The 144,179-nt window shown below is 45.9% G+C and overlaps 2 protein-coding genes across 26 annotated transcripts; both read right to left on the reverse strand.

Annotated features, from left to right (window-relative positions):
* Positions 1-4,589: 4,589 nt before the first annotated feature.
* Positions 4,590-57,690, reverse strand: LOC103637041 (chromatin modification-related protein EAF1 B). Of its 25 annotated transcripts, none has more exons than XR_002264699.3 (23): positions 57,136-57,690; positions 56,643-56,908; positions 56,471-56,568; positions 54,996-56,397; positions 54,731-54,850; positions 46,029-46,283; positions 45,590-45,769; positions 45,350-45,433; positions 44,441-44,590; positions 24,381-24,441; positions 23,736-24,295; positions 23,586-23,651; positions 23,434-23,488; positions 23,129-23,298; positions 17,521-17,556; positions 17,363-17,443; positions 15,260-15,397; positions 14,899-15,015; positions 8,561-8,661; positions 8,238-8,399; positions 7,756-8,155; positions 5,767-7,098; positions 4,590-4,962 (listed from the first exon to the last, which is right to left on the reverse strand). XR_002264699.3 is itself a non-coding variant. In XM_035961725.1 (22 exons), exons 2-22 carry the CDS (start codon positions 56,808-56,810, stop codon positions 5,953-5,955), a joined length of 5,544 nt encoding a protein of 1,847 aa, XP_035817618.1. In that variant the 5' UTR covers positions 56,811-56,908; positions 57,136-57,690; the 3' UTR covers positions 4,626-5,952. The 25 variants fall into 25 exon arrangements, 10 of the variants coding, with proteins under 10 accessions (XP_035817618.1, XP_020399005.1, XP_035817617.1 ...); XR_002264698.3 differs by having other exon boundaries at positions 23,736-24,304; XR_004851981.1 differs by lacking the exon at positions 44,441-44,590 and having other exon boundaries at positions 23,586-23,645; positions 57,136-57,226; positions 57,366-57,638.
* Positions 57,691-113,018: 55,328 nt separating this feature from the next.
* On the reverse strand, positions 113,019-114,528 carry LOC103635430 (uncharacterized). The gene is made up of 4 exons (XM_020542614.3): positions 114,218-114,528; positions 114,041-114,119; positions 113,290-113,879; positions 113,019-113,202 (listed from the first exon to the last, which is right to left on the reverse strand). Exons 1-3 carry the CDS (start codon positions 114,257-114,259, stop codon positions 113,509-113,511), a joined length of 492 nt encoding a protein of 163 aa, XP_020398203.1. The 5' UTR covers positions 114,260-114,528; the 3' UTR covers positions 113,019-113,202; positions 113,290-113,508.
* Between the last annotated feature and the right edge of the window lie 29,651 nt (positions 114,529-144,179).

The raw sequence follows: 144,179 nt of genomic DNA on the forward strand, positions 1-144,179 counted from the left end.
TTCTTAGATCACTCATTTTTCTTAATCCTACTCAAGTTCAATTAATTCGTGGTGATCCTAGATATAAACTAATGTCTCCCGAGGAAGTGATAGGAAAGTTTGTGATCTTTGAGTTGATGATCAAAGGCTCCAAACAAATCATCGAGCGAGGAGCCACCTCCACACCCGAGGTGCAACCCGTCGCATTCAAAGCGACGAAGGAGAAGAAAGAAGAGTCTACATCAAGTAGGCTCCCCATCGACACCTCCAAGCTCGACAATGAGGAGATGGCTTTAATCATCAAAAGCTTTCGCCAAATCCTGAAGCAAAGGAAGGGGAGAGATTACAAGCCCTGTTCCAAGAAGGTTTGCTACAAGTGTGGTAAGCCCGGTTATTTCATTGCTAAATGTCCATTATCAAGTGATAGTGACAGGGGTGACGACAATAAGAGAAGAAGGAAGGAGAAGAAGAAGTATTACAAGAAAAAGGGTGGCGATGCCTATGTTTGTCGGGAGTGGGACTCCGATGAGAGCTCCACCGACGAGGACACCGCAAACATCACGGTCAACAAGGGTCTCCTCTTCCCCAACATCGGCCACAAGTGCCTCATGGCAAGGGACGGCAAAAAGAAGGTAAAATCTAGAGCCTCCACTAAATATGCAACATCTAGTAATGAGGATAACTCTAGCGATGATGAGGATAACTTGCTTGCCCTTTTTGCCAACCTAAACATGCAACAAAAAGAAAAATTAAATGAATTGATAGGAGCTATTCATGAGAAGGATGAACTCTTGGATACCCAAGAGGACTTCCTTATTAAGGAAAATAAGAAGCATGTTAAGGTTAAAAATGTGTATGCTCAGGAAGTTGAAAAATGTGAAAAATTAACTAGTGAGCTTAGCATTTGTCATGACACTATTTTCAACCTTAGAAATGAGAATGCTAAATTAATTGATAAGGTAGAGAAATTAAATGATTGTGATGATTCTCTTGTCAAACTTAAAGATGATAATGCTAGTTTGATTGCTAAAATTGACATGTCGAATGTATCACTTTCTAGCCTTAAGACTGAGAATGATAAATTAGTTGCTAAGGCTAAGAATTTAAATGTTTGAAATGTTTCTATTACCAATCTTAGAAATGAAAATGTCATGTTACATGCTAAGATTGATGAATTAAATGCATGCAAACCCTCTACATCTAGCGTTGATCATGTTACTATTTGTACTAGATGTAGAGACATTAATGTTGATGTTATCAATGATCACCTAGCCTTAATTAAACAACAAAATGATCACATAGCTCAACTTAGTGCTAAAATTAATGAGCATGATTTTGAAATTAAAATTTTAAATTTGCTAAAAGCATGCTCTATAGTGGGAGACGCCCTGGCATTAAGGATGTCATTGGCTTCCAACAGGGAGACAATGTCAAGCTTAATGCCTCTAAGAAATTGTCTAACTTTGTTAAGGGCAAAGCTCCCATGGCTCAGGCTAACGAGGGTTACATTTTATATCCTGCTGGTTATATCGAGCACAAAATTAGGAGAATTCACTCTATGAAGTCTCACTCTGGCTCTCATCATGCTTTTATGTATAAGAGTGAGGCATCTAGTTTTAGGCAATCCACTCATGTTAAATTGACTAAAAAGAAATCTCCTATTGCATCAAATGAACCTAATGTTTCATTTAAAACTTTTGATGCTTCATATGTGCTTACTAATAAATCAGAAAAAGTAGTTGCCAAATATATTGGGGGAAAACACAAGGGGTCAAAGACTTGTGTTTGGTTACCCAAGGTGCTTGTTTCTAATGTCAAAGGACTCAAGACCGTTTGGGTACCTAAGAACAAGGCCTAAACTTGTTTTGTAGGTTTATGCATCCGGGGGCTCAAGTTGGATCATCGATAGCGGGTGCACAAACCACATGATAGGGGAGAAAAGGATGTTCTCCTCCTATGAGAAAAACGATGATCCCCAAAGAGCTATCACATTCGGGGATGGAAATCAAGGTTTGGTCAAATGACTTGGTAAAATTGCTATATCACCTGACCATTTTATTTCCAATGTTTTTCTTGTAAATTCTTTAGACTATTAACTTGCTTTCAGTTTCTCAATTATGCAAAATGTGCTACAATTGTTTTTTTACGGATATAGGTGTTACTGTCTTTAGAAGAAGTGATGATTCATTAGCCTTTAAGGGAGTATTAGAGGGTCAGCTATACTCAGTTGATTTTAATAGAGCTGAACTCGATACTTGCTTAATTGCTAAGACTAACATGGGTTGGCTCTGCCATCGCCGACTAGCCCACGTTGGGATGAAGAATCTTCATAAGCTTCTAAAGGGAGAGCACATTTTGGAACTAACAAATGTTCATTTTGATAAAGACAATATTTGTAGCGCATGTCAAGCAGAGAAGCAAGTTGGTATTCATCATTCACACAAGAACATCAAGACGACTGACAGGTCACTTGAGCTACTCCACATGGACCTATTCGGCCCGATAGCTTACATAAGCATCAGCGGGAGTAAGTACTGTCTAGTTATTGTGGATGATTATTCTCGCTTCACTTGGGTGTCCTTTTTGCAGGATAAATCTCAAACTCAAGAGACCTTAAAGGGATTCTTGAGACGGGCTCAAAATGAGTTCAGCTTGAGGATCAAAATGATTAGAAGCGACAACGAGACGGAGTTTAAGAACTCACAAATTGAAGGCTTTCTTTAGGACGAGGGCATCAAGCATGAGTTCTCTTCTCCCTACACGCCACAACAAAATGGTGTAGTGGAGAGGAAGAATAGAACTTTACATGACATGCGAGGACCATGCTTGATGAGTACAAGACTTCAGACCGATTTTGGGCGGAAGCAATCAACACCGCTTGCTACGCCATCAACCGTCTCTACCTTCACCGAATCCTCAAGAAGACATCGTATGAACTCCTAACCGGTAAAAAGTCCAATGTTTCATATTTTAAAGTCTTTGGTAGCAAATGCTTTATTCTTGTTAAAAGAGGTAGAAAATCAAAATTTGCTTCTAAGGCTGTAGAAGGCTTTTTACTTGGTTATGATTCAAACACAAGGACATATAGCGTCTTTAACAAGTCCACTGGACTAGTTAAAGTTTCTTGTGACATTGTGTTTGATGAGACTAGCGGCTCTCAAGTAGAGCAAGTTAATCTTGATGAGCTAGATGATGAAGAGGCTCCATGTGTCGCGCTAAGGAACATGTCCATTGGGGATGTGCGTCCTAAGGAATCCGAAGAGCCTCCACATGCACAAGATCAACCATCATCTTCAAATCAAGCATCTCTACCAACCCGAGATGAGGATCAAGCTCAAGAGGATGAAAATGAAGATCAAGAAGATGGGCCACCTCAAGAGGAGGACAACGATCAAGGGGGAGATGCCAATGATCAAGACAAGAAAGATGATGAGGGTCCAAGACCGCCACACCCAAGAGTCCACCAAGCAATACAACGAGATCACCCCGTGAACTCCATCCTAGGCGATATTCATAAGGGGGTAACCACTCAATCTCGTGATGCTCATTTTTGTGAACATTACTCTTTTGTGTCTTCTATTGAGCCATACAGGGTGAAAGACGCATTAAGGGATTCGGATTGGGTGTTGGCGATGCAAGAGGAGCTCAACAACTTCACGAGGAATGAGGTATGACATTTAGTTCCACGTTCTAACCAAAATGTTGTAGGAACCAAGTGGGTCTTCCGCAACAAACAGGATGAGCATAGTGTGGTAACAAGGAACAAAGCCCGACTTGTGGCCAAGGGTTATTCACAAGTCGAAGGTTTGGATTTCGGTGAAACCTATGCACCCGTAGCTAGGCTTCAGTCAATTCGTATATTACTTGCCTATGCTACTTACCATGGCTTCAAGTTTTATCAAATGGATGTGAAGAGTGCCTTTCTCAACGGACCAATCAAGGAGGAGGTTTATGTTGAGCAACCTCTCGGCTTTGAAGATAGTGAGTACCCTAACCATGTCTATAAACTCTCTAAGTCGTTTTATGGGCTCAAGCAAGCCCTAAGAGCATGGTATGAATGCCTAAGGGCCCGTTTGTTTCGTTGGAATTGAATTCCATTTTAATAATTATAATTTAGATAAAACTAATTAAGTTTATATATTTATATATGTAATATATTTGAATATTATCCTAAATCATATGAAAGAGATAGTTATATACTATATTTATGTTATATCGAAGTAAGTAGAAAAGTGTGCTATAAGTTGTGCATCGGAAAAATAGTATATAAATCTATAGAATCAATTTCCATCTCTCACCCCATGAATTTGAGATAGGCTAATATGATAACTTTGGAAAGTGGTGGAATGTCACATTCTAAAAAAATAGCCTATTCCATTAGTAAGATTCCAATTCCTCAAAATGAAAGGAAACAAACGGGACCTAAGAGATTTTCTTATCGCTAATGGCTTTTAAAGTCGAAAAAACCGATCCTACACTCTTTACTAAAACAATTGGAAATAATTTGTTTGTATGCCGAATTTATGTTTATGATATCATATTTAGGTATACTAACAAATCTACATGTGAAGAGTTTAGTATGATTATGAGTCAAAAATTCGAGATGTCTATGATAGAGGAGTTGAAGTATTTCTTAGGATTTCAAGTAAAGCAACTTCAAAAGGGCACTTTCATCAGTCAAACGAAATACATTCAAGACATACTCATCAAGTTTGGGATGAAGGATGTCAAGCCGATCAAGACACTCATGGAAACTAATGTGCATCTCGACCTCGATACGGGAGGTAAATCCATAGATCAAACGGGTAAATCAGGCTAATCTAGGGCCCCAATGAAACAAAGGACCCTAAAAAATATGGCTTCGCCTGGCCTGGTCTCATGGGCCATCCTGGTCCATGCATCCATGCAGCCATACAGTCCCTCATCCGACTCTGGCTCTTAATGAACTTTGTCAAACTGTCACTTGAATAAGAAAAACGAATCCTGCAAGGAAAAGAAAAAATGACTCCTGCAATTAACACGGAGCAGGAACCATCAAGAGGAGCCGGAGCCATTAAAATGTTGCTTTTCCTAACTACTCAAACTTAACACAAATTATTACAAAACTACAATTAGTGCCTTTTCTTGCTAAAACATTTTATTAAAAACTCCGAAGATGCTACTCTACATGAAGAACCGAGTCAAATAAACTAGCAAACGTGCTGGAGCATTGCATGACACCCAATACATTTTGGAACCTTAACTCAATATATCATGGCCGGCTGCATAATTACATTTTAAACGTATGCAACCAAAATCACTTATTTTGCATCTACTCATACGATATACATCTCGAACATACAATCAACCAAACAGAATCTCAAATAAAGTCAACACAAACGGTAGCTCAGAACTACATGATGCAGGTAACCAAACGGATAGATAGAGTACCAATTCATTCATGGGCGGGAGTTGTTTTAACTTGTACAAACACATATACTATGATCTACGAGGATACAAAAGGAACATATCAGGTGTGCAGAGACCACCTCTTGGACTCGCGTAAGAGATGGCAGCGTGCTCGTCCCACGCAGAAGCGACAGACACAAGTGCAGTGCCCGCTAAAGAAGTGGAAGCAGTGTTTCTACATTCTACTAGACTGCAACCTATCCCCACTTCAGGTAAGATTAAACACGAACAATTAAATTACCTAATCTAGCTCACATTAAAACCTGAAATAATGCAAATCACGTACCTGCACAGTAACTTTACAATGGAAAGAAAGCTCGCTATCTCAAACCTACAAACCTGAAATAATTAATGATCAGCCAGGCCCAGAATTTGAAGGAGCATATGCACTGCCTTGAACAACCGGTTGTCTCTGCTGATGCTGAGACTGCAATTGCTCTCTGCCATGTTGGTTCCACTGGTCACCAACACCATGAGCCTGTATAGGGAAGCCACCTGAAAACTTGCCTTTGTAGCATGTCTTGGCTACCCAAAAGAAGTATCTTTAGGAGACCTAAGCAGGTTAGACGGCGAGGTAACTGAAGTCTGATTGAGCGATGGCTCACGCTTCTGCTGGTTTACAGATGACAGTACAGGGCTACACGAATCTGCACTCTGTGGCATGGATGTTGGAACCATCTGATTGTGACGGACCTGACCGACGTGCAAGTCTGTCCTACAGTCAGAGTTCATTTGGCGGTTCTGTTGCACCACTGCTCTCCCATTGTTGTTCTGTGGCGGATTGACCTGCCGCTGCTGCAGCTGAGTGGTCAATGTCGATTTAGAACCATGTGGAGGTTGTTGCAAAGCTAACATGGCCTGACTCAAAGAACCACCCTTTTTTAAACCTTGGTTACCAATGTCTGCCACCTTCGTTGGTGACTGAGGCAACGAAGTGACTAGCCTAGGTTGAGGCATTGACGGTACTGGTGTTGTATTGGCAGGGAAATGTCCTTGGCCATGTTGCACCAGTTTTTCAGACACATGGTTTTTTGATGGAGTAGAAGCAGCATTGGTTGGTGTGCAGTCAATTGGAGGAGTCTGGGCCATCATGTTTCCTCGTCCTAAACTCTTCATAAGCTTAGCTTGTTGACTGCCACGGTTCCTTTGTGGCTCATTTTGTCTAGACTGCTGTTGTTCCTGTTGTTTCTTCTGCTTCTGTTGTGTAAAAGTGGCAGGTTGGTTGGGAGATGAAGAGCTATCCGGCAGATTTTGTGCCGCTTGCTGTCGCTGATGCTGTGATTTTGAACAAGGGGCTGAATTGGCAGATGAGGTTTGGCCCTGCTGCAATGTTTGAGTATTACTCTGCACATTGGGTACTGCACTTGCTCCAGAAAGATCACTATGCTGTTGAGGTGCCATATGCTGTTGCATTTGTCTTTCTTTAGCCAAGTGCACAGCATATGCCTGCTGTTGTGAGCTTGAACTAGTTCCCTGGATCTGAGAATGGTGTGGATTCCCAAACATGTGTAACGATTGTGACATCTGATGTGGCCGTTGGGGTTGCTGAACAGGTGGACTCGAGAAAGATGAATTCATGCTGCTAAACTGGATAGTGGCTTGGCCGCTTCCCTGTGAAACCGGCATGTCAAACTCCGACATCTGCCTATGCTCTTCCATACCCTGACCAGGCTACAAGAAAATTTACTATCAGCAATGACACCAAATTTTCGTTAAAAACACACCTCTATAAGCGTAGTTATTAAACGCTTGATGCAAGTGTTGAACCACCATTGAATTCAACTTGTACAACAGACAAGTAATCCCTCCCTAGCTATGATGGCATTACAGAGTACGTGAATATTTTTTTCAAATTTCAGCAGGTAATACAAGCAAGAGTATACAGAACACCAATCAAATGAAACAGACAATAAACATCTGAAACAGAAATTAAACAGCAATTCTATAACAAAAGAAAGGCAGTAAATTGCAAGTGATTTTAGATTTTCTAGATTCATAGATTATGCGACATAGCTAAATATACACTATCTACATAGTTGGAACAGAGGAGTAGCGTGTAAACCACTTTTGAATCAGCGATGGATACTTTTTATCTTGGCAAAAAAAAAATCCTCGAAAATACTAGAAAGGTCTAAGCACCTTTTTTGGTTTACATAAGTACAGTTAGTTGACTTTGTGCAGTAATAAATAGCAAGACGCGTTCAAGTTGAGCATAAAACAGCAAGGTGTGGCAGAGATGGTGGAGAGAGTGGTTAGAAGTATCACCATTCAGCAGTTTCATGCATTTCAGGCAATTTATAAGCATATGAAATGTAAATAGCAACTCACACGAAATGTTTGCATAGGATCATGTGGCCTCAAGATTGAATTGCCAGGACCAGATATGGCTCCAGGATGGACATTTACTGTGTTGAGCACACCTTGCCCACTGTTGGGAAACAGATTTCCAGATGGAACAGCATTTAACATTACTGGTGAACTAATCCTTGGAAAGCCTGGCTTGGCACCAGGCATACCTCGATTTAGTCCTGCCACTGTTCCCATAGCAGGGGCAGATGGCATCATGAGGGCACCTGGACCACAATCAACCCCGGAAGGAGTAGTTCCAGGAGCAGAAACTCCAGGTTCATGAAGATTTCTGTCATTGACCATCTGATTATACTGAATCTTTGGTTGCTCATCACCCTGTAAAGAGATAGGTCTGGGAACACCATATTTCTGAGCATCCCTATACCAGAAATGGCATGGAGAACAACATTACGAACTCTATAACATAGTCCATTTAACACATCTAGGTATTGATCATTTACCTAGGACTACTCAATGTTGAAGGGAACGGTGAATTGTTGCCCAAAACCATAGCAGGAGACCCTGGTAACCTGGAATTCAGATTTGAAGGAGTAGAAGGACCAACAGAACCCTGATGGTTCGGCAGTGTTATCTCGTTTGTTACATCACAGAGATCAAGGGGCCTGTTTAAGTTTAGACAAAATATAAAGACGGCATTTAGATGTTGGTTAATGGGTCTGGAGTTGTAAAAGAAACTACATATATAGCACACAATGGTGACATATTTCAGATATGTCCACAAAAATGAAATTCAAAGCAGTAGTTCAAGTTGGCAATTACGTACGTCAAAGTGCACCCAGAAATGTTGTTCGGACATGCTTGTGAAAGTGTGATAACATGGGAACTATGTGGCTGCATGATTGGCTTGAGCTCCTGGCGATTACCCTTCATGATAAAAGGCATAACCATAAGATATAGTAGAATGCAGTTAAAATTATTAGCAGCGAGATGTAAAAAATACAGTATCAGAAAAAGAGGAAGACTGAAGCTGTGACTGAAGTTCTCTCCCATATTGCCTATCCAGACTTCCTTGAAATTTGCATTTAATTTTCTTGTGCCCCAAGTGGGCACATGTAAAACTGTGTTTGATCGCTACAGCAAGCAGAAATCCCTATTGATTCTATGTAACTAGTTGCAGTTCTTTATTACTAGAGGCTAAAGCTAGTAGTTTTATGGAAGAGTCTTCTGAAGTTTTTTTTTCTCGAACGCGCAGGACAGCTGCACATCTTTCATATAATAGAGAAGAGAAATAGGGTCTAACAAACCAAATACACCAAGCCCGCTATTAAGCCCTTTCTTTCTATCCTTCGGTACTTGATTATAGGCTTTCCTCCACCACTCCGCAAAGGGGAGAACATCAACAGGAGCACAATGACCTAGTCCCAGTGATAGTTCCTTGTTACAATGTCACAAAAGTTTTAACTTTGTGAAATTAACCGTGTGTTAAGAACTCCCATACTGAAACACCAAGTTACATCGACATGCATAGCTTCTATAATAAGTACTCAATTTCACCCCCAAAAATCCTAAACTTTTGCGAGTGAACTATAATTGTTAGACTGTTTATTACTCTGCTCTTGTGTGTGTATAATGGGCCTACAGCCCAGCCCATGTATAGTCCTATCAGGGTTAGAGGAGACCCTATATATATTGTACACAGATTATCAACAAGGAATACTCCATTTTCCCTTCTATTAGAAGGCATCAGACTAGTTTTCCTAGGCAGCCACCATGGTTGGCGCCCCTAGTGCGTGCACCCCTGTCGCCGGCGGCCTGCTCCCTGGCCCACTACCTAGCTGTGCCCCGCCCCACCCCTTTCTATGGCGCAGGCGCGCCCGCCCCTGTCCCCAGCCTGACGGCCTCGGCTCTGCTCCCTTGGCCGTGCCCAGCCTCGCCGCCTATAGGTGTACATTCGGGCCAGCCCACCCGACCCGACCCAAGCCTTTTTGTGTCTATAAACGGGCCTTTTCGTGTTTGCATAAACAGGTCGGGCTCATGCCCACCCATGGGCCGGGACCTCGGTCCAAGCACGGCCCGATGCATTGGGCCAGCCCGAAATTATTTCGTGATGTGTCGTGCTTGGGCCGTGCTTTTTTCCCGTGCTTCGTGAACCCATCAGGCCCGGCCCAAATGTACACTTCTACCACCGCCTTCTCGTCGCTGGCGCGCCCGCCCCCATCCCTTTCACTGGCAGGCTCGATGCCACCCCATGGCCGACGGGCTAGCTCTGGCCTATGCGCCTGCGCTAGCCCCCCTAGCTGATGCGCCCACTCCTACGCCCCTGGCTGGCGGGCTCGACCTTGCACCGACCCCTACCACCATGGCCAAGACAAGCACACTCCCCTCTAGTCGGGCCTTCGGCTCCCGCCTGTCCCTGTTCCCCTGGCCGACATGCGAGCTACTACGCCCGCCCCAGCCCCCTTTACTGGCGCGCCTGCACTCGCCGTCCCTGCTCTGCTCCCTCTAGCCGACGTCCTAGATCCCGCCGTGCTCCCTCCACTCGTTCCATGGTCACCCCTGCTACGGCCACCCCCATGTCGTTGTCTTTGCCTCTCTGGTCCCTCCGTTGTCGTTGTCGTCACCCATTCCACCCTGGCTATTGCACTCGTTGCTGCTAAGTCCATGATCGCTGCGACGTGGGTTGGGAGTGTGCATCAATTCACATCTAGGAGCAGGAGCGAGCTACCGTCGACGCCCTCGCTCGTCATCTTGCAAAGGTTGAGCGCCACCTGGGTGATCCTGCCATCATTGACTTGGCTCTAGAGTACCAGCTGGTCACCCCTACCACTCCCTCGTCAGCGTATGAGGCTACCATTGTCATCAACCTTCACGCTCAAGCGACTGGTGTCCAAAACATCTGGTCCTTGGTTCCCGTCGTCCTCGACCCGACTTCCTCCTACGCCCGCTGGCGTGACCTCGTTCACCTCACGCTGCACTCTCAACGATCATGTCCTCACCGCCATGGCATCCCTTGCTTACTTGTCTTGATGTCGGATGGCCAATGTGCTTCTCTCTTGAATCCTCGATACGATCGTGTGGGGCACGACTCGCCATATCTAGGTTGCCATCAAGAGGCACTCGGGAATCACGAGGGTCATGCTCTCCACCTCGACGTTGTCTTCCATACCTTTGTCCATTGTGATCTCTCTATCACTAAGTATTGTCGTAAGATGAAGGGTATGGTCGACTCCGGCCATGACATCGGCAAGCGCACCTTCGATCGTATGCTCATCCTCAACTGTCTTTGGGGCCTCAACGAGCGCTGCGACCACCTCTGAACCTAGATCATTTGCTCGGTCCCCTTCTCCTTCCATCGGGTCCACAACGATCTTATACTTGAGATCGCCAAGGGAGTACTCCTGCGCCTGTCCTCTATAGCTTCGCCTCTAGAGGGCAGCCCTCTCGCATGACTTCCACTGCCCTTGCCCTCCCAGCGTCCAGCACTATGGCCTCCTACTCCATCTATGGGGGTGGGAGGTGCTCCTTCTGGTGGAGGGGGTTCCAATGGTGGTGGTCACCACCAGTCATGCTAGTGATGGCGGTGGCAAGGGGGACGCTCCCTAGCGCTCTTCCTAAAACCCGTGGATCGGCCGCATCTCTATGTGGTCTGGTCCGATTGCGAGTGGACCTCTGCGGGCACTGAACAGCCCCTAGTCGGCTCACCTGATGATGCCTGGACTAGGTACCCCCTCGCCCACACCCCTCATCGTCCCCTTAACCACTGCTCCTACACCTGCCACCCCACTCGGTCCCGCCTGACCCTATGATCTGGTGAGTGGGAGCAACAATCCCTTGCTAAATTATTTAGCATGATGACTCTGACTCCATCCATTGTCACTGACTAGGTGGCTGACTTCGGCTTCCGCCTGCCACACCACTCTAAATGTTGGCATAGTCTCTTTGTTCTACCCACCTCTCCCATGTCACCCTTCTTCTAACGCTGTCGGCAACAGGACTATTCTCCTAGACACCTCTGTAGGTGATTCGGTTCTCCCCGGGCCTTTTCATCTCCGCAATGTTCTTGTGCCCCCCAACACGACTAATAACTCTTGCTCCATTAAGTTTGATTCTTTTGGCTTGTCCGTGAAAGATCTTACCATCTAGCGCCTCCTCGCCTGTACACCATGCAGCTGCATGCACCCACTCAACCACCTCTTGCTTCCGCTACATCAGTACATCACCACCCTCACCTTCACTGTCGCAACCACATGCCTGACTGCTTCCACTACATCTAGCATTTGGCATCGGCGTCTTGGTCACCCTAGTCCTGATGTTTTGTCCAAGTTGTGTAGTACTTCGGTCATCTCTTAACTAGGGGCACATCTAAGCATCTATACCACGCCTGTCAGCTAGGTTTGTATGTTCGACTTCCCATCTCTAGCTTCTCTTCTCAGGTTGTGCATATTTTTTATCTCATACACTATGATTTGTGGCCATCCCATGGTATCAGTGTCTCTGGTTATAAGTATTATCTTGTGGTTCTTGATGATTACTCTCATTATTCATGGACTTTTCCCTTGCGTTTGAAATCTGACACGTTTCCAACTTTGCACTTCTTCGCTTGGGTTTCCACACGCTTGGGTCACACTATCAAGGTTGTCCAGTGTGACAATGATCAAGGTTGGTGGTCCGCTCCTCGCTACACCGACCCTGTACAAGTCTATCGGCGACGCACACGGGAGGGTACCCCACCCTACTCCCGAACTAAGCTGATGGTGTACCACCCCCTCATCTCCATCGCCACACCCATCACGTGCACCCCATGGTGACACGTTGGGCCGCTGGGGTTCTTCGCCCTGTCGATCGCCCCGTCCTCTCTGTCGTCCTCTTCGACTATCTCACCCATGTCGTCTTTCGTTCATCGTGCCCTCGTTGATCCTCATTATCGTCGTGTTATGGAGGAAGAGTATGAGACACTACTTACCAACCACACCAGGGACTTGGTGCCACATCCTCCTGGCAGCATGTGGTGACTGGCAAGTGGGTCTGGATGCATAAGCGGAAAGCCAATGGTTCTCTGAATCCGTAAAAGGCTCGCTAAATTCTCTAGGGATTCACTCAGCGCCCTAGGATTGACTGTGATGAGACTTTCATCCTAGTGGTGAAGCCTGCTACCGTCCGTGTTGTTCTCACGCTGGCTCTCTCATCTTGGCCAGTCCATCAGCTGGACATCAAGAACGTGTTCCTCCATGGTACTTGCCGAGACAGTATATTGCAGCCAACCTGTTGGGTTTATTGACCCTACTCATCCTGATATGGTCTACAAGCTCAACATGTCTCTTTATGGTTTGAAGCGAGCCCCTAGAGCGTGGTACAACAGGTTTGCCAATTATCTAATCTCGCTGGGATTTGCTAAAGTCAAGTCTGACACCTCTATATTCATCTGTCGGCGCGGCAGTGACACTGTGTACCTCCTGTACGTTGATGACATTATGCTCACTGCCTCCTTCGACCTCCTTCATCAGATTATCAGGGCTCTTCAACATGAGTTTGCGATGAAGGATCTAGATCCTCTTCGTCATTTTTAGATATTGTTGTTCAGCCACGCCTGGATGGCTTGTTTCTTCAACACCGTCAGTACACCTTGGATATCTTGGAGCAAGCTAGCATGCTAGACTGCAAGCCCTATGCGACTCCAATGGGCACGCATGCCAAGGTCTCCAGCGATGGGCCTCCACTAAGTGAGCCCACTGCCTACTGGAGCCTTGACGGTGCTCTTTAGTACCTCACCTTCACCCGCCCCGACATTGTGTATGCGGGTCAGTAGGTTTGACTGTCAAGAGGATACCCCGGTATCTTCGGGATACTGTCGACTACAAGCTTCTTCTTTGGCGCTCCTCCACACACGAGCAGTGTGATATCCTGGCCCCGGTGGATGGGATATCCTGGCCCAAGGCTTAATAGAATTAATAGAGTACTCATATCAACAAGATGCATCTTCTTTTTCGGAAGCCTAACTCGAAAGAACCTCCAAGTTAAACGTGCTTGGCTTGGAGCAATTTGAGATGGGTGACAGACCGGGAAGTTTTCTCGGGTGCGCACAAAAGGCTCGTGTTGGTCTGTGGGGACAATATATGATCCTAGAGAGCTGCCAGGAGTAAGTACCGTCGGTCCAGGGATTGGACGGGGTGTTACAAGCTGGTTGTCTACACTGACGCTGACTAGGCCAGGTGCCCGGACACCAGTCAGTCCACATCACGCTATGTGGTGTTCCTAGGGGGCAACCATGTCTCCTGGTCCTCCAAACGACATCTTGTAGTCTCTCGCTCCATTGCTTCATGCATGGCGAAGGCGAGCTTCTCCAGGAACTCCATAGCCCTCCTCACCAGGAGCACGCTTGTCTACTGCTATAACATCAGCGACATCCATCTCTCCGTCAACTCTTTCCAACACCAACGCATGAAGCATGTCGAGATCGATGTGATATCCTGGCCCCTAGGATGGAAATATCCTGACCAAGGCTTAATAGAATTAATAGAGTAACCATACCAACAAGGTGCATCTTCTTTTTCAGAAGCCTATCTCGAAAGAACCTCCAAGTTAAGCGTGCTTGACTTGGAGCAATTTAGGATGGGTGACCGACCGGGAAGTTTTCTCAGGTGCGCAAGAGTGAGGACAAAGTGCGCACAAAAGACTCGTGTTGGTCTGTGGGAACAATATATGATCCTAGTGAGCTACCAGGAGTAAGTACCGCCGGTCCAGGGATTGGACGGGGTGTTACAATCGATCTTCACTTCGACCGTGAGTGTGTTGTTGTCGGTGACGTTCGTGTCCGACAAATCCCGATGACCTTGTAATTTGCTAAAATCTTCACCAAGGGCCTTCTGTACTTGGTGTTCTTGGAGTTTCGATCAAGTATCAACATCTGTCGTTGCTAGAGTATCGATTACAGAGGGTGTTAGACTACTTATTACTCTGCTCTTGTGTGTGTATAATGGGCCTACAACCCAACCCATGTATAGGCCTATTAGGGTTAGGGGAGACCTTATATATATTGTACACAGATTATCATTAAGGAATATTCCATTTTCCCTTCTCTTACAATAATAAAAACAAATGTGCAGCGCAATTTACCAATCCGCCATCAAAAACATATTTAGAAAGATAAGAGAAAATAATAACCTGTCTACGTCTGGCATGCACTTGTTGCATGAGTAGTATAATTTTTTCAAAATGTGCCTTGAGATTCTCTTCGTCAAATGGTCCTTGAAGTCGCTCAAATAATTGCCTTGCGCTACCCTGATGAACATACAAATACCCACGTTAAGAATGTTAAGAGACTCAAGAGTATGTACTCTGTAATGCGCACCTCCAAATAAATCTCAGACATTATAATGGTGTTGATAAAAGCAGACTCAATTTTAAGAAAAGCATGGCAGGAGCTAAAAATCAAAGGTTCAATGTTATATCTGTTTGAGTTGCATCCCACATACATGGCAGGCAGTAAAGAGTACCCACAAAACAAGATGGCGGAAGAACATGCCTTTGGAATGCCCGGCAATGTATTATGGTAATGCTGAGATGAACCAGAGTCTTCTGCACTGTCAGCACCATCACCAGAGCTTCTATCCAAAAGAACCTTGTGGCGCTCCTTGCACTCTTTAGGCTGCCTATGTACACACTGCAGATAGAGAAAAAATACAAAAAAGCCCAAGATTCAATTTGGTGAATAAAACAAATGGTGATCAAATTATTATGACAAAAAATAATGCTACAAAAACATTAGAGAATATACGGATAAAAGTAGCAACTAACCTACTGCAAACAAGGCAGACACATAAGCACATAATGGAAACAAACATACTAAGTGTAAGAATGTGAAGACTAGTTGTATTGCATAGAAGATGGATACAAATATATAGACACAGAACCCTAACCCTAATGGGTCGGAAGCCCAATAGTGGTGCCAGCCCAACTACACATACATGGACAATAAAGACACACACTATAACATACCCCGCAGTCGCAACGGGAGCACCACAAACGATGAGATTGGAACAGAAGCCAAAGGTAGGAGCTGACGGGTTGAAATCCCCCCGCAGTCGCGACGTCGTGAGGGTGTGAGTGTTACGGCTGGAGTAGAGACCGGTGTGCACTCCATGTAGATGATAGCTCCTGGATGCCAAGGTAGCCAAAGTCGAGGTGGCCGTGGTCAGGAGACACGCAGCAGTGGCCTCGTTCTTCGAAGGGTCGACGTTCGAGCGTCAACTATCGGCGGAGAGACATAACAAAAGAAGAGCAGCAACATCGTGGACCTTCTTGCTTCTCTTCCAGTCGTCGGGGAGCCCCGCTAGGGAGGCCGGCGATATCGTGCGTCTGCGACGGTCAGGGTGGTCGCGCCCGCGGCACAGTAGAAGGGGTAACGGCGGATCCGACCGGGAAGGCCACGGCAGCAACAAATCCAACCATGAAAACAGCAATCCACCCAAAGCGATGGATCCGACCGGGAAAGCCGCGACAGCGACGGATACAGTTGTGGCGGCGGCGAAGAAGGGGTGGGCGACAGGTCGGATCCAGCCGGGCAGGGGCCTGTGCCAGGCTTGGCAAGGGGTTTGACGCCGATGGGAGAAGGTTGAAGGGGGAGGCTGCAGTAGGCCCGGCGACGGCAGCGCCACGGAGAGGAAGGGAGCGGCCTGCTGACCGGTTGGCGGCGGTGGATCAGGCGGCTAGCAGCGCAAGGAGGCGCGGCGGCGGTGGAGCAGGCGGCCGGAGAGGCTGGCCGCACAAGAGAGGGGGGTTGTGCCGACGAAGGGGAGAAGGGTCGCGGCGCCACCGATGGCAGGCACACGAGCATGGGGGGGCCACCCTAGGGAGCGGCGCTGTCACGAGCCTAGTGGCCGCGAGCGGGTCGATGGTCGAAGGGAGAGCCGGTGGCCCAGAGGAGCTCCAGATGGACTCGCCGGCGGGCGCACCGACTTGCGCGCGTAGATCCAGGCGACACACAGGGCGGAGCTCCGGCGGTGTGTGCTAGGCGACAGCGGCGTAGATCCGCGACCGGATGGCAGTGGCGGCGTGGATCCGGGCGCCAACAGCGGGGAGCGCGGCCAGGGGTGGTGGCGTGACCTAGCAGGGGAGGGGCGCGCCAGGAGCAGCGGTGCGCCATGGACGCTCGGAGGGGGGCAGGGGCGGCCGCGCGCGTGTGCTAGCAGCGAGGATGTAGGCCGCCGGAGAGGAGGGGGTGGGAGGTCCCGACGGTTGGGATGGTTGCTGCACCCAAGACGGAAGGACGAGCCTCCCGGGGACGACGGTGCACGAGCAGCTGGAGGTAGGAGAACAAGGGTGGTGAATGCTAGCTTGGAGAAGAGGAAAACCTAGCTGATACCATGAATGTGAAGACTTGTATTGCATAGAGGATGGATACAAGACACAGAACCCTGACCCTAATGGGTCGGCAGCCCAATAGTGGTGTCAGCCAAACTACACATACATGGATAATAGGAACACACACACACACACTAAGTGCTACACAACCAGAAAACATGTTGAACGTAGGTATTGTAAGTAAAAAAAGCGAGCACACTGCATGTTTAGTGACATGACAAAGCATGTTACATAGAAAAAAGGCCTGATTATCACAGTAAAATACCTTGAACTGCACGATGTTGTTGATTGCGTCACTAACTAGTTCCCAGTTTTGACCCATATCATGGACAAGGACAACAAGTGCCTGAAATATTCAAGATATTTAGCTATCACCACAAATCATACTCAAAAATAAATATATAACTTCAAACCCAAAAGAACCTGATCCTCGAAGTTTGACCATCCACCAGAAGTCATCTGCAAAGCACAAAACAGTTTCATAGCAAATTATGGGAAAGATTACCTTCTTGTGAGAAAAAATTATCGGAAAGAAGATTCTACTTGTGAAGCATGTGGTGCCCAAACAATATGATGCTTGAATGTACACAATACAAGTGAAACCTTAACAGAAACAATTCTAATGATTCTGATGCAATAATCCAACCATGCGCCCACAATAAAAAAAACAAATTAAGGGCTAGTTTGGGAACTTCATTTTCCCAAGGGAAAATGAACTAATTTCCCTTGGGAAAATGGAAATCCCTTAGAAAAATGGGGTTCCCAAACTAGTCCTAAAAGGGAGAAAAAGAAGAGTTAAAGGAATGCCACACATTCATCTACCAACACTTCGACTGATTAGACTACACTATGAAATGTGTTGAGTAACATCTATCTGGTGATCCCCATTATCTAAACCCTAAACCATAAACCATAGAAAACAAAATTCTCACTTTAGACCACAGAAGATGGGTTAGGAACTGCTTGCAATAATTCAACCAATAAGAAACCATAAAAGGTAAGACGAGGCAGCGACAAAAAATTTTGACCACATTGTCTTTCTTATCCTTAGTCTATCAACAACTTTTGTCAGCAATCCATTTCTATTTTTCCTAGTTTCCCCATTATGCAACTAACTGCATGAGCCTGACTAGACCAGTCAAGGACACACATTGACAAAAGTAGCTTACTGCTCTACTAGTAGTAGAACCACAGAACCTAGCAAATGGACTATATAATTTGTACCATTACCGGTGTGTTTGGTTTGGCTTTTGGCGTTTGCCCCCTAAAAACCAAAAGCCAGACCAAAGGGCTGGATCCAAAAAGCAACTTTTTCTAAAAGTCGACTTTCTCGCGGTGCAAAACTGAAAGCACCTGTGGACCTGATTTTAGCGGATTTTGGATGAAACTATGAAAATATATATATGGAAGAACTTTTAGCGACTTTTAGTGATTTCCACCAAACGGGTTTTTGCTTTTTAACAGTGGCTCCCAAAGCCTGCCTCACCCCAGCTTTGCCCTGGGCCCTAGAGACGATGCTTCCAGCGCCAGTCTCGCCCCATTGTCAATTTGGGCCCCTGAAGACGATGATGCCTGGGTCTGTCTCGCCCCACCCTCAAGCTGGGTCGCATAAGATCGTGCCTTCTGTGCATGTCTCGCCCCAGCCTCAAGTTGGGTCGCTGGAGATGACCCCGGCTGCTATCTCCCCCCCTTGAAGATACTGGGCCGCCTGAGATGGCTATGCCTGAGCCTGTCTCGCCTCAGTATCTGCCTGGGTCGCTTGAGACGGCTGAAACCTTACAGATAGAGCCAACTAAATCTCTGAAGGTCTATTACCGCAGAGGGTCAAGAGCGAATCAATCTCAAGACAGTCATCAAGTTGGAACAGGAAGAGATTTGCTTGTGATAGAAAATGGGCATGAACCTGATCCAGGACCTGACGCCTTGACAACCATGGGTGCTCCGTCTGAGACAAGAAAGGATGAGTTCCTCAACAAAATCTGTAGAAGACCTGATGTTTTTCTGTTGATACCAAACCGAAACAGTAAGAAAGCAGTTCTCCCTCTCCAACATCATATGCTGCTGCGCCAAGACGGAGCCGACACGTCGCTGGAGCAAGGGTTGAATTCAGCATGCAAGATTGGGGTGGCAGGGCCACCAAAAAGGCCATGAGGGCCCTGCAGATCATCACTGAAGATGAAGGCATCAGTCAGGAAGCCCTGATGACTTATGCAGAGCTTTTCAAGCACCCACTTTCTCAGAAGCAGGAAGAGGCCTTGTCAACCCTTTTCGGGTGGTCCACGCCACCAGTTGTGCTTGTTTAAGCCTATGTTCCTCCCCCCTTTCTTGGTGGTAGTGTTTTGTAGACTGTTATCCATGAATCCAAACAAAATTTTATTCTAGAATGTGAGAGGCCTGAACTCCTCTGTAAGGCAAGACTCGGTTAAAGAGCTAGTGGACTCTTCTCAGGTGGATGCTGTTTGTGTCCAGGAAACTAAAATGCAGAGCATTTCAACAAGATCTATCATCTCCATGCTAGGAGCTGAGTTCTTTGACTATGTTTATCTGCCATCAATTGGTGCAAGTGGTGGCATCTTGATCACTTGGAAACGACATATAGGTCATACAGGGCAGCAAAGAGTTGATAATCACAGTGTTTCAGTTCAATTGGGCGGGGAACAAGGGTAGGCTTGGTGGACCAAACTTGAAGGGTTTCAGGAGGCAGTCCATTCAGCCTGGGTCTCAGTTGATGCTGTCGGATGCCCTTTCCAGACTCTCGAGAAGCTAAGAGTGACAGCTAGAAGATTGCAAGGTTGGAGTGACAAGCAGATTGGGCATGTAAGATTGCAGCTAGCCTTGGCAAAGGATTCGCTGCATAGGCTGGAGGTGGCACATGACGAAAGACCCCTCAACCCAGCTGAGATCTGGTTTAAAAACCGGCTCAAAAAACAATCATTGTTGTTGTCCTCTTTTAAACGAACCATGGCAAGATTAAGGATCTCATGGCTCAAAGAGGGGGATGCAAATACAAGGTTCTTCCATATTGAAAAAGAATTTTGAAAGCCATGTTGGTTGATGGAGATCGTATCCTAACCAACCATATTGAAAAAGCGGCAGCAATGGATCAGTTTTATACAAACCTCATTGGACAATGTGGAAACAGGGAAGGACAATCGACCTGGAAGCCCTTGGCCTACCTAGACACAATCTGGCTGATCTGGACTCCCCTTTTTCAGAACAAGAGGTTTTGGAAACCATTAGAGGCTTGCCTTCGGATAAGGCCCCAGGACTGGATGGATTCACAGGGCGTTTCTATAAAGATTGCTGGGATACTATTAAACAGAAGTTATGGCTGCTGTTAGGGCTGTTTGGAGCAGGAATTTCAACAACTTCAGCAAGCTCAACACGGCCTTTATTACCATGATACCGAAAAAAGATGGGGCAGAACAGGTCAAAGACTTTAGGCCTATTAGTCTTGTGCACAGTTTTGCAAAACTGATCACTAAGATGCTTGCTAACCGGCTAACCAAAAGGCTAAATGAGTTGGTTTCTCCGATTCAAAGCGCATTTATAAAGGGGAGGTTCATCCAAGGTAATTTCATGTTAGTACAACTAACTGCAAGGCTGTTACACGAACAAAAATTGTCCCGCCTGCTCCTCAAACTTGATATCACTAAGGCTTTTAACTCAGTTTCCTAGCCCTTCCTAATTGAAGTCATGCAACAGATGGTTTTGGTCATATCTGGAGGGATATTGTTTGTGGGTTATTGGCTTCCTCCACTACACAAGTGTTGCTCAATGATTCCCCGGGGGAACATATAGCCCATAGGAGAGGGCTTAGACAGGGAGACCCTCTTTCCCCCATGCTATTAATCCTTGTTATGGATGTTCTTGGCCTACTATTCTCTAAAGCGGAGGAAGCAGGTTTGCTACAACAGTTATCTAGAAGAATGAAGCTCCATCAGATTTCTATTTATGCAGACGATGTGACTGTGTTTTTACATCCTACTGCTGAAGAAACTTCTATTACTATAGGCATCCTGCAACTTTTTGGAGATTCTTCTGGCCTCGTAAATAATGCACAGAAATCAAATGTCTATCCTATCCAATGCCCGAGGAGACTTTGCTGGAAGTCCAGAGCTTGCTGCCTTGTGAGATGGCAACCTTCCCCTGCAGGTATTTGGGGCTCCCTCTATCCTTACATAAGCTTTCTAGGCAGCAGTTCCAGCCCTTTGTAGAAAGAATTGCAGATCAACTCCCCATCTGGAAAGCTGACTTGATGACCAGAGCAGGAAGGAGAATTCAGGTGCAACATGTTCTCACAGGCATGATGATTTATTTAGCGATGGCAATTGACATTCCCCAATGGGCCTTAGATGCCATTGATAAGATATGGTTTTCTTTGGAGAGGTAGAAAGGAAGCAAGGGGAGGACATTGTTTGGTGGCCTGGGGAAAAGTGTGTCGACCCCTTCAACTGGGAGGCTTGGAAATCTCTAGTCTCCCAGAGCTTTGTTGGGCTCTCCGCATGAGATGGTTGTGGCTACAGAAAACAGATTCGGGGCGGCCTTGAGCAGGCCTTCCCATACAGGTACCAAACAAAGCTAGAGCTTTTTTCTCTATGGCCCTGATTTCTGAGGTGGGGGATGGATCAAACACGTTCTGGGATGATAGATGGCTGCATGGCACTAGAATCTCTGACATTGCCCCCAGCCTGTACAACTCAATTCCAAGAAGAATTGCTAAGAGAAGGACGGTGAAAGAAGCACTTTTAAACAGGAGATGGATTTCAGACATTAAGGGGGCTCTTACAGTAAGAGTCTTGGTCGAATATCTAAAGCTTTGGGAATCCCTCTCAGAGATTGAGTTACAGCCCAACATACAGGATAGACATGTTTTCAGCCTTGCTCGAGATGGCAAATACACAGCAAAAGCAACATATAAAGGTCTGTTCTTAGGATCTGCTACCTTTGATCACTACAAAAGAATCTAGAGATCTTGGGCCCCCTCAAAGTGCCTTTTTTCATGTGGCTGTGGCACACAACAAATGTTGGACTGCTGATCGTTTGGCCAAAAGGGGACTGAATCACCCTCACAGGTGTCCTCTTTGTGACCAAGAGGATGAAACCCTGAACCACTTCCTTATTTCCTGCATTTTCACAAGAATTTTCTGGTATATGCTCTTAAGGAAATTTGGTTTACACGCACTGGCTCCGCAGCCTGGCCTCACATCCTTCTTGGAGTGGTGGAAGAGGGCTGCAGGGAATGGTCAAGAAAGGGCTGGATTCTCTCATCATTTTGGGAGCCTCACAGGACACCTCTTTGTGACCAAGAGGATGAAACCCTGAACCACTTCCTTATTTCCTGCGTTTTCACAAGAATTTTCTGGTATATGCTCTTAAGGAAATTTGGTTTACACGCACTGGCTCCGCAGCCTGGCCTCACATCCTTCTTGGAGTGGTGGAAGAGGGCTGCAGAGACAGTGCAGGGAATGGTCAAGAAAGGGCTGGATTCTCTCATCATTTTGGGAGCCTGGAAGATTTGGAACCTCCGCAATAGATTTGGAACCTTTCTCAAATCCTGAAGCAGACTGATGATGAGAGAAGCCTATGGGAACTTGCAGGAGCCAAGGGTCTCTCCTATTTGGCTGCTCCCTTGCCGGTCGCCTGAAGACCCTTCCTCATGGATTTGTTTCTTTATGCTTGTTTTTGGCCTCCGTAAGGAGCGTTTTTTTCTATTTGTAATCCGGTCTTCTACAGACCTTTTTTCCTCTTCTTAATATAATTTAAGGCGCAGTTCCCCTGCGCTTTCGAGAAAAAAAAACAGCTCATAGTTCACAGCAACTTTTTTTACAGCTCAGAGCCAGAGCAACTTTTTTCGCAGCCACAGCCCCAACCAAACAGACCCTACATTTGCACATAGGGATCAAATAAATCGAAAACACAATGGACAAAAGGGTTCAACCCAGTATGCGTGTTATCTGAAATGGTTACAAACTACAAAGGTAATGACCAACAAAGAGAGAAGCTTATGACTCCTAAGGGATGATAATACCTTTAGTGCTTTGCATTTTCTCCCACGATCCCTATTAGCAATGATCTTTATAAATCTAGCAGGATGTGCCATGTTGCTCATCTGTGATGCAACAGAAGTTTCTTGTGAAATATCTATCCCTTGCTTCCCCATTTTAAGCTTCTTAGAAGCATGTTGACCACCATATGCAACTATGGAATAAATCAAAACACAATGGTCAGAGCCATTTGTCATCTCCCAAATATATCAAGAGCATGTAGATGTAGCTAATCCATGTATGGCATAGGTGATGTGTGCGCTGTATATAAAAATGAGGATGAAACTACCTTTGTTTCCATTTGAACCATATTGGTGCACATCTGTTCTCTTCTTGAGATATTCCTTGTGAACAGAAATATTGAAAAAAAGTTAGGGCTAACAACCAGTATGTCAGCATTAATATCAACAGACAAAGAGAAAGGTGGTAGGTAGGTTGAACCTGCTCATATTTATTAACCAAGTCAACTTGCATTTGCTTTCTTGGATCATAAATATGGCCCTGAAACTTTAGGAGAATAAATTTGCCTCAAGGAAACATTAAAAATACCAGCAGTAACAAAGGAGCGCCAATGAAGCTTGAGAAATGAACCTTTGCAGAAGTTGGCACATACAAATTGGCTGCATTTTGAGCAATTTTGTATCCTGAGTTCTTCAGTTTTTTCTTGTTGTTGACTTTAGTGCACATTTCACCAGCATCATAAGGCAGTTGTCTATCAGAATCAACTGTAGATTCAAAATCCATGTTCCTCCACGGCAAAGACTCACTATGCAATGAACTTTGATCATCTTGGTAGGAGTTTGTGTTGCCACTTGAGAAATCTTGGGGCGGTACACTAGCACCAGCATGAAACGGGCTTACAACTTGTTGCCTTGCAGCTGTGCGTGTGCGCTTTGGAGGAATTGCAAGGAAAGAAGTAGGTCTTTTGCCATTTGATAACAATGGTTGGTTCCTTGACTTGCTTTCCATGCATGGTTGATAAGGCACATAGGTACCAATTTCATATGGCCTAGCAAGGCTAATCCTTTGTGGCATTACATGTTTCTTCTTGTGAACCATATTCGATATGGAACCACCAACATATGCTTTAGGAGAAAGAAAAGTACATGTCTCGCCTTCATCCTCCTCGTATGCATTCTCCTGGGGCAAATCTGAACAAACTGTGTAGAAGTTAGAACAGATATGAATGAAGTGCATAACAATGTATAACATATTTAAAGTACTGATACGTTTTACCTGCAACAGAATCACACGCAGATGCCTCATAGTCATCGTTGAGCTCAGCATTGCCATCTTCCTGAAATTAGTAACTAGTGAATATGTTTCACAAAAGAAACGCTAAACAGTGAGTATGGATACAAAAAGTAAAATAGTGCTCCAGTGCTGTGGAAGGTGCTAACTACTACTCCGTCCAAATATGATCAGCGCATTTGTTTGAGTGACCAAGATCAAGAAGGGAAAAAACATAGGTCAAGTGGAGTCAGAGCGGTTGCTTTAAGGGACCAGTTCTTCTCTCTTCAATATAAAGATATGTGGCTCTCCTGTATGTCTGAGAGAGAGAAAAAAGGAGGTGAGACCTCTCTTTGATTTTATCTTAAGGTAGGGGCCCACTAAACCCTGGAAAGCAGGCAGGAAGCTTCCCAAACTCGCTTCTTTTGGTGACTGCAGACTTATCTGCACCGTTACAGACCAAGGAGATGGGCACACGACCCATGCAGCACCAGGTTCGAACCTGGGCAGGGACGCCGAGCACCACACCTGGGCACCCTATCAGTGTCTGCGGCCAAGGAGAAGTAAAACTCCCACAGGGATCCATTTATTTCACATCGATTTAGCCAATATTTTGTTGCATGCGCGCAGATTGAACGTGTTGTACAAAGGAGAAGGGCAGAAGCTGATTAGCCTCACATTAACCCCGAATGCAAGACAAAGGGGTGCTAGTGTCGTAACCTAGAAAAGGAAGCATGGGCGACAGCAACAAACCATTATACATAGTTCATTTTTGGAATCTATTTTTTTTTGTAACACTCACATCAAAACTAGATTTTTTTTTCTTGAACGCGCAGGAGAGCTGTGCATCATTAAAATAAGAAGAGAAAAAAGTCCAAAGTGGACCAAAGTATAATGCCCAAAAGGCAGAACAACAGACCCACTAACCCCCTTCTCCTGCGCATGAATTACAGCAGGAAAAAAAAGAAACGGCAAGCAGCAAAAGTGCCAGCAGGCCCCACACACGCACCTGCACTACTCACCCAGAGGCTCCCTGGACCTAATAAGTGCAACACCTAGGCCTAAGCTCTCAAGATGCTTGGCACCAGCTTGACCCCAACATACTAACTCATCCAAGAAAACTCTTTGAAATCCGCTTATGGAAGGGTTGTCACCATGAAATACAACCTTATTTAGATGAAGCCATAAGTACCAAGCACCCATGATGATGACACTGTTAGTGCCTCTTCTTTTAGTTTTGTGCACTTGCTTACACACCTTCCTCCACCACTCAGCAAAAGATCTCATTAATAGCAGGAGAAAGATTAACAAGCCCCATCGGCGATAGAATGCAATGCCAAAACTGTCTAGCAAAAATGCAAGTGTACAGGAGATGTTGGATATTTTCCGGCTCCTGGTCACATAAAGGACAGACCTCTGGGTGATCCAACCCTCTCTTCTGTAGTCTATCAGTTGTCCAACATCTATTCCTTATTGCCAGCCATAGAAAAAAAATACATGTGGGTGGAGCCCAAGACTTCCATAACCTATTCCATGATTCAAAGTTAACTGAACCCATGAACAAAGCCTTATAGCAAGACTTAGAATAGAACTGCCCAGAGGAAGTATGGATCCACACATGTCTATCAGCCTCTTGTGTAAGTACCACTCCTATAGCGTCCCATAAATGCAGGTACTGCTGCAACCCAACCAAAGAAAAAGGGGTCTCGATGTCACTGACCCACTGTCAGTTTTCAAGAGCCTGGGCCACCGTTCTAGAGGAAACAGCCCTCTTCCCAACACTAGCAGCTACAGCAGGGGCAAAGTCTTTGATACAAGCCCCATCCAACCATCTATCTGTCCAAAGTAAGGTATTAGACCCATTTCCAATCAGGGTAATTACTGAAGAAGCAAAGAACTTCCTGACATGCTGCTGAATAGGGAATTTAAGCCCATACCAAGGTCTATTTGGATCTGTTTTTTCCAACCACAACCATTTAGCTTGCAGTGCCCAGCTTTGGAAATACAAGTTAGAAATCCCAAGTCCACCAAGATTTAATGGTCTTGTAATTATATCCCAAGAGACAATACAACTTCCTCCATTTACCTCATTTCTTCCTTTCCAAATAAATCATCTTCGAATCTTTTTTTTTTTCGAACACGCAGGAGAGCTGCGTATCATTGTATTAAGAAGAAGGGTCTAAAAATTAGACCAATTACAAACACAACAGAAAAAGAAATATAAAGAAAAAGAAAAAGAAAAAGGAGAAGAAAGAAAGCAAACTAGACCAACCTACCCCCACAATCTAAACTTAACCAACCAACACCCTTCCCTAGTGAGGTTAACTACTGAACTCACTCCTAGATCCCTACATGACACCTGGAATGGGAGCTGTAATAAGGGCAAGATGTTTGGCCCCCGCAAAATTCCAAATAATAATTTCTTCTTCAGCTCTTCTGATAGCACCCTCCATGCTAGGTGTAGCTCTATCAAAAACACATCCATTTCTGTGGTTCCAGAGAGTCCAAAGCCCAAGGGTAATCAAAGAATTGAATCCCTTTTTAGCAATCCCCTGTAACTGCTCACTGCTTCTGCTCCACCACTCCATCATTTTAGTTTCTCCCATCACAGGAGTAAAGGCAGATAAGTTGACCTGTCCCAGCAGCTGAAACCAAAAACTCCTAGCAAAAACACACCCCACCAAAATGTGATCTATGGTTTCTTGCTCTTGGTCACACAGGACACATTTGTCAGGATGGCTAAGACCTCTCTTCTGCAAACGATCTGCTGTCCAGCACCTTCCAAGATCAGCAAGCCATAAAAAGAATTTACACTTGGGAGGGGACCAGGTTTTCCAAATTAGTTCCCAATACTTAGCCATGGTCGACCCGATGAAGAGGCCATTGTAAGCTGCTTTCGCTGAATAAATTCCATCATTAGCGAACCTGAAAATATGTTTGTCCTCCCTGTCTGAATGAAGCTGGACACTTTGAAGTTCATCCCAGAGATCTAGGAGATCGGCAAAGACACCTACTGTCAAGGCCCCTTTAATATCAGTTAGCCATCTCCTGTCTGTCAAGGCCTCAAGCACAGTTCTGCTGTTCCTAATTCTCTTTGGTACCGCTGCAAGCAGTCGAGGAGCAATATCTTCAATATTCTTTCCGTGGACCCAACGATCCAGCCAAAATAAGGTTGAGGACCCATTTCCAATTTCAGTGAGCAGGGCGGTGCAAAAAAAGGCCTTTATTTTGTTGGATATCTGCATGGGCAATGAGGACCAAGGCTTATCCGGATCCGTTTTGCGCAGCCACAACCATCTCATTCTTAAGGCCCATCCTAGTTCTTTAAGACTAGAAATCCCAAGTCCACCAATTTCAAGAGGTCTACAAACTCTTCCCCAAGCCACTAAACAATGTCCTCCTCTGACCTCTTTCCTCCCACGCCAGAGAAATCCTTTTCTGATCTTGTCGATAGCTTTGAGCGAGCCTGTGGGAATGTCAACTGCCATGACTAGATATATAAGCATGCCAGTCATCACGTACTGAACCTGCACTCTTCTACCTGCCCGTGTCATGAGGTCCGCTTTCCACCCAGAAAGTTGATCAGCCACTTTGTCAATAATGGGCTGCAGCTGATTATTGGACAGCTTTTTTAAGGACAAAGGTAGACCAAGATATTTGCATGGGAAAGACGAAAGTTCACAAGGAAGCCAATCATTGAGGATGTCCAGCTCATCCTGCCCACAACGGATTGGATACACACTGCTTTTCTGAATATTAGTTTTTAATCCTGAAGCTTCTCCAAACAAATTCAGAATACCTAGGACAGTATGAATTTCACTCTCCCTTGGGTGGAAAAAAAGAACCGCGTCATCAGCATATAGCGAAATTCTGTGGTGCAGTGGTTTGGAAGAGAGAGGCTCAAGCTGCCCCTCCTCATCAGCTTTGGCCACAATGCAACCAAGGATGTCCATCACTAAAATAAAAAGCATAGGGGAGAGGGGATCCCCTTGCCGCAGCCCTCTCTTGTGGGGGATGGTGTTCCCCGGAACTCCATTGAGTAAAACCTGTGTGGAGGAAGTTGCTAAAAGGCCACTTAAGATATCCCTCCAAATCTGCCCGAAACCCAATCTCTGAAGTACTTCAAGCAAAAAAGGCCAAGAAACAGAATCGAAGGCTTTAGTGATGTCAAGCTTCAAAAGAACCCTCGGTTGGCCTTGCTGGTGAAGCAATCTGGCAGTCTGCTGAACCAGCATGAAGTTGTCTTGGATGAAACGGCCCTTGATGAAGGCGCTCTGCCTAAGAGAAACAAGATCATGCAGTCGTTGGGACAATCTGTTGGCCATCAACTTGGTGACAAGTTTAGCAATGCTGTGTACCAGACTGATAGGTCGAAAGTCTTTTACTTCCTCAGCCCCCTCCTTCTTAGGGATAAGAGTAACAAATGCAGTGTTAAGTCTTCCAAACTGCTGGAATTTTCTGCACCAAATTGCAGCAATAACAGCCATCACATCCGTCTTGATAATTGGCCAACAAACTTTATAAAATCTGCCTGTGTAACCATCAGGCCCCGGAGCCTTATCAGAAGGTAGTTGCATTATGGATTCCAGAACCTCATTTTCATCAATCTGCGCATCTAAATCAGTCAGGTCATGAGAAGGTAGACCCAGGTAATCCAAATCAACAGTCAAGGATCTGTCCGCCTTGCAGCCCAAAAGTTTGAAATAAAACTCATCTACTGCTCTAGCCTTCTCGCCGTGATCAGTGAAAGTGTTCACCCCTGACACAATCTTGGCAACAAAGTTCTTCCTTTGCCTGTGCCTAGCATGCATATGGAAAAGCTTAGAGTTGGCATCGCCCTCCTTTATCCAACTGATTCTGGACCGTAGGCGGGCAATAGTGCGTTTGAGGGAGGCAAGGGCTAAGGAGTGTTTTTTAAGCCCTCTCAAGAGCCAAACCTCCAAAGGAGACAGGAGCCGAGAGTCTTGGGCAATCTCCAGCTGATGAAGAATTTCTCTAGCAAGTGCCAACTGGGAGGACACATGGCCTACCTTCTTAGCACTCCATCTCTGCAGAGCCTTGGCAGTTGATTTCAATTTCAGTTCGAATGTCAGGAAAGGGCAACTTCTTTCATTAACCGAATTCCAGGCTTCCAGAACTACCTCTTGGAACCCTTCCAATTTTGGCCAAAAGGATTCGAAATGAAATCGACGCTTGCCAGAACACATACTGTTAAGTCCAAGAATCAGTGGGCAATGATCTGAGTCCTCTGAAGCAGCACTTTGAAGGAGATGGTTAGGGAACAACGCTTCCCAATCAGTAGTGCAGAGAACTCTATCCAGTCGGACCAGTGTTGGTGAAGATTGATGATTGGACCAGGTATATTTGCGACCAATTAGGGGAGTATCAATCAGACCAACATCATTGATAAATTTTCTGAAGCGACCCATCATAGATCTATTAATATTATCATTATTCTTGTCTTCAACCTTGTAGATGAGATTAAAGTCTCCCACTATTACCCAAGGCTCAGAGCAGATGCTTCTGAAATGCCTTAACTCTTGAAGGAAAAGGATCTTTTCAGAATTACTTTGAGGTCCATAGACACAAGTCAGCCACCAAGACTGCCCATTATTTCTCTGGAATTGCAAGGAGATACTATAAGAATCCACTCTGTTCAGCCCTGTCACCTTTATATGCTTTTTCCAGGAAATCAGAATTCCCCCCCTAGCACCCTCGGACGGCAGCATTACATACTGATCAAAATCTGTTCCCAAAATAGCCAGCACCTTTCCTCTGTTAATTTCCTGCATTTTTGTTTCCTGAAGACAGATAACGTCTGCGCCACAAGCATCAATGCAAGTTCTAACAGAACATTGCCTAGATGTAGAATTGAGACCCCTTACATTCCAGCTCAAGATTTTTTTTGGATCCATTACAAACCTCTTACATCAGCGACCTCTACAGGACAACTCAACAGGCACTAATGCCAACACTAATGCTGCCCACCTTGAGATCATCTGGTACCACCCATCCAAAAAAGGACGCCAGCGCTTCAATATGTGAAATAGGAAGTTCAGTGGAGAATACTTTCAGATAGTCTTCTTTGGCTTGCTGGGTGACTGCCCCAGGATCCCCAATTACTTTCAAGGCCTGCATAACTTTCTTTGTGGTTCTTGAGGATAAATCCATGTTGTCAAATTCAACTCCCACGCCAGCAATTCGACGGCTGCGGCGTGGGATAATTTCTGCAACTTGGGCATTTTTAGACGTCATAAAAGGGGGATCTTCTGGTGTTGCAAGGAGGCCTGAAATCTTTTTGGAGAGCTTGCTAAGGAATTGTTTGTTCTTGAGCTGCGTACTGCCTGTTTGGGTCTCTTGCGAAGTTGACTGACTACCATCAGTAGTAACAGCTAGGCTGACCTCTCGCACCGTGGACACTGTATTTTCATCAGTATCAATCCTCAGTACAGAAGCGATTGGCCCACTCCCTTCTTCATTCATATTTCCAGACTTGTCCCTACTGTTGAACCTTTTTCGTGAGTATACCATCAGCTTTTTGGATGATTGAAGGCCCCTAATATGTAGCATCCCTGGCTGTTCAATGCCAGTAGTGCAGTGAATGGATTGGTGTAGCAAATTCCCGGTTGAGGACTTCCTTCCGCTGTCCGCAGCCACATGATCGCCCAGAGTCAAGGTCGTCCTCTCAGTCTCAGAAATGTACATTTGATGGGTGAGGTCCGTCGTAGCCCAATCCACCGGTTCAGCCACAAGATCATCCTGGCGTGCTTCACCCGTAAATCCCAAAGGCCCAGTAGCTTGGGGCGAATCAGTCCGGTCCCCCTCCAGCGGCCCAGCAGCAAAATGGTACTGGGGCGAGGCTGACCTCAACTGATTCAGCGACCCAACAGCTAGTGGCACCTTGGTTCTTTCTTCATCATTAAAGGAGGCAGCTCGGACCCCAAGGTCGCGTGCCTCATTAGCCAACTGTCTACACTGCTTCCATGAAGGGGAAGGCGACTCCTGGGATCTCTCCACCGATATGAAGGAGCCGGCCCGAGCATCGAGCTGCGCGTTATTTAATTGGGCAACGCAAGCATCAATGGACGGCTGGCCGCATATCCGCCTGGAAGGACCCAAGGCGCCACATATCTGCCTGGAAGGACCCGAGGCGCCACAGACCAGCTGCATTCCCATCTCATCTCCCCAGGTCGGGCAATCTTCAAGGGGCCGCATTGAATGTTGTGCATTAAGTCCCGAAGAGGCGCCTAAGCCCATCCTTTCAGCTTCCTCAACCGAACACAGTGCCCTACTCCTTCCAGACACAAACTGGGCGCCTATCCGAAGGTGAACAGATTCCCTAGGTGGCTGAGGTGGAAGGCGGCGCTGCTGGGAGTCAGCTGGATCACTGTCATTTCCTTCATCAAACTGACCATCGTCAGAGGAAGGGGATAGAGTTTCAGTGCTATTGGTCATCTGAAAGGGCACCGATGACACTGTCATGGAAATGTTGTATGTCAAACATCGTTTCTTCTGCTCATCACTGCCCGGCTCGACGATATGAAGTTCCATTTCTGAATGCAGATATTTTGGGTCAAAACACCAGGCGCGTAGCAGAAATGCTGTTCCTGAATCCCTTAACAATTCCAAAACCCAGCACGAATCCTGTAGTAACATTTTTGCCGTGGAGATATCCCAAGCATGAGCTGGAATTCCTCGAATCTCAATATCAACCAGTGCCGCCATAGACGTCGTCGAGGCATGAGAGAATCTTGTCCATCTTTTAAAATTGAGAGAAAATCCAGGGCCTCTGAAAGGTCGTCCTTCGTTAAGAATTTGGGTCGCTGTGTGTTCATCAGGCAGGAATAGTAGGAAATCTTCCGGCGTGGCCTGCTGGATAGACATATCATCAGGGTTGATGCTGAAACTTCGCGCCAATTCCTCAATCACCTCATCCCCGCGAACCATCGGCCTGGTGCCAACCACCGAAACAAACAAGGCTCTCCGAAGAGCAGCTTCCTTTCTTGCCAAATCAGTGGAAAACTCCAATACGCAGGAAGGTTTCCGCGGCAAGGCGCTCTGGACAGCAACAGGGGGATTGGGATGCGGCTGACTTGGGCCCGACTGCAGTCCCGAGCTGCCTTTCCCGCGTTTAGAACGTCTTCTCTTCTTCTTCATACGTCCAACAGGCAGAAGCATGCCACCCTGTGCTTCTTTTTCCACTAATGGGGAGTTCACTGGAGGGGAAAGCCTTCGCCAGACTGGGGCCTTGCGCTGAATGACTGGACGATCCATCACCGTTGGGCCAGAATTGTCCACTCCAGACAAACGCAGCCACACCGGAGTACGATTTCCACCAGAGCCCAGCCGCTGCCACACTGTCTTTCGCCCAGCTTCCGGCAAGGGGCACCTTGCCGCTTGATGGCCAAACTTGAAGCAGCGATAGCACCTCGTAGGACGTCGGCAGGAAGCTACCAGGTGGGAGGTAGAAAGGCACTTGTAGCACTTCCCTCGGAGATCCACTATGGATCCTCGACGAGGAAGGTGGCGCCTCCTATGCTCAACCACCTGCCAGCCATCCTCCTTTCGACGTCGACTTTCAGCAGAAGACCCTTGCACCTCTGACTGGTCACCAGCTTTCGTCTTCAAGTGGGGAAGAGGGGGAGCAGGGGCGTTACCACCATGACCAGAAGGTTGAAGGAGAGCTTCTTTATAGGAATGATAAGCAGAGGAGGATCCTCCCGATGAGTCACCATCAATAACGTCATCACACCATCTCTGGGACTTAGAACGTCCTGCCTCCTGGGGGATCGGGCGACTGGCCTGACTGGGGGCAATCTCCGAGGGGGTGGGGGCCGAAGAGTTGGTCGACGGGTCCGGAGTGGATTCCGGCGAGAGGCTGGTGGAGGTGTGAGGGGGAGAGGGAGAGGGGCTGGGGGAGGGAGAGGGGCTGGGAGCGGGAGAGCTCATCACGTTATCACATACTACTATTTCTCATCTTCGAATCTTGTCTATTGATTTTTTTTTATCGAACGCGCAGGAGAACTGCGCATCTTATAGATAAAGAGAAGAATAGTGAGGATTACAAAGCAGAAAAAGCTGCCAAAGAGAAGCCAAAAAAAGCCAAAAGAACTGGTAGGACTGGAACCTATACATTCAGGGCCCTAGCTAAACCTAGGGATCCAATATTTTTTGCCCCAGCTAAAACCCAACACCTCAGCTCATCTAAGAAGCATCTCTGCAGCCTTGCCAAAGAAGATTCCCCATTGAAAACTGCCTTGTTACGATGAAGCCACAAACACCATGCCCCTAGAATGATGGCACTATTGAGCCCCTTTCTCTTGTCTCTATGCACGCTATTATCCAGACGTTTCCACCAATCCGCGAAGGAGGGCTCGTCAATGGAAGGAGTGAAGTGACCCAAGCCAAAAGGGGATATAATATTGTTCCAGAACTGACGAGTAAAGATACATGTGTTTAAAAGGTGCTGGATCGTTTCTTGCTGTTGATCACATAAAGGGCAGGTAACTGGATGTGGCAACCCTCTCTTTTCAAGCCTATCAGCGGTCCAACACGTATTCATCATAGCCAACCAAAGAAAGAATTTACATTTTGGAGGAGCCCAGGACTTCCAGAGTCTTTTCCATGGCTCAAAAGTGGCTGAACCAGTGAAAAGAATCTGGTAACAAGATTGGGAGGACAAAACCCCTGAGGCCGCATGTCTCCACCTATGCTGGTCAGGAACTTCGGATAATTCAACCTCACTCACGGCGTCCCATAGCAGCAGGTACTGTTGAAGCCCAGCCAGGGACAGAGGAGTTCTAATATCACTTACCCACTGCCAGTTTTCCAGGGCTTGAGCCACGGTTCTAGAGTGTATCGAACGTTTACCAACTTTGGCAACCACTTCAGGGGCAATATCCCTAATCCCAGCCCCATTCAACCACTTATCAGACCAGAAAAGAGTGTTGGCTCCATTCCCAATTCTAGTAATCACAGAACCTGAGAACAGCTCCCTGGCATGCTTCTGAATAGAGAGTTTCAGCCCTTGCTAAGGCCTGTTTGGATCAGTTTTTTCCAACCATAACCATTTTGATTGCAAAGCCCAGCTTTTGAACTGCAAATTAGGGATCTCAAGACCCCCAAGATTAATAGGTCCTGTAACCCTGTCCCAAGAGACCAGACAGCTGCCACCATTGACCTCATTCCTACCTTTCCAGATAAATCCCCTTCTAATCTTGTCGATAGCCTTAATTACCCATTTGGGAATATTCAATGCTTTTTTTTTCTCGAAAGCGCAGGAGAACTGCGCGATATTATATTAAAGAAGAAGGACAATTACAGAAGAAAACAAAAGAGGCGCCTATGGCGGCCAGTAACAGGCATACAGAAACCCATCCATGTCTAAAGAAGAAACTAACACAAATAACCACAATGCTAGCTAACTAGCAGGGATGCCCGGAATGGGGGCGGTGAGCAAAGACAACTTTGTTCTGGACTGATAAATGGATTCATGGGCAGAAAATTGCAGATCTGGTTCCTAGATTATTTGATATCATTCCGAAAAGAATCACTAACAGAAGAACGGTTCAGGAGGCGTTGACAGATAGAAGATGGATTTCAGATATTACAGGATCACTCTCGGTGGGAGTCTTAGTGGATTATCTTCATCTCTGGAATTTGATTTCAGATTTTGAGCTGCTGCCAGATACGGAAGATAAACATACATTCAGTATTGCTGTAAATGGGGCTTATTCTGCTAAGGCTGCATATGATGGGCTGTTCACCGGGTCTGTTCATTTCGGTCACTATGAAAGAGTTTGGAAAAGTTGGGGCCCCTCTAAATGCCACTTCTTCCTTTGGCTGACGGTGCTAAATAGGTGCTGGACAGCAGATAGGTTGGCAAAGAGAGGACTCGACCATCCGGAGAGGTGTCCGCTTTGTGACCAGGAGTCTGAAACTTTGGATCACATTTTGGTTTCTTGTGTTTTGCGAGGGAATTTTGGTTCCTGCTGATGCGCCATTTCAAACTACAAAATCTGGCTCCTATACCTAGTACTGTGTCTTTTATGGGATGGTGGGAGATAATTGACAATGGTTCTGGAGATATGGCTATGAGGGGTCTCAACTCTCTTATTGCCTTGGGAGCCTGGATTCTCTGGAATCATCGGAATCGAATTGTCTTTGATGGAATTTCCCCTAGTGTTTCCGCAGCTCTTTGTCAGGCAAGGGAGGAATAACAGTTGTGGGAAATGGCAGGAGCTAAGGGTCTCTCCTTTCTTGCCGCAACCATCAGGGGTACCTAGTTGCCTGCTGTAGTGTTGTAGGATTGTATTTGTTTATTATGGATTGTTTTCTTTTCCTTTGTTTTAAACCTCCTTAGGGGAGTTTTTTGTACTGGGGCCTATTTTGGACCCTCTTTTCCTTCTACTTAATATAATGATGCGCAGTTCTCCTGCGCTTTCGAAAAAAAGAGAAGATAGACTGGGATAGCTGACAACACATAGCGCACAAGAGCTGTTCTACCAGCAAGGTTAAGAAGATGTGCCTTCCAATTGGGTAACCGATCTGCAATCTTGTCCACCCAAGTCATTAGGTCACTCTTAATTTTCTATCCGAAATCGGAAGCCCCAAATAAGTGCAAGGAAATACAGCTGGGGTACATTGAAGGGTGCTGCAACCCTCTTGTATAGATGATACATCGCAGCTAATAGGGATGGCACAACTTTTCTGCATATTAGAGAACAGTCCAGAAGCAGCACCAAAGCAATCCAGAATGAGTCTAACACACCTCAGATCTGCCTCAATTGGCCTGACAAATAGAACCACATCATCAGCATAAATGGAGATCCGGTTTCTGACATTTGCCTCTTCTAAGCTTTGCAGCAGTCCTCTGCTTTCAGCCATATTAAAAAGGCTGCTAAGGACATCCATCACTAGGACAAACAGCATAGGGGAAAGAGGATCCCCTTGACGGAGACCTCTCCGATCCATGATATGATTTCCAGGGCAGCCATTTAAGAGAACTTGAGTGGAAGAAGTGCAAAGGGGATTGGAAATAAGATTACTCCACATAATTCCAAAGCCGAGGTGAGATAAAACTTCCAGCAGGAAAGCCCAAGAAACCGAGTCAAAAGCCTTACAAATATCCTATTTCAAGAATAGACTTGAAAGCTTTTTCCTGTGCAGTGCTTTGATAGACTGTTCGACTAACATATAATTATCATGGACCGATCTCCCTCTCACAAAGGCACATTGATTGGCAGCAACCAGATGACTCAAGTGTGGAGCCAACCTATTCGCAAGGATTTTGGTGATCAATTTAGCAAAACTGTGTAAGACTAATCGGCCTATAGTCGGCTGCAGATGCAGCATCCACTTTCTTAGGAATAAGTGTAAGATAAGCTGAGTTCAGCAGCACCAAGTGATGAGCATTGCCTTGATGAAAAATAGAAAGAGCAGCCATCAAATCTGCTTTAATTATATGCCAACAAGTTTTGTAGAATCTACCCGTGAATCCATCCAGCCCAGGAGCTTTATCCGAAGGGAGGCATGCAATAGTGTCTCTAACCTCTTTCTCGGTGAAGGGGAGATCAAGGGCAGACAAGTCCAAAGCAGGCCTATGGCAATTTGCCAAATTAAGCGTAAATTGCCTTTGGAAATCTGAACCCAAGGGACTAGAGAAATACCCATGTAATACCTCCTCCATCTGATCATGAGTGGTAACTGTCCTGCCAGCATCCAGCAGATTGGAGATGAAGTTCCTCTTACTCCGAAAGCGAGCTTGCATATGAAAGAACGAGGTGTTAGCATCACCCTCCATCAAATAATGGACTCGGGATCTTAGTCGTGCAATAGTTCTCTCCAAAGAAGCGAGAACCAAGCAGTGTTGCTTCAGTTTCCGCACAAGCCAGGACTCCTCCCAAGATAATAATCTGCTGTTCTGAGCCATTTCCTGTCTATGCAAAACCTCCCTAGCCATCCCAACTGGTTCCTGACATTGCCAACCTTCTTATGCCCCCAAGATTGCAACTTTCTGGCCAATCTTCTTAACTTTGTAGACAGCCTTTCCAAGGGACACGTGGCCTGAATTGGTTGATTCCAGGATGCCGCAACTACTTCCAAAAAACCTGGCATTTTTCCCCAGAAACATTCGTAATGGAATCCACGCTTCCCCCTGAATTCGTCATACGATTTGAGAATTAGAGGGCAGTGATCCGAAGTCTCAGAAGCATTACTAAGCAATGTGTGGTCAGGAAACAGCTCCTCCCAGCTGGAAGAACAAAAGACATGATATAATTTAACCAAAGTAGGTGTATTTCATTGGTTTGACCATGTGAATTTTCTCCCTTTCAGAGGGACAACTTTGAGGTCCAAATTATTGATAAGGCTTCTGAAGTGACCCATCAACACCCTATTGATATTAGAATTGTTTTTGTCCTCCAAACTGTAGATCTGATTAAAGTCCCCAGCCACAATGCAGGGGTCCACACAAACAGCTCTGATCTCCAAAAGCTCTTGAAAGGACTGCCTGAGACTGTCTTGATTTGGGTCATAGACACCCGGTAACCAACCAAAGAGGGGCACGTTGCAATTGCATAGAAACCGAGAACTCCTTCACCATGGATCTATCGGCGGTAAAAATTCCATCGCGCCAAGCCACAAGAATACCCCCTCTGGTCCCCGAAGCAGGACACAAGACAAAATTGCTAAAACCAGTCCCCAAAAGAGAAAGCACCATTGTTTAAAAGGCGTCGCCTAGGCGTCCAGGCGACATTTTTTGCTAGGCGTCCGCGCCGCCCAGGTAAAATTGAGTATGGCGTTCGCCTAGGCGCGGTAGGCGTCTGGGCGACGCCTAACCTAGGGTTTGTTGGCGCTGGATTTTGGCGCCCGATGCGCTAGCTTGGCGGGCGTTTCCCCTGTAAATTGGCGCGTGTTCCCCTTGTGCGCGGCTGCTCCTCACCTTGCGCGCGCGGCTGGCGGCTGTTCTCTGATTCTCTCCCCTTGCGCGCGCGGCTCTTCCTGTGCGCGCGGCTCTTCCTCCCTGCGCGCGCCCTGCATGCGGCTGCTCCTCCCTGTGCGCGCCCTGCGCGCGGCTGCTGCTCGCCACACGCCAAAGCTGCTCGCCGCTCGCGGCTGCTCCTCGCCTGCTCGCGGCTGCTGCTCGCCTGCTTGCGGCTGCTGCTCGCTGGGCGCGCGGCTGGCCGGCTGCTCCCCCTCCCTGGGCGCCCCTCACTGGTAGAGTGGTAGACTGGTAGGTCCTCCTCCCCTGCTTTCTCTCAGGTGTCAACACCCAAAAATGAGGCTAGTAAGGCGTCGCCTAGGCGCCCGCCTAAGTCGCCTAGGCGTTCAGGCGGTGGCTGGGCGCCTAGTTCCGCCTAGCCGCCTTTAAAACCATGGAAAGCACATCATAAGCTGAAACCGAACTCAATTTATTTTCCTATAGACACACCAGAGAAGGCTTGATATGAAAAACCAGAGACTTGACAGTATCTCTCTTGGAAAGATCATTAAGTCCCCTCACATTCGAGATCAGAGAGCAGCAAGAATCCATTTAAGAAAGAAAAAACTACCAGGACCACAACCCAAACAAATGCCTTAGGCATGAGTAGCTTCAGGCACCTCCCGGCCCAAGAGGGCCGCCAGAGCAGTAATATGATCTCTTGAAAGAGCTGAATCAAACAATTTCGCATCTTTGCTGGCATCTTGGAAGGAAATATTTTCGTGCTTGTCACAGAACCCCAAGTGCCGAGACACCTGAGATGCAGGTGTGGAACCGAACTCAGGAGGAATCTTGGCCACTCTCCTGCTACGCCTTGGTTTAAAGTTGCTTGGCATAGTCTTTTTTCTGAGTCTGGAGGATAGCGGGGCTTGATTTAACAGTTCAACAACTGGCTTAACAACACATTCCCTGAAATCTTGTGGCGATGAACAAATCTCAGCGTCCTCAGAAGGCTCCGGAACAAACGAAACTGTTAGAATCCCGTTTAGGGTTTGGGGTTCTCCCCGTGTAATTACTCTCTCACCCCTATGTAATGGGTCAGGCCCAGTTAACTCGTGTCTATTAATACAACACCCAACCCTAAGATAGGGTTAGGGGTTTCCCACATGGTATAGAGCCATTTTTTTCGTCGACGAGCGCGGCTCGCTTTGCCGAACCCGCCATCATCTATCACCATCGCGAGTCGACCATGCCCGCTGCCCCCGGCGGCCCACTCTGAGCTGCCTATGTACCACCCGGTCGCCATCCACCACTACCCCGGCGTTCTCCGCCCCGTCGACCGGCTGATTATGGCCGCTGATACGACTGCCACTCCTCCAGACGCCTCCCCGGTCCCCTCCTCTGTTCACACTGCCCTCGTCGACCCACACTGGCGTGGTATTATGGAGGAGTATGCGGCCCTGCTGGCCAACCACACCTAGGACCTGGTGCCGTGTCCATCAGGCACCAAGGTGGTCACTGGCAAGTGGCTCTTTCACCACAAGCTGACCTCGGTCGGCTCCCTCAACCGCTACAAGGCCCGTTGGGTCCTTTAGGGCTTCACAAAGCGCCCCAGAGTGGACTACGACGACACCTTCAGCCCCGTCGTCAAGTTCGCCACCGTTCACGCCGTCCTCTCCCGAGATTGGGTGATCCATCAGCTCGAAGTTAAGAATGCCTTCCTCCACGGCACTCTAACGGAGACTGCGTACTGTAGCCAGCCCACAGGCTTCGTCGACGCTGCTCATCCGAATCTGGTCTACCGGCTTAACCGCTCCCTATACGGGCTCAAGCCTAAGCAGGCGCCACGGGCGTGGTACGGTCGCTCCGCCTCCTACTTGGCCTCCATCGGCTTCGTCGAGGCCAAGTCGGACACCTCCCTATTCATCTACCGATGCGGCGACAGCAACATCTACCTCCTACTCTACGTCGACGACATTGTGCTCACGGCATCCACCACCGACCTCCTACAACGCACGATCGTCGCCCTTTAGCGGGAGTTCGCGATGAAGGACCTAGGGCCCCTGCACCACTTCCTCGGCATCACCGCCGAGCGTCGGCCTCAGGGTCTCTTCCTCCACCTGCGCCAATACGCTATCAACATCCTGGAGCGGGCTGGCATGTCCGACTGCAAGCCCTGCTCCACACTCGTCGACACTCAGGTGAAGCTCTCTGAGGTCGACGGGCCCCCGGTCGCTGACGCGACGTCCTACCGGAGCCTCACCGGCGCGCTCCAGTACATCACCTTCTTCAGGCCCGACATCGCCTACACCGTCTAGCATGTGTGCCTGCACATCCACACCCTGCAGGAGCCCCACCTCACCGCCCTCAAGCGGATCCTCCGCTACCTCCATGGCTCCCTCGACTACAGACTTCTCCACCGTCCACCCCCGACGACAGAGCTCGTCGTCTACACCGACGATGACTGGGTTGGCTGCCCCGACACGCGTCGGTCCACATCCGGTTATGTCGTATTCCTGAGCACCAACCTCGTCTCCTAGGCTGCCAAGCGGCAGCCCGTCGTCTCCCGCTCCAGCGTAGAGGCCGAGTACCGCACCGTGGCTAACGGCGTGGCAGAGGCCTCCTAGCTGCGGCAACGGCTCCACGAGTTCCACAGCCCCCTTCAGCGTGCCACCCTCGTCTACTGCGACAACGTCAACGCGGTCTACCTCTCCACCAATCCAGTGCAGCATCAGCGCACGAAGCACGTGGAGATCGACCTACACTTCGTCCGCGAGCGTGTCGTGCCAGTGACGTTCGGGTTCTCAGCATCCCCAGCACGTTGCAGTTCGCCGACATCTTCACCAAGGGGTTACCGTCGAGTGTATTCATAGACTTTCGAGCTAGTATCGACATATGTACAAGATAGAGTTGCGACTGCAAGGGGGTGTTAGAATCCCGTTTAGGGTTTGGGGTTCTCCCCGTGTAATTACTCTCTCACCCCTGTGTAATGGGCCAGGCCCAGTTAACTCATGTCTATTAATAATTTAATACAACACCAACCCTAAGATAGGGTTAGGGGTTTCCCACATAAACCACCTTCGTTCTGGAATAGACCTTAAAACAAGGGGGCTTGGACCTGAATCTGTCGTTGAACGACATGAGAGAGCTCCTGACTTCTGAAACCAAAGGCATGGCAGAATCCAAAGGATCACCCATCGTGACATGGCCAACATTAACCTCCAATTGACTCAAGAAGGACATCTGCCTCGAAGCATCCTCAATAACTCATCAACAACAGGCTAGCCATTTAAGGGGTCATTAATGGGACACAAAACAAATCCAGACGAAAGGCTAGGCGCCAGAGATTCCAAAGGAGCAAGAACCCCAGAATTCGAAGGGATGTGCCCCAATAAATGATCCTCAACTGAAACCTGGGTAGGGGGCAAGGGAGCGCCAGAGGGAGCGGGAACCAAGACGTTTCCAGCCAAGCCTGTGGGAGTTGAGGGGTCAGTGGGGGCAGACATCAAAGAGCCTAAGGAAGACGAGGAGCCAGGTGTCGCTAGCTCTGCAACCGAGGCACTCAGAAGAGCAGGGGAGATGCCAAGAGATCGTTGGAGGACAAACGGTGATCAAGATGGGATAGATCAGCGTCCGAGGGCCCAGCAACACATCATCACCAGCAACAGGAGGCTCTTCAACATGGAGATCCAATGAAACAGGAATGCTCTCCGGATCTAAACACCAGCCTCTTAACTTGAACGCCGATGGATCCAAACTTGGAGTCAGCGTGTACACCTTGGATCAAACAATGGTCACTAAAAAGAAGTTCTGCCATCTCAATCGCCCAAAGATGAGTAGGGATACCACGCAGTTCAACTTCAAGGAGCTGAGACAAAGCTCTACAATCGCATGCCAGGGCTTGACGAGACCACCACCGAATATGTAGACGGAGAGGAGGGGCAAAACGAGGTTGACCTCCATTGTAGATGCGACGAGCCAAGTCTTCATTGGGCAGGTAGGCAATGAAGGTGCTTGGTGCAGCTCGTCGAAGGTCGAGCACATCAGTCTGAATGTCAAACTTCAAGGAGAGTGCATCACAGACCTCCGCGACGCAAACCCTCCTAACCGAGGACAGTGATGAGCAGAGCACGACAGAGATCATCCTCAGCATGAGCGATCGTCCGGGTACGTCCGATCAGCTTCACAGGTTTGCTTTGGACCACCGGGAGAAGTGGAGGAGCGGCTGGTGAAGGCAAGGAGGGGGAACGCCAAAGGAAACGTCTTGATCAACCCGACCACCACCACCTCCATGCCTCCTCCTTCTATGTCCACGACGAGTACGCTTCTTCACATGGCCCTCAGAGGTCACGACATCACCTTCCGACGATCCCACCATGACACCGACAGAAGTCGCTCCAGGGAGAGGGGGGCGAATGACAGGCCTCCACACCAGGGAGCGCCGCGAACACGATGCCCAGGCAACCGATAGAGAAAACGCCGCACTGGATGACGACATACAACAACACAATGGGAAGGAGAAAGGTAGTTGAAGCACCTCCGACTCAGATCAACAGGAAAAGGCCTAAGGGAAGGAGATGAAGGTCGGGGGCAATGTCGACGGGAATGACGACCCACCACTTTCACCTAGTCGCTATCATCTCCGTCGACATGGGAAAAGGACGAGACCAACACGTCCTTGAATGAGCGCTGAGGTTCGAAGCAGCCTAGGGAAGAAACAAGGCCGTCGTCGTCACACCAGCGCTGAGCTTTAGAGCGACCAGCAGGTGAAGCGGCCAAAGATGGGGAGGGGGAGGTCCCTGGCACAGGGAGCAGATGGAAGTGTCCGCCGAACTTGGGGCAAGTGACGACGTGAGGATGTGGGAGGAAGTGGCACCAGGGAGAGAGGGGGAGAGAAGGCATAGGTGCGGGGAGGGAATGGGCTCCATCTCTTCTCTCTTGTCTATTGATTTAATCACCCACATGGGAGTACTCATGGCAATGAAGTAGATTGGGATGGTTGAAAGCACAAAGCGCACCATAGTTGACCCGCCAGCAAGATTAAGCAGTCAAGCCTTCCAATTAGGAAGTCGATCAGCAATTTTTCAACCCAAATCAAGAGATCATTCCTTCTGATCTTCTTGTCTGAAATCAGCATTCCCAAATAAGTGCAGGGGAAAGAGGAAGATATGCACTGAAGGATATTGCAGCCCACCTGCACCGATTGCTCATTACACCTTATTGGAATTACATAGCTTTTATGCAAATTAGACACCAATCCAGAGGCTGCGCCAAAGCAATCCAAAATCGTTTTTACACAGTTAAAGTCTTCCTCAAAAGGCTAAACAAATAGGAACACATCGTCAGCATAAATGGACAGCCTGATCCGAATATTTTCTCCCTCCAAGCTATGCAGCAGCCCCTGATTTCAGCCAGCTTAAATAAATTGTTGAGCACATCCATAACCAAGACAAACAACATAGGAGAAAGAGGATCCCTTGGCGAAGCACTCTCCTGTGCCCAATAGGATTACTAGGAGACCCATTCAAAAGCACTTGAGTAGAAGAAGAGGCCAGCAGATTTGAAATCATATTTCGCCAAACAGGACCAAATCCAAGATGAGAAAGCACTTCAATCAGAAAAGCCCATGCGACCGAATCAAAGGCTTTGGAGATGTCCAACTTCAAGAATAAACTAGAGACCCTTTTCTTGTGGAGATCGAATGTTGCACCAACATGAAGTTGTCATGAATCGATCTTCCTCTCACGAATGCACTTTGATTAGCTGCCACCAACTCATGAAGGTGAGGACCCAACCTATTAGCAAGCATTTTGGTGACCAACTTAGCAAAATTATAATTTAAGCTAATCGGTCTAAAATCCCTAGATGACATGGCATCAACCCTCTTAGGAAGAAGAGCGAGATAAGCTGAATTCAGAAGCCCCCAACTTTTGAGCATTTCCTTGATGAAGCGAATTCATAGCTGCCAACAAATCTGTCTTAATAATATGCCAACAACACTTATAAAATCTCCTTGTAAACCCATCTAGACCAGGAGCTTTGTCAGAAAGGAGAGCTCCAGTCGTGTCCCGGACCTCCTTTTCCGAGAAAGGAGTCTCCAAGACACTCAGGCCAATTGCATATTTGCATCTCTATGACAGCTTACCAGATCAAGAGTAAATGGTCTCTGAACTATAGAACCCAAAAGATTGGAAAAGAAACCATCCAAAACTTCCTGCATTTGCTCATGGTTGGTGACAATCCTTCCCTCATCCTCCAATTTGGAGATAAAATTTCTCTTCTTGCGGAGGCGAGCCTGCATGTGGAAGATTTTAGTGTTGGCATCACCTTCCGTCAAAAAGTGAATCTAGGACCTTAAGCGTGCAACTGTCCTTTCCAAAGAAGCAAGAACAAGGCAATGCTGTTTCAATTTGCGCAACAGCCATACTTCCTTTGTCATCAACATCCTGCTGTCCTGGTCCATTTCCAACCTATGCAGCACATCACGAGCTAATCCCAGCTGGGAACTGACGTTGCCGACCACACTATACCCCCAAGACTGCAACCTTCGTGCTAATCTTTTAAACATCAAAACTAGATTTAACAAGTAAAAAGTAAATAGTGCATGAAGGCCAAGTCATGGTTTGATGTACAAGGCAAGTTTGTTTCCAATACAAGTGTGTGTGTCGTGGATGCGTTGTAAATTATTTATCTCCTTAATGCAATGATACACAGCTCTTCGTATTCTAGGGCAAAAAAAAAGGAAATGCCTAAAAATAAAGAGGTAAATTTGACCAGAAATCTTCTGATTGGCATTGATTCCATACAGTGCACAAAAAAACAGCTCAGCTTATTTTGCTTATAGAACAGCAGGAAAAATTTTAAATCTTTATAAGTAACTAAAGTAAGCTAAACTGCCTTAATCTCCTTTGCTAGTTGTTTACACAAAAACATGCCAGTCCACCTTGTGGTTCAACAATTTAACAGAAGTCCATAAGGGAAGTGAAGCTAAAAAAGGAGGAACCAAACTGTGATCACTAAAATCTTGGAAAGTGTGCATAACGCTTCTCTGTACCTTGTGATACATGAAAAGAGATTCCAGAGAGTCCCTGTATGCCAGCACTGCACCAGGTGCTGCTACTGTATAAAAGAGACTTTCCTGAAAATTAAGAAAATATTAGAATACGATTGCATAGCTATTTGTGCACGTCCCCAGCTGGCAAGCCAGAGGAACTGTTTCCATGAGTGCTCATCAGGGTAAATCATGAAAGTTAAGGAAATCAATCATAAAACACAAAATGTTTCAATTATTTACTTCTGAGAGATGATCAGACACTTTCAAGACTCCAAAGTCATTCAGCCTGTCAGGAGTTGGTGGAGCTTCAGGCAACACGTGCAAATCAGCTGTTCTATTATATTCAAGAAATCGAACTGCATAATCATGAATCTGTGACCGTTGCTGGCTGGATTCTTTCGCTTCCAGTGAATTGTGACCCTATACAGATACATGGAGATTACTAAAAAAACAAATGGTGAAAAATAGTGTGTACCAGTTAAACTGGCAGGACTAAAAAGTAACTGATGAGTAACTCAATCCTCAACTTTCTCATAAACTGAAATAGCGAACCGAAGTGACAAAACCCTTCAATATGTTGGCAATTGGCATTCAAAATTTGAATATATGTGACGAAATAAAAATTACAAGATAACCACGAGAAAAGGTTATTCTAGACTACTGTCATACTTTTACTGACCTGTTCTTTTCCTGCTTTGACTCCCGAAGGATCTATCTCCTCCAGCATAGTTGAATTGTGTGGCATCACTTTAGCTGTCCTGTCAGCAGTCTGTAAAGCCTCAGCTGAACGCCAGAAACTCATGATACCCTTTGCAATGATCTTTATAACAGCTTTCTGCTTTTTCAGAATGCTTGCTTTTTCAAACTTGGCGTGGGCATCAGAGGCAATCCAATGGCACACCTGAGCTGCAGCCACACTTTTCCAAAGTCGTTCCTATTTTACAGAGACAGTGCATCAAAGAAACCAAGACTATGCACATTAACCAAGGGTAGTAATCATATTAACGTATTTACAAGGGTGATGAAGAAATATGGAGCTAAAAGAATGTGGGGCACAATAGTACACAACTTGACCTTGCAAGGGAAGTTCTCCACCAACTAGAGATTGCTCAAGATGCCCAGGCCCAAGGCCTTGTCAAATGTTGAAGTATGGTTTAAAAACCAGCCCAAAAAACACACCCTAGCCCTGTCTTCTCTAAAGAGAATAATTGCTAGATACCGCTCACGTATTGGTTGGCTCAAAGAAGGAGATGCCAATAATACACTCTTTTACAGATCAGCTAGGCATCGAAAAAACAAGAACTTTACTGGGCAGCTGGTCGATGAGGATATTGTTTGCACTAAACATGATGATAAAGAGAAGATGATACATGAGTTCTTCAATGGGCTAATTGGCACTAGTCTGGATAGAGATGTCACTATAAATCTTGATGAACTTGATATAGATCCGCTTGATTTATCTAGTTTAGAGATGCACATAACAGAAGAGGAGGTGTGGAAAACAATCTTGGAATTGCCATCAGACAAGGCCCCTGGCCCGGATGGGTTCACAGGACTTTTTTACCAAGTTTGTTGGCCTTGGCCAATAATCAAGAATGATATAATGGCAGCTATCTCTGCTGTTTGGAGCAGAAAATTCAGAAACTTTGGGCTCCTAAATAGTGCCTATATCAGTTTATTGCCAAAAAAAGAATGATGCTTTGGGGGTTAAGGACTTTAGACCAATCAGTCTAGTCCATAGCTTTGCAAAACTTTTTACCAAACTATTGGCTAATAGATTGGCTGGTCGGCTTCATCAGCTAGTGTCACCATATCAGAGTGCCTTCATTAAGGGATGGTTTATCCTGGACAATTTTATGCTTGTAAAGCACACTGCTAGATTTCTGCATCAGCAAAAGCAACCACGAATTCTCTTCAAATTGAACATCTCCAAAGCTTTTGATTCAGTCTCGTGGAGCTTTCTTTTGGAAGTGCTGCAAAAAATGGGCTTTGGTCAGATTTGGTGCGATGTCATTAGTAGACTTCTTACCACCTCTTCCACCCAGGTCCTTAATGGCATCCCTGGTGAAATGATTGAGCATAGGAGAGGGCTGCGTCAAGGCGACCCCTATCACCAATGCTCTTTATTTTGGTTATTGATGTTCTCAGTCATATCGTCTATAAGGCATCAGAGGTTGGTCTGTTACAGCCACTGGCATCTAAGCCCTTACGCCATCGAATTCCCATTTATGCTGATGGCGTGGTCCTGTTTATGCGGCCTCTTGATAGTGATATTAATTTATCTATGGATCTCATAAAACTTTTTGGCAAGGCTTCAGGTCTGAAAACCAACGTGCAGAAGAGCAGCGTTGTCCCCATACAGTGCTCTGAGGCTGATATTGTTACTATCCAGAACCTCCTCCCTTGTGAGGTCCAAGACTTCCCCTGCAAATACCTTGGAGTGCCGCTGTCCATAAAGAAATTAGCAAAAATCAGTTTCAGCCCATAATTGACCGGGTCGCCAATCGATTGTCTGGGTGGAAAGCAGACCTGTTGAGTAAAGAAGGAAGAATTCTGGTACAGCATGTTCTCACATCTATGGTCGTATATCTTGCCATTGCAATGGATCTCCCCCCATGGGCCATCAAATCAATAGATAAAATAAGAAGGGGCTTTCTTTGGAGAGGACGGAAGGATGCAAAAGGTGGACATTGTTTAGTTGCCTGGTCAAAAGTGTGTCTCCCTAAGCAGCTTGGTGGTCTTGGACTATCAAACATTCAGATCCTAAGTTGGGCTCTCAGGATGAGATGGCTATGAGATGGCTATGGTTGCAGAAAACAGACCATGGTCGTCCTTGGGCCACTTTTCACCTTCATGTTCACAAAAACGTCCAGGCTTTTTTTCATAGCGCTGTTCACAGAAGTAGGCAATGGTGCTAGGACTCACTTTTGGTCGGACAGGTGGATTCATGGGCAGCAAATCGCTGATATTGCACCTCAAGTTTTTGATAAGGTCAACAAGAGAAGGGTCCAAAGAAGGTCGGTCCAGGAAGCTCTTACTGATCATTCTCGGGTCTCCGACATCCAAGGTGCTGTAACTGCTAGTGTCATCTCTGAATTCCTCGTGCTTTGGGATCTATTATCAGAAGTGAGCCTCCAACCAGATGTGGAAGACACTCACATTTGGAGGTTCTCTCTGTTAAGGCCCATTAGGCCCAGGCCTACTACCTATATATATGACCTATAGTCCTTAAGGACTGATCATCCATTGTAAATCTCAAGGTTAGTAACATGGTAATAGAGCAGGTTACGATTAGGGTTTCCCTAATTTTCTAGCCGCCGTCGCGGCCTTCCACCATCCTCAGCCGTCGTCGCGGCCTTCTCCCTCCCCCATCCTCAGCCGCCGTCGCGACCTTCCGCCCTCCCCCATCCTCAGTCGTCGTCGCGGCCTTCCCCCACCTGCCCACGTCGTCGTTCGCCGCCCCATCCTCAGCTGCCGTCGCGGCTCGCCGTCCGCCACCGCGGCCTTCTTCCTCGCCCCGCCGTCGCGGCCTTCCCTCACCCACTGCCGCTGTCGCGCCGTGGATCTCTACCCACGTCGCCGTCCGCCGGACTTCGCGCAGGGAGGCCGTCGCGGATCTCTGCCCGCGCCACCGTCCGCCGGACTTCGCGCAGGGAGGCCGTCGCAGATCTCTGGCCGTGGATCTGCACCCTCCTGCTCCCGCCGCGCAGGGAGCCCTCGAGTGCTCGCGCCGCCGTCGCAGATACGCAGCGCAGGGACTTCGCCCTCTGGTGGCCGTCGCGGATCTCTGCCCGCGGATCTGTGTTGTCGTCGCACTTCTGCGTCATTGACTGCCCCTGCCCGAACTCCGCCCTCCTGCGCAGTCGCTGCATCTGCTGCTCTGCGACTTCGCACGGTCTCGTTCAAGACTGCAGCCGGTGTAGCCATTGTTCATCCGTTGCACCTGCTAAAGTTTTTGGTACCATTCAGCCAAGTCTTTTTCAGATCTGTTATTCTTCAGTGTTTTATTGCTCTTCAATATGTCGGCCAATGCTATTGTTGTCAATATTGTGCTTGATGGGCAGAATTATCCAGAATGGGCTTTTTGTGTTCAGACTGCATTAAGAGGTCATGGTTTACTATTTCATTTGATTGAAGATTCTCCAATTTTAGCAGCTGATAGAAGCAATGCTGCTACAATCAAGACTTGGCGGATCAATGATGGTAAGGTAATGGCTGCAATGGTCAATAGCACTAAACCAACTATGATTATGAGTCTGTCCAAATTCACTACTGCTAAGGCCATCTGGTCACATCTGAAGGATCGGTTTGTTCAGGATAGCGGTGCTCTTTTACATACCCTTATGCAGTAGACTCATGTCATTGGGCAACATGATATGTCCATCGATGAATACTATTCAGCCTTTGATCGTCTTATGAGTGCATTGACCTCCATGGTGCCTGCTTGTACAGTTGTGCCTTGCCCAGCCCATAAGTTCATTGAGAAGTTCTTTACCTACAGATTTGTTATGGGAGTTCGACCTGAATTTGATTCTCTTCGTGCAAGGCTGCTTCACAGTTCGGATACCCTCACCATGGCTCAGGCATTGTCTGAATTGCTTGCTGAAGAGACTCGTCTGAAGTCTATGTCTTCTATTACTGGTGTGAGTTCTCACAATGTGTTGGCTGCTGCTCAGAAGTCCAGACACACCTCCGTTCAGCCTTGTGAACACTGCAAAAAGACCACTCATAGGTCTGAGAACTGCTTTGCTAAGTTTCCAGAGAAGCTAGCTGATTTTCGTGTCTGTCGTGCTACTCGTGGTCGTGGTATAGGACCATCTCCTAAAGGCTCAGTTGCGGTTGCTGCTACTTTATCTGCTGGTGCTTTATCATCATCTTGGGTTCTTGATTCTGGAGCTTCATTTCATGTGACATCTGATCAGTCATGTCTGGCATCTACTACACCTGTCACCGAGGGCACTTCTGTTCAGACAGCTGATGGTACATTATGTCATGTCACCCACAAGGGTTCTCTTTCCGATACTAATTTTAATGTTCCATATTTTTTTGTACCCGAGTTATCCATGGATCTTCTATCAGTTGGTCAAATTACCGATCACAATTGTTTTGTTGGATTTGACTCATCTTGTTTTGTACAGGATCGACACACAGGTGATGTGATTGGAACTGGTCGTCGCCGTAAATCTTCACCTCGCCTCTACATCTTGGACACCTTGTGTCTTCCTTCCTACCATACCTCCACACCTCACGTGCTTGCTGCTTCGGGTCCCACGACGTCGTTTGCCCAGTGGCATCATCGTCTAGGTCACTTATGTGGATCTCGTATGTCCACTCTAATAAAGTCAGGATGTTTAGGCTCTACATGTTGAGTGTAGTTTTCATTGTAAAGGTTGTCATCTTGGAAAACAAATACAACTTCCATATTTTACTAGTGATTCTCATTTTGCTAAACCTTTTGATCTAATTCAATCTGATGTTTGGGGTCCAGCTCCATTTGTTTCCAAAGGTGGTCATAAATATTATGTCATTTTTATTGATGATCATTCTCGTTATACTTGGATTTACTTCATGAAACGCCGCTCGGAATTACCTTCTATTTATAAGTCCTTCACTCACATGCTTCACACCCAGTTTTCTGCTACTATTAAAATATTTCGTTCAGATTCTGGAGGTGAAATTTTATCTGACAATTTCCACCAGCTATTGACCTTAGAGGGTACTCTAGCTCAACTTTCTTGTCCTGGTGCTCATGCCCAAAATGGTGTTGTTGAACGCAAACACCGTCATATTATTGAGAGTGCTCGTACTATTTTGATATCTTCTTTTGTTCCTTCACACTTTTGGAGTGAAGTTGTTTCCACTAATGTGTATCTCATTAATAGACAACCATCATCTAAATTGTCTGGCAAAGCCCCGGGTGAAGTTCTTTTTGGGACTCCTCCTCGATATGATCATCTTCGTGTGTTTGGATGTGTATGTTATGTCTTGTTACCACTAGGGCTGGGCAAAAAAACCCGTAACCCGAAACCCGAATTTTGTTCGGGAATTTCGGGTAGCAACTTGCAAAACCCGAATTTATTTCGGGTAATTCGGGTCTCACAATCGGGTACCCGAATTACCCGAACTTTCATGTGTCATGTACTCATGTCATGTTTAATTATTAATTTGTCATCTATAATTATGTGTAAGTGTGCATAACTTGTGATTGTAGATTTCTTGTGTTTTATATGTCCATGTGTATCATTATTCAAAATATATTTTTATACTAATTTAATAGGGTGTATGTGGTTTTATGAAACCAACACAATAGTTCGGGAATACCCGAACCCGAAATTCCGGGTACCCGAATTTTCGTGTATTGTAAAACTCGTTGTAATTTCGGGTATCGATTCTCAAAACCCGAAATTTAAAATACACGAATTACCCGACCCGAAATTTTCGGGTAACCCGAACGCCCACGGCCCACCCCTAGTTACCACCACGTGAGCGGACCAAATTGACTGCTTAATTTGTTGAGTGTGTATTCCTTGGATACAGTCCTGAACACAAAGGCTATCGTTGTTATGATCCTTCTACTCGTCGTATTCGAATTTCTAGAGATGTGAGTTTCAATGAAAACTGCCCCTTCTTTCACAACCAGTCTACTCACTCCTCATATTATCCCACAGAGTCTACTTCTTTCATGTGTCTTCCTTCCATTCCTGCATCTGCACAATCATCTTCTATATCCACATCTGATGTTCTCATTCCCATAACACCACCTTCCACCTCCACGTCATCTTCTTCTTACTCTTCCAAACCACCTGTCATTCAAACCTACATTCGTCGTTCCTGCTCTATTCTTGCGGTTGGTCCTGATACTGATCATGTACCTAATTCTTGTCCTGACAATAATGAGTCTAATGATGTTTTTAATCAGGGATATCGTCTTCGTGATCGTGGTACCATTGAACCTCCAGATCGCTATGGTTTTCCACGAGCTGGTGTGGCAATTGTTGAACCCACTACATATCAGGAAGCTTCTAGGATTCTCGAGTGGCAGCTAGCTATGATTGATGAATTGACTGCTCTTGAACGCACTGGTGCATGGGATATCGTTCCTTTACTCTCGCATGTTGTTCCTATCACATGTAAATGGGTCTTCAAAGTTAAGACAAAATCAGATGGTTCCATTGAGAGATATAAAGCTCGTCTTATGGCTCGGGGTTTTCAACAGACTCAAGGACTTGATTATGATGAGACTTTTGCACCTGTTGCGCATATGACTACTATTCGAACCTTGATTGCAGTTGCAGCCTCATCTTCTTGGACTATATCCCAGATGGATGTCAAGAATGCTTTTCTCAATGGTGATCTACATGAAGTTTATATGCATCCTCCTCTGGGGGTTGATACTCCCTCAGGGCATGTTTGTCGTCTCCGTCGCGCATTGTATGGGCTAAAACAAGCTCCTCGTGCTTGGTTTGAGCGATTTATCTCTGTCATCATAGCTGCTGGTTTTTCTTCTAGTGAACATGATCCTGCATTGTTTGTTCATGTCTCTCCAAAAGGACGCACTTCTATTATACGTGGATGATATGCTGATTACTGGTGACAATTCAGAACATATTTCTTATGTCAAGCAGCATCTTATTAAGGAATTTCAGATGTCTGATTTGGGACCACTCAGCTATTTTTTGGGCATTGAAGTTCAGCAGACTCAAAAAGGTTTTTATCTGTCTCAGTCCAAGTATATTCAAGGTCTTCTTGATCGCTCTGGAATTACTGATACACGCATTGTTGCAACACCAATGGATATTCATTTAAAACTTCGTCCGAAGGATGGGACACCACTTGCAGACCCAACTCGGTATCGTCATATTGTGGGTAGTCTTGCTTATCTCACCATCACCAAGACCTGATATAGCTCATGTTGTTCATATGTTGAGCCAATTTGTATCAACACCAACTAAAGTTCATTATGGTCATTTGCTTCGTGTGCTTCGATATTTACACGGGACAATATCCAGATGTTTACTCTATGCGTCTGATAGCCCACTTCAGCTTCATGCGTATTCTGATGCCACTTGGGCAAGTGATCATGTTGACCGTTGTTCTGCTATAGGTTATTGTATTCTCCTTAGATCTTCTCCCATTACCTGGAAATCCAAGAAGCAAGCGGTCATATCTCGTTCTAGTGCTGAAGCCAAACTTCGGGCCCTCGCTACTACTACTGCTGAAATTATTTGGTTGCGTTGGCTCTTGGCTGATCTTGGTGTCTCTTGTGACACGTCTACACCTCTGTTATGTGATAACTTGAGTGCTATACAGATTGCTCATGATCCGGTGAAGCATGAACTTACTAAACATATCGGTGTTGATGCATCTTTTACTCGATCCCATTATCAGTAGAAGATTATTGATCTTCAATATGTGCCCTCAGAATCTCAATTGGCAGATTTCTTCACCAGAGCACAAACAAAAGCACAACATCAGTTTCACTTGATCAAACTCAAAGCTTCCGATCCTCCCTTTCCACCTTGAGTTTGAGGAGGGGTGTTAAGGCCCATTAGGCCCAGGCCTACTGCCTATATATATGACCTATAGTCCTTAAGGACTGATCATCCATTGTAAATCTCAAGGTTAGTAACACTCTCCGGATGGCAAATATTCAGCACAATCTGCTTACAAAAATTTACTTCAAGGAACAGTCATCTTTAGATCTTGGGAGAGAATTTGGAAGTCATGGGCACCTGGCAAATGCCGCTTATTTTTGTGGCGTTAGGGATAGGTGCTGAACTTGGACAGCTGACCGATTGGCAAAACGCGGCCTTCCACACCCCGCAAGATGTCCTCTTTGTGATCAGGTAGAAGAAAGCATTAATCATTTGCTGTTGTCATGTGCCTTTGTCCGAGATTTTTGGTTCAGCCTGTTGCGGAAGAGTGGGTTGCAAAATCTAAGTCCCCAGCTGGGTGACGAAAGGTTTGATGACTGGTGGGAAAGTGTTTCTGCTGCTGTTTCAGCCCAAGCCCGAAAAGCACTCAATTCCCTAATTATTTTGGGAGCATGGACTCTTTAGAATCATAGAAATAGGTGTGTTTTTTATGGAATGACTCCAAATATAGCTCAAGCTTTGCTTCATGCTAGTGAGGAGCTATACCTGTGGAGATTGCTGGCTGGGGCTAAGGGCCTATCACCAGAGGTGGTTTCACCCTAGGTTGCGGTATTGGTCGTGTTGATTTCTCGTCGGGCGCGTGTGTTTGTAGCTCATTAGGCTGGTGCCTGGTGGTTAAGTGTTCGTTTGTAAGGGTTCTTACCCCTTTTTTCTTCTTAATATAATGATACGCAATGCGTGTTCGAGAAAAAAAATGAAGAAATATGGAGATAACTTGCAAACGTACCTGCATGAAATCATTAGCCATCCAAGTCATCTCCTCAAGGACAAAATCCCAGTGACTCTTTCTCCTCTTCTCTAAAGCAATGTTACAGGGAGATCGTTGACCAGCCTTTTTAATATTTGCCTGAGCAAGTTGATCTTTCAGAAACAAGAACATGCCAGGGAAGGAGAAATATATATATATATATATATATATATATATATATATATATATATATATATATATATATATATATATATATATATATATGTATACACACAAACTATACCTCTATAACGCGAGCATTTTTAAGAATAGAATCTTCATAGGCCTTCTTTTCCATCTTATTCAGGTTCTCATATTTTTTAATCTCACTCTCCACGTTAGATTCATCATTTTTTGGTGGAGACAAGGCATCAGACAAATCGATGCCTACGGATATAGGATGTGCAGAGTTTGAATTCCCAACATAGCTATTTTTCCTAACCGAAACTGGACTTTCCTCAATGTTCATGCTGCGGCCAGAAGACAAGCACTCTGTGTCTTTCTGTGCAACTATTGCACTGTTACAAACTTCAATTTCATCTTTCACATGAGAAATATTACTGGCTTCAGGTCGTACAAGATCAGAACTTTCCTTCAAAGAAGCAGGCCTGCTGAAATCTATCGATGTGCCACTTACCTTGAGAATCATGTTAGAATGTCTACTACTATCTAGGTCTTCATGAGAATCAATCTTCCCTGCAACAGTATTGATGTCCCCATCTGCATGTTCATCAACAATATTCACAGTGCCTTCACAAGATGGGCCCACTACATCATTGTGTGAAGTAGAAGCTTCTACAACACAAGGAAGTGTCCTGCTGTGACCAAGTTCCCCTTCACGGATATGGGCCATACATTCATCCAGGTGTCCATCATCAGCCTTTTCGTGAACAGCACATGACTCTTTCTCATCATATGTAGATGCACTAGAATAACATGGCTTTATAACAACTTTTAAATTGGCATCAGGGGTTTCCGCAGATGAAACTTCAGCAGCTATCTCACCACACCCAACAAGGAAACGATCATGATTTGTGTCATTTGATGACAACTGTTTAGCTTTGTTATTATTGCCAGCTTTGTTTACTTTGTCGTTCACCACACATTCACTTTCGAGAATTGTTTGAATGCCATCCAGCTCCATTGCTGCATGGTCATCAGAAGCTATACTCTTTGGTGCAATGTCACGGTTAGGTCCAGACTGTTTTATACTAGAAACGGACAATACACCATGATCGTCTGCATTGTTTTTCTGTGCTGTAACCTTTTCATCATTTGGCTCATAGACTTTAGCAGGGATCATAGAAGATCTAATAGATGTGACATTCCCGCTCTCCCTACTTGGCTTTGACCTGTTGCGCCGAACATATGCCTGGCTTTTGACACCGAGGTGTGACAAACCAGAAGCAGCAGGCTTTTTTGTGTTTTTGTGACCGTCACTGGGCAATGAATGTTTGGGTTGTGCTGCATTTAATCTTTTGGTTCCTCTTTTTACAACCTTTTCTTCTGCAATGTCATTTTTACCTCCACCCAAAAGCATAAGATTGTCTGCTGTGTTGGTTTCGCGGCACATGGAACCTCCTGGTTTGTCGGTACTCTCGACCGAATCTCCAAGAGGTGATGCAGAAAAACTACCTTTCGCGTCACTGCAAATGAAGGCAAACAAATGACTCCAGAGTGGCATTATGGTTTTGATCGATGCAAGGAAGCAACCATTACCTTATCACAGTTTGTGCTTCTACTTGATTTGTGAGAGAAGCAGAGTGTACACCGACCGTTTCCAGATGTGCAAAATTGAAATCCAATGGGTTGCCTCCCTGCAATAAATAGGAGTAAGTAGGTACAGTGAAGGCAGAAATATAATCTAAGAGATAACCTGGTGCGGGCATACTTTCTCTAGAAATTCCAATTCTCTCCTCCATTCATCGCGAACATCAGACTCCTGCCTGAGCTCCTCCTGAGCTTTCTCAATGGCCATACTGCGTGGTGAAGATTTGGTGCCCACACCAACACCGTAATCCATAATTCCACCCATCGAGCATGGCTCAGCATTCACCATTGAAGAAAAGCAAAAGCATGCATCGCATGCATGTCACTGAAAGCGGCAGTTCATTCTGATGGCACCAGCAAACAGATGTATCCTTCCAGCGCGAAGGACTGAAAGCAAAATCCCAAAGAAACAACACGGAAAAACAGCATAAATGAACGGTAATATAAGGCACATTCAAAAGGCTGCGTTTTGGCAGTACACCTGAGCGTGCTAAAGGGAGTGCTGCTTGCAGTAGGCCATTGCCAATTTGACATAGGGCAGCATTACAGTGAATGTATGGAGGTTACATACAGTACATTTAGGCACGTGGTCATCACCGTGCAAACGCACTTACCCGCAGCTGAGAGATGGAGCATCCCATGGACACCGAAGAGACTAAAAATGAAGCACGGGGTCATCACCTCCAGCCTAAGCCAGAGGTTCCCCTGCCAGGAGTGGCCGAGTCAGTGGGGCACGCTCCAGCCTCGTACAACCATTGCCCACAGAGGCCAACAACGCCTCAGGCGAGACCCTGGGGCGCCGAATTGGGCCTAAAAAAGGCGTGTGAAGGAGGATGACACGTACCTCACCGGCGCGCGGACCTAGGGTTAGGGTTTGGGTAGAGGAGGGCGAGCAGCCGCGGAGGTGTGCAGACGGGTCGCAGGGGCACTGGGGAAGTCTTCCGGAGGATTGTGCAGCGGAGAACCGCGAGGTGGACGCCGGAGGTGGGCGTGGCAACGGTGGGGTTGGGCTGGGCGCGGAGGCGGGAAGGTGCGCGTGGAGAGGGAAGCAATTCACAGGCCTGCGCGCTGTTGTCCGGGGCGGGTGCGGGGGCCGGGGTGTCCGCTCGCTGGTCGCAACGATCCTCTGCAGTTATTGAGTCACTGACGAGTAGGACCGACCTGACCCTGCCCTCGTCTGTGCCTCTGTGTGTCTTCTCTGCTGTCTCCAACAAACTGAATAAGTTTGGTTTAAAAACAAACTGTATATTTATATTCATCTATAAACTTTTTTATCTGAGTCGGTATTTCATCACAAAAGTTGGATTTGTTATTATTCACATTGATGCTACTAAAATATCAAAGTAATTTAAAACACCAGTTTTGATTATATAATTTAAACCCAGTTAGTTTTAAAAAAAAACATTGTTTCAAAATGATATTTTAAGTACCGACTTAAATATCTATATCAATGATATTTTAAATATATAAATTAATTCAAAACTAGTTTTATGGTTTATAAAATGGTATTATGCGCCTTGTGCACAGCTATCAATATCAATTATTGTAGCTAGCATGTAGCTCCTGTCCCACACGTTGCCATGCACACGAAGCAACCGAGTACAGTTTTCCGTCTTCAAAGTAGCGTATAGGCTCTGTTTACCACCGCTCTCCTTCGTAAAACTAGCTTAAAACATTTTTAAAAGTATATTTAACTCTCTATTTATCTTATCAAAAATATTAAATTTTATATATAATATCTTATTCTATCAGTCAATTCAACATGTATGTTAGTTTGGCTAGCGAAGTTTAGCTAGTGTAAAAGCTAATTTAGGAAGCTAAATAGATTGGCGATAGCTTGGCGAGTTGGATCTCTAATCTATTAAAAAGTTATTTTCCTATTAAATAGCTAAAATTTTGCTTGACAAGTTATTTAACTAGTTTTTTGGAAATATTTTTGGCGTTATAAAGTTCAAAGTATATCAGCTTTAAGTGTTACGGAGCTTTTCAAGTGTTCAGCTTATAAAACCACAGTCAGAGAGAAAATTCTCCAGCCGGGTGGCTGAACGCACCCGCCCTAAATATTAAGATGAGGAGGGGGCCTAAGCGTTTTGACTGCTACGTGGATTCGGGACGAACACAAGAACACACAAGGTTTTAGAGTGGTTCGGGTCGCCGGAGCGTAATACCCTACTCCACTGTCTGTATATTGTATGATAGTCTGAGTGAATCTGAGAACTTGTGAGCTTGCCTTGTAACGTAGTGTGCCTTCCCTTTTATAGCTCAAGAGAGGCACATACAAGGATACTGAGCCCTGACATATGGGCCCAGGGGCAAAATGGAAGGAAGTAACTAACGCATATAACGCCCGGGCGATCTCCCAGCGCCATAACGTCTGTAGTGCATACAGCATTGATATATTGCGGTTGCTTCCTCGGTAACGCGCGAGTCATGATGAGTGTAGTGCATGCGACAGCAAGGGCGCACTGCCTGCCAGTGGAATGGACAGGCACGCCGTCTGCAAGATGGCCTGGTCGCCGTCCGTCGGCGGAGTGGACATGGCACATTAAATGCTGAGGCGGCACATCGCCTGTCAGTGGAGTGAACATGGCTCATTAAATGCTGAGGCGGCACATCACCTACCAGTGGAATGGACAGGCGGCGCGCCTTATCCGCAATAAATGCAGAGGTCGCGCGGCCCAGAGGCCTTACGTCAGGCTCCGCCCGCTGGCTTACGTCACGGGCAGTAGGCCACATGGCAGCATCGGGGCTCCGCCTGAGCGGGGAGCAGAGGCGTACATGGTATGGTCCGGACACGTGTCGGCTCCAAAACCCCCGTCTGGCCTTGATTAAGGCCTAGGTATTCTTGGTACCGGAATCCCGGGACCGTGCTGTGAGTGGCCCAAACCGTACACAGAGGGGTCCAGGACCCGTCCTAGGGGTCCAGCTTGTGCCCGTGGAGGTCCTGGACCTTACCTGGAGGTCCGGTCTGTATATGCAGGGGTCCGACACTTTCCCATGAGGGTCAAGACCCACTGTTGATGTTAGAAATATGCCCTAGAGATAATCATAGAGATGAGCATATTTCTTTGTATCCATGATATATATATTGCTTAATTGAATATCCATGGAAGGCACCTTGTATTGATTAGCAATTATGTGAATTGTTTGTGAGATTCTTTACTTATCTGGTTATTCTAAATGATGTCCCTAGTCAGAGTCGATGACTAGCACATGTATTAGTTGATGACTACATTTCACAAGTCATGAACATGGAGATGTTAAACTAATAATGTGGACGCATGTATGACAAGAGGCTGGACCGACCCAACGTGAGATATTGTAATATAGTTCTCTTCTTGCAACATGAATACTGTATCCTTAGACCTGAGATTGTCGCATGTTCTCAAGATGTGAATTGACTTACTTAGGGACTATCAAACGCTATCCCGTAACTGGGTAGTTATAAAGGTAGTTTTGGGTTTGTCAGGAAGTATGCTGTGAGGCATGGTCAGTCAAGATGGAATTTGTCCCTCTCTTTGTGAGAGAGATATCTCTGGGCCCCTCGAGTGATTGGATCAAGAAATGCATGGCCGTGCTAGGGTTAAGAGTTAACCATTGAAAGGATTCCAATTCACAGTATCGAGAAAGAGAGGTCAGCTTAGAGCCAGACCAAATATCGTGAGACAAAGGGAACAGCATGTACGTAATGTCTCAATGGTTCGTCTGATATGATCTTTACGTACACATAGGAGTTGACATGTCTTGCTAGAGGCCGCTGTCAATTATTGGACCAAGTAAGAGTACTCGGGCTATGTCTATTTGTACGTGAACCTATAGGGTCACACACTTAAGGGGAAGGAAGCGTAATTCGGATTAGATCCGAAATTAGACTGGGCTTTAGGGTTAATGATGGGCCTCGGCGTCAGAAGCCCACCATAACACCTATATAATGAGGGGCGGGGGCGCGGTTAAGAGATAACCTAATTCGCCACCTGCAAACCAGCAGCCGCCGCTCGCCTCTCGCCCTCGCCAAGCCGCCGTCGCGAACCTAGCAGTTCGGTACGCGGCGCTTCCTCCCTGTACGTGTGGATACCTCGGAGGTGCTGCATCTGGAGCACTTGGACGAACCGTGCGAGGACGTGAAGGACGCCGGCGACTGCACGGCACTGCTCGACGCGTTCGTCTACATCGAGACGTCTTCTGCTGCTCTGCGCGTCTAGTGGTAATTCCATGACCTATAACCGCAGTAGTTCTTGGTATTATGGGGATGAAAATTTTGTTTTGCGCTAGCGTAGCCTCCTCGTAAATTTTGTTTTTCCATGACCGGCCAGCGGGACCGCCGTGGCTATCTGCTGAAGTGGCGAACGTATAGAAACGTGTTTGTCTAACCTGTTTTTGCAGGACATCTTGTGATCGGTATGGCTATTGTGTATATGATGCATGTTAATAAATTATTCATGACCTGCGTGTCGTGGCCAGGGCAATACGGCTGGAGCCACATGTATTGTCCAAATTTAATGTAATGACCTGCGTGTCAACATGTGATGATCCAAAGCGTATATGTAATTTGTTTACCAGCAGACGTTAGATAGGTCTTGAAGGACTCATCACCTGGAGGATGGCATACCTATATCATGGAGATGGAGATCATCGTGATGGACAGATTATTGGAGATGGGGATCACCATGTGACAGCAAGCCATACCGAATCACAACTGTTGTGTGAATGCCATTCTTATTGTTCTACTTGTTTATATTGCATATATGTCCTTGCGTGCGATGTTATAAGTAGGACGATCCCTCATAAATGTTTAAGCTTTAATGCCTCTCCAAACCTTGCACTATCATAAGTCTTGTACAATTGGTGGTGGGTCTATGAAATTAGGGTGCCACCAGTTTTCCTTGACTAGATAGGTTTGTATCGGATACAAACTGCAGAAAGGGTTGGTTAACTTAAACAAAGTTAGCTTAATGGTTAAGGACTTTGAGGCATAAGGTTGGGAGCCGAGACATAGAGATGTCACCCAACAACAGGAGTCATATATATGATATGATTAGCAAGGAGTTGCTTACCGATCTACCTTGTCTTCTAGCGGTGATGCTAAAGCTCACTAGTAGACTTGTTAGTTGTGGGTTCTGAATCACTAAGTATCAATCGAGGGATATTGATTTTAGTGGGAGTAGACTATTAAATGTTTAATATGATTTACTCTGTCATGGATATTTTTGTCTTAGTATTTTGCATTATTTTGTTGTAGATAAATGGCACCTAGCACACCAACATTTACTTTGCGATCAATTCTTGAAAAGGATAAGTTAAATGGAACAAACTATACGGATTGGATCCGTAACCTGAGAATTGTTCTCAGGGCTGAAAAAAAGGAAGACGTTCTAGACACCCCACTACCAGAGGATCCTGGTGAAAATGCAACTGCTGCAGCTAAAACCGCTTACAAGAAAGCAATGGATACTAATCTTGAAGTGAGTTGCCTAATGCTTGCTTGCATGGAGCCTGAGCTGCAGATGCAGTTTGAGACAAACCATGAGGTACACGATATGATCGTGGCGCTCAAGGATATGTTCCAGACTCAGGCTAGGACTGAAAGGTTCAATGTGTCCAAAGCCTTTCTGGAATGCAAGCTAGCAGAAGGCGCAGCAGTTGGGCCACACGTAATCAAAATGGCTGGTTACAGTCAGAGGTTGGAGAAGCTAGGCTTCCCAATAAGCCAAGAGTTGGCCACTGACTTCATTTTGGCATCTCTTCTGCCCAGCTATGGAAACTTCATCACGAACTACCATATGCATGGGGCGGAGAGGGGCCTCAATGAACTATGTGGCATGCTGAAAACAGCAGAGGGGGACATAAAGAAAAGCGCTGGCAGCAGCGGCCATGTGATGGCGGTCCAAAACAAACCCAACTTTAAGAAGAAGGGTAAATCTCAAAAGAAGAAGGGCAAGGCAAAGGATACAGTATCCAAGCCAAATCAAAAGCCCAAGGCTGGACCAGCTGCAGATGCAGAGTGCTTTTATTGCAAAGAACTTGGTCACTGGAAAAGGAATTGCAAGCAGTACTTGGCCTCTATTAAGGATCGCGGCGGTAAGGGTACAGCCGCAGCAGGTACACTTGCTATTCACATTACAGAAATTTTTCTTGCTGATTCTTATATTAATTCTTGGGTATTTGATACCGGATCGGTTGCCCATATTTGCAATTCGATGCAGGGAATGATAAGAAGTAGAAGCGTGAAAAGAGGAGAAGTTGATTTCCGGGTAGGCAATAATGCAAGAGTTGCTGCGTTGACCGTCGGGACGATGCAACTCCACCTCCCATCAGGATTTATTTTGGAGTTAAATAATTGTTATCTAGTTCCTAGTATGAGTCGAAACATTATGTCTCCTTCATGTTTGATGAAGGATGGTTATTCATTTGCGAGTGAAAACAATGGTTGTGTGATCTCTAAGAATGGCATGTTTGTGGCTTTTGCATCCATTATGAATGGGTTATTCATTTTAAATCTTGATGATGCACCTATCTGTAATATTAGTGCTAAAAGGCCTCGGCCTAATGATTTAAGTCCTACCTACATGTGGCACTGTCGTTTGGGTCATATAAGTGAGAATCGCATGAAGAAGCTTCATTCTGATGGGCTTTTAACTTTGTTTGATTTTGAATCATACAAGACATGTGAAGCTTGCTTACTTGGTAAGATGACCAAGGCGCCTTTCACGGGTTTACCGGAGAGGACATTAGATTTATTGGAACTCATACATATTGATGTGTGCGGACCAATGAGTACGACAGCTAGGGGAGGATTCCAATACTTCATAACCTTCACTGATGATTTTAGTAGATATGGGTATGTCTACTTAATGAAACACAAGTCTGAATCCTTAGAAAAGTTCAAAGAGTTTCAGAATGAAGTAGAAAATCAGCGTGACAAGAAAATTAAAGCACTGCGATCAGATCGTGGTGGTGAATATTTGAGTCATGAGTTTAGCAATCATCTAAAGAGTTGTGAAATTGTTCCACAGCTTACGCCGCCTGGAACGCCTCAGAGGAATGGCGTGTCTGAGCGACGTAATCGGACTTTATTGGATATGGTTCGATCAATGATGAGCCAGTCGGACCTACCTTTGTCGTTTTGGGGATACGCTCTAGAAACAGCAGCTTTCACACTAAATAGGGTACCGTCTAAGTCCGTAGTTAAGACACCATATGAGATGTGGACTGGGAAGACTCCCAGTTTGTCTTTTCTGAAGATTTGGGGTTGTGAGGTTTACGTCAAGCGACTACAGTCGGATAAACTCACTCCAAAATCGGACAAGTGCATGTTCGTGGGATATCCAAAGGAAACTTTAGGATATTACTTTTACCACCGGTCAGAGGGAAAAGTGTTTGTCGCCCGGAACGGTGTGTTCTTAGAGAAAGAGTTTCTCAAAAGAGAGAAAAGTAAACAAAAGGTGTATCTTGAAGAAGTTCAGGATGAGCCAGTGGGACAAGATTCAACAAGTGATGCTAATGTAGCAGAACAAGTTGAGACGTCTATGGCAAGAGAAACACCACCACAACCACGAAGGTCAGCAAGGCTTCGCGAGGCACGAGGAGAAGTGCTATTGTTGGGCAATGGGGAAGTGTTGTTGTTAGACAACGACGAACCTGCAACATATTCAGAAGCGATGATGGACCCAGATTCCGAGAAATGGCATGTCGCCATGAGATCCGAGATAGATTCCATGGGAGAAAATCAAGTTTGGAACTTGGTTGACCCGCCTGATGGTGTTAGACCTATAGAATGCAAATGGATCTATAAGAAGAAGAAAGACATGGATGGAAATGTTCACATCTATAAGGCTCGACTTGTTGCAAAGGGTTTTCGACAAGTTCAAGGAGTTGACTATGACGAGACATTCTCGCCAGTAGCGATGCTTAAATCTATTCGGATCATTCTAGCTATTGCCGCATATTTCGATTATGAGATTTGGCAGATGGATGTCATAACAGCTTTCCTTAATGGAAACCTAGATGAGGACGTGTATATGATACAACCCGAGGGTTTTGTCGATCCTATCAATGCTAGAAAGATATGCAAACTTCAGAAATCCATTTATGGGTTGAAGCAAGCATCTCGGAGTTGGAACATTCGTTTTGATGAAGTGATCAAAGGGCTTGGTTTTCATCAGAATGAAGAAGAAGCTTGTGTTTACAAGAAGGAAAGTGGGAGCGCTGTTGTATTTCTAATCTTGTATGTGGATGACATATTATTGATTGGGAATGACATTCCTATGCTGGAGTCCGTCAAGGCTTCACTGAAAAAGAGTTTTTCTATGAAGGACTTAGGGGAAGCAGCATATATTTTGGGCATAAGGATCTATAGAGATAGGTCGAAGAGGCTTATAGGATTAAGTCAAGATACGTACATTGACAAGGTTTTGAAACGGTTCAACATGGAACAGTCCAAGAAAGGTTTCATACCTATGTCACATGGTAAACACCTTAGCCAGATGCAATGTCCTGCGACGGCTAATGAGCGGGAGCGCATGAGTAAGGTACCATACGCCTCAGCGATTGGATCAATCATGTATGCCATGATAAGTACACGCCCAGATGTTTCATACGCTATAAGTGCTACGAGTAGATACCAGGCTGATCCAGGTGAGGATCACTGGACAGCGGTAAAAGGCATTCTTAAGTACTTAAGAAGGACTAAAGATATGTTCCTGGTATATGGGGGTAAGGAGGAGCTCGTTGTAACTGCTTACACCGATGCTAGCTTCCAAACTGACCCAGACGAGTTAAAATCGCAATCAGATTTTGTGTTCACAATAAATGGTGGTGCTGTTAGTTGGAAGAGTTCCAAACAGGAGACTGTGACTGATTCTACAACAGAAGCCGAGTACATTGCAGCTTCTGAATCTGCGAAGGAAGGTGTTTGGATAATGAAGTTCCTCATCGAGCTTGGTGTGTTTCCTAATGCATCTAGCCCATTGAACCTCTACTGTGACAACAATGGGGCTATTGCGCAAGCTAAGGAGCCAAGGAACCACCAGAAAAACAAACACGTACTGCGGAAGTTTCACCTCATACGGGAATTCATTAGGCGGGGTGAGATAAAGATATGCAAAATACATACGGATTTGAATGTTGCTGATCCTTTGACAAAACCTCTTCCACAACCTAAGCATGAGGCACACGTGAGATCTATGGGTATTAGATATCTTCTAGATTAACTCTAGTGCAAGTGGGAGACTGTTAGAAATATGCCCTAGAGATAATCATAGAGATGAGCATATTTCTTTGTATCCATGATATATATATTGCTTAATTGAATATCCATGGAAGGCACCTTGTATTGATTAGCAATTATGTGAATTGTTTGTGAGATTCTTTACTTATATGGTTATTCTAAATGATGTCCCTAGTCAGAGTCGATGACTAGCACATGTATTAGTTGATGACTACATTTCACAAGTCATGAACATGGAGATGTTAAACTAATAATGTGGGCGCATGTATGACAAGAGGCTGGACCGACCCAACGTGAGATATTGTAATATAGTTCTCTTCTTGCAACATGAATACTGTATCCTTAGACCTGAGATTGTCGCATGTTCTCAAGATGTGAATTGACTTACTTAGGGACTATCAAACGCTATCCCGTAACTGGGTAGTTATAAAGGTAGTTTTGGGTTTGTCAGGAAGTATGCTGTGAGGCATGGTCAGTCAAGATGGAATTTGTCCCTCTCTTTGTGAGAGAGATATCTCTGGGCCCCTCGAGTGATTGGATCAAGAAATGCATGGCCGTGCTAGGGTTAAGAGTTAACCATTGAAAGGATTCCAATTCACAGTATCGAGAAAGAGAGGTCAGCTTAGAGCCAGACCAAATATCGTGAGACAAAGGGAACAACATGTACGTAATGTCTCAATGGTTCGTCTGATATGATCTTTACGTACACATAGGAGTTGACATGTCTTGCTAGAGGCCGCTGTCAATTATTGGGCCAAGTAAGAGTACTCGGGCTATATCTATTTGTACGTGAACCTATAGGGTCACACACTTAAGGGGAAGGAAGCCTAATTCGGATTAGATCCAAAATTAGACTGGGCTTTAGGGTTAATGATGGGCCTCGGTGTCAGAAGCCCACCATAACGCCTATATAATGAGGGGCGGGGGCGCGGTTAAGGATAACCTAATTCGCCACCTGCAAAACCAGCAGCCGCCGCTCGCCTCTCGCCCTCGCCAAGCCGCCGTCGCGAACCTAGCAGTTCGGTACGCGGCGCTTCCTCCCTGTACGTGTGGATACCTCGGAGGTGCTGCATCTGGAGCACTTGGACGAACCGCGCGAGGACGTGAAGGACGTCGGCAACTGCACGGCTATGCTCGACGCGTTCGTCTACATCAAGACGTCTTCCGCTGCTCTGCGCGTCTAGTGGTAATTCCATGACCTATAACCGCAGTAGTTCTTGGTATTATGGGGTTGAAAATTTTGTTTTGCGCTAGTGTAGCCTCCCCGTAATCCTACAGTTGATACCTTGGAGGATATTGTCTTCTCTGGCCACGTGGTGGCCCTGGAGCCGTCCACGTGGTGGGGTCGGGTGCTTTTCACCACGCGACTAAAGATAATCGCGCGGGCACCGTGTCTTCATACTATTGTAAGGGGTACCCCTGTTTCAGGGTATCGACAGTGGCCCCGGGCCCACCTCAGGGGAGGATACGAGCCTGTAGGTGGGGCCAAAGCTTGATTGGCGATTGGCGCGCCGCTTCCGTGCGCTTGCTGACGTAATCACTGTCAGTCCGCCTTCGGTCACGCCAACTGCCACGTCTGTCCCCGCGACTGACGGACCCATGCCCCCCACGCCTGATGGTTTCGTCGGGCCACACGCGAGGTGCCTCGATACCGCTGCATTGGTTTTTGAAAGGGAAATGGCCATTAAACCATTTTCTTATATTTTGGTGCTTGATGACCATCACAACCATTCGGACTAACTAGTTTGCCCAGTCTTTGATTCACAGGTTCATAAGATTCAACAGTTCAGTTCTAAGTCAGAATTAGCTCAGACTCAACCAAATAGGGGTAAAACATGAGATAGATGAACTACCAATAGTTTTACTCTTTGGATAAGTTCAAAATACCCCGATGAACGTATTCAACACTTCTGGAAAGGTTGGAAAGCTCAAAATCAACATATCGCTATTTTGAAGCTAGTTTGAGCAAAAGAAGAAATATGAGTGAAAGAATCAAAATGTTTATAATCCATGACTTAGACTAGATGGAAAACCACTTGAGATATTTTTCTAAGTCATAGGATCTCTCTCAAGTTTCGCCAAAGCAACTTGGAGAAGATTGTTCAAAAATCAATGGGAAATCAGAAACTCAAGTTCTGAAATTGCCTAGCGCGGACCGTCCGGCCCCTTCTGGCGGACCATCCGCGATACCGTTTTGACTTCGGCTAGGAACTGAAAATCGTGGATAGTCCGACTAAACCGCAGACTGTCCGACTATACAGCGCGGACCGTCCGGCTATAATTCACGGACCATTCGCATGTGAAGACCTGGTTCAGCCCGAAGGTGACAAGTTGAACAAAAGGAATTATAGAGCTGGCGCGGACCGTCCGGGACCAAGGGCGGACCGTCCGCGTGGGTTCACCGAGGCAGATAGCCGTTGATCTAGCCGTTGATCTGTCAGAGATATCCATTGGAGATGTCAGATTCGACCGTTGGAAGGTCGCGGACCGTCCGAGCCCTAGCCGTGGACCGTCCGACAGTGCAATTTCTGGCAGATGTGCCCCAACGGCTATATGGGTGGTTGAGGGCTATAAAAGCCACCCCAACCAGCCCATTCATAAGTATTCATTGATCCATTTCATACACAAGAGTTGGGTATTCACTCCTACCTACTAGAGCAACACTTCTATACACATCAAAGCCTCACAAGTGCCGCAAAAGAGAGATCAAGCAAGAAAGAGCTACTCGTGTGCGTTTAGTGACAGTGCCTTGTGAGAATTATTGAGAGAAAGTGTGTGCTACCTCTTGTGATCATTTGAGCGTGGAGTTTTGACTCCCATTCATTGTAAAGCTAGCAAGAGCCCCTTATCTTTTGTGGTTGGCCTTGCAGAGACTTCGGTCTCTTGTTGACAAATAAGAAGAAGAGCTCGTCGGTCTTGGTGATCGGTGGAGAGAGGGAAAGGGTTGAAAGAGACCCATCCTTAGTGGACTACTCAACGGGGACTAGGCCTTCGAGGGCCGAACCTCGGTAAAACAAATCACCCGTGTCTCTTGTGTTTATTGCTTGTGATTTGTTTGTTTTCTCTCATTCTAAGTTCTCTTGAGATTTTACTTAATGATTGTTCTAATTATACTTGATGGTCTACTAGTGTGATAAATGCTTTTAGAACCATAGACTCACGATTAGAACAAATTTTAGACAAGAGTATCTTACCCTCTAGTTATAATGGGAAAAATACTTCCGAGGAAGATCGAAGATGTTTACGCTTAAATTATCTTGCTTTTGACATCTTAGGTAATTCTCTTAGCAAAGAAGATTATCATGCCTTCATAATTAGATATGATGAACCTATTCATGATGCACATGATATTTGGACTAGAATTAAAAGTAAATTTGATGAGTCCAAACATGATAGTTCATATGATGCTTCTACTTCCTTTAGTTCTTGTGAAACTAACCCTTTGAAGGAAGAAGAAGAAAATGAATGTTGGAGACCAAACGATGAATCCACCTCTCCAAAAGGTTTGTCTTCCCATTTCGATTCCCACATATGTTGTGTGGCTAATGAAAATGATAGCGGAAGCACAAATGAGGATGAGGAGGTTGAAAGAAGCTTCATGCAACTCTACGCTCATCTAAGCCTAGAAGATAAGACGGTCATGCTCAAACTTTTAAAAAGAGCGAGAGAGCAAAGCGAAGCTCGTCAAATGCTAGAAGATATTCTCTCCATAAAAATGCTAAGATTTGACGAGTTGACTAAAGAACATGAGGAGCTAAAGTGCTCTCATGTTGATTTTGGTCCAAAGGTATGAGACTATTTCAATTGAGCAAGATAACTCTTTACATTGTATCGCTCAATTAGTAAATAGGAATGCCTTGCTTAAAGACCGAGTAGAAAAGCTAAAAGTTGAAAATCTAGCTTTTCAAGAAAAATATGATATGCTTCTATGTTCACATGAAAATCTTATGGATGATCATATCATGTTAAATATTGCTCATGAGGTTATGATAGAAAACTTAAAATCCCAACAACCTCACTCATGCACATGTATTCAAATTGAAACTATTTTACCATGTGCAAATGCTTGTTGTCCATCGACAAGCAAATCTTCCTTTGAGCTAGAATTTGTAGGAACAAAAGATGATACATATCAAAAGCTCAGAGAAGAAAATGAGAGGCTAAAGATGAGCTTGACACAACTAAAAGGGAAGTGCATTGCTCAACCTTCTCAAGATAACCGTGATCACATGGTGAAGAAGCTTGATACGGGAACAACCGTTGCATGCACTAAATCCCTTGAAGAAAATGTCAAGGGCTTGAGAATTGTCAAGAGGAAGGAACAAAAGAAGAAAACCAATACCTCTGCTGAAAGCCTTAACCATGCCTCCATGCAAGGTAACATCCAAGGTAATAATCAAGTCACACTTCACACTGAGAGAAGTAAGAAGTGTAGTGAATGCTTTGAAAAGGGACACTCGATTAGGTCATGTTCCTATATTAAAAATGACTTGATTATTAACAAAGATGATAAACTTTGTTTTAAATACTCAAAGAAGGGACACTTAATTAAGTCTTGTCCCTATTTGAAACAAAAAGGCATAGTGTTAGAAAAGAAAATATTAACTAACCATGTAGCAAGCAAGAAACAAGGAAAGAAGAAATCTTCAAAACTTGAAGATCGCCTTTGCTACATATGCCGAAAGAAGGGACATCAATGCAAGGATTGTCCCATTGGTAACAACCCCACTTCTAGCTTGTCAATTATTTCACATGTAACTAGGCAACCCAAAATTGCAACTTGTGCTAGAAAGGTAATGAGTTTACCAAGCGCTAACACAAAGGACTTTTGGGTTCCTAGATCTTTGTTGACTAACCTTGATGGACCCATCAAGCGATGGGTACCAAAATATGCTTGACAAGCTTTGCAGGAAAAGGAGATGGTATGAAGCTTTGGGGTGCTTGAGAGAGTCAATTCAATTTTTATTAACTCAAGCTATCAATCTTCAATGATCCATATATCCAAGATTGACCCAAAGTTATTTTAATTGTTATATCTAAAACTCATATCATCTCGGGGAAGATATTGTTGTTGTAGGAAATAAAGAATTATCCTGTGCGGAAAAATCAAGACCTACAACATGGAGGAAAGCTAAAGGATGGTAACATTTATGCTTTTAAGTGCAAGTATCTTAAATTATCATTTCTTATGTGTCTTATGTAGTCACATAGAAAAGGAAATGGCACTTCAAATGTTTTAAAATTATGTCACCATTCTTTGAAAAAAATTCCTCTCATATGGTAGATTGCATATCCGTCATTTCTATTCTATGGCAATCTACCTGCTTTAATTAATTGTAAGCACCTCATGGCATGCTTTACATTAATTATCCTTCTATAGCCATGTTCTAAATATAGAGAGACATTCCAAGTTCTTAAAAGAATAAGGTGTCATGTAAGAAATCCAAATCCTTAGGACACTTATAAAGGGAATCTCTGTTTATATCTAGAATCGTGGGACTAATGTTTTTGTCTAAATAACCTAAGTAGTCTCACATGTAGAGAATGAGTTTCTCTATGGAGATGCGCAATCTAACATGAAAATTCAATCCAATGATTTATGTTGTTTTGCCTCTTGCTTAAGTTGGATATGATTCTTCTATATTTATCGCTCTCCATGTTGCAAATTAGATTTATTCCCATAATCTTAAAGAATTATCTATGCTTGTTTTGTAAGCAAAATTAAGCATACATCATGGAATAACCTATTTCATATTATAAAGTTTCCATGCTTTAGTAATCTATTTTCCATTCCTTATCAAAATGATTACACAAATGGAAACTAGTGCTTGTGTTACTAATGACATATCTCTTGAGCTTACTTATGAAAATCTACAAGAGAGTAAGTGGAAGCCACAAGCCTCAGGGGTTACTCTTCACCCAAAGGAAGAAAGGTAAAAGCAAAGGTATGGGAACTCATCTTCTTAATCAAATATAATTCCCATCATTGGTTATTTATTCAAATTCTACCTATATGAAGAATAGATTCTTTATTGGACTTAAATCAACTAAATGTGCATTCAATCTCATTCTCATAGATGCACTTGTCCATTAGAATCTAATTCATGCCTTTGCTATATCTGTCCGCATATTGATATATTTTTAAGTTGTAATAATAAAATCAATATGAAGAAGTAAAATTCCTATGATTGCTCAAAATATTTAAAACGTGCTTATTCCTCTCTTCTAATGATGTGCACTAATGTTAAGGATTTTACTTCATGTCTGTGTAACGTATGGATGATGAAATGTTTATATTTATTATCTAAGGAAATCATCCTTCATCATATACTCCCTTATTATTTTAACATCTCTCTTGAGTATTTTCAATAAGTTTGGAAGGAAAAGGAGACAACTACAGAGGGAGGACACTCAAATGAAAAAGGAAGACATCAAGAACAACAACACCTACTTGGATACTAAGATCCTCACAACAATCAATGGTGTGGTTGTTGAGAGCACCTAGAGGGGGGGTGAATAGGTGATCCTGTAACAACTTGAAACTTAATCCACAAAACTTGATTAGGAGTTAGCACGAATAAGCCAAGTGGCTAGAGAAGAGTCTTTGCAAGAAACGATAACCACAAGAAGATCAATCACAGATAGACACAGTGGTTTATCCCGTGGTTCGGCCAAGTACAACACTTGCCTAGTCCACGTTGTGGCGTCCCAACGGACGAGGGTTGCAATCAACCCCTCTCAAGCGGTCCAAAGACCCACTTGAATACCATGGTGTTTTGCTTTGCTATACTATATCCCGTTTGCGAGGAATCTCCACAACTTGGAGCCTCTCGCCCTTACACTTTGATGTTCACAAAGAAGCACGGAGTAAGGGAGGGATGAGCAACGCACACAAGACACAAAATCAGAGCGACACAACGCACACAAGTCGCAACAAGAGCTCACAACACAACTCGACGAGTTCACAACTCAATTAGAGCTCTAATTGCTATCACAAAGAATCAAATGCGCGGAATCGAGGTCTTGGTGCTTAGGAATGCTTGGTGTACTCCTCCATGCGCCTAGGGGTCCCTTTTATAGCCCCAAGGTAGCTAGGAGCCGTTGAGTGCATTCCAGGAAGGCAATTCTTGCCTTCTGTCGCCTGGCGCACCGGACAGTCCGGTGCACCACCAGACACTGACCGGTGCGGATCTCCTTCCTTATTTGGCGAAGCCGACCGTTGGCGCTTTGGAGCCGTTGGCGCACCGGACACTGTCCGGTGCCCCCTTCCGACAGTTGGCTCGACCACGTGTCTCGCGCGGATCGCGCGATCGACCGTTGGCCCGGCCGACCGTTGGCTCACTGGACAGTCCGGTGCACACCGGACAGTCCGGCGAATTATAGTCGTACGCCGTTAATCACTTCCCGAGAGCAGCAAGTTCGCCTGAGCCAGCCTGGCGCACCGGACACTGTCCGGTGCACCCAGACAGAGCTGACTTTGGCTGAACAAAGCCATCTTTAATTTCAACTTGATTTTTCTTGTTTCCAGCACTTAGACACAATACATTAGTCTCTAAAACAATGTACTAAGTCTGAGAAACATACCTTTATACTTGATTTGTACTTTGTCCACCATTTAACACTTAGGCACTTGTGTTGGACACTAAATCACCAAAATACTTAGAAATGGCCCAAGGACACATTTCCCTTTCAATCTCCCCTTTTTGGTGATTTATGCCAACACAACATAAAGCAAGTAGAACAAGTGCAAAATCACTTCAAATAAGAACTCAAAATTGTTTTGATTCAAATTTGGCATATATGGATCATTCTTTGCCACCACTTGGTTTGTTCACACTCAATTTCCTATCTCTAAGTCAAACACACTTGTTGAAACATAAAGAGAGATATTTCAAGAGAAATTGATCAAAGATTCAAAAACTCCCCCTTTTCCCATAATTAGGCCTTCTCCCCACAAGAGACCAACTTTTGACAATAAGAGACAAATAGAAGTATTTTGACAAACAAAAACTCTAACTCTACTATTTTCAAAATTCACAAGTGGTAGCCGATCCATTTCTTGCTTTGAGCTTATTTTCTCCCCCTTTGGCATCAAGCACCAAAACGGGATCAATTTTGGCCCTTTAACTCCATTGCCTCACCAAAATCTTCAACTAAGAGTAAAAAGGCAATAAGAGTACAAGGATGAACTTGGAATAAATTACTCTTTCATCGGAGTACAGTGGAAGTCTTGCATGGTCCAAGTCCACCTTTTCCCTTTCAAACCTCCTTTGAGACTAAATTAAGCAAACTCAAGCACACAGTTAGTCTCAAAGGGTCAAGTTGTAGCACATCTCCCCCTAAATTTGTGCATCACTTGCAAATGGACTTGTAAGGTCCGGGGAGTGCTTGTACAACTTGAGCACCATAAATAACCAACAAATTGCATATGGAACATGATCAAAGGCATAAGCACATGTATGCTACAAATCAATCCAAGTTCCGCGAATCTAAGACATTTAGCTCACTACGCAACTTGCAAAAGGTCTGCTCATCTAAAGGCTTGGTAAAGATATCGGCTAGCTGGTTCTCGGAGCTAACATGAAACACTTCGATATCCCCCTTTTGCTGGTGGTCTCTCAAAAAGTGATGTCGGATGTCTATGTGCTTTGTGCGGTTGTGTTCAATAGGATTATCCGCCATGCGGATAGCACTCTCATTATCACATAGGAGTGGGACTTTGCTCAGATTGTAGCCAAAGTCCCGAAGGGTTTGCCTCATCCAAAGTAGTTACGCGCAACACTGTCCTGTGGCAATGTACTCGGCCTCAGCGGTGGATAGGGCAACGGAAGTTTGTTTCTTAGAACTCCATGACACCAGGGACCTTCCTAAGAATTGGCACGTCCCCGATGTACTCTTCCTATCGACCTTACATCCAGCATAGTCGGAGTCTAAATATCCAATCAAGTCAAAGGTAGACCCCTTTGGATACCAGATCCCGAAGCAAGGCGTAGCGACTAAATATCTAAGAATTCGCTTCACAGCCACTAAGTGACACTCCCTTGGATCGGATTGAAATCTAGCACACATGCATACACTAAGCATAATATCTGGTCTACTAGCACATAAATAAAGTAAAGACCCTATCATAGACCGGTATGCTTTTTGATCAACAGACTTACCTCCTTTGTTGAGGTCGGTGTGTCCGTCGGTTCCCATTGGAGTCTTTGCGGGCTTGGCGTCCTTCATCCCAAACCTCTTGATCAAGTCTTGTGTGTACTTTGTTTGGGAGATGAAGGTCCCATCCTTGAGTTGCCTCACTTGGAACCCAAGGAAATAGCATAACTCGCCCATCATCGACATCTCGAACTTTTGAGTCATCACCCTGCTAAACTCTTCACAAGACTTTTGGTTAGTAGAACCAAATATTATGTCATCGACATAAATTTGGCACACAAAAAGATCACCATCACATGTCTTAGTAAAAAGAGTTGGATCGGCTTTCCCAACCTTGAAAGCACTAGTAATTAAAAAGTCTCTAAGGCATTCATACCATGCTCTTGGGGCTTGCTTAAGTCCATAGAGCGCCTTAGAGAGCTTACACACGTGGTCGGGGTACCGTTCATCCTCAAAGCCAGGGGGTTGCTCCACGTACACCTCTTCCTTGATTGGCCCGTTGAGGAAGGCGCTCTTCACATCCATTTGGAACAACATGAAAGAATGGTGAGCGGCATATGCTAGCAAAATACGAATGGACTCTAGCCTAGCCACTGGAGCAAAAGTCTCCTCAAAGTCCAAACCTGCGACTTGGGCATAACCTTTTGCCACAAGTCGTGCCTTGTTCCTTGTCACCACCCCATGCTCGTCTTGTTTGTTGCGGAACACCCACTTTGTTCCCACAACATTTTGCTTGGGACGAGGCACCAGTGTCCAAACTTCATTCCTCTTGAAGTTATTGAGCTCCTCTTGCATGGCCAACACCCAGTCCAGATCTAGCAAGGCCTCCTCTACCCTGAAAGGCTCAATAGAAGAGACAAAGGAGTAATGCTCACAAAAATTAACTAATCGAGACCGAGTAGTTACTCCCTTGCTAATGTCATCCAAAATCTGGTCGTCGGGATGATCTCTTTGAATCATCGCTCGAACTTGGGTTGGAGGTGCCGGTTGTGCTTCTTCCTCCATTAAATGATCATCTTGTGCTCCCCCTTGATCACACGCCTCCTCTTGATGAACCTGTTCATCTTCTTGAGTTGGGGGATGCACCATTGTTGAGGAAGAAGGTTGATCTTGCTCCTTTTGTTCCAGTTGCTTCACATCTCCAATTGCCATGGTGCGTATTGCGGCCGTTGGAACGTCTTCTTCATCTACATCATCAAGATCAACAACTTGCTCTCTTGGAGAGCCATTAGTCTCATCAAATACAACGTCGCTAGAGACTTCAACCAAACCCGATGATTTGTTGAAGACCCTATACGCCTTTGTATTTGAGTCATAACCTAACAAAAACCCTTCTACGGCTTTGGGAGCAAATTTGGAATTCCTACCCTTCTTCACTAGAATGTAGCATTTACTCCCAAAAACTCGGAAATACGAAACATTGGGTTTGTTACCGGTTAGTAGCTCATACGAAGTATTCTTGAGGAGGCGATGAAGGTAGACCCGGTTGATGGCATGGCAAGCCGTGTTCACGGCTTCCGACCAAAAACGCTCGGGGGTCTTGAACTCTCCAAGCATTGTCCTCGCCATGTCTATAAGCGTCCTGTTCTTCCTCTCTACCACACCATTTTGCTGTGGTGTGTAAGGGGTGAAGAACTCGTGCTTGATTCCTTCCTCCTCAAGATACTCCTCCACTTGAAGGTTCTTGAATTCGGACCCATTGTCGCTTCTTATCTTCTTCACCTTGAGCTCAAACTCGTTTTGAGCTCTCCTTAGGAAGCGCTTGAGGGTCCCTTGGGTTTCAGATTTATCCTGCAAAAAGAATACCCAAGTGAAGCGGGAAAAATCATCAACTATAACAAGACCATACTTACTTCCTCCTATGCTCAGATAGGCGACGGGTCCGAAGAGGTCCATATGAAGTAACTCCAGGGGTCTTGATGTTGTCATCACATTTTTGGCATGATGAGAGCTTCCCACCTATTTCCCTGCTTGACAAGCTGCACAAGGTCTATCTTTTTCGAAAGTAACATTAGTTAGACCTATCACGTGTTCTCCCTTTAGAAGCTTGTGAAGGTTCTTCATGCCCACATGTGCTAAGCGGCGATGCCACAACCAGCCCATGCTAGTCTTAGCAATTAAGCATGCATCTAGACCGGCCTCCTCTTTTGCAAAATCAACTAAATAGAGTTTGCCGTCTAATACACCCTTAAAAGCTAATGAACCATCACTTCTTCTAAAGACAGACACATCTACATTTGTGAATAAACAGTTATATCCCATATTACATAATTGACTCACAGACAACAAGTTATATCCAAGCGACTCAACTAAGAACACATTAGAAATAGAGTGCTCGGATGGAATAGCAATTTTTCCGAACCCTTTCACCTTGCCTTGGTTCCCATCACCGAATATGATTGAATCTTGGGGATCCTTGTTCTTGACGTAGGAAGAGAACATCCTCTTTTCCCCCGTCATGTGGTTTGTGCATCCGCTGTCGATAATCCATCTTGAGCCCCCGGATGCATAAACCTGCAAGGCAAATTTAGGCTTGGGTCTTAGGTACCCAACTCATGTTGGGTCCTACAAGGTTAGTCACAATAGTCTTAGGGACCCAAATGCAAGTCTTGTCTCCCTTACATTTGGCCCCTAATTTCCTAGCAATTATCTTCTTATCCTTTCTACAAATAGCAAAGGAAGCATTGCAAGCATAATAAATTGTAGAAGGTTCATTCATTACTTTCCTAGGAAAATGAACAATATTTCTTCTAGGCATATGATTAACAACATTTTTCCTAGCCACATTTCTATCATGCATAATAGAAGAACTAGAAGCAACCATGGCATGAGAATCAAAAGCATCATAACTTCTATTAACATTTCTAGAATGTCACCTATCATGATACATGAAGGCATGGTTCTTTTGAGCACTACTAGCCATAGGGCCTTCCCTTTCTCCTTGGCGGGGATGGAAGCCTTATGGCTTGTTAAGTTCTTGACTTCTCTCTTGAAGCCAAGACCATCCTTAATTGAGGGGTGTCTACCAATCATGTAGGCATCCCTTGCAAATTTTAGCTTGTCAAATTCACTCTTGCTAGTCTTAAGTTGGGCATTAAGACTAGCCACTTCATCATTTAATTTAGAAATGCAAACTAGGTGTTCACTACAAGCATCAACATTAAAATCCTTGCACCTATTGCAAATCATAACATGTTCTACACAAGAGTTAGATTTACTTGCTACTTCTAGTTTAGCATTTAAATCATCATTCACACTTTTTAAAGTAGAAATGGTTTCATGACAAGTAGATAGTTCACAAGAGAGCATTTCATTCCTTTTAACTTCTAGAGCAAAAGAATTTTGTGCACTAACAAATTTATCATGCTCTTCATATAAAAGGTCCTCTTGTTTTTCTAGTAATCTATTCTTATCATTCAAAGCATCAATCAATTCATTAATCTTATCAACCTTAGTTCTATCTAAGCCCTTGAATAAGCATGAATAGTCTATTTCATCATCATCACTAGACTCATCCTCGCTTGAAGAAGCATAAGTAGTATTGTTTCGAGTACATACCTTCTTCTCCTTTGCCATGAGGCATGTGTGATGCTCGTTGGGGAAGAGGGATGACTTGTTGAAGGCGGTGGCGGCGAGTCCTTCGTTGTCGGAGTCGGACGAGGAGCAATCCGAATCCCACTGCTTTCCAAGATGTGCCTCGCCCTTCGCCTTCTTGTAGTTCTTCTTCTTTTCCCACTTTCCACTCTTCTTTTCCTGGTCACTATCATTATCGGGACAATTAGCGATGAAATGACCAATCTTACCACATTTGAAGCAGGAGCGCTTCCCCTTCGTCTTGTTCTTGTTGGGGTGCTCCTTGCGACCCTTTAGCGCCGTCTTGAACCGCTTGATGATGAGGGCCATCTCTTCATCATTAAGCCCGACCACCTCAACTTGCGCCACCTTGCTAGGTAGCACCTCCTTGCTCCTTGTTGCCTTGAGAGTAATAGTTTGAGGCTCTTGGATTGGGCCATTTAATGCATCATCGACGTATCTAGCCTCCTTGATCATCATCCGCCCGCTTACGAACTTTCCAAGGATCTCCTCGGGCGTCATCTTCGTGTACCTAGGATTCTCACGAATATTGTTCACAAGATGTGGATCAAATACAGTAAATGACCTTAGCATTAGTCGGACGACGTCGTGGTCCGTCCATCGCGTGCTTCCATAGCTCCTTATCTTGTTGGCGAGGGTCTTGAGCCTGTTGTAGGTCTGGGTTGGCTCCTCCCCTCTTATCATCGCGAATCTCCCGAGTTCGCCTTCCACCAACTCCATTTTGGTGAGCATGGTGACGTTGTTCCCCTCATGTGAGATCTTGAGGGTGTCCCAGATCTGCTTGGCATTGTCCAAGCCGCTCACCTTATGGTACTCGTCCCTGCACAATGAGGCTAACAACACAGTAGTAGCTTGTGCATTTTTGTGAATCTGTTCATTGATAAACAAAGGACTATCCGAGCTATCAAATTTCATTCCATTCTCAACTATCTCCCATATGCTAGGATGGAGAGAGAACAAGTGACTACGCATTTTGTGACTCCAAAATCCGTAGTCCTCTCCATCAAAGTGAGGAGGTTTGCCAAGAGGAATGGAAAGCAAATGTGCATTCGAGCTATGCGGAATACGAGAATAATCGAAAGAGAAGTTTGAGTTAACCGTCTTCTTTTTCTCGTAGTCTTTGTCGTCGTCCTTTTGGGAAGAAGAGGACTCGTCGCTGTCGTCGTAGTAGACGATCTCCTTGATGCGCCTCGTCTTCTTCTTCTTTCCATCTTTTCATTTGTGGCCCGAGCCCGAGTCGGTAGGCTTGTCATCTTTCGGTTCGTTGACGAAGGACTCCTTCTCCTTATCATTGATCACAATCCCCTTGCCCTTAGGATCCATCTCTTCGGGCGATTAGTCCCTTTCTTGAAGAGAACGGCTCCGATACCAATTGAGAGCACCTAGAGGGGGAGGGTGAATAGGTGATCCTGTAACAACTTGAAACTTAATCCACAAAACTTGATTAGGAGTTAGCACGAATAAGCCAAGTGGCTAGAGAAGAGTCTTTGCAAGAAACGATAACCACAAGAAGATCAATCACAGATAGACACAGTGGTTTATCCCGTGGTTTGGCCAAGTACAACACTTGCCTAGTCCACGTTGTGGCATCCCAACGGACGAGGGTTGCAATCAACCCCTCTCAAGCGGTCCAAAGACCCACTTGAATACCACGGTGTTTTGCTTTGCTTTACTATATCCCGTTTGCGAGGAATCTCCACAACTTGGAGCCTCTCGCCCTTACACTTTGATATTCACAAAGAAGCACAGAGTAAGGGAGGGATGAACAATGCACACAAGACACAAAATCAGAGCGACACCACGCATGCAAGTCGCAACAAGAGCTCACAACACAACTCGACGAGTTCACAACTCAATTAGAGCTCTAATTGCTATCACAAAGAATCAAATGCGCGGAATCGAGGTCTTGGTGCTTAGGAATGCTTAGAGAATGCTTGGTGTACTCCTCCATGCGCCTAGGGGTCCCTTTTATAGCCCCAAGGCAGCTAGGAGCCGTTGAGTGCATTCCAGGAAGGCAATTCTTGCCTTCTGTCGCCTGGCGCACCGGACAGTCCGGTGCACCATCGGACACTGTCCGGTGCGGATCTCCTTCCTTATTTGGCGAAGCCGACCGTTGGCGTTTTGGAGCCGTTGGCGCACCGGACATTGTACGGTGCACACCGGACAGTCCGGTGCCCCTTTCCGACCGTTGGCTCGGCCACGTGTCTCGCGCGGATCGCGCGACCGACCGTTGGCCCGACCGACCGTTGGCTCACCGGACAGTCCGGTGCACACCGGACAGTCCGGTGAATTATAGCCGTACGCCGTTAATCACTTCCCGAGAGCAGCAAGTTCGCCTGAGCCAGCCTGGCGCACCGGACACTGTCCGGTGCACCCAGACAGAGCTAACTTTGGCTGAACAAAGCCATCTTTAATTTCAACTTGATTTTTCCTGTTTCCAGCACTTAGACACAATACATTAGTCTCTAAAACAATGTACTAAGTCTGAGAAACATACCTTTATACTTGATTTGTACTTTGTCCACCATTTAACACTTAGGCACTTGTGTTGGACACTAAATCACCAAAATACTTAGAAATGGCCCAAGGGCACATTTCCCTTTCAGTTGTAAGCTTTCTAAATCTTTTTCATTAAGGCAATACTAGGCATAAGTTGTTCATTGCAAATTTTACATGCCTTGATCAAGATGTTCATAGAATCTCCCTATTTGTCTTTAAAAGTAAGTGCATCTATCAATTCATTCAAATACTTGATGCATATCTTTAGGGGGGGCCTATTTCTATATCTTGATTATTTTGAGAATAAGTTTCTCATGAAGTATGCTTCTACATTTCAATCCATCTTGGTAAAGTATTGTCACCTTTATCAAGGATTGTAACTTTCAATGTTAAAGTAGCATATTTACTGGATTCTCCTGTTTTAAGCTTGGTTGAAAATCTAATGCCTATGTTGTTCTTTTGATCGCATCTGTTGTTTGATCATTGAATAACTTCAATTAACACTTATATTTCTTAGTGCCTCATGTAATTTCAATCGATATCTCTCTTGATATGCACTAAGTTAAAAGGAGAATTCATGATATATTTATACAATTTGTGATCTACTTGATATATAATAACCATGACTTAGAAAAGGATCACTAGTTGTAGAACCCTCTCTTGTGCAAAATATTTCCATACACTGTCTTAAATATAGGTCTTACGTTACTAAGGACAAAGCACAATGAAGAGAGCGTCTCTATGTGAAGGTACAAAAGGGTAAAACTACTTCCTCTCATTTATACATGTACCTAAATCTTCCTTTTCTATACATTCCTTGCTTATCTTGTATAAAAGGAAGAAAAAGCATGTCTATGCATATCCCTGCTTCATACCTAGTTTAACCTCTCAAAATGTTCATTCTTGCATTAATGCCCTTTTGTTGCAACTAGGTGAAGTGATTTTTTTTTGTCAAAGAGCTTAAAGCTTAACCTTGTAATGAGGATAAGCTACCTTTGTTTCAAAGGTGGAGGGTCCTTAAGTCTCTTTGAAATCCTTAAGGGTAAATGCTTAAAATGTTTCCAACATGCTTTCATAAGTGCATAGTCTGTCACGAGCATCACACTTTTATTATGACACATTGCACTTCACAATTTATATGATAAAGATATGTTCTCATTAACCTAATTATGTGCACTTGGCATTTAAGGCCCAAATCTGTATTTCTCTTAAGGCACATATTTAGGGGGAGCAATCCATATTATATAGAACTGTTTAAGCTTAATTGACATATCCTTTTAATCATGTCTCTTTCCTTTGGTACATTTGCATATTTCCTATCTCTATTGTGCCAAGGCTAAGACTAATATGTTTCTATGAGCATCTCGTGTATTAAGTCTTAGATTGAAAGGGAAATGGAGTATTCGGCAAAGACATCGCTTCCACTCTACATCTTCGGTATTATCCTTCCTTGCCGGTATTCCGTCAGCTCTCCAATTTGGTATAATCTTCACTCATATATTACTTGCCAAAGGGGGAGAGAAAGTAATACGGGCTTATATTTCACTCACAAGTATCCGTTTTTTGGCGATTCATGCCAAAGGGGGAGAAAGTATTAGCCCAAAGCAAAAGGACCGCACCACCACCACCACCAATTTCAAAAATGTAGTCTTTCAAATTTATATTAAAAGAAGGTTTTTCAATTGGTATCTTATTTTTGATAGAATTTTCAAGGTGGTATAACCCCTTTCAAAATTAATATCTAAAACCCTCTTGAACACTAAAAGTAGAATTTCATTAAGGGGGAATTTTGTTTAGTCAAAGGAAAAGCATTTAAAACAGGGGGAGAAAATCTCAAATTTTGAAAATGCTTCTCAAAATCGTATTCATTTACCTTTGACTATCTGCAAAAGGATTTTGAAAAGACTTTCCAAAAGCATTTGCAAAAACAAAAATGTGGTGCAAAAGTGGTCTAAAACTACAATCATATCAATATCACTCATATGCACTTAGAACCACCTTCATTTCAGTAGCTTATGAACACTTGACCAATTGCAAACTAGTTACAATTTTATACTTCATGTTTGCTTTGGTTTGTGTTGGCATCAATCACCAAAAATGGGGAGATTGAAAGGGAAATGGCCATTAAACCATTTCTTATATCTTGGTGCTTGATGACCATCACAACCATTCGGACTAACTAGTTTGCCCAGTCTTTGATTCACAGGTTCATGAGATTCAACAATTCAGTTTCTAAGTCAGAATTAGCTCAGACTCAACCAAATAGGGGTAAAACATGAGATAGATGAACTACCAATAGTTCTACTCTTTGGATAAGTTCAAAATACCCCGAGGAACGTATTCAACACTTCTAGAAAGGTTGGAAAGCTCAAAACCAACATATCGCTATTTTGAAGCTAGTTTGAGCAAAAGAAGAAATATGAGTGAAAGAACCAAAATGTTTATAATCCATGACTTAGACTAGATGGAAAACCACTTGAGATATTTTTCTAAGTCATAGGATCTCTCTCAAGTTTAGCCAAAGCAACTTGGAGAAGATTGTTCAAAGATCAACGGGAAGTCAGAAACTCAAGTTCTGAAATTGCCTAGCGCGGACCGTCCGACCCCTTCTGGCGGATCGTCCGCGATACCGTTTTGACTTCGGCCAGGAACTGAATATCGTGGATAGTCTGACTAAATCGCGGACTGTCCGACTATACAGCGCGGACCGTCCGGCTATAATTCACGGACCGTCCGCATGTGAAGACCTGGTTCAGCCCGAAGGTGACAAGTTGAGCAAAAGGAATTATAGAGCTGGCGCGGACCGTCCGGGACCAAGGGCGGACCGTCCGCGTGGGTTCACCGAGGCAGATAGCTGTTGATCTGTCAGAGATATTCGTTGGAGATGTCAGATTCGACCGTTGGAAGGTTTCGGACCGTCCGGGCCCTAGCCGCGGACCGTCCGCCAGTGCAATTTCTGGCAGATGCACCCCAACGACTATATGGGTGGTTGAGGGCTATAAAAGCCACCCCAACCAGCCCATTCATAAGTATTCATTGATCCATTTCATACACAAGAGTTGGGTATTCACTTCTATCTACTAGAGCAACACTTCTATACACATCAAAGCCTCACAAGTGCCGCAAAAGAGAGATCAAGCAAGAAAGAGCTACTCGTGTGCGTTTAGTGATAGTGCCTTGTGAGAATTATTGAGAGAAAGTGTGTGCTACCTCTTGTGATCATTTGAGCGTGGAGTTTTGACTCCCATTCATTGTAAAGCTAGCAAGAGCCCCTTATCTTTGTGGTTGGCCTTGCGGACCAAGGGCGGACCCTTCTCTTGTTGACAAAGAAGAAGAAGAAGAGCTCGCCGGTCTTGGTGATCGGTGGAGAGAGGGAAAGGGTTGAAAGAGACCCGTCCTTAGTGGACTCCTCAACGGGGACTAGGCCTTCGAGGGCCGAACCTCGGTAAAACAAATCACCCGTGTCTCTTGTGTTTATTGCTTGTGATTTGTTTGTTTTCTCTCATTCTAAGTTCTCTTGCGCTACTCTTTGCTAATATATTTTTGCGTTGCTTCAAGTTAAAATCACATTTAGAGAAGCAACGCCTTGCAAGAAAGAACTTGTGTTATTGCCCTTCTTATCTAAGCCCTCTTGGTTTATTCTCCATTGACCTATTAGTTGTATTGATTTATCAATTCCGCATTATTTGAAAGCAATACTCTTTACAAGCAAAGGACTTAGTTTTTATACTCCGATAATTGTGTATCTTGTTCTAACCACTAATCAAGGAATCTAGTTGGGGTGTAAAGTTATAATTTTTAGGTTTCGCCTATCCACCCCCTCTAGGCGACTTTTAGTTTTGAAAAATCACCTTCTCTGTCTTCTGCGGCGGCCCCGAGGAGGCACAGTACTGGCGCGAGTGAGAGCACCTAGAGGGGGGGGGGTGAATAGGTGATCCTGTGAAATTCCTGTGAAACTTGAAAACTTAAGCCATAAAAACTTGGTTAATCGTTAGCACAATAATTGCCAAGTGGCTAGAGAGGAGTCAAAACACAATAACCACAAGAAATCAATCACAGAGATGGCACGGTGGTTATCCCGTGGTTCGGCCAAGTACAAAACTTGCCTACTCCACGTTGTGGCGTCTCAACGGACGAGAGTTGCACTCAACTCCTCTCAAGTGATCCAATGATCAACTTGAATACCACGGTGTTCTTCTTTACTTTGATCTTTTCCCGTTTGCGAGGAATCTCCACAACTTGGAGTCTCTCGCCATTACAATTGAAGTTCACAAAGAAGTACAGAGTAAGGGAGGGAAGCAACACACACAAATCCACAGCAAAATACGCACACACACGGCCAAGAATCGAGCTCAAATGACTATCTCAAAGTTCTCACTAGAACGGAGCTCGAATCACTGAGAATGACAAACGAATGCGCAAAGACTGAGTGTGGATGATCAAGAATGCTCTTAGGTTGCTTGGTATTCTCCTCCATGCGCCTAGGGGTCCCTTTTATAGCCCCAAGGCAGCTAGGAGCCATTGAGAGCAAACAGGGAAGGCAATTCTTGCCTTCTGTTGTGTGGCGCACCGGACAGTCCAGTGCACACCAGACACTGTCCGGTGCCCAATTTCCTTCCTTAAATGGCGAAGCCAACCGTTGGCTGACTTGGAGCCGTTGGCGCACCGGACATGTCCGGTGCACACCGGACAGTCCGGTGCCCCCTTCTAGCCGTTGGCTCGGCCACGTGTCCCGCGCAGATCGCGCGGCCGACCGTTGGCTCACCGGACAGTCCGGTGCACACCGGACAGTCTGGTGAATTATAGCCGTACGTCGCCGGTAAATTCCCGAGAGCGGTCAGTTCGCACAAGCCAGCCTGGCGCACCGGACACTGTCCGGTGCACCACCGGACAGTCCGGTGCTCCCAGACTCAGCAGAGTCTTGGCTGCTCGAGCCAAGACATTTCCAATTGGATTTTTCCTGTTTCCAGCACTTAGACACAATACATTAGTCTCTAAAACAATGTACTAAGCCTGAGAAACATACCTTTATTCTTGATTTGTACTTCGTTCACCATTTTACACTTAGGCACTTGTGTTGGACACCAAATCACCAAAATACTTAGAAATGGCCCAAGGGCACATTTCCCTTTCAATCTCCCCCTTTTTGGTGATTTATGCCAACACAACATAAAGCAAGTAGAACAAGTACAAGATCAAATCAAATAAGAGCTCAAAATTGTTTTGATTCAATTTGACATATATGGATCACTCTATGCCACCACTTGGTTTGTTTTTGCAAATCAAATTCAAATTTCTATCTCTAAGTCAAACACACATGTTAAGACATAAAGAGAGTCATTCCAAGAAGTTTGATCAAGAATTTCAAAAACTCCCCCTTTTTCCATAATCAATACTTCTCCCCACAAGAAGCCAACTTTTGACAAGAGAGACAATAAAAGAGTTTTGACAAACCAAAAGCTCTACTCTACTATTTTCAAATCTCTCAAGTGGTAGCTGATCCATTTATTGCTTTGGCCTTTATTTTCTCCCCCTTTGGCATCAAGCACCAAAACGGGATCAATCTTGGCCCTTTAACCCCATTGCCTCACCAAAATCTTCAACAAGAATATAAAGGCAATAAGAGTACATGAGATGAACTTGGAATAAGTTACCCTCTCATCGGAGTGCAGTGGAAGTCTTTCATGGTCTAAGTCCACCTTTTCCCTTTCAAACCACCCTTTGAGACTAGAACAAGCAAACTCAAGCACATGGTTAGTCTCAAGGGGTCAAGTTGTAGCACAGCTCCCCCTAAATATGTGCATCACTTTGCAATGGACTTGTGAGGTCCGGGGAGTGTTTGTACAACTTGATCACCATAAATAAGCAACAAAATGCATAAGGAACATGATCAAAGGCATAAACACATGTATGCTATAAATCAATCCAAGTTCCGCGAATCTAAGACATTTAGCTCACTACGCAACCTGCAAAAGGTCTTCTCATCTAGAGGCTTGGTAAAGATATCGGCTAGCTGGTTCTCGGTGCTAACATGAAACACTTCGATATCTCCCTTTTGCTGGTGGTCTCTCAAAAAGTGATGCCGGATGTCTATGTGCTTTGTGCGGCTGTGTTCAACAGGATTTTCCGCCATGCGGATAGCACTCTCATTATCACATACGAGTGAGACTTTGCTCAGATTGTAGCCAAAGTCCCTGAGGGTTTGCCTCATCCAAAGTAGTTGCGCGCAACACTGTCCTGCGGCAACATACTCGGCCTCAGCGGTGGATAGGGCAACAGAGGTTTGTTTCTTAGAATTCCATGACACCAGGGACCTTCCTAAGAATTGGCACGTCCCCGATGTACTCTTCCTATCGACCTTACATCCAGCATAGTCGGAGTCTGAATATCCAATCAAGTCAAAGGTAGACCCCTTTGGATACTAGAGCCCGAAGCAAGGCGTAGCAACTAAATATCTAAGGATTCGCTTCACTGCCACTAAGTGACACTCCTTAGGATCGAATTAAAATCTAGCACACATGCATACGCTAAGCATAATATCCGGTCTACTAGCACATAAGTAAAGTAATGACCCTATCATTGACCGGTATGCCTTTTGATCAACGGACTTACCTCCTTTGTTGAGGTCAGTGTGTCCGTCGGTCCCCATCGGAGTCTTTGCGGGCTTGGCGTCCTTCATCCCAAACCGCTTCAGCACGTCTTGCGTATACTTCGTTTGAGAGATGAAGGCGCCATCCTTGAGTTGCTTCACTTGGAACCCAAGGAAGTAGTTCAACTCGCCCATCATTGACATCTCGAATTTCTGCGTCATCACCCTGCTAAACTCTTCACAAGACTTTTTATTAGTAGAACCAAATATTATGTCATTGACATAAATTTGGCACACAAACAAATCACCATCACATGTCTTAGTGAAAAGAGTTGGATCGGCTTTCCCAACCTTGAAAGCATTAGCAATTAAGAAATCTCTAAGGCATTCATACCATGCTCTTGGGGCTTGCTTAAGTCCATAGAGCGCCTTAGAGAGCTTACACACGTGGTCGGGGTACTGTTCATCCTCGAAGCCAGGGGGTTGCTCCACGTACACCTCCTCCTTTATTGGCCCGTTGAGGAAAGCGCTCTTCACATCCATTTGGAACAACCTGAAAGAATGGTGAGCGGCATATGCTAGCAAAATACGAATGGACTCTAGCCTAGCCACAGGAGCAAAAGTCTCCTCAAAGTCCAAACCTGCGACTTGGGCATAACCTTTTGCCACAAGTCGAGACTTGTTCCTTGTCACCACTCCGTGCTCGTCTTGTTTGTTGCGGAACACCCACTTGGTTCCCACAGCATTTTGCTTGGGACGAGGCACCAGTGTCCACACTTCATTGCGCTTGAAGTTGTTGAGCTCCTCTTGCATGGCCAACACCCAGTCCGGATCTAGCAAGGCCTCTTCTACCCTGAAAGGCTCAATAGAAGAGACAAAGGAGTAATGTTCACAAAAATTAACTAATCGAGATCGAGTAGTTACTCCCTTGCTAATATCACCCAGAATTTGGTCGACGGGATGATCCCTTTGAATCATTGCTCGAACTTGGGTTGGAGGTGCCGGTTGCGCTTCTTCCTCCATCACATGATCATCTTGTGCTCCCCCTTGATCACACGCCTCCTGTTGATGAACCTGTTCATCGTCTTGAGTTGGGGGATGCACCATAGTTGAGGAAGAAGGTTGATCTTGCTCATCTTGTTCCTGTGGTCGTACATCACCAATCGCCATGGTTCGTATAGCGGCCGTCGGAACATCTTCTTCGTCTACATCATCAAGATCAACAACTTGCTCTCTTGGAGAGCCATTAGTCTCATCAAATACAACGTCGCTAGAGACTTCAACCAAACCCGATGATTTGTTTAAGACTCTATACGCCTTTGTATTTGAGTCATAACCTAACAAAAACCCTTCTACAGCTTTGGGAGCAAACTTAGAATTTCTACCCTTCTTCACTAGAATGTAGCACTTGCTCCCAAATACACGAAAGTAAGATACATTGGGTTTGTTACCGGTTAGTACCTCATATGAAGTCTTCTTGAGGAGGCGATGAAGGTAGACCCTGTTGATGGCGTGGCAAGCCGTGTTCACGGCTTCCGACCAAAAGCACTCGGGGGTCTTGAATTCTCCTAGCATCGTCCTCGCCATATCAATGAGCGTCCTGTTCTTCCTCTCTACCACACCATTTTGCTGAGGTGTGTAGGGAGCGGAGAACTCGTGCTTGATCCCTTCTTCCTCAAGGAACTCCTCCACTTGAAGGTTCTTGAACTCGGACCCGTTGTCGCTTCTTATCTTCTTCACTTTGAGCTCAAACTCATTTTGTGCTCTCCTTAGGAAGCGCTTGAGGGTCCCTTGGGTTTCAGACTTATCCTGTAAAAAGAACACCCAAGTGAAGCGGGAAAAGTCATCAACAATAACTAGACCATACTTACTTCCTCCTATGCTTAGATAGGCGACGGGTCCGAAGAGGTCCATATGTAGCAGCTCCAAGGGTCTTGATGTGGTCATCACATTCTTGCTGTGATGTGCTCCTCCTACTTGTTTACCTGCCTGACAAGCTGCACAAGGTCTATCTTTTTCGAATTGCACATTAGTTAATCCTATCACGTGTTTTCCCTTTAGAAGCTTGTGAAGGTTCTTCATCCCCACATGTGCTAAGCGGCGATGCCACAGCCAGCCTATGCTAGTCTTAGCAATTAAGCATGCATCTAGACCGACCTCTTCTTTTGCAAAATCAACTAAGTAAAGCTTGCCGTCTAATACACCCTTAAAAGCTAGTGAACCATCACTTCTTCTAAAGACAGACACATCTATGTTAGTGAATAAACAGTTATATCCCATATTGCATAATTGACTAACAGATAGTAAATTATATCCCAGAGACTCAACTAAAAACACATTAGAAATAGAGTGCTCATTTGAGATTGCAATTTTACCTAACCCTTTTACCTTGCCTTGGTTCCCATCACCGAATATTATTGAATCTTGGGAATCCTTATTCTTGACGTAGGAGGTGAACATCTTCTTCTCCCCCGTCATATGGTTTGTGCATCCGCTGTCGATAATCCAGCTTGAGCCCCCGGATGCATAAACCTGCAAGGCAAATTTAGGCTTGGGTCTTAGGTACCCAACTCTTGTTGGGTCCTACAAGGTTAGTCACAATTTCCTTAGGGACCCAAATGCAAGCTTTATCACCCTTGCATTTTGCCCCTAATTTCCTAGCACTCACTTTTCTATCCTTTCTACAAATAGCAAAGGAAGCATTTAAAGCATGATATATTGTAGAAGGTTCATTAACTTTCCTAGGAATATTAACAACATTTCTTCTAGGCACATTATGAACAACATTTCTCCTACCAACATTTCTATCATGCACATAAGAAGAACTAGAGGCAAACATGTCATGAGAATCAAAAGCATCATATGCATTATAACTCCTATAAGCATTTCTAGATTGTCTCCTATCATGGTACATAAAGGCATGGTTCTTTTGCACACTATTAGCCATAGGAGCCTTCCCTTTCTCCTTGGCGGAGATGGGAGCCTTATGGCTTGTCAAGTTCTTGGCTTCCCTCTTGAATCCAAGACCATCCTTAATTGAGGGATGTCTTCCAATTGTGTAGGCATCCCTTGCAAATTTTAACTTATCAAATTCACTTTTGCTAGCCTTAAGTTGAGCATTAAGACTAGTCAATTCATCATTAAGTTTGGAAATTGAAACTAGGTGTTCACTACAAGCATCAATGTCAAAATCTTTACACCTAGTGCAAATCATAACATGTTCTACACAAGATGTTAATTTACTAGATTTTTCTAGCTTAGCATTTAAATCATCATTTATGCTTTTTAAACTAGAAATTGAATCATGACATGTAGACAACTCACAAGAAAGCATTTCATTTCTCTTAATCTCTAAAGCAAGTGATTTTTGTGCTTCTACAAACTTATCATGTTCTTCATATAAAAGGTCCTCTTGCTTTTCTAATAGCCTATTCTTATCATTCAAGGCATCAATGAGTTCATTTATCTTATCTATCTTAGATCTATCTAAGCCCTTGAATAAGCATGAATAGTCTATGTCATCATCATCACTGGACTCATCATCACTAGAAGAAGCATAAGTGGAGTCTCGAGTACTCACCTTCTTCTCCTTTGCCATAAGGCATGTGTGACGCTCGTTGGGGAAGAGGGATGACTTGTTGAAGGCGGTGGCGGCGAGTCCTTCATTGTCGGAGTCGGAAGAGGAGTAGTCTGAGTCCCACTCCTTGCCTAGATGCGCCTCGCCCTTTGCCTTCTTATAGTTCTTCTTCTTCTCCCTCTTGTTCCCTTGATCCTGATCACTATCATTGTCGGGACAGTTAGCAATAAAATGACCAAGCTTACCACATTTGAAGCATGAGCGCTTCCCCTTTGTCTTGGTCTTGCTTGGCTGCCCCTTGCGGCCTTTTAGCGCCGTCTTGAATCTCTTGATGATGAGAGCCATCTCTTCATCATTAAGTCCGGCCGCCTCAATTTGTGCCACCTTGCTAGGTAGCATCTCCTTGCTTCTTCTTGCCTTGAGAGCAAGAGGTTGAGGCTCATTGATTGGACCGTTTAGAGCGTCGTCGACGTATCTCGCCTCCTTGATCATCATCCGCCCGCTTACGAATTTTCCGAGTACCTCCTCGGGCGTCATCGTCGTGTACCTGGGATTCTCACGAATATTGTTTACGAGATGAGGATCAAGAACGGTAAAGGACCTTAGCATTAGGCGGACGACGTCGTGGTCCATCCATCGCGTGCTTCCGTAGCTCCTTATTTTGTTGATAAGGGTCTTAAGCCGGTTGTAAGTTTGGGTTGGCTCCTCTCCCCTTATCATTGCGAATCGTCCAAGCTCGCCCTCCACCAACTCCATTTTAGTGAGCATGGTGATGTCGTTCCCCTCGTGAGAGATCTTGAGGATGTCCCATATCTGCTTAGCATTGTCCAAGCCGCTCACCTTATTGTACTCTTCCCTGCACAAAGATGCTAATAGAACAATAGTAGCTTGTGCATTTCTATGGATTTGTTCATTTATAAGCATAGGGCTATCCGAGCTATCAAATTTCATTCCATTCTCTACAATCTCCCATATGCTTGGATGGAGAGAGAATAAGTGACTACGCATTTTGTGACTCCAAAATCCGTAGTCCTCCCCATCGAAGTGTGGAGGTTTGCCAAGAGGAATGGAAAGCAAATGCGAATTCGAACTATGTGGAATACGAGAATAATCAAATGAAAAGTTCGAATTGACCGTCTTCCTGTAGTCGTTGTCGTCGTCCTTTTGGGAAGAAGTAGACTCATCGCTATCGTCGTAGTAGACGATCTCCTTGATGCGCCTTGTCTTCTTCTTCTTCCCATCTTTGCGCTTGTGGCCCGAGCCTGAGTCAGTAGGCTTGTCATCCTTTGGCTCGTTGACGAAGGACTCCTTCTCCTTGTCGTTGATCACGATTCCCTTCCCCTTAGGATCAATCTCTTCGGGCGATTAGTCCCTTCTTGAAGAGAACGGCTCTGATACCAATTGAGAGCACCTAGAAGGGGGGGGTGAATAGGTGATCCTGTGAAATTCCTGTGAAACTTGAAAACTTAAGCCACAAAAACTTGGTTAATCGTTAGCACAATAATTGCCAAGTGGCTAGAGAGGAGTCAAAACACAATAACCACAAGAAATCAATCACAGAGATGGCACGGTGGTTATCCCGTGGTTCGGCCAAGTACAAAACTTGCCTACTCCACGTTGTGGCGTCCCAACGGACGAGAGTTGCACTCAACTCCTCTCAAGTGATCCAATGATCAACTTGAATACCACGGTGTTCTTCTTTACTTTGATCTTTTCCCGTTTGCGAGGAATCTCCACAACTTGGAGTCTCTCGCCCTTACAATTGAAGTTCACAAAGAAGTACGGAGTAAGGGAGGGAAGCAACACACACAAATCCACAGCAAAATACGCACACACATGGCCAAGAATCGAGCTCAAATGACTATCTCAAAGTTCTCACTAGAACGGAGCTCGAATCACTGAGAATGACAAACGAATGCGCAAAGACTGAGTGTGGATGATCAAGAATGCTCTTAGGTTGCTTGGTATTCTCCTCCATGCGCCTAGGGGTCCCTTTTATAGCCCCAAGGCAGCTAGGAGCCGTTGAGAGCAAACAGGGAAGGCAATTCTTGCCTTCTATCGCGTGGCGCACCGGACAGTCCGGTGCACACCGGACACTGTCCGGTGCCCAATTTCCTTCCTTAAATGGCGAAGCCGACCGTTGGCTGACTTGGAGCCGTTGGCGCACCGGACATGTCCGGTGCACACCGGATAGTCCGGTGCCCCCTTCTAGCCGTTGGCTCGGCCACGTGTCCCGCGCAGATCGCGCGGCCGACCGTTGGCCCGGCCGACCGTTGGCTCACCGGACAGTCCGGTGCACACCGGACAGTCCGGTGAATTATAGCCGTACGTCGCCGGTAAATTCCCGAGAGCGGTCAGTTCGCACAAGCCAGCCTGGCGCACCGGACACTGTCCGGTGCACCACCGGACAGTCCGGTGCTCCCAGACTCAGCAGAGTCTTGGCTGCTCGAGCCAAGACATTTCCAATTGGATTTTTCCTGTTTCCTGCACTTAGACACAATACATTAGTCTCTAAAACAATGTACTAAGCCTGAGAAACATACCTTTATTCTTGATCTGTACTTCGTTCACCATTTTACACTTAGGCACTTGTGTTGGACACCAAATCACCAAAATACTTAGAAATGGCCCAAGGGCACATTTCCCTTTCAGCGAGCGGCTGTTCTCTCTTTCTGCACCCAGGAACCGACGCCCAAGGAGTATGACTTGTGGGCCTGGGCCCCCGTGTCATAGACTGGGCCGTTGTTTTCGGCGGAGATGAAGAGGCGCACTACCGCGGGCGGTGGTTCGCTCCTCGCGTGGCGGTTCGCCTTCTTCGCACTCGGAGACCCGCACACCAGATGTATGACTTGTGGGCCCGAGCCCCCGTATCATAGGCTGGGTCGCTTTGGTGCGCGTCGGGCGAGATTTTCTGCGGCGTCTCGAGGCGCGAGCGGGGGAGTCTTCCTTGAAAAGGGATTCACCCCGCGTGCAGTGGTTACACTTTCGCATTTTCTCCCAACTGCTGCGCCCTTTCGCCTTCGAGCTCTCCGCGCCCCTTTGCATTCGCGGTCCTCTGCTTTCCGGCGCCGTAGTCACCATGGCCTCGCTACTCTATCTCGAGCGTTTCCAGTCCGAGGGGGCACTCAACCTGGTGCGCAACCTGCTCGGATGGGGCGCGCCGACGTTCGCCGGAAGGATCCGCGCCGGCGCCTCTCCCCTCGGCGATCTCATCGCCGGGGAGTTCGTGCTCTTCGTCTCCTACCTCTCCTACGGGTTGGCGCTGCCGATCTCGCCTTTCTTCCTGCAGCTGCTGGAGGAGCTAGGCCTCCAGCTTTAGCACCTCACGCCCCACTCCATCCTCCAGTCGGCCATCTTTGCCCACCTGTGCGAGATGTTCATGGGGTGGCGCTTCTTCCGCCAGCGCTCGGACGAAAGGGTGTTGCGCAACGACCTTCTAGAGATAGAAAGCTAGTTGAGCTGCAGCTCCATCTTTCACATGAACTTCATTGCCTCCTGCAGCAGCCTCATCAGCTCCTCCCTAAACTTCACCAGCACCTCGTGGTACGCCTCCATGAACTGGTCCAGCTCCGGCTCCGTCTCAGCAGCCAGGCCGCCGAGCACCATGCGCTGCCGCGCCTCCACCTCTTTGGCTTTGATGGCCTCGACATCGCCTCCAACGATGAGGGCTCCTTCGCCTTGATGCACACATCGAGGAGGCCACCGGCGTTGGCAAGTTGTAGCACCGGGTTACCGCTAGCACCGCTGTTCCTAGTGGCCACCACCGTGTTCAGGGTGAGCGGTAGGCCTGTGCCCGGCGATTGTGGCGGCAGCTGCGCTACGACGACACTGAGGGAGGATGCCCACGGGTGGTGGTAGTGATCACTGGTCCGGTTTCCGACACTGAAGACGCCGCCCGGGAGGACGTACAAGATGTCGTGGAGACGGCGGCCGCGCGTTTCCAGCGTGACCCTGCTGATGTCGAGTAGTTTATACCTGTAGAAATGAGGCTAGGGCTCCGCTTGAAGGCAGATGTAATAACTTTTGTTTTTGTAAGATGCTTTTGGGAACTATCAATTAAACAACTCTTATCTGTATGGCATTTGTTCTTGCTGTGTGTGGTGTTACCAACTCCTCTTCTGGTACTTGGCCCCCTTGGGATGTAGGCTCGACGTGTCGAGGCTGGATACCAGCATACCTAAGAAAGAGTTGGTGACCCAGCCCCCAGGAGGTAGCCTCGACTGGGACCTGACCTGCACACAGCTTTAGCTAGGAAGCTTTAGTAGTGCACCCATAGGACCCACTAACTGGTATCTTTTATCCTTTGATTCACGCAACAGGACCTGCAGGATTTAGACCAGGAAGCCAATCCATGTGTCCGGACCCCTTGGATGATAGCTCCAATTACTAGGGCACCCGTCGCAGAGTGATGGAGCGTGCAGGCTTAGGGTATTGTACCAGGCTAAGCAGCTACACAGCTCCGGACCACCCTAGGGGACGTGTGTCCGTTCTCTAGAACCAGACCCCAGGTTGCCAGACCCACAAGACTATAGTTCCAAATACTAGCTTACCAGTCACAGAGTGGTGGAGCATGCAGGCTTAGGGTACACAACCAAGCTAAACGGCTACACAGCTTCGGACCACCCTAGGAGACAAGTACCCGTTCTCTAGAACTGGCCCCCAGGCTGCCGGACCCCCTCTACCGAGGGATCCCAAACTGCAAGCCTGGCTACTCAATTCGGATGTCATTATACCAGCAAGGGTGGGAACTGTATGGGTGGGTTAGATAAAAAATGATGCTCGTAAATTGAAGCAAAAATAAGACCATCACAAAAACAAATCTAGGGGTGAATCTTGTCTTTATAACTTGATATTCATGAGTGTAGGCCAACAGACCGGGTTTATGAGGGCAGACCTCATCGGGCTGGCGTACATATATGCGCAACTTAGTTACAAAGGAAGAAAACTAAATCCCTAGGTTTGTTTTTATGGGAAAAACTTACGGAGATGCTCTATGTTCCATGGATTGGGAAGAGGCTCTCCTTCAGTTGTAGCAAGGCAGACACACCCGGGTCGGCATATTTCCGTCACCTTGAAGGGTCCTTCCTAGCTGGGGGAGAGTTTGTGGAGCCCTTCTCGGTTCAGTACTCGCCTTAGGACCAGGTCCTCGACCCTGAGCTCCGTACTATGCACGAACCGTTGGTGGTAGTGCCTGAGCGCTTGGTTGTACCGTGCATTTCGGATCACCGCTCGCCTTCTGCGCTCGTCGATGAAGTCCACGTCCTCACGTCGTAGCTGTTCCTGCATAGACTCATCAAAAGCCTGGACCCATGGGGAGCCCATAATGATTTCTGGGGGAAGGCAGGCTTCGGCCCCGTAGACCAGGAAGAACGAGGTCTCCCCGGTAGCTCGGCTGGGTGTGGTCCGGTTCCCCCATAGCACGGATAGAAGCTCGCTGACCCAATTTGCACCATGCTTTTTCAAGCAGTCGTAGGTGCGTATCTTGAGTCCCCTGAGGATTTCTGCATTTGCCCTCTCCACTTGGCCGTTGCTCCTTGGATGAGCCACGGACGCAAAGCAGAGCTGGGTGCCGATGTCCTCGCAATATTCCTAGAAGATCCGACTTGTAAACTGGGTCCCGTTGTCCGTAATGATACGACTTGGGACCCCAAATCTACAGACACTCGACTTGAGGAAAGAAACAGCAGCACCCTGGGTGATATTGACCACAGGGGTGGCCTCTGGCCACTTTGTGAACTTGTCGATGGCAACAAAGAGGAATCGGTACCCGCCGACGACCTTGGGGAATGGTCCGAGGATATCCACCCCCCATACGACGAATGGCCAGGAGGGTGGAATCATTTGTAGAGCCTGAGCTGGTGTATGTATCTGCTTTGCGTGGAACTGGCACGCCTTGCAGGACTTTACCATCTCAGCTGCATCCTGGAGAGCGGTTGGCCAGTAAAAGCCATGCCGGAAGGCCTTACCGACCAGCGTGCGGGATGATGAATGACTTCCGCACTCTCCTCCATGGATCTCCGTGAGCAAATCACGGCCCTCCTCCTGGGTAATGCACCACATGAGAATGTCGTTGGCGCCACAGCGGTAGAGATCCCCTTCCACCACCGCGTAGCGTTTAGCCAACCGCACTATGCGCTCTGCGGACACATGGTCTTCAGGAAGGATATTTTCCTTCAGGTAGTCCCGAAGCTCGGAGATCCATGCATCAGGACCACTCTGAGATATTGGTTGTGGCGCTAAGGGACTGGCAGGATTTCCTATAGCACACACAACCTTTGGTGGCTTCTGTAGATGGGACGCCACTGGGACCGCTAGCTTCCAGGTGCTAGTCTCGCCCCCTTCGCCCAGTTCGGCCGGCTGGGCGGTGGGTCTCAGCAGCTGTCTTTCGAAGACGCCCTCGGGCACGGGTGTCCAAGTTGATGCCCTCACGGAGAGGTCATCTGCCGCCGAGTTGTCAGTCCGAGGAACGTGTTGCAGTTCTAGGGCAGTAAAGTCCTTTTCCAGCTTCCTCACGTGAAGTAGGTACGCTGCGAGCCTGGACTCATTGCAGCTACACTCCCTGCGGACTTGCTTGATGATCAGCTGGGAGTCCCCCTTCACCAAGAGCTGGAGGATCCCTAGGGATAGGACTGCCGACAAGCCGAAGATCAGTGCTTCGTACTCCACCATGTTGTTGGTGGCCTTGAAGTCAAGGTGCACCATGTACTTCACTTGATCTCCGCTTGGGTCGATGAGGACCACTTCAGCTCTGCCAACTTGCTGACGGGCGGATCCATCGAAGAAGAGCGTCTAGTGGGGCTTGGTGAAGACCGGACCCCTGGGCTCCGCAGGTGTGAGGTCCGAATCGGGATCCGGACCCCCAGGAGCACTCGGGGGAGGCGTCCACTCCACGATGAAGTCAGCCAAGACCTGGCTCTTGATGGCGTGGTGAGGCTGGAAGTCCAGCTGGAACTCAGCGAGTTCCGCGGCCCACTTGGCGATGTTGCCTGTGGCGTTAGAGTTGTGTAGGATGGCCCTTAACGGAAAGGAGGTCACCACCACGACCTTGTGTGCGTGGAAATAGTGGCGCAGCTTCCTAGACACAACAAGCACAGCGTAGAGAAGTTTGTGCATCTCAAGTACCTGGTGAGAGCACCTAGAGGGGGGGGGGGTGAATAGGTGATCCTGTAAAAATTCAACACTAATAGCCACACAACTTTGTTATGTAAGTTAGAACAGCTAAGTAGCTTGAAATGAGTTCTTGTGAACACGGATAAGCAAAGGTAAAGCACACAAGAGACACGCGATTTTTATCCCGTGGTTTGGCCAAGTAACACTTGCCTACTTCCACGTTGTGGCGTCCCAATGGACAAGGGTTGCACTCAACCCCTTTCAAGTGATCCGATGATCAACTTGAATACCACGATTTTTCCTTTCCTTGTCTTTCTCCCGTTTGCGAGGAATCTCCACAGCTTGGAGCCTCTCGCCCTTACAATGAAGATCACAAAAGATGTACGGAAGTAAGGGAGGGGAAAGCAACGCACACAAGACTCAAACCACATCACAATCACGCACACAAGTCACAACTTGAGCTCAAAACACAACCCACGGAGTTCACAACTCAAATGGAGCTTAAGTCACTATCTCAAAGAATCAAATGCGTGAAGTTGGAGTCTTGGAGGCTTAGAATGTTTCTTGAATGCTTGGATGACTCCTCCATGCGCCTAGGGGTCGCTTTTATAGCCCCAAGGCAGCTAGGAGTCGTTGGAGGCCAACAAGGAGGGCCAAAGTTGCCTTCTGTCAGATGGTGCACCGGACAGTCCGGTGCACCACCGGACAGTCACTGTAGACGGTCCGGTGCGGATCTGTTTCCTTTTCTGGCGCAGATGACCGTTGCAGCGCCATGGCAGTTGGCGCACCGGACACTATCCGGTGCACACCGAACAGTCCAGTGCCCCCTGCCGACCATTAGCACGGGCCATGCGTCGCCCGCGGATTGCGTGGCCGACCGTTGCGCTGGCGGCCGATGGCTCACCGAACAGTCCGGTGCACCACCGGACAGTCCGGTGAATTATAGCCGTACGCCGCCAAACTTTTCCGAGAGCGGCCTGTTCACCGGAGGCCGGCTTGACGCACCGGACACTGTCCGGTGCACCACCAGACAGTCCTGTGTGCCAGACTGAGCAGAGATTTGGCTGCACCGAGCCAAGTCTATTGGTTCTTTTCTTTTCTCTGTTTCTAGCACTTAGACAACATATGTTAGTACTCAAGACAATGTACTAAGTCTAGAAACGTACCTTGTTACATGATTTGCATGTTTTGCTTGTTTGGCACATAATATTTCACTCACTTTGTGTTGGACACTTAATCACCAAAACATTATAGAAATGGCCTAAGGGCACATTTCCCTTTCAATCTTCCCCTTTTTGGTGATTTATGCCAACACATCAAAAAGCAATGCAAAACATGCAACATCGATTCAAATTGAAGACCAAATTGTTTTTTGACTCTAATTTGGCATATTTGGATCATTCTTTGCCATCACTTGGTTTGTTTGTTTTTTCAAATCAAATTAATTTTCCTTATCTCTAAGTCAAACTCACTTGTTTTGGGCATAAAGAGAGATATTCCAAGAGTGAAATTGATCAAGATCCAAAAACTCCCTCTTTTTCCCATAATCATAAAATCTCCCCATAAGAGACCAAATTTTGCAATAAGAGTATTTTGGACAAATCAAAAATTCTAACTCTACTATTTTCAAAATTCTCAAGTGGTAGCTGATCCATTTGCTTTGGCCTTAATTTCTCCCCCTTTGGCATTAAGCACCAAAACGGGATCATTTGTGGCCCTTTAACCCCATTGCCTCACCAAAATTGTCAATTAAGAGCAAAAAGGCAATAAGATCATAAGAATGAACTTGGAGATGAGTACACTAATACCGGAGTGCAGTGGAAGTCTTTGCATGGTCCAAGTTCACCTTTCCCTTTCAATTCACCTTTGAGACTAAATCAAGTACACTTAAACACAAAGGTTAGTCTCAAAGGGTCAAGTTGTGGCACTTCTCCCCCTAGATTTGTGCATTATTCACACATGGACTTGTGAGGTCCGGGGATCCCTTGATAACTTGAGCACCATAAATAAACAACAAATTGCATAAATGTATAAGTAACATGATCAAAGGCATAAAACACATGTATGCTATAAATCAATCCAAGTTACGCGAATCCAAGACATTTAGCTCACTACGCAGCCTGCAAAAGGTTTTCTCATCTAATGGCTTGGTAAAGATATCAGCTAGCTGGTTCTCGGTGCTAATATGGAACACCTCGATATCTCCCTTTTGCTGGTGGTCTCTCATAAAGTGATGCCGGATGTCTATGTGCTTAGTGCGGCTTTGTTCAACAGGATTATCCGCCATGCGGATTGCACTCTCATTGTCACATAGGAGAGGGACTTTGCTCAGATTGTAGCCAAAGTCCTGGAGGGTTTGCCTCATCCAAAGTAGTTGCGCGCAACACTGTCCTGCAGCAACGTACTCGGCCTCAACGGGGGATAGGGCAACAAAGGTTCGTTTCTTTGAACTCCAAGACACCAGGGACCTTCCTAGGAATTGGCACGTCCCTGATGTACTCTTCCTATCAACCTTGCATCCAACATAATCGGAGTCTGAATATCCAATTAAGTCAAAGGTAGACCCCTTTGGATACCAGATCCCGAAGCAAGGCGTAGAGACTAAATATCTAAGAATCCGCTTAACGGCCACAAGGTGACATTCCCTTGGGTCGGATTGAAATCTAGCACACATGCATACGCTAAGCATAATATCCGGTCTACTAGCACATAAATAAAGTAACGACCCTATCATAGACCGATATGCCTTTTGATCAACGGACTTACCTCCTTTGTTGAGGTCGACATTTCCGTCGGTTCCCATCGGTGTCTTCGCGGGCTTGGCGTCCTTCATCCCAAACCGCTTGAGAAGATCTTGAGTGTACTTCGTTTGGGAGATGAAGGTGTCGTCCTTAAGTTGCTTCACTTGGAACCCAAGGAAGTAGTTCAACTCTCCCATCATTGACATCTCAAACTTTTGAGTCATCACCCTGCTAAACTCCTCACAAGACTTTTGATTAGTAGAACCAAATATTATGTCATCGACATAAATTTGGCATACAAAAAGGTCACCGTCACAAGTCTTAGTGAAAAGAGTGGTATCGGCTTTCCCAACTTTGAAAGCATTAGCAATTAAGAAATCTCTAAGGCATTCATACCATGCTCTTGGGGCTTGCTTAAGTCCATAGAGCGCCTTAGAGAGCTTACACACATGGTCGTAGGGATGTTCCTAAAACATCCGAATTGTATCACAAATCTAATATTTTAGCATAGATATACATATAAATTAAAGCTAATTTTTGGCAATGTTATGAAGAATATTATGAAGTATTTAAATAAATTTTTGTATAATTTTTATGTACATTATTTTCTCCATACAACAAAAAAGATGAAAAAACATCCGAATCCGTATTCGGATAGACATCCGAATTTTATATCAATTATTTAAAAATATCTAGAACGAATTTAATGTTTATTTTTTGTAAAGATTAATAGCCTCAATGCTAAAAACAAGAATATAAATTTACATATCAAATTCTATATGTTATCTGTTCACAATCGAAGAAAGAAGACCAAAAAATTGACATCCGAATAAATATCCGAATCCATCCCTACATGGTCGGGGTATCTGTCATCCTCAAAGCCAGGGGGTTGTTCCACGTACACCTCCTCCTTTATTGGTCTATTGAGGAAAGCGCTCTTCACATCCATTTGAAACAACCTGAAAGAGTGGTGAGCGACATAGGCTAATAATATTCTAATAGACTCTAGCCTAGCCACAGGAGCAAAAGTCTCCTCGAAATCCAAACCTGCGACATGGGCATAACCTTTTGCCACAAGTTGAGCCTTGTTTCTTGTCACCAATCCGTGCTCGTCTTGCTTGTTGCAAAACAACCACTTGGTTCCCACAACGTTTTGCTTTGGACGTGGCACCAGGCTCCAAACTTCATTCCTCTTGAAGTTGTTGAGCTCTTCCTGCATGGCCAACACCCAGTCCGGATCTTGCAATGCCTCTTCTACCTTGAAAGGCTCAATAGAAGAGACAAACGAGTAATGCTCACAAAAATTAGCTAATCTTGAGCGAGTAGTTACTCCCTTGCTTATGTCACCCATAATCTGATCGACGGGATGATTTCTTTGAATCGTCGCTTGGACTTGAGTTGGAGGGGCTGGTGGTGTTTCTTCCTCCATTAGTTGTTCTTCTTGTGCTCCCCCTTGATCACACACCTCTTCTTGATGAACCTATCCATCATCTTGAGTTGGGGGTTGCACCATAGTTGAGGAAGAAGGTTGATCTTGCTCTTGTTGTTCCTGTGGTCTCACATCTCTAATCGCCATGGTGCGAATTACGGCCGTCGGAACATCATCTTCATCTATATCATCAAGATCAACTTGCTCTCTTAGAGAGCCATTAGTCTCATCAAATACAACATCGCTAGAGACTTCAACCAAACCCGATGATTTGTTGAAGACTCTATACGCCTTTGTAATTGAGTCATACCCTAGTAAAAACCCTTCTACAACTTTGGGAGCAAATTTGGAGTGTCTACCTTTCTTCACCAAAATGTAGCATTTGCTCCCAAATACACGAAAGTAAGAGACATTGGGTTTGTTACCGGTAAGTAGTTCATAGGAGGTCTTCTTGAGGAGACGATGTAGATAGAGCCGGTTTATGGCATGACAAGGTGTGTTCGCAGCTTCCGACCAAAACCGCTCGGGCGTCTTGAACTCTCCAAGCATCGTCCTCGCCATGTCAATAAGCGTCCTGTTCTTCCTCTCTACCACACCATTTTGCTGTGGTGTGTAGGGAGCGGAGAACTCATGCTTGACACCTTCCTCCTCAAGATACTCCTCAACTTGTAAGTTCTTGAACTCGGACCCGTTGTCGCTCCTTATCTTTTTCACCTTAAGCTCAAATTTGTTTTGAGCCCTCCTTAGAAAGCGCTTTAGGGTACCTTGGGTTTCTGATTTATCCTGCAAAAAGAACACCCAAGTGAAGCGGGAAAAGTCATCTACAATTACAAGACCATACTTACTTCCCCCGATGCTAAGGTAGGCGACGGGTCCGAAGAGGTCCATGTGGAGAAGCTCCAATGGTCTTGACGTTGTCATCACATTCTTGCTGTGATGATTGCTTCCCACCTGTTTCCCTGCCTGACAAGCTGCACAAGGTCTATCTTTTTCGAAGCAGACATTGGTTAGTCCTAACACATGTTCTCCCTTTAGAAGTTTATGAGGGTTCTTCATCACAACATGTGCTAGACGGCGATGCCACAACCAGCCCATGCTAGTCTTAGCTATTAAGCATGCATCTAGATCGGCCTCCTCTTTGGAAAAATCAACTAAGTAGAGTTTGCCATCTAATACACCCTTAAATGCTAATGAACCATCACTCCTTCTAAAGACAGAAACATCAACATTTGTAAACAAACAATTGTAGCCCATGTGGCACAATTGACTTACAGACAGGAGGTTGTAACCAAGCGACTCTACTAGAAATACGTTTGAAATGGAGTGCTCGTTGGTGATGGCTATCTTGCCCAAGCCTTTGACCTTGCCTTGGTTCCCATCTCCAAAAGATGATCGTATCCTAGGAATCCTTGTTTTTGATGTAGGAGGTGAACATCTTCTTCTCCCCCGTCATGTGGTTTGTGCATCCGCTGTCGATAATCCAGCTTGAGCCTCCGGATGCATAAACCCGCAGGACAATTTACGCCTGGGTTTTAGGTACCCAACTCTTATTGGTACCTATAAGGTTAGTTACAATAGCCTTTGGAACCCAAATACAAGTCTTATCTCCCTTGCATATGGATCCCAACTTCCTAGCAACTAATTTTTTATTCTTACAACAAATTGCAAAAGAAGTATTGCAAGCATGGTAAATAGTAGAAGGTTCATTGCATACTTTCCTAGGCACATGATGCACAACATGATGTCTCCTATGCTTACTTCTACCATGCACAAAAGTAGAGCTAGAAGCAAACATAGCATGTGAATTAAAGGCATCATGATCATAACTCCTATTATAATCAGCATTTCTAGAAAATTTTCTATCATTGTATATGAAAGCATGATTCCTTGGAGCACTATTAGCCATAGGGGCCTTCCTTTTCTCCTTGTTGGAAATGGGAGCCCTTTGGCTTATTAAGTTCTTGGCTTCCTTTCGAAATCCAAGTCCATCCTTAATTGAGGGGTGTCTACCAATGGTGTAGGCATCCCTAGCAAATTTTAATTTATCAAAATCAACCTTGCAAGTCTTAAGTTGAGCATTAAGACTTGCCACCTCATCATTTAATTTAGCAATGGACGCAAGATGTTCATCACAAGCATTGATATCAAAATCCTTGCATCTATTGCAAATTACAACATGTTCTACACATGAACTAGATTTATTAGCTACCTCTAGCTTAGCATTTAAATCATTATTAAAAGTTTTTAAACTAGAGATAAATTCATGGCAAGTAGATAACTCAGAGGAAAGCATTTCATTTCTCTTAGTTTCTAAAGCTAGAGATTTTTGCACACGCACAAATTTATCATTCTCCTCATATAAAATATCCTCTTGTTTTTCTAACAATCTATCCTTTGCATTTAGAGCATCAATCAATTCATTGATCTTTTCTACCTTCGCTCTATCTAAACCTTTGAATAAGCTAGAGTAATCTACTTCATCATCACTAGAATCATCATCGCTAGAAGTAGTGTATTTGGGGGTTTCACGAACACTTACCTTCTTTTCCTTGGCCATGAGGCAGGTGTGGCATTCGTTGGGGAAGAGTGAAGATTTGTTGAAGGCCGAGGCTACCAATCCTTCATCCTCGGAGTCGGATGAAGAGCAGTCCGAATCCCATTCTTTGCCAAGGTGAGCCTCGCCTTTCGCCTTCCTGTAGCTTTTCTTCTTCTCCTTCTTCCCATGTCTTTACCCCTGGTCATTTTCATTATCGGGACATTGAGAAATAAAATGACCCGTCTTACCGCATTTGAAGCAGGAGCGCTTTCCCCTTGTCTTATTCTTGTTGGGGTACTCCTTGCGTCCTTTTAGTGCGGTCTTGAAGAGCTTGATGATAAACGCCATCTCATCTTCGTTGAGGTCAGCAGCCTCCACTTGTGCCACCTTGCTTGGTAGCGTCTCCTTGCTGCTGGTTGCTTTGAGGGCAACGGTTTGAGGCTCATGGACGGGGAGTGGACCGTTTAGAGCGTCGTCCACATATCGAGCCTCCTTCACCATCATGCGCCCGCTCACAAACTTCCCAAGAATCTCCTCGGGCGTCATCTTGGTGTACCTGGGATTCTCACGAATAAGGTTAACAAGATCGGGGTCAATTACCGTGAATGACCTTAGCATAAGTCGGACGACGTCATGGTCCGTCCATCTTGTGCTTCCATAGCTCCTAATCTTGTTGACCAGGGTCTTGAGCCTGTTGTATGTTTCTGTTGGCTCCTCTCCCCTAATCATCGCGAACCTTCCCAGCTCGCCTTCCAGCAACTCCATTTTGGTGATCATGGTGGCGTCGTTTCCCTCATGTGATATCTTGAGGGTATCCCAAATTTGCTTGGCATTGTCCAAGCCGCTCACCTTGTTGTATTCATCCCTGCACAAGGATGCTAGCAAAACAGTAGTAGCTTGTGCATTCTTATGAATTTGCTCATTTATAAACACAGGGTTATCCGTACTATTGAAATGCATTCCATTTTCAACTATCTCCCAAATACTAGGATGGAGAGAAAACAAGTGACTACGCATTTTGTGACTCCAAAAGAGTAGTCTTCTCCATCAAAGTGTGGAGGTTTACCGAGTGGAATTGAAAGCAAATGAGCATTGGAATTGAACGGAATACGAGAATAATCAAAAGAATAGTTTTAATTAACCGATTTCTTTTTAGACGAGTCATCGTCGTCGTCGTCTCTTGGTGAAGAAGAGGAGGCGTCGCTGTCGTAGTAAATGATCTTCTTGATCTACCTCTTCTTCTTCCCTTACCTCTTCTTGTGAGTCGATCCTGAGTCAGTGGGCTTGTCGTCCCTTGGCTCGTTGAAGAGGGACTCCTTCTCCTTGTCGTTGACCACCATCCCCTTTCCCTTAGGATCCATCTCTTCGGGCGATTAGTCCCTTAGATGAAGAGAACGACTCCGATACCAATTGAGAGCACCTAGAGGGGGGGTGAATAGGTGATCCTGTAAAAATTCAACACTAATAGCCACACAACTTTGTTATGTAAGTTAGAATGGCTAAGTAGCTTCAAATGAGTTCTTGTGAACACGGATAAGCAAAGGTAAAGCACACAAGAGACACGTGATTTTTATCCCGTGGTTCGGCCAAGTAACACTTGCCTACTTCCACGTTGTGGCGTCCCAATGGACGAGGGTTGCACTCAACCCCTTTCAAGTGATCTGATGATCAACTTGAATACCACGGTTTTTCCTTTCCTTGTCTTTCTCACGTTTGCGAGGAATCTCCACAGCTTGGAGCCTCTCGCCCTTACAATGAAGATCACAAAAGATGTACGGAAGTAAGGGAGGGGAAAGCAACACACACAAGACTCAAATCACAGCACAATCACGCACACAAGTCACAACTTGAGCTCAAAACACAACCCACGGATTCACAACTCAAATGGAGCTCAAGTCACTATCTCAAAGAATCAAATGCGCGAAGTTGGAGTCTTGGAGGCTTAGAATGTTTCTTGAATGCTTGGATGACTCCTCCATGCGCCTAGGGGTCCCTTTTATAGCCCCAAGGTAGCTAGGAGCCGTTGGAGGCCAACAAGGAAGGCCAAAGTTGCCTTCTGTTAGATGGTGCACCGGACAGTCCGGTGCACCACCGGACAATCACTGTAGACGGTCCGGTGAGGATCTGTTTCCTTTTCTTGCACAGATGACCGTTGCAGCGCCGTGGCAGTTGGCGCACCGGACACAGTCCGGTGCACACCGGACAGTCCGGTGCCCCCTGTCGACCGTTGGCGCGGGCCACACGTCGCCCGTGGATTGCGCGGCCGACCGTTGCGCTGGTGGCCGATGGCTCACCGGACAGTCCGGTGCACCACCGGACAGTCCGGTGAATTATAGCCATACGCCGCCAAACTTTCCCGAGAGCAGCCTGTTCACTGGAGGCCGGCCTGGCGCACCGGATAGTCCGGTGTGCCAGACTGAGCAGAGATTTGGCTACACCGAGCCAAGTCTTTTGGTTCTTTTCTTTTCTCTATTTCTAGCACTTAGACAACATATGTTAGTACTCAAGACAATGTACTAAGTCTAGAAACGTACCTTGTTACATGATTTGCATCTTTTGCTTGTTTGGCACATAATATTTCACTCACTTTGTGTTGGACACTTAATCACCAAAACATTATAGAAATGGCCCAAGGGCACATTTCCCTTTGACCTGGTCTTCGCCTCGTGGAGGACCTCGATGACGTAGTAGACCGGCCTCTGAACGGTCCGGACCCCGACAACCTGTCCCGAGTCCTCAGGTTCCTAGCCTTCTTGTGCCGTCCTTTCGACGACCAGCACCATGCTCACCGCTTCCGCAGCCGCCGCGATGTATAGATACAACGGCTCCCCAGGCTCTGGGGCTACCAGTATTGGTAGGGACACCAGGTGCTGCTTCAACTCTTGGAAGGCTTGTTCCGCCTCTTCGGTCCAAGTGAATGGGCCGAACTTCCGCAACAGCTTGAAGAAGGGTAGCGCCCTCTCAGCCAGCCTTGAAATGAAGCGGCTAAGGGCGGCTAACGACCCCGTAAGCTTCTGGACGTCTTTGATATGGGCCGGAGGGCTCATCACCTCAATCGCCTTGATCTTCTTCGGGTTTGCTTCAATGCCCCGGTGCGAAACCAGGAACCCCAGCAACTTCCCTGCGGAGACACCAAAGACGCACTTGTCCGGGTTCAGCTTCGTGTGTGTTGCCCGGAGCTTGTCGAAGACCAAGGTTAAGTCTTCCACTAGGGTCGACCTTCTCTTAGTCTTGACTACGATGTCATCGACGTATACCTCCACTCTGTCCCTGATCAGGTCCCCGAAAGTCTTACTCATCGCCCGCACAAATGTTGGCAAGGCGTTCTTCAGACCGTAAGGTATTACGACATAGCAGTAAAGCACATCCACTGTTACAAAAGCGGTATGCTTCCTATCTTCCCTAGACATCTGGATTTGATGGAAACCAGAGTAAGCATCTAAGAAGGACAAGAGGTCGCACCCGGAGGTAGAATCCACAATTTGATCTATCCACAATTTATTAAGGCTGGTGTAGTCGATGCACATCCGAAGCTTCCCATTCGCCTTGGGGATGATGACTGGGTTGGCCAGCCACACTGGGTGATGAACCTCTTCGATGAAGCCGGCGTCTAGCAGCTTCTGGACCTCCTTTCGGATGAAGTCCTGCCGTTCGACGGACTATCTACGAGGCTTCTGACTCACCGGCTTGGCGTCAGGGTTGATCTTTAGATGGTGCTCGATCACCTCCCTAGGGATCCCAGGCATCTGTGACGGCTCCCATGCGAACACGTCAACATTTGCCTGGAGGAAGGCGACGAGCTCGAGTTCCTATTTCTCCTCCAGATCCGCAATGCGAGTGGTCTGGGAGGAACCCGCGCAGAGCTGGACGGCCTTGACGAGGACGTCGTCCGCTCCGGATGGCCGCACCTTCGACACCTTGGTGGGTTCCTTGGTCCCGGAGGTCGAGGGGTTCCTCCCTCCGTCGTCTGGGCGAGCAGCTTCTGCCGCCAGGGCGTGCAACTTTTCCACAGCCGCAAGCGCAGCAGCGCGGTTGCCCCGCATGGTGAGGACCCCGGCCGGAGACGGCATCTTGAGGACCAAATACCCGTAATGGGCAATGGACATGAACCGGTATAGGGTCGGCCTGCCGATGATGGCGTTGATGGGGAGGTTAACCTCCGCGACGTCGAATAGGACGTTCTCCGTGCGGAAGTTCTCCTTGATCCCGAATGTTACCGGGAGTGCGATGCTCCCAAGGGGATACACCGGTAGTGGGCCCACTCCGGAGAATGGGCGAGAGGGTCTCAGTCGGGACCCTGGGATCTACAGCTGCTTGAATGCAGCATGACTGATGACGTTGAGGCTGGCCCCTCCGTCAATCAGAACATGGTGCAGCCGCATGTTGGCGATGACAGGGGCGGTGATGAGCGGTAGTATACCGACCCCTGCCATGTTGTCGGGGCAGTCGGATGCCCCGAAGGAGATGGTGGTGCTCCTCCACCGCTGATGTGGAGCAGCCTTCGGGACCCCCGGGACTGCCGAAAGGACCTCTCGGCGCAGGGACTTGACGTTCCTGCAGGAGGTGAGCTCCCAGCTCCCGTCGTACATGACGTACAGCTTCTTGCGGCAGTCGTTGTCGTCACCGGAGTCGGAGTCCCTAGTGAAAACATCCTTCAGGTCCCCCTCAGGTGACTGATACCCGAGGTCTCGTTCTCCCGCGGCCACGTCATCGTCGTCGACCTTCTCCTTGCCAGATCGACGACGAGGTGGGGAGCCATCCTTGGAAGACTGCTCACGCCGCTCGCTGACGCGCTTCGCGAGTTTGATGATATCGTGGAACTCGGTGGCACTGTGGCGATTGTTGGGGTGCACAGGGCATGTGCCGCTGTTACCCCCTACGGCTGTGGGTGCTTGTTGTGCTCGTTCTGGCCCCCAGTCGCGGCTGCAACGACCGGAGCAGTAGACGACGGCTTCTCGTGGCCGCGGTTCTTCTTTTTCTTCTTTTTGCCGTCCTGAGCGACAGCACCCGAGCCACCCGTCTCGGCAACCCCGGTCTATGGTGCCGAGTGCCATGCATGGCCCTCGGCAGCCCTAGCGCACTTGTCGACCAGAGCGAAGAGCGTGGTGACAGTTTCCACGTCATGCGTGGCCAACTTCTCTAGCATCTTTTCATCACGTACCCCCTGGCGGAAAGCGGTGATGATGGAAGCATCGGAGATACGGGGTATAGTCCCTCGTACCTTGGTGAAGCGGGAGATGAAGGCCCGAAGAGTTTCCTCGGGCTCCTGCCTCAGTGCATGGAGGTGAGCCTCCACGCCATGCCATTGATAAGCGCTAGCGAAGTTCGCTGTGAACCGCGTGCAGAGCTCTTCCCAGGAGTAGATCGATCCTGGGGTGAGGTTCATGAGCCAAGTCCAGGCTGGCCCAAACAAGGCTACATGGAAGTATGTTGCCACTATGGCGGTGTCTCCACCTGCTGCCGTAATGGCGGTGACGTAAACCTGCAAGAATTCTGACGGATTTGACGTACCGTCGTACTTCTCCGGCAGGTGTGGCTAGAACTTGGATGGCCAAGTCGTCGCGTGGAGATGATCCGCCAGCGTGGCGCAGCCCACGCCGGCCAAGGGGACACCCGCCTGGATCCGGGCGCCCGTTGGAGTCTGCGGTGCAACCGCAGCGAAGTCGTAGTCGAGGTTGCGACCCTCGACGTTCTGTCGGCATTCAGACGCCCTCTCTAGAGAGACGCGGGCATCCTCGCCCGCACGCCTGCGGTTGAGTTCTGCCCGCAGGTCATTAGACCTCTCCAGAGAGACTGGAGCGTCCTCTCCCGCATGCCGGCGGTTGAGCTCCGCCCGCAGGTCCTCAGTCGGTGCGGCCCTCACCGAGGGGGAGCGCACTGACGCCAACACCTCGTGTTGACGCTAGGATGATCGAGGCATGGGCCTGGCTGAGCCAGGATGTGCCATGCCGAGTAGACGGTCGATATCATCACGCCACTGCTTCATGGCCCCCGGCGAGGCCGTGGAGCTAGGAGGGTGGCGCAGCAATTCTCTGGCTACAGACAGCGCCCCAGACACAGCCCTAGACGCCCTGGATGTTTGCGCAGGAGTGTGCTGCCGCGCAGAGTGCACAACAGCAGCACCAGGCGCAGGGAGGTTGGTGGCCCGCGGTGTGGAAGACACAACCTCTTCCTCCACCAGGAAGTCCTCGGGCATGAAATCATGGTGCTCGACGATGTTGACCATGGCGTCGAGCAGAAAAACAAGCAAAAACCTAATGCCAAGCCCCCTACCTGGCGCGCCAAATGTCGGAGAGGAAATTCTCCAGCCGGGTGGCGGAACACACCCACCCTAAATCCTAAGATGAGGAGGGGGACTAAGCGTTTTGCCTACTACGTGGATTCGGGACGAACACAAGAACACACAAGGTTTTAGAGTGGTTCGGGCCACCGGAGCATAATACCCTACTCCACTATCTGTGTATTGTATGAGAGTCTGAGTGAATCTGAGAACTTGTGAGCTTGCCTTGTAACGTAGTGTGCCTTCCCTTTTATAGCTCAAGGGAGGCACATACAAGGATATTGAGCCCCGACATATGGGCCCAGGGGCAAAATGGAAGGAAGTAACTAACGCCTGTAATGCCCGAGTGATCTCCCAGTGCCATAACGTCCGTAGTGCATACAACATTGATATGTCACGGCTGCTTCCTCGGTAACGCGTGAGTCATGATGAGTGTAGTGCATGCGGCAGCAATGGCGTACTGCCTGCCAGTGCAATGGACAGGCACGCCGCCTGCAAGATGGCCTGGTCGCCGTCCGTCAGCGGAGTGGACAAGGCACATTAAATGCTGAGGCGGCACATCGCCTGTCAGTGTAGTGGACAGGGCTCATTAAATGCTGAGGCGGCACATCACCTGCCAGTGGAATGGGCAGGCGGCGCGCCTTATCCGTAATAAATGCAAAGGTCGCGCAGCCCAGAGGCCTTACGTCAGGCTCCACCCGCTGGCTTACGTCACGGGCAGTAGGCCACGTGGCAGCATCGGGGCTCCGCCTGAGCGGGGAGCAGAGGCATACACGGTATGGTCCGGACATGTGTCGGCTCCGGATCCCCGCCTGGCCTTGATTAAGGCCTGCGTATTCTTGGTCCAGGAATCCCGGGACCCTGCTGTGAGTGGCCCGGACCCTACACAGAGGGATTCAGGACCCGTCCTAGGGGTCCGGCTTGCGGCCGTGGAGGTCCTGGACCTTACCCGGAGGTCCGGTCTGTATATGCAGGGGTTCGACACTTTCCCATGGGGTCCGGACCCACTGTTGATACCTTGGAGGATATTGTCTTCTCCGGCCACGTGGCGGCCCTGGAGCCGTCCACGTGGTGGGGTCGGGTGCTGTTCACCATGCGACTAGAGATAGCCGCGCGGACACCACGTCTTCATACTGTAGTAAGGGGTACCCCTGTTTTAGGGTATCAACAACCACCTTTAATTTTCAAAACGGTTAAGGCCCCATTCGTTTGTTCCGTATCGAAGACAGACATGTTTTTATTCCATGGCCAAATAGGGTGAATTTGGATGTTTCACTCAACATTGGCTAGGAAAAAATCTTGCTCTGGAATAAAAACTGGTGCTACAGTGAAGGTTGTTCGCTTTGACAGGTTTGTTGCTGCCCAGTTTCAGCGAGCATAGCTGCTGCCCAGTCCCAGTTTCGGCCAGCTGTTGGCCAGTTTTGGTCAAGATAACTGCTCAGCTTTGTTTCCAATGCACTTGCACATACATACACATATTAACAACTAAGAAACAATGGTGTACATACATACAAAGATACATACAGTAATAATAAAAAGACCTGCAATTGTTCACGCATACTTGCCAAAAGAATCAGTAACATAAGAATCAGCTACATAAGCAAATGCAGTAATAACAATGGTCACACATACGAAGTTGTCTTCCCAATACTTGACAATACACATAACAAAGTTGCTAAGACATAACAAAGCTGCTAAGAACAGCAATTCAAAGCTGCTAAGATATCAAAGTTTGACTTCCCAATACTCGACAATACACTTTAGCAACAAACAGATTATAGTCTTGCCAACAAACGCAAAGAACAATCTTGATAGACTGACATCTTCAACAGCTAAGAGATAGAACAGATGTGCTAAGAAGAAACATCACTTTAGAACTAAGCATGTCAGTTCAAAATAAGAAACCTCCAGATGTGCTAAGCATCACTGATTGATCACCCAAACCTATCCAAACAAATGGAACAATTAGATTGGAAGATAAAGGCCCAAGTGAATATGGTTGAGTGGAAGGTAAAGACACAAATATCACACCTACTAAGCCATCTCATTTCTTAGCCAAATCAAAGCTGATTCTTGATCCGCTTCACATGCACATATGAAAGTCTCTCTATTCTCTTTGCTCTTGGTGAAGACTGAATATGCTTTTGCCTTCTCCAGTTTGGTCACTTTTTCCATTGTGTTCAGAACTGATATGCACCTTTTGATGGAGAAATCTTCACTTTGAGCTGCCTCCTTTTCTCTTGTCTCCTTTTATCTTGCTTCCTTTTCTCTTACAGCTTCATCTTCTACTTGCTTGCTCCTCATTTCTAGGTATTTGTTCATCATATTTTCTATGTTATCAGTCTTTCTAGGCTTCTTTGGTTCCTTTTCTTGCTTGTTTCTTGACGCAACAGGTCTTCGCTGTCCACTTTCTTCATCTCGTGACAGAGTATTAGCCCTTCCTTGAAGCATATCTTCATTCCTTTCAGTGAGTGCATCATCAACTTCATCATCTACATCATGAACAACATTCAGATCAAAGCCTTGTGGTCCATCTTCTGCATCCTGAAGTTGCTCATTCGGTTCTTCCTCTTGCGGTGCCTCAAGAGAAGTGCAATTCCAAGTCCCTTCAGCCAAGTGTCCTACACAATAATAAAGAAATATAAACTTAGCAAAAATATGTCTCTACCCAGAGCACGAGTGGAAAGAATGGGACATTTTGAATGGGACATTCAGAAGGATCATACTGAAATTCAGAAGTTAAACTATATTATATATTTCAGTATGATGTTTGGAAACTTACCATCATAAAGCTCTCCCAAAGCATCAAAGAGAGGGAAGGTTGCCTTGTTGTTGTTAAACTTCTTGATTTTAGGAAATGTCTGCACAATTAAAAAAACATTGATCAAATACGAGATTATCATTATAAGGGTATCCTACATAACTAATTTGATAATTGAATTTCAAGAAATCAACTTACCACCATGAGATTCTCCCACAAAGCTGGTGGTCCTTCAACCATATTCCTTTTCTCATTCTAGGTGGACCCACTCTGTTGCTTTGCTGCTTTGAGCATCTTGTAGTCTCTCTTCAGCTGACCTTCTTTATCCTGAATTTGAGACTTTGTAAAGGAGACATACTTGTTCCTCACATGAAACTCCTTGACCATTCTATTCCACCCTTCAGAGTTCCAACCATTGTCACCTCTGTATCCACTTTCTTTAAATTCATGGAGAATGTCAACAAGAGACCTCTCAAGGCCTGGATTCCAATCCGCTCTTTGTTTCAATACTACATAAACAATGGTCACACATCAGTAATACAAAACTTACAAGAAAGCATGAAGAAACATTGAACACAATACCTCTTGGAGAACTTCCACTCTTTTTTGCCCCACTGCATTTAGGAGAAGTCTTCTTTTTAGTAGCACTTGTTGTAGGAATGAACCTACGCAACTTTGGGGAACCACCTATGTTGAACCTTGGAGAGACTTTTCCAACCATAGCTTTTTAAAGAAAAAACTTATTACATTCTACAATACTACTAACTTAAAGTGTTGTTTTACATGTTACAATACTACTAATTAAATTATTACAACTTATTCAACCACGAAAATACTAATTTAGATGTTGTTGGTATTGAGCCCACATTTCTTGGGCGATGGTATCTCTTAAAGCATTGCCTTGTGTAGTGCCTGGGTCACTCATTTGATCACCACTTGGTAGAGCAACAAAGTTTGATGGATCAATATTATCCGGCTGATGATCTAACCAATCCTCATCACCATGAAGTGATCGGATTAGATTGTGGAAGATGACAGCAGCTATAGCTATCTTTACTTGGTTTTCCAGTGTGTGGAACGTGGCAACTTTGAGAATGGGGAAGCGCTTTTTAAGCACCCCAAAGCCCTTTCCACATGGTTCCTCAGAAGTGCGTGGCAATGGTTGAAGAGCTCCTTCGGGTTCTGTGGTCTTCGTTGTCCAGCCCCAAATTCCTTCAAGTGGTACCGAGCTCCTCGGTATGGAGCAAGAAAAGATGGAGTATTTGCATACCCTCCATAAACTAGATAGAATTTTCCTGGAGGTACCTGGAAACCCTTGCTCATAGCTGATCTTAGCACTCTAGAATATGTGGTCGATCCCTCCCATCCACTAGAAACAAAAGTGATATTGAGATCGAAATCCATGCCACCATCACATTTATGCTTAGTGTTCCTTTCCGATTTCGAAAAGGAGAATGTTTCTCGGGAGATATGGAAATAGGAATGTGAGTTCCATCAATGGCACCAAGACAATTCTTGAAGAATGGATAGAATCTAGGATTATCTTGGATTTTTTGATGCACTTGATTAGGATCAGGAGGCTGAATGAAGCGACGAGATAGGACAGGAATGACCTTATTGAAGAAGTGGTTGATGTGATGATGGAAGGTGTCATTACTGTGCCCAAAATACACTTGGAGATCCTGATATGAGGCGTTGCGACTTAGCATGTATAAGAAGAACCCCAACTTCTCCTCGACCGTGATCCTTGAATCAACAATGATCCTTCTCCTTCTAATATAAGTTACAAGCTCTCTGAAGATGTGTGGTTCCATCCGAAATGTAACTTGACAGTTCTTGACATGTCCCTCGAGGAGTCGACGAACCTTAACCTCGCCTGTCTCATCTGAGGTATGACGTTTCTTCTTTTGTCCCCCACCTCTAGTAGAACCCATCAGATATAAGGCGGGGAAAATAAATATCATCATGTCATCATCTTCTTCTTCCCTCCTCTTTCTAATATGATCCCGCAATGAGATACTCATTGTAGAACTAAATAATATAGATGTATTGTCAGGTAGAAGTTAAATAATAAAATAGAATTAAAGCAAATCATGTATCGTTTCAAAAGTACAAGTAACAAGGACTAAAGTAAACCATATATACGTACAAAGAATTTAATACCTTTGGGAGTTGGTACCGGATCCCAAGAGGGAGGAGGTTCACCTTCCCCAACTATAATTGGTGTTGTAGGGATCTACATGTAACAACTCAAATAAGTAGCTGGAAAACACATGAATCTAGGCACACAAATGAATCGGGATAAATAAATCTTGGCGAAGGTGGATTTGGCCCAGTTTTCAAGGTAGAGCTAGTATTGGATAAATCATACACTTCCTCCAACTGTTATGATATGGTCAAGTGTCCAATTAGTTCCGTTCACGTGGATAACCATAGTGGATATTTGATTCTATCTCCAGGGGATACTACCTGACGGCCAAGAGATCGCTATTAAGAGGCTATCTAAGACCTCCGCGCAGGGATTGGAGGAGTTCAAGAACGAGGTGATGGTGCTATCCAAGATGCAGCACCGGAACTTGGTGAGGCTTTTCGGTTGTTGTGCTCATGGAGAGAAGATGATGGTGTACGAATACATGCCCAACAAGAGTCTAGACTCATTTATTTTCAGTAAGTTTTCAGCTACCTGCAGCCCTGATTCTATACAGATACTCTATACAGTGAGCCAGCAAACGAAAATTTTCCTATGGACAGTTAACACTTCTTATCGAAATTTCCAGACGAAAGTAAGAGGCTCGTGTTAGGCTGGAGACTGCGATACAAGATCATATCAGCACTACAGCCAGCAGCCCCGGAGAGGAGGGTGCCGTGCACGAACGATGGCGGTCGCGCGAACGGAGGCGAGGATCCATGGATGCCATCTGCGCGCGCGTGCGAGGGACCAGCCGACGAACGGAGGCGCCACGGAGCTCTGAGCGAGTGCCTTCCACGAGACGTACGCCACGGATCTGCATCTGCGTCGCACTGCATCTGCGCACGGCGCGGTGCTCTTTTGCATTCCCCAGCCCCACTGCATCTGCGCCGCGGGCCATCCATGGATCTGCCTTCCTAAGCTCTCCGCTACACGAACTTCCAGGGAGCCTCTTCGTACGAAGGCAAGAGCTCAGATGCAGATGCAGATGCAGTGGAGAAGATGCAGATGCAGTGGAAGGCGAAGGAAACAGCGCAGATGCAGTGGGGACCAGCAGCACTCAAGGACGAGGCAGCGCAGGTGTGTTTGGGGGAAGAGAGGGCAGTGGTTACCGGTGAGAAGCCAACGGGGAGAGTTGTCGTCGTCGCTGCGCTGTGTCGCCAAGCCGTCACTTCGCGCCGCCACGCCGTCACTTGGCGGCGGCGTCTCCTCGCCTCGTTCGTCGTCAGCGTTGCCCAGTGCCTGTTCCTCCGAGATTGGATCCGCAGGGTAGCACACCCGGATTCCTACCGGACCACGGTGTTCAGAAAAACTCCAAACCGGATCCTTCTCATTTTTTTGATTCAGGCCCAAACGAACAGAATTCAGACAAGCGACCCAATTTCAATCCTAGTCATTTTTTTCCACCTGGAACTAGGCCCGGAATGGACCAAACCAGTCTAATCGAACGGGCCCTAAAAATATTTCTATACCCAGCAACCAGCATATATATGGTTTAGCATTTTTCATATCTAATGACGCATGTCAATTTAGTGACCGTGGGTGATGATCGGATGGCAGCATCACTGAGGCATGTGAGGAGCGCAACGTAACTACAAAGGCACTCCCATGCGATGGCGACGACCGACAAGCAATGGTGGCTACGAACTATATGGGTCGTTTGGCTTCTTATCTAAAGCATCATAATTTACCTAATGGTCTGTTTGGATGTTGATATTGGAGAGCATGAAATTGAATTGAGTTCAATATCAAATCAGTTGTTGGGGGCCTTCGGCTTCCGAAGGTCCTCAAAAACATGATTTGACAATGTTTTCCAAGTATGCGAGCAGGTATCTTCGGAATCAGGTTACGGGTATACAAGAGCATGGTCAAGACGAAACTTGACTGGGATGGAAGGCGATCATGACGAAGGATAAGACGATCACGAAGCTATGTGCAGAAAAGCTTCGGCATGACAGCAGAAAAGGGGAACCGACTTAAAGATGAAAAGCCAAATTAGACCTCAAAGAATTACTATAGAGTTATTGATAAATGTAAAGGGCATTAATGTAATTTTACACGGGCTGCGTCCCGTGCCTATAAATAGATGAACAGTATTCCCGTGCTGTTCACGCTGACTTGGCATTCGCTTTTTGCATCACGCCTGTACCTTTACTTTTCATCAATTCGAAGGTACATTTATAATTTGTTTATATGGATTTGATAATAAAAAGAAGTTAATGAAAATATCTGTATTATTATTTGTATTTCTTATATGTGTTCTTCTTCATCATCTATCGAACTTGCGAAGGTCTTTTTCCTCGTAACCTTCGTCCAGAATTCATTATATCCGAAGGGATATAATGTTTATAAGGACGAAGGACTTTAACATTTAACACTTTTTATGTTGCCTTGTTCTTAATTCGAAGCATTTGAGAACAAGTCCCCAACATTGGCGCCCACCTCCGGTGAACTCACGTCCATTTCTTGAGTTTTGAACACCTTCGGCAAGCATCACCTTCGTCATGCCGCCGAAGAAAGCTTCAGCCACAGGGGCTGCCACTCTGCAGCCGCTGGATCCCAATCAGGATGTCCTTTCTCTTAGGGAGGCCCGAAGCCAGAAGAGGAAGGCCACCAGTCCGACGCCTCCGGAGGATGATTTGGATAAGGAAATCCAAAACTTGGAAATGCTCCACCAACAGGTTCAACGAAAGAAGGAGAAGATGGCTCGTCTAATTGATCTACAGAGGCAGATAGATGAAGCTTCGGAAGAAGTTCGTCATCTTGCTCAAGATGACCAGAACCGAAGGCCTCCGCGCAGAGAGCTTCATCAGGAGGGCTTCTACAACGAGGATGACTGGTATGAAGATTTCCATCATGGAAATTTTGCTTTTGATGATGCTTCTCCCCTGTCAACAGAACTGCAGGCTACACCATGGCCCCAGTCTTACAAGCCCCCCCAGCTCCCCATGTACGATGGTCATTCAGACCCGAAGCAATTCTTGATGAGCTATGAAGCAATCATATCTTCGTATGGTGGCAATACTGCAGTCATGGCAAAGTCCTTCGTCATGGCCGTCAAGAGTGTTGCACAAACCTGGTACTCTTCTCTTCGGCCAGGAACAATCACTTCATGGCAGAAGCTGAAAGACATGTTGATAACTAGCTTCCAAGGGTTTCAAACCAAGCCAGTCACTGCTCAAGCCTTATTCCAGTGCACCCAGGACCACGAAGAGTACCTTAAGGCGTATGTCTGAAGGTTCCTGCGTCTGAGGGCACAGGCACCAACAGTGCCCAATGAAATTGTTATTGAGGCCATGATTAAGGGACTTCGGCTGGGACCTTTAGCTCAATATTTTGCCAGGAAGCCTCCCCAAACTTTGGAGAAGCTGCTCCAGAAGATGGACGAGTATATTCGAGCTGACAATGACTTTCGCCAAAGAAGGGAGGAAGCATTCAGGTTCTCTGAAATGACCAGGGGCTTCGGAGGAAGATTCCATCCGAGGCACGTCAGGTCAATTCACAATTCTACTCAAACTGATGATAGAGGGAGTCAACAACAAAGACCACAATACTCCTCGCAAGCTTCGGGGCAGCAGCAAAGCTCTTTCCGGCCGCCAGCGCCAAGGGGCAGAGGCGCCATGGGCTTCGGGGGAAGATTTGGGGATCAGCCAAGAAAAATTTACTGCCTATTCTGTGGTGAAGACAAGGGCCATACCACCAGGATGTGCCATGTTACCATCCAGAATTAAAAGGAGATAGCAGAAGCTGCAGCACAACAGAGTCAGCCGAAGCAGGTCATGCATACTGTGATATCCTGGCCCCTGGGATGGGATGTCCTGGCCCAAGGCTTAATAGAATTAATAGTGTAATCATACCAACAAGGTGCATCTTCTTTTTCGGAAGCCTATCTCGAAAGAACCTCCAAGTTAAGCGTGCTTGGCTTGGAGCAATTTGGGATGGGTGACCGACCGGGAAGTTTTCTCAGGTGCGCATGAGTGAGGACAAAGTGCGCACAAAAGACTCGTGTTGGTCTGTGGGGACAATATATGATCCTAGAGAGCTGCCAGGAGTAAGTACCGCCGGTCCAGGGATTGGACGGGGTGTTACAAGTGGTATCAGAGCCGACCCTCGCGGTTTCACGGGCGTGTGTGGGCTAGGGGGTTCGGGTATATGGCGCATGGCGCATGTGGGCCCGGAGTGGTCACATGGCATGGCATATGACGACACTAGACATACAGACGTGGCCAAGAGGGGAGGTTCCTGGATTGGGGTTGACCGACGAGGACGTCGGTCTTCTAAGGGGGGTGGATTGTGATATCCTGGCCCCTGGGATGGGATGTCCTGGCCCAAGGCTTAATAGAATTAATAGTGTAATCATACCAACAAGGTGCATCTTCTTTTTCGGAAGCCTATCTCGAAAGAACCTCCAAGTTAAGCGTGCTTGGCTTGGAGCAATTTGGGATGGGTGACCGACCGGGAAGTTTTCTCGGGTGCGCATGAGTGAGGACAAAGTGCGCACAAAAGACTCGTGTTGGTCTGTGGGGACAATATATGATCCTAGAGAGCTGCCAGGAGTAAGTACCGCCGGTCCAGGGATTGGACGGGGTGTTACACATACTGCTTCGTACCATTCGCCTTACATTCCAGAATATGTAGGCAATCACCCTGCAGCTTCTGTTGCTTCGGCAAGCCAACCCCAAGCATCTTGGCAGCAGCCACCACCGCCACCACCAACACAACGAGCTCAGCAGCCAGAAGGGAGTCAGCACACTCACCTCCAGCGGGACTTCAGAGAGGAGTCCAAAGCTCGCACAGTCAATAGCACTGTGCCAGAGTCGAAGCACATTTACTGACAAATATCCTACCTCGACAGCAGCTTTTCGCATTTTCGCATTCAGTATTACTTTCTTTTTAGTAAGGAACAATTATGGGAAGTTTAAGTGTCTTTTATCGTTTTTTCAATCTCTTGTAACAGTTTCGCTTTTTATCATAATGAAAACATATCTTCTCCATAGGCTTGAGTTGCCGAAGCATAAGAATTTATGGTGGCACGGAGGACCTTCGAATTATCAAAAATTTGTTCTAAGGAACGCAGTGCAACTTCTTCGAAGTAGTAAAAAGTCGTTCCTAAGGGAGCGCGGTGTAAGTTTTCTACTCAAAAGTCGTTCCGAAGGGAATGCAGAGCTTACAGCGAAAAATAAACGTTGATTCCGCTGAAAGTAAAAGGCGAAGAAGCTCCTAAGGGAGGCTTACAGCGAAAAATAAACGCTGATTCCGCTGAAAGTAAAAGGCGAAGAAGCTCCTAAGGAAGGCTTACAGCGAAAAATAAACGCTGATTCCGCTGAAGTAAAAGGCGAAGAAGCTCCTAAGGGAGGCTTACAGTGAAAAATAAATGTCAACCTTTGGCAAATATCATTTTGCACAACATTACATCATTACATCATTTGCATAGCATAACATCATACATCATAATGCATCAACAACGCAAGAAGGGGGGTCTCGATATTGATATTCGAAGATTGTTTTGAAGAAATAGTGACAAGGCACAAAAAATAGCCGTTGAAAAGTTATACCATCGTCAAACTCTGAAATGGAAGGATCTATTGATTATTGATTTTACAAGGATTGATTATTGATTTTTACGAAGCATGAAAAGAAGGGAAGGTGTTTTTTCGCCGAAGGCTCAAAAATGGTATGTATATGATGTTTCATGCATCGTCAAAAATAGAATTATAAACAGCTAATATGCTATATCCAAAGTTACACAATGTTACACATGATTCTCAACAAGCATTACAATCTAAATGTTTTTACAGCAGCATTTAATCTTCCTTTAAGACTACTTCTACAGCTTCGTTTAGAAGCTGATCAACAACTCTATCCATGATGGCTTCGGCCATTTGTCTAATTTCGTCATCCCCCTTCGTGTGGGGGCCTGGAGGTAGCTCAGCAGGTTCTGAGAGAAGAGAAGATACGGATATATTACTATTACAAACCATGAACAAGTTCGAAATCAAAAAGTTACAACGAAGAGCCAGTTATCACTAATTAATACCTATTTGCCCTTCGGGCTCTGCGCTTTTCTCAGCAGCATCTGCTACCTTTCTAGCATCATGGATGCCTTTTTCGCTTTTTTGAATAATTTCTTGGGCCATTTCTCGGCCGCCATTGTCCCAGATGTCGGTGAAAAATTTTCCACCGACCATGCTTGCTTCGGTCGAGGGGTCTTTTATATCTTCGAAAGACAAGGCAGTTTCGGATTGTGCTAAAGATTTCACATGCTCACAGCCTTTTCTTTCCAAAACAGTAGCAATCCCCCTGGCGCCCGAAAAAGCACATATGTTGTGGCAGAACCTCCAAGTTATTGGGCCCACATGCACCTGTCCTTGTCCCAAAGACCTCAGACGGCCATGCATGTGCACCAGATAACTCAACAGGATCTGTCCGATTGCCCCAAGGACGTCGGATAAACCACTTTCAACCAGAACCACGGGATTAAGTAACACAAATCACACACACCAACATTTTTGCAGCGGAATTCTTACTACCAAATTTTACAAGTTACAAAAATTTTACATTATTTTATCGGAGTGATTACAAAAGTATAAGTTTGAAATATATGCTAGCTCAAGGGATCATCCTCAATAAGAAGTATAGAAGGGTTACTTAGACTTATAAGAAGGCCGAGCCCACCGGCACTTAACACCATCAACAATAGCACAAAGTTAGAACCTGAAAAACAACAGGGAATAAAACCCTGAGTATGGAATTACTCAGCAAGACTTACCCGACTAAAGAAAAGACTCTCAAGGGTATGCTGGCTTAAGGGAGTCAAGGTATGGCTTATCAAGAATCAAAGACTCTGTTTTGCAGAAAAGCTTACTACGAGTGGATCCTTAAAATCCAATTTTATTGTCAGGTTAAGTAAAATTACCTGCAGCTAGAGTTCTTTCTACCCTAGTTCAATCACTTGTCCTGCACTAGCCAATTTCTTAACAAAACCATCATCTTTAGTGGATTGCTACGTGTAAGTCAGTGACCAAGTCTCCATAACCGCGGAGGTACGGCGATCCGAATCGATTATACTCAGCTGAGGATCTCCAATCACACGACATATGTAGCACTTAACCCTTGCATATGTCAACCCGCCACCGGGGTTCTTAAGACCGGATCAGGTTCACGCAAACCGAGAGCACAGCTACACCACCGTCCAGCCTCTTGCCACGAAGGGTACACGCTACTCTCGCCACCGCTCCACGCCCATTTCGTGTTATCTTATTCCGGCCTTAGTCTACCCGAGGCAAGGCTTACCCATGACGAGGCATGTGACCAGTTAAAGGGTCCTCGGTCAGCAGGCCTACATCGACAAGGTCCTTAATCGACTCAGACGGAGACACTACACCGAGACTCTCTTCTCGTGCAAGTCACCCGCCCGGTCTCAGCTTAATCATTTAACCCAAAACTTGGTACCTGGCAGAGGTACATCTTTTCCGATGTTGAATCCATCACGGCCATGATGGATCCACCATCAAGTTTTATTTTTGAAAACATCCCACCCACTTTTGCCACAACATCTTTTGTAAAAACAAAACCTTTTGTTTTTCTAAAGCAAAGCTAAGCATCAAAAAGCTTTTGTAAAATAGGTGATTAAGGAAGGTAATCAGATTCAAGGAAGGTAATGCAGGAATTGTTTTAGCAATCAACTCCTATCACCTAATGCATCAAGCAAGTGAGAAAGATTTTAAAAATATCAAGGGAGGTGGCAAATGCACCGGGGCTTGCCTTCGTTTACAGGTGATTCGGGTTCGGATCCACAGATATCGAAGTAGAAACTATTCCCGGCCTGGGATTCCGAAGGTGGTGATGTCCTGTCTTCGGGGACTTCTACCTCTTCTTCACGTTCTAACCATAACCATATATAAGTATAAGAATGGATGCCATGGGATGCTCATGAGGATGCAAAGATAATATAAATTTATTATCTAGGTCTTGAATACAACTTTCCTTCACGGAGTTCCGGGAACTTAGGGTTTCCGGAGTCGGTAAAGGAGTTCATAGGGCAGGGGGGGTGGTTTGGGGTTTGGTGATCAAACAAGGTCCAAATCAATTCAAACTCTACCCAAGGCTTCTAAATATTATGAGGAACTCATATAAAAATTTTGAGCATTTTTGGACTTACCATTTGTTTTCTAAAAATCCATAACCAACATTTTTAACCACTTTAAATACCCTAAAATTTCTTACTTTCACTAAAAATCACAAACTTATTTTTACTAAATTCTAGGGAAAATAACAAGCCTAGGAAAATTAGTTTCACAATTTTAGCATTTTTCTACATTTTTCTACATATTTCTAAAGCTCTGCTGTAAAAGAAAAAGGAAATTGATTAAATAGAACTGGGTCGGATTCAGCCCAGCGGCCCAGGTCCAGGGAGGAAAGGCGCCCGCGCGCCCGCGCCTTGGCGGCTTTGCGCAGAGACCCTCGCGTCTTTGTCTAACAGCGAACGAGCCCTTTCACTATTTTGAGGAGTCACTGACACTTCACAAAAAGACCCTCCGGTTTCTATCTATTCACGATTTGAAGTCCACGACGCCGTTCATGCGTGGCCGTGCTCCGGCGAGCATCTACGCCGGCCGATTAGGGCAACGGCAGGGTTCTCCGAGCAGCGGACACGGAATTAACACTACCCCGACCATTTTCCCCAACCCAATTGCACAAATAGTGAGCTATCAAGCTCTGTCCGCGTGAACCGAATGGGTGGCGGACAGTTGATCGTGTTCCCGGTGATTGGTGAGCTCGCAGTTCAAATTGGTGGTTCAGCGAGCATCGTAGGCATGTGAGAAAGCTTAAACGAGGAAGCAGGGGACGGGGACTAACCGGGAAAGGGCTGGCGACGTGAGCTTGGTTTCACGGTGGCGGAAGCTTGAATTGGGGGAAACTCCGAATTCGAGCAGATGAGTGGATGATTGTGGCCGATTAGCGGTGGTTAGCTAGCTGACTACCTCACGGAGCTAGACACGGGCTCAATTTATAGGAGGCTTCGACGGCGGCGCTTAATTTGGCCGGACAGAGCTGGCGGCCGGAGGGGAGGAAGAAGCCTGGCGTGCGCAGTTACGTGGCCAACGGCGTGGCAACCTTTCCGACGATGATGGGATGGCCCAAGGGAGTCACAGCGACACGGCAGAAAAGCTAGGCCACGCGGCGGAGGACCGACGACCGGAGTTGGAGAAGAAACGCGAGCTGCGGATGCGCTGGCAAGCTTCCGCGCGGCAGTTCCCGGTGAGGGCACAGGGTCACCGCTTAACCAGAGGTCGCCACCTTGGTAACTCTTTGCCACGGTGCCAAGAAACTTTACCGCGACCACCGACGACCGGTTACGCCGCGGTGGCGTTCTTATCGCCGGCGAGGTCCAAGACCTTATCCTCTGCGCGATATTTTCAGATGATGGTAAACAGTGCTCTGAATTCAAAAAGAGCTTGACTGACAGAGCAAGTTCAGGTCACTTTTTCTCTAAATTTTCCTTAGCAACTCATCCAAGGCTCTGCATGAAAGTTGTAGTGCTACATACCAGCTACAACTTTGCTACATGGTGTTGTCACAAAAAATCACTGGATCCCATTCAAAATCGGGCTCAAAGTTCATCTCATAACACTGTTATTCTGAAATTCAAACCTCAAACAGTCTGACAGCCCATCTTTGATTGGGTTTTTCTCCAAATTTCTCATAGGATCATGGTTTGAACCCTTAAACAAAGTTGTTCCCCTAAGATTGATCTTCAACTTTGATGTGGTCACCTATCATGAATTCTCACTATTTTGAAAGCTACACAGCCCCAAAGTTGGGCCTACAACCCTGTTTTCAGACTTAGCATAGGAATCAAAATCAAGGTCCTTTTTGCAAATGAGTCCAAAACTTAGGGTTTGGCTTTCAAGTCCACATATTTGTGAACCAATTGACTTAAAATACTTATTTGGCTTGATTTTTGCACTTTACCCCAAAAGTGGACTAATTTTGCACATAAGCCCCTAGGGTTTGGTTTTAGGGTTTTCCAGGGTTCCAATTAGGGTTTCTGGTATCCCAGGGGTATAAAAGTGATTCAAGTTTATTCTTAGGGTCATTTTATGACTTTTACCATAAAGTATTTAGGTTTTCTTAACTTGGGTTAAGTTTTACCCCTTTAACCACTATTTAGGGTTAAGTCCATTAACCAGGGTTTCATTTGCAAAAACATTAAAACAATACAACTTGTTTGAAATTTTTGCCTAGTGAATGCACTCTAGGTGTATCAAACATATGCAATGGCAATGCTTATGATGTCATGTTCAAGTTTTAGTTATAGTAACACCAGGGGTGTTACATCCTTCCCCCCATAAAAGAATCTCGTCCCGAGATTAAAAATCCTAGGGTAGGGAATGGTAAAGGAAACACATCACACTTTTATTTCTTATGTTTTGGTACAAGGCAGGGGTAATGTGGGGGTTACTTATTTATTACAACAGCTATACAGGCTTTACAATTTACATGAGGCTAGAAAGCCTAGGAAATTCTTATTCAAGAAGTCTTGGGTTTCCCATGTAGCCTCATCTTCAGAATGCTGGTTCCACTGTATCTTGTAGAATTTGAGAGTCTTTCTTCGGGTAATCCTGTCCTTTTGATCCAGAATTCGAATAGGATGCTCCGAGTATGTTAAATCTGGTTCCAGGACAACATCAGTCACTTCAATGGTTCGATCAGGAACCCGAAGACACTTCTTCAGTTGTGACACGTGTAACACATTGTGCACAACAGACAATGTTTCGGGGAGCTGAAGTCGGTATGCCACTGGTCCACATTGCTCAAGTACCAGGAATGGACCAATGTACCTGGGTGCAAGTTTCCCTTTAACCCCAAAACGCGATACACCCTTCATTGGTGAGACCTTCAGGTAAACATAGTCTCCATCCAGGAAATATAAGGGCCTTCGCCGTGTGTCTGCATAACTCTTCTGACGAGCTTGTGCCTTTTTCATATTATGAATAATTCTCTGAACCTTTTCTTCGACCTCTTTCACCATATCAGGCCTAAAGAAATATCTTTCTCCAGGTTCAGACCAATTTAGCGGAGTTCGACACCGACGTCCATATAAAGCTTCAAAAGGTGCCATCTTGATACTTTCTTGATAACTGTTATTGTATGAAAACTCCGCTAGGGGAAAACATTCATCCCATTTTGGTGAGAAGTCCAGGACACATGCCCGCAGCATATCTTCAAGTATTTGGTTCACTCTCTCAGTCTGCCCACTGGTTTGAGGATGATAGGCCGAACTGTGGAGTAACTTAGTACCCAAGGATTTGTGAAGTGCTTCCCAAAACTTGGCTACAAATTGAGGTCCACGATCCGACACTATGGTCTTTGGAACACCATGCAGACTAAGAATACGAGCAATGTACAATTGGGCGTAGACCGTAACCGGGGAATTTGTCTTGACTGGCAGAAAGTGAGCAATCTTTGTAAGCCGATCAATTATAACCCAAATAGAGTCATACCCTTTTATCGTCCTGGGCAGTCCCACAATAAAGTCCATACTGATGTCTTCCCATTTCCATGTTGGGATTGGCAAAGATTGTAATGGACCAGCAGTTTTCATGTGTATGGCCTTGACACGTCTGCAAGTGTCACACTTAGCCACATAGCGTGCAATTTCGATTTTCATCTTCGTCCACCAATAATGTTGCTTTAAGTCTTGATACATCTTAGTGCTTCCGGGATGAATAGAATAACGACTAAGATGTGCTTCATCAAGAATTTGCTGGCGGAGTTCTTCGTTCTTTGGCACTACTATGCGGTTTTTAAACCATATCACACCTTGATCGTCTTCCTTGAAACACTTGGCTACTCCAGCCCTTATCTTTTCTCGTATGTGCTTCATACTCAGATTATCCTTTTGAGCATCAATTATTCTTTGCAAAATGATTGACTCAAGCTTTAACTGATTCAGAGTCCCTTGTTGGATGATCCCCAGGTTTAACTTCTCCATTTCTTGACACAAAGTGTTCTCGGAGGTCTTTGCCGTAAGACAGTGGCAGGAAGTCTTACGACTTAATGCATCTGCCACCACATTGGCTTTGCCTGGGTGATAATGGATCTCCAGTTCATAGTCTTTAATGAGCTCAAGCCATCGTCTTTGCCTCATATTTAATTCTGACTGGGTGAAAATGTACTTCAAACTTTTATGATCTGTATATATGTGACAGATATTACCCAGCAGATAGTGACGCCAAATCTTTAGGGCATGAACTACAGCAGCTAGCTCCAGATCATGAGTTGGATAGTGCTCCTCATGTCGGCGCAACTGCCTTGAAGCATACGCAATTACTCGGCCCTCTTGCATCAGTACACAGCCGAGCCCACTGCCAGATGCATCACAATACACGTCAAAAGGCTTAGTGATGTCCGGTTGAGCCAATACCGGAGCAGTGGTCAATAGTGTCTTCAATTGCTCAAAGGCTTCATTGCACTTAGAAGACCAATTGAACTTAATGTCATTCTTCAACAAACTTGTGATTGGCTTCACAAGCTTAGAAAAATCTGGTATGAATCTGCGATAATACCCAGCTAGTCCAAGAAAACTCCGGACTTGGTGAACAGTTGTTGGGGGTTTCCACTCCAGAATATCTTTGACCTTGCTAGGATCTACCGCAATTCCTTTAGCCGATAACACGTGCCCCAAAAATTGAATTTCTTCCAGCCAGAACGCGCACTTGCTGAACTTGGCATATAGCTGATGTTCCCTCAGGCGCGTCAATACAATCCGTAGATGCTGAGCATGGTCCTCTTCATTCTTAGAATATATCAAGATATCGTCGATGAAGACTACCACGAATTTGTCCAACTCGGGCATGAACACCGAGTTCATCAAATAGGTAAAGTGGGCAGGAGCATTTGTGAGCCCGAAAGACATTACCAAGTATTCAAACAATCCATATCGCGTAGTAAACGTGGTCTTCGGTATATCCTCGGGCCGAATACGGATTTGATGATAGCCCGACCTGAGATCAATTTTGGAAAATACCCTCGCCCTAGTCAGTTGATCAAATAAGATGTCGATCCTTGGAAGAGGGTACTTATTCTTGATAGTGACCTCATTTAGGGGTCGATAATCCACGCACATTCTCAAGGTTTGATCCTTCTTCTTAACAAAAATGGCGGGACAACCCCACGGGGACGAGCTTGGCCGGATGAATCCCTTATTCAGTAGATCTTGCAATTGAATTTTCAATTCCGCCAATTCATTAGGGGGCATGCGGTACGATCTTCGGGAGATGGGAGTCGTACCGGGCTTTAGCTCAATTACGAATTCTACATCTCTTTCAGGGGGCAGTCCAGGCAAATCTTCCGGAAATACATCTGGAAACTCACATACTACCGGAATGTTCTTGATCTCCGGTACAATGGCTTCATATACTCTACCAGAAGCTTTGGCTGGATTGGTTACGGGAAGAGTCAAAAGAATCTCTTCTTGATTATAGCTCAACCTGACGGTTCTGAGTTCAGTGTTGAGAATTGCCTTGTGTTGGGTTAACCAATTCATACCCAAAATTACATCTATATCCTGGCCTTTCAGAACAATCATGTTAGCAGGAAAGTTCCGTCCGGCCATTGTTACTGGCACTCCATAGGCCACTTCTCTAGTATAAATGTGTCCCCTAGGTGAATGAATTTTAAATCCCTCCTTTGATTCATGGTATGCAATATGATGTTGCTCCACAAATTTCTTGATAATGAATGTGTGTGAAGCACCAGAATCAAAAAGAATAATTGCTGGGTGACTGGCCACGGGAAACGTACCCATCATCACCGGCTCTCCTTCCGGTGTAGTAGCCACTTGAGTGTAATATACACGCCCTGTCTTCTTTGTATCCTTCCCCACAACATTTCCTTTAGGCTAAGCCGATTTCCCAGATCCTTGCGAAGCATTAGATTGATTTTGCCTAGGATATGGGCAGTCTTTGATAAAATGTCCCGACTTGCCGCAATTAAAACACCCAGTTGAAGAACTAGGCAAGGCAGGAAATCGAGTGCCTGGGGCACCCGGCTGTTTTGGGGTAGTGGGGGTATTGTTGGGGCAGATAATGATTGGCTGTTTGAAGGGAAATGAGGGTGGACGAAAAAAAGTGCGATTTTGGCTTGAAGGCCGGATCACAAACCGTTGCTTCTTCGCCTGGCCCTGATTAGGCCTCTCACCACCAAATCCCTTATTCTTCCCAGAATTTGTGTATTTTGCTTCAACAGATAAGGCTGTGCTGACAGCCTTTCCATACGTGAGGTCTATGCATGTGGCCATTTTCCTTTGTAGCCGATCATTCAGACCCCGCATAAAACAGTTCTTCTTCTTTAAATCCGTATTCACCTGGTCGATGGCATACTGCGACAGGTGATTGAACTTGTTGAGATATTGAGTGAAGGTATCTCCACCTTGTTGTAACTTCATAAATTCCTCTTGTTTCATATGCAGCACTCCTTCAGGGATGTAGTGTTCACGGAAGGCTGCTTTAAACTCATTCCAGGTGACTTGATGGTTGACAGGTTGAATAGCCACAAAATTTCCCCACCAGGTACTGGCAGGACCACGGAGTTGTTGTGCTGCGAACAACGGCTTCTGCGTTTCTGAGCAACGGAGAAGACCAAACTTTTGCTCGATAACCCGAATCCACTCATCAGCTTCTAGGGGATCTTCAGCTTTGACGAATAGGGGTGGACGGGTTTCAGAGAAGTCCAGATAGGTGGTCTCACGGGGGCCTTGCGGGTAACCTCTTCCCGCCTGCTGCTGGAATTGCTGCTGACCCGCCATTTCCCTAAGGAAGCGGGTATTGTCTGCGGTGGCATTCACCAAGGCGGCAATCGCCTCGGCTAACGTGGGAGGAACTGGAGGTGGGTTTGGGGTAACATCCCGTCCCCCAGAAGTTCCTGCTGTGTCCTGTCCTCGAGTCCTGGTCGACATCTGTGGCAAAAACATTTGAAGTAAACACAATGTGCCAGAGAAAACCTTCCATTTTACATTACTATAAAAAGTAATGATACAGACTCGAGATTACATAACAGGATACAATACCCATTATACAAAAGTTCAACCTATTATACAACAGTACACCCTACAATACCCTACCATACACTACTCTACTTCTATTACACCTTTATTCCTGCTTGCCATTACTCTTGGCGGCTTCATCGTCAGGTGTGGGAGTCCAGACATCAACCAACCTCAAAGAAGGAGGGGGCTCAAAAAGGTCTAACTCCCCACCCAGCGCACGTCTCGCAACGTGAGATGGTCCGGCTTCTGCCTCAGCAGGTTGTGCAGGCTCACTTGGGTGTAGTTGTGAGTATAGTATATGGACTTCCTCGTGCAACGTATTGCAGTAAACCTGCAGGTTATCAACAGTCGAGCTAAGTTCTTTAACTCGGGCCTGAGCCCTTGCTTCCTTAGCACACATTAGCAAACGAGACTGTACGGCCCAGTCAAGTGCTAAGTCTCGATCAGCGAGTTGATCCTGCAGATGTCGGATGTCCCTTCTCAGCTCATTGATTCTATCTCCGTCGGCGACCCAAGCATCAGTCCTATGTTGCAGCGCTGCTTGAAGTCGACTCACACGGGCTTCAAGGTCTCCGATGGGGTCGTTACTTCCACTGCTGCTGCTTTCATGTCGGGGAGCCAATTGATGCTGAGGCACCCCAATTGGTCCCGTAGACTTGCGGGCTGTTAGCCTGGTACGTGGCGACATCTTTTCTAAGGGGGAAAACGTTATTAGTATAGTGCTTAGCATGATGCATGTATAATTACATAATCAACCTTAGTCGATTCAACCTTCTATACGTTGCACTCCTCCTATCTGGTCTTTAAGATAGACTCTTCAGAATACTTAGGTAAGAAGAGAAAAGAATTCTTAGATAAGACTTTTGAAAATTCTTTTGAAGATGCCTCATAATATCTGCAAAGAAGGGCTACGCTCCGATACCAGCTGTGAAAGAACCTCCCAAGTAATTAGGCCCACCTACAGTTGTCCTTGTCCAACGGACTTCAGACAACCCTGTAGGTGCCCCTGAACTACTTGACAAGTTCGGTATCTTTCCTTACCTTACCAGGAACGTCTCACCCGTCTTGCAGACATTACAGAACATCGGAGATAAAGAAATGCGGAAGCGAATTACATAAACTTACATTTATTTCAAAAGCAAGCTTGAGTTATTTTATTACAGACCAGACTAAAAGTGAGTGCAGAGTAGTAATATTATACAAACCAGGGAGGCACGAACTCCTCCCGAAAGTTCTTTAAGCTAAAGATCTTAAGTGGAGGACCGAGTCCTCCCACACTTCAGTCTTGTTGTTCTTCTTTTGGAACCACCTTGGCACAGAAGCAGCAAAAGTCTGCTACTTCCTCACCTAAAAACAACGAAGGGATAAACCCTGAGTATGGAATTACTCAGCAAGACTTACCCGACTAAAGAAAAGACTCTCAAGGGTATGTTGGCTTAAGGGAGTCAAGGTATGGCTTATCAAGAATCAAAGACTCTGTTTTGCAGAAATGCTTACTAAAGTGGATCCTTAAAATCCAATTTTATTGTCAGTTAGTAAAATTACCTGCACTAGAGTTCTTTCTACCCTAGTTCAATCACTGGTCCTGCTAGCCAATTTCTTAACAAAACCCTCATCTTTAGTGGAATGCTACGTGTAAGTCAGTGACCAAGTCTCCATAACCGCGGAGGTACGGCGATCCGAATCGATTATACTCAGCTGAGGATCTCCAATCACACGACATATGTAGCACTTAACCCTTGCATATGTCAACCCGCCACCGGGGTTCTGCATAACTCTTCTGACGAGCTTGTGCCTTTTTCATATTATGAATAATTCTGAACCTTTTCTTCGACCTCTTTCACCATATCAGGCCTAAAGAAATATCTTTCTCCAGGTTCAGACCAATTTAGCGGAGTTCGACACCGACGTCCATATAAAGCTTCAAAGGTGCCATCTTGATACTTTCTTGATAACTGTTATTGTATGAAAACTCCGCTAGGGCAAACATTCATCCCATTTTGGTGAGAAGTCCAGGACACATGCCCGCAGCATATCTTCAAGTATTTGGTTCACTCTCTCAGTCTGCCCACTGGTTTGAGGATGATAGGCCGAACTGTGGAGTAACTTAGTACCCAAGGATTTGTGAAGTGCTTCCCAAAACTTGGCTACAAATTGAGGTCCACGATCCGACACTATGGTCTTTGGAACACCATGCAGACTAAGAATACGAGCAATGTACAATTGGGCGTAGACCGTAACCGGGGAATTTGTCTTGACTGGCAGAAAGTGAGCAATCTTTGTAAGCCGATCAATTATAACCCAAATAGAGTCATACCCTTTTATCGTCCTGGGCAGTCCCACAATAAAGTCCATACTGATGTCTTCCCATTTCCATGTTGGGATTGGCAAAGATTGTAATGGACCAGCAGTTTTCATGTGTATGGCCTTGACACGTCTGCAAGTGTCACACTTAGCCACATAGCGTGCAATTTCGATTTTCATCTTCGTCCACCAATAATGTTGCTTTAAGTCTTGATACATCTTAGTGCTTCCGGGATGAATAGAATAACGACTAAGATGTGCTTCATCAAGAATTTGCTGGCGGAGTTCTTCGTTCTTTGGCACTACTATGCGGTTTTTAAACCATATCACACCTTGATCGTCTTCCTTGAAACACTTGGCTACTCCAGCCCTTATCTTTTCTCGTATGTGCTTCATACTCAGATTATCCTTTTGAGCATCAATTATTCTTTGCAAAATGATTGACTCAAGCTTTAACTGATTCAGAGTCCCTTGTTGGATGATCCCCAGGTTTAACTTCTCCATTTCTTGACACAAAGTGTTCTCGGAGGTCTTTGCCGTAAGACAGTGGCAGGAAGTCTTACGACTTAATGCATCTGCCACCACATTGGCTTTGCCTGGGTGATAATGGATCTCCAGTTCATAGTCTTTAATGAGCTCAAGCCATCGTCTTTGCCTCATATTTAATTCTGACTGGGTGAAAATGTACTTCAAACTTTTATGATCTGTATATATGTGATAGATATTACCCAGCAGATAGTGACGCCAAATCTTTAGGGCATGAACTACAGCAGCTAGCTCCAGATCATGAGTTGGATAGTGCTCCTCATGTCGGCGCAACTGCCTTGAAGCATACGCAATTACTCGGCCCTCTTGCATCAGTACACAGCCGAGCCCACTGCCAGATGCATCACAATACACGTCAAAAGGCTTAGTGATGTCCGGTTGAGCCAATACCGGAGCAGTGGTCAATAGTGTCTTTAATTGCTCAAAGGCTTCATTGCACTTAGAAGACCAATTGAACTTAATGTCATTCTTCAACAAACTTGTGATTGGCTTCACAAGCTTAGAAAAATCTGGTATGAATCTGCGATAATACCCAGCTAGTCCAAGAAAACTCCGGACTTGGTGAATAGTTGTTGGGGGTTTCCACTCCAGAATATCTTTGACCTTGCTAGGATCTACCGCAATTCCTTTAGCCGATAACACGTGCCCCAAAAATTGAATTTCTTCCAGCCAGAACGCGCACTTGCTGAACTTGGCATATAGTTGATGTTCCCTCAGGCGCGTCAATACAATCCGTAGATGCTGAGCATGGTCCTCTTCATTCTTAGAATATATCAAGATATCGTCGATGAAGACTACCACGAATTTGTCCAACTCGGGCATGAACACCGAGTTCATCAAATAGGTAAAGTGGGCAGGAGCATTTGTGAGCCCGAAAGACATTACCAAGTATTCAAACAATCCATATCGCGTAGTAAACGCGGTCTTCGGTATATCCTCGGGCCGAATACGGATTTGATGATAGCCCGACCTGAGATCAATTTTGGAAAATACCCTCGCCCCAGTCAGTTGATCAAATAAGATGTCGATCCTTGGAAGAGGGTACTTATTCTTGATAGTGACCTCATTTAGGGGTCGATAATCCACGCACATTCTCAAGGTTTGATCCTTCTTCTTAACAAAAATGGTGGGACAACCCCACGGGGACGAGCTTGGCCGGATGAATCCCTTATTCAGTAGATCTTGCAATTGAATTTTCAATTCCGCCAATTCATTAGGGGGCATGCGGTACGATCTTCGGGAGATGGGAGCCGTACCGGGCTTTAGCTCAATTACGAATTCTACATCTCTTTCAGGGGGCAGTCCAGGCAAATCTTCCGGAAATACATCTGGAAACTCACATACTACCGGAATGTTCTTGATCTCCGGTACAATGGCTTCATATACTCTACCAGAAGCTTTGGCTGGATTGGTTATGGGAAGAGTCAAAAGAATCTCTTCTTGATTATAGCTCAACCTGACGGTTCTGAGTTCAGTGTTGAGAATTGCCTTGTGTTGGGTTAACCAATTCATACCCAAAATTACATCTATATCCTGGCCTTTCAGAACAATCATGTTAGCAGGAAAGTTCCGTCCGGCCATTGTTACTGGCACTCCATAGGCCACTTCTCTAGTATAAATGTGTCCCCCAGGTGAATGAATTTTAAATCCCTCCTTTGATTCATGGTATGCAATATGATGTTGCTCCACAAATTTCTTGCTAATGAATGTGTGTGAAGCACCAGAATCAAAAAGAATAATTGCTGGGTGACTGGCCACGGGAAACGTACCCATCATCACCGGCTCTCCTTCCGGTGTAGTAGCCACTTGAGTGTAATATACACGCTCTGTCTTCTTTGTATCCTTCCCCACAGCATTTCCTTTAGGCTGAGCTGATTTCCCAGATCCTTGCGAAGCATTAGATTGATTTTGCCTAGGATATGGGCAGTCTTTGATAAAATGTCCCGACTTGCCGCAATTAAAACACCCAGTTGAAGAACTAGGCAAGGCAGGAAATCGAGTGCCTGGGGCACCCGACTGTTTTGGGGTAGTGGGGGTATTGTTGGGGCGGATAATGATTGGCTGTTTGAAGGGAAATGAGGGTGGACGAAAAAAAGTGCGATTTTGGCTTGAAGGCCGGATCACAAACCGTTGCTTCTTCGCCTGGCCCTGATTAGGCCTCTCACCACCAAATCCCTTATTCTTCCCAGAATTTGTGTATTTTGCTTCAACAGATAAGGCTGTGCTGACAGCCTTTCCATACGTGAGGTCTATGCATGTGGCCATTTTCCTTTGTAGCCGATCATTCAGACCCCGCATAAAACAGTTCTTCTTCTTTAAATCCGTATTCACCTGGTCGATGGCATACTGCGACAGGTGATTGAACTTGTTGAGATATTGAGTGACGGTATCTCCACCTTGTTGTAACTTCATAAATTCCTCTTGTTTCATATGCAGCACTCCTTCGGGGATGTAGTGTTCACGGAAGGCTGCTTTAAACTCATTCCAGGTGACTTGATGGTTGACAGGTTGAATAGCCACAAAATTTCCCCACCAGGTACTGGCAGGACCACGGAGTTGTTGTGCTGCGAACAACGGCTTCTGCGTTTCTGAGCAACGGAGAAGACCAAACTTTTGCTCGATAACCCGAATCCACTCATCAGCTTCTAGGGGATCTTCAGCTTTGACGAATAGGGGTGGACGGGTTTCAGAGAAGTCCAGATAGGTGGTCTCACGGGGGCCTTGCGGGTAACCTCTTCCCGCCTGCTGCTGGAATTGCTGCTGACCCGCCATTTCCCTAAGGAAGCGGGTATTGTCTGCGGTGGCATTCACCAAGGCGGCAATCGCCTCGGCTAACGTGGGAGGAACTGGAGGTGGGTTTGGGGTAACATCCCGTCCCCCAGAAGTTCCTGCTGTGTCCTGTCCTCGAGTCCTGGTCGGCATCTGTGGCAAAAACATTTGAAGTAAACACAATGTGCCAGAGAAAACCTTCCATTTTACATTAATATAAAAAGTAATGATACAGACTCGAGATTACATAACAGGATACAATACCCATTATACAAAAGTTCAACCTATTATACAACAGTACACCCTACAATACCCTACCATACACTACTCTACTTCTATTACACCTTTATTCCTGCTTGCCATTACTCTTGGCGGCTTCATCGTCAGGTGTGGGAGTCCAGACATCAACCAACCTCAAAGAAGGAGGGGGCTCAAAAAGGTCTAACTCCCCACCCAGCGCACGTCCCGCAACGTGAGATGGTCCGGCTTCTGCCTCAGCAGGTTGTGCAGGCTCACTTGGGTGTAGTTGTGAGTATAGTATATGGACTTCCTCGTGCAACGTATTGCAGTAAACCTGCAGGTTATCAACAGTCGAGCTAAGTTCTTTAACTCGGGCCTGAGCCCTTGCTTCCTTAGCACACATTAGCAAACGAGACTGTACGACCCAGTCAAGTGCTAAGTCTCGATCAGCGAGTTGATCCTGCAGATGTCGGATGTCCCTTCTCAGCTCATTGATTCTATCTCCGTCGGCGACCCAAGCATCAGTCCTATGTTGCAGCGCTGCTTGAAGTCGACTCACACGGGCTTCAAGGTCTCCGATGGGGTCGTTACTTCCAATGCTGCTGCTTTCATGTCGGGGAGCCAATTGATGCCGAGGCACCCCAATTGGTCCCGTAGACTTGCGGGCTGTTAGCCTGGTACGTGGCGGCATCTTTTCTAAGGGGGAAAACGTTATTAGTATAGTGCTTAGCATGATGCATGTATAATTACAGAATCAACCTTAGTCGATTCAACCTTCTATACGTTGCTCTCCTCCTATCTGGTCTTTAAGATAGACTCTTCAGAATACTTAGGTAAGAAGAGAAAAGAATTCTTAGATAAGACTTTTGAAAATTCTTTTGAAGATGCCTCATAATATCTGCAAAGAAGGGCTACGCTCCGATACCAGCTGTGAAAGAACCTCCCAAGTAATTAGGCCCACCTAAAGTTGTCCTTGTCCAACGGACTTCAGACAACCCTGTAGGTGCCCCTGAACTACTTGACAAGTTCGGTATCTTTCCTTACCTTACCAGGAACGTCTCACCCGTCTTGCAGACATTACAGAACATCGGAGATAAAGAAATGCGGAAGCGAATTACATAAACTTACATTTATTTCAAAAGCAAGCTTGAGTTATTTTATTACAGACCAGACTAAAAGTGAGTGCAGAGTAGTAATATTATACAAACCAGGGAGGCACGAACTCCTCCCGAAAGTTCTTTAAGCTAAAGATCTTAAGTGGAGGACCGAGTCCTCCCGCACTTCAGTCTTGTTGTTCTTCTTTTGGAACCACCTTGGCACAGAAGCAGCAAAAGTCTGCTACTTCCTCACCTAAAAACAACGAAGGGATAAACCCTGAGTATGGAATTACTCAGCAAGACTTACCCGACTAAAGAAAAGACTCTCAAGGGTATGCTGGCTTAAGGGAGTCAAGGTATGGCTTATCAAGAATCAAAGACTCTGTTTTGCAGAAAAGCTTACTACGAGTGGATCCTTAAAATCCAATTTTATTGTCAGGTTAAGTAAAATTACCTGCAGCTAGAGTTCTTTCTACCCTAGTTCAATCACTTGTCCTGCACTAGCCAATTTCTTAACAAAACCATCATCTTTAGTGGATTGCTACGTGTAAGTCAGTGACCAAGTCTCCATAACCGCGGAGGTACGGCGATCCGAATCGATTATACTCAGCTGAGGATCTCCAATCACACGACATATGTAGCACTTAACCCTTGCATATGTCAACCCGCCACCGGGGTTCTTAAGACCGGATCAGGTTCACGCAAACCGAGAGCACAGCTACACCACCGTCTAGCCTCTTGCCACGAAGGGTACACGCTACTCTCGCCACCGCTCCACGCCCATTTCGTGTTATCTTATTCCGGCCTTAGTCTACCCGAGGCAAGGCTTACCCATGACGAGGCATGTGACCAGTTAAAGGGTCCTCGGTCAGCAGGCCTACATCGACAAGGTCCTTAATCGACTCAGACGGAGACACTACACCGAGACTCTCTTCTCGTGCAAGTCACCCGCCCGGTCTCAGCTTAATCATTTAACCCAAAACTTGGTACCTGGCAGAGGTACATCTTTTCCGATGTTGAATCCATCACGGCCATGATGGATCCACCATCAAGTTTTATTTTTGAAAACATCCCACCCACTTTTGCCACAACATCTTTTGTAAAAACAAAACCTTTTGTTTTTCTAAAGCAAAGCTAAGCATCAAAAAGCTTTTGTAAAATAGGTGATTAAGGAAGGTAATCAGATTCAAGGAAGGTAATGCAGGAATTGTTTTAGCAATCAACTCCTATCACCTAATGCATCAAGCAAGTGAGAAAGATTTTAAAAATATCAAGGGAGGTGGCAAATGCACCGGGGCTTGCCTTCGTTTACAGGTGATTCGGGTTCGGATCCACAGATATCGAAGTAGAAACTATTCCCGGCCTAGGATTCCGAAGGTGGTGATGTCCTGTCTTCGGGGACTTCTACCTCTTCTTCACGTTCTAATCATAACCATATATAAGTATAAGAATGGATGCCATGGGATGCTCATGAGGATGCAAAGATAATATAAATTTATTATCTAGGTCTTGAATACAACTTTCCTTCACGGAGTTCCGGGAACTTAGGGTTTCCGGAGTCGGTAAAGGAGTTCATAGGGCAGGGGGGGTGGTTTGGGGTTTGGTGATCAAACAAGGTCCAAATCAATTCAAACTCTACCCAAGGCTTCTAAATATTATGAGGAACTCATATAAAAATTTTGAGCATTTTTGGACTTACCATTTGTTTTCTAAAAATCCATAACCAACATTTTTAACCACTTTAAATACCCTAAAATTTCTTACTTTCACTAAAAATCACAAACTTATTTTTACTAAATTCTAGGGAAAATAACAAGCCTAGGAAAATTAGTTTCACAATTTTAGCATGTTTCTACATTTTTCTACATATTTCTAAAGCTCTGCTGTAAAAGAAAAAGGAAATTGATTAAATAGAACTGGGCCGGATTCAGCCCAGCGGCCCAGGTCCAGGGAGGAAAGGCGCCCGCGCGCCCGCGCCCTGGCGGCTTTGCGCAGAGACCCTCGCGTCTTTGTCTAACAGCGAACGAGCCCTTTCACTATTTTGAGGAGTCACTGACACTTCACAAAAAGACCCTCCGGTTTCTATCTATTCACGATTTGAAGTCCACGACACCGTTCATGCGTGGCCGTGCTCCGGCGAGCATCTATGCCGGCCGATTAGGGCAACGGCAGGGTTCTCCGAGCAGCGGACACGGAATTAACACTACCCCGACCATTTTCCCCAACCCAATTGCACAAATAGTGAGCTATCAAGCTCTGTCCGCGTGAACCGAATGGGTGGCGGACAGTTGATCGTGTTCCCGGTGATTGGTGAGCTCGCAGTTCAAATTGGTGGTTCAGCGAGCATCGTAGGCATGTGAGAAAGCTTAAACGAGGAAGCAGGGGACGGGGACTGACCGGGAAAGGGCTGGCGACGTGAGCTTGGTTTCACGGTGGCGGAAGCTTGAATTGGGGGAAACTCCGAATTCGAGCAGATGAGTGGATGATTGTGGCCGATTAGCGGTGGTTAGCTAGCTGACTACCTCACGGAGCTAGACACGGGCTCAATTTATAGGAGGCTTCGACGGCGGCGCTTAATTTGGCCGGACAGAGCTGGCGACCGGAGGGGAGGAAGAAGCCTGGCGCGCGCAGTTACGTGGCCAACGGCGTGGCAACCTTTCCGACGATGATGGGATGGCCCAAGGGAGTCACAGCGACACGGCAGAAAAGCTAGGCCACGCGGCGGAGGACCGACGACCGGAGTTGGAGAAGAAACGCGAGCTGCGGATGCGCTGGCAAGCTTTCGCGCGGCAGTTCCCGGTGAGGGCACGGGGTCGCCGCTTAACCAGAGGTCGCCACCTCGGTAACTCTTTGCCACGGTGCCAAGAAACTTTACCACGACCACCGACGACCGGTTACGCCGCGGTGGCGTTCTTATCGCCGGCGAGGTCCAAGACCTTATCCTCTGCGCGATATTTTCAGATGATGGTAAACAGTGCTCTGAATTCAAAAAGAGCTTGACTGACAGAGCAAGTTCAGGTCACTTTTTCTCTAAATTTTCCTTAGCAACTCATCCAAGGCTCTGCATGAAAGTTGTAGTGCTACATACCAGCTACAACTTTGCTACATGGTGTTGTCACAAAAAATCACTGGATCCCATTCAAAATCGGGCTCAAAGTTCATCTCATAACACTGTTATTCTGAAATTCAAACCTCAAACAGTCTGACAGCCCATCTTTGATTGGGTTTTTCTCCAAATTTCTCATAGGATCATGGTTTGAACCCTTAAACAAAGTTGTTCCCCTAAGATTGATCTTCAACTTTGATGTGGTCAGCTATCATGAATTCTCACTATTTTGAAAGCTACACAGCCCCAAAGTTGGGCCTACAACCCTGTTTTCAGACTTAGCATAGGAATCAAAATCAAGGTCCTTTTTGCAAATGAGTCCAAAACTTAGGGTTTGGCTTTCAAGTCCACATATTTGTGAACCAATTGACTTAAAATACTTATTTGGCTTGATTTTTGCACTTTACCCCAAAAGTGGACTAATTTTGCACATAAGCCCCTAGGGTTTGGTTTTAGGGTTTTCCAGGGTTCCAATTAGGGTTTCTGGTATCCCAGGGGTATAAAAGTGATTCAAGTTTATTCTTAGGGTCATTTTATGACTTTTACCCTAAAGTATTTAGGTTTTCTTAACTTGGGTTAAGTTTTACCCCTTTAACCACTATTTAGGGTTAAGTCCATTAACCAGGGTTTCATTTGCAAAAACATTAAAACAATACAACTTGTTTGAAATTTTTGCCTAGTGAATGCACTCTAGGTGTATCAAACATATGCAATGCCAATGCTTATGATGTCATGTTCAAGTTTTAGTTATAGTAACACCAGGGGTGTTACATATGTCTCCGCGGCTATTCAAGATTTCCTCGAAGGCCTCAGCTTCGTGACTGATCCATTCAATCGGGCCTTCTGGATTACCCCTTGTGAAATTTTCTTCGCTAGAGAATGCGCTAACGCTGGCGAAGCTGGATTTTATTTTCTTAGCACATTCTATGGATTTGTCATAGCACCTTTTCTTGGATGCACGAAGCTCCTCAACATTTATTTCCAAATGATTTTCCCATTGATTACTAAGTTCTCGTTTTGTCTCTTCAAGTATGCGTTCTTCTTTAGCTCTGGCTAGCTGTTTCCGAAGATCCTCAATTTCGCGTTTTTGGGCTTCAGCTTGAGCCTTAGAGGTAGCTTCGTCTTCCTTTATTTTATCCACCAATGTAAGCAGAATTTTATCTTTTTCCAAAGCTTCGTTACTCAGCTTAATAACCTCTGTTCGTAGGTTGTTGAAAGCAATATTATAGCTCTCGTCTTCGGCATTCTTTTGCGCTCTCAAAGCGTTGCTCAGTATTAAACCCTATATGAAAAAGAATTAGTATAAGAATAAAAGAATGATTCAAAAATTATAAATTTCCAAATATACAATTCTCATACCTTTAGACTATTATATGCAAGGCTATCCGCAAGATCGTCCTTCGTCATAGCGCAGAGTCCAGCTTCAAGCTTCGGAAACCCCATACTTCTAGCCATCTTCCGGCAGACAGATAATTCTTTGTTGTCTGGGAGGCAGTATAAGAAGTCATCTTCATCTGTGCCATTGAATACTAAGGCCCCTTTCAGATACTTCAGTTCTCGGGCATAGTGATTAGCTTCAAAAATCTCTTCTTCAGATAATTTCTTCCCCGAAGCATGTCGTACAATATAATCAAGTACTTTGGAAGATGCTTCAGGGGCAGCAGTGCCAGTTTCTTCAGCCAAAATTTGTTCTGCTATTTCTGTTTTTTCGGCTTCCAAGGATTTCACCTTGGCGGGCTCTGAAGGCCCGGTTTCAATTTCAGATTGTTGCTGTGAAGCTTCGGCGACAAAGGCTTCAGTCTGTACTTCGGAAGTTTTAACAATTTTCTTTGGAGGTGTGCTTGAAGATTTGATTGTCTCTAAAACATCTAGCACATTAACCATCCTTTTTCTTTTAGGGGTCACTGTTGGACCCTTATGGCTTTTTGTCGTCTCAGTTTTTGTCGAAGGACCCAAGACTTCTGATGTCTTTATTTCTTCAGCTCTCGGTTCTTCTATTTTTTCAGTCGCTGGCACTTCGGCCAGCACTTCAATATTTGGCAGGGGAGTTGGCACTTTAGCTTCGGTGGCCGAAGAGGTCTCACCGGCAAATTCAGGCACTGTGGCCGGTTCAATATAACGTGGCCGGTGTGTGAGAACCTTTACCCTTTTCCTCTTCGGCGCCGACTCACTAGGAGCGGCTGAAGCAGTTTCCTTCGCAGAAGATGTATTCTTTCTTTTTTGACCCCGCGCTGGATAGCGGTAGTCGGGGTAGACAAACCCAATTGCATCAAATACTCGGTTGAGCCTCTTCCTCTTTCGGCCTCCGAAGGCCACCGATAATGCAGTATCTTCAGCCTTTGAGTATACACCAAGCAATTCATCACTGATGGCCTCAATACTTTTCAACTAGTCATCATCTGGCTCAACGAATTTATCTCCGTATTTAAATGTGTATTTCAGCCTGACTAGTCCACCTTCGTCAGTTTCTTTAATGGTCTCCTTCAGCATTTCCCATTTTTCCACAAGTGGCCATACTCTGAAGGCAATGTGTTCTTGGACCAAATCCCTTGTCCCAATAAAAGAGCAAACAACACCGAAGGCTCTCTGGCATTCTTCGGCTGCTTCATTCATTTCCACCTTCGGCCTCCGCAGGCCGAAGCGTTGCCAGATGGGACGCATAATGATACTTTTAATATCTTCCCGTGATTTCAAGTCATTCTTCACGTAAAACCATTCCGTCATCCAGTCGCCGGGCCACCTCTTTCGAAAGGTTGGCACGGGGCAGCTTGACCCAGACCGGGAGCCGAAGCTGTAGCAGCCAAAATTGTTGTGATACTGTTCTTTACCCCAGGGTTTTGTCTCGTACAATAACTCAT

Source organism: Zea mays, chromosome 8 (assembly GCF_902167145.1).
Source record: "Zea mays cultivar B73 chromosome 8, Zm-B73-REFERENCE-NAM-5.0, whole genome shotgun sequence".
Lineage (NCBI taxonomy): Eukaryota > Viridiplantae > Streptophyta > Magnoliopsida > Poales > Poaceae > Zea > Zea mays.

What these genes read in the sequence shown, in the direction of transcription:
- LOC103637041 (XM_020543415.3), bottom strand. Translation starts at nt 56,810, where the DNA reads ATGGTGAATGCTGAGCCATGCTCGATGGGTGGAATTATGGATTACGGT. An exon ending in TCAAAGCAGGAAAAGAACAG is followed by an intron (nt 45,770 to 46,028) that starts GTCAGTAAAAGT and finishes GTATCTGTATAG; the next exon opens with GGTCACAATTCACTGGAAGC. An exon ending in CTCTTTTCATGTATCACAAG is followed by an intron (nt 44,591 to 45,349) that starts GTACAGAGAAGC and finishes TTCCACATGCAG; the next exon opens with GCTCGCCTCCGCAAGAAGAG.
- LOC103635430 (XM_020542614.3), bottom strand. Translation starts at nt 114,259, where the DNA reads ATGGTTGAAGGACCACCAGCTTTGTGGGAGAATCTCATGGTG. An exon ending in TGTGGGAGAATCTCATGGTG is followed by an intron (nt 114,120 to 114,217) that starts GTAAGTTGATTT and finishes TTAATTGTGCAG; the next exon opens with ACATTTCCTAAAATCAAGAA. An exon ending in TTTGGGAGAGCTTTATGATG is followed by an intron (nt 113,880 to 114,040) that starts GTAAGTTTCCAA and finishes ATTATTGTGTAG; the next exon opens with GACACTTGGCTGAAGGGACT.